Below are 144,179 nucleotides of genomic sequence, written 5' to 3'. Positions count from 1 at the left end.
CCACAGTCATCAGAGAACATCTCCATCTTCCCAGCATTGGGAAGGTCATTGACATAGCAGCTGAAGATGTTTGGGCAGAGGATATCGCTTGGAGGAATTTAGGCAGAAATGGCAAATATTTTCTGTAATCCAGCAAGATTCTGTTGTCACGAACCAGCAACAAAAGAAACACACTGAGCATGATTCAGTGTTAAGAACTATTTTATTAATCACTACTTATGATAATACGTAAAATAAAAGTAAAAATGTTAGTATGTTAGAATTCAAAAATGTTAAACCTCGAACGTTAACCCCAAAACTAAACTCTTCGTGTGTGTGTGTGGCAAAGTCCAAAACTCCCAGTTCCGGAATGGTTCTTAAAGTTCAGTTCCGCAAGCCATAAGGTGAAACATGAGCAAGGGCTTCTTCAACAACCACCGTTGTCTGAAGATAAGATGTAGATGTAGAAAAACATAGAGAGAGAGCACATACGAAATCCAAATGTTCCACGATGGAACCCAAACGACACTTCAGTGTTTACTCGGTAGTGACTTCCTCACCCCGAAAAGCATCCGAACCGTGGTCGTCCACATACAAATACCTGTTTCCTTCTACAGGTCAGCAACAAAGTGAACTCCACTGGATTACTTCCAACTTCCATACATGGATTTCAGTGGCAAACACAGTTATTGTTTCTCATCCATCGATAGAGAAAACAAGCAGGCTGGTGTCTCTCTCCCTTCTCTCTCTCTCTCCTTCTTCTTCTGACTTCTTCAACAACGTCATTATGTCCTTTATCTTCTATTGACGTAAGCACGCCCCACACACACATACACACACACTCTCTATCTTAAAGGGACTTTCACTGAGTCCGTAACACTGTAATCCATCTCAACACAGTCATCTTGGTGACAAGTTAAAGGTTTTGTTGGGACATTGCTTGAAGTCAAGTACACCACATACTACAAAACTGCATGTACCTGGTTCCTCAGTGAACTAGAAATCAAAGGCTGGGATCATGAAATTTTGTGATAAATGTTGCCAGATGTCACAGAGGTTGACAGAATAGATGTCTACCCTTCACTGCCAATTGCACAGTGAATAATGAACACTTTTAGTCATAATGGGATTGCTAGGTCCAGACTGATCTGACACAAGACCATGGCACTGAGCTCAAATAGAAGAAACTTTCACCCTGTTGGTTCTGGCTCTGTTCTGAATAATTTGCCCTACTGTGATAACTGAAAGTGTTTCCACAGATGTGTTTTATGAGATTTATCTGATAGTTAATTAATACATTGGATACAGGAGCTGTTTGTAGGAAATATTTTCATCTTTTTTTATTTATCCAGGAGGATATAGGCATGCTGACAAGTTCAATATTGTTATCATTTCCTAGTTACCTTTGCTAGGAATCAAATACATTGCCTGGGGTCATATATAGGTCAGACTGTGTAAAGATAGCATGGTTTCTTTCCAGAATTGCATTAGTGAATTAAGTTTGCATCTTCTGATGAAATAACTTTCTTACATAGAATATAGAGTACAGAATGAGGTCATTTGGTCCAACTACTCTGTGCCAGTTTTTATCCTTCATGACTCTCCTTCCATCTTTTCCCATCTACATCCATCAGCATAACCCTTTCTCGCTAATGGACTCCTGTTGAATACTTCTGAACTATCAATTGCTCCTTTAGATTGCAAGTTCCACATTCACACCACTCTGGGTAATGAAACTATATTAATTCCTTATTTGATTTCTTAAGGAGACTATCTTATATTAATGGCCCTATTCTTAGGTTACCCAAGTACAAACGCACTCTCTCAATCAAAACTTTTCATCATTTTAAAGACCTCTCATAAACTATCCAAACAGTTCCCTAAAAAGTAAAGTCAAATAGAATTGAAAAATTGGCTATATAAGAAGCAACACACAATCTGCTGGAGAAACCGAGCAGGTTGAGGAAAGGAATTGTCGACATTTCAGGTTGAAACCCTGCGTTGATCCTGATTGTGTATTGCTTCAAATTCCAGCATCTGCACTCTCATGCGGCTACATAAGAACTAGGATTATGTGTATCCAGCCCCTCGAGCCCAATCAATGGTTTCCCAACCCTTCACCATCCCTGTCCCTCCCATAAAATCAGGATGCAGCACATTTTCCTCAGAGGTCTCATGGGAGCAGTTACAGAAATGTGCAACTTTTGGACCCAGTGCGTTGCTGTCCAATGGTAGATGCGTGTGCTGCAGGCATGCTTATGGGCTGCAGAATGGAGATACCCAAACGAGACCTTGTAAGAGTATGGTGAGTTTGGTACAGCAAGGATAATAATCATTCAAGCCACATACAGAATTGGAGCTTTGTGATGAAGCTGTAACCAAATTTCTGTGTAGACTGACTAGCTGTCAGCAACAGTGAGGGGGCCATGGTTATAAGTGCTTTTTGAAATTCTGATTCATTTCAAGCTGCAATTCCCTTGCTTTCTCTTAAGCCTATCCTTTCTTCTTAACTGTGTAAGGGACCCTGAATCACTGAAATACCACTGACATATGTCGTGAAATTTGTTATTTTGTGGCAGCAGTACAGTGCAAGACATAAAGGCATAAAAAATTATTATAAGTTACAAAATTAAATAAATAGTGCAAAGGAGGAATAACGAGATAGTGTTCGTGGGGTCATGGACCATTCAGAAACCTGATGGTGGAGGGGAAGAAGCTGTTCCTGGAACACTGAATGTGAGTCTTCAGGCTCCTGTACCTCCTCCCTGATGGTAGTAACATGAAAAGGGCATGTCCTGGGTGGTGAGGGTCCTTAATGATAGATGCCACCTTATTGAGGCACCGCCTCTTGAAGATGTCCTCAATGGCGGGGAGGGTTGTGCCCATGATGGAGCTGGCTGAGTTTACAACCCTCTGCAGTCAACATGAATGTGAAAATAATCTTTTCCCTAAGTCACAGATATAAGTTTCTGTTCAAGAATAAACCCTGAATCTTCTTGGCTGCACAAATCGCATATGGCTCTTTAAAAGTAAAATACTCTTAATTTAAAAATATGTTGTGTATTCATTTATTTTTGCACCAATGTTATGATATAAGTAAACATCAACTAAAATTAAATAAAACTGACAACAAAATCAATAACTTTCAAAAATGTTGTGAATGGTTTGACTTCCAATTGTTCTGATCCAAGTAATATTGCTTCTGTTATTGTATATATAGGGTAACAGAAAGTGTTTGAAGCTTAATCAAAGCTTGGGGGTTGGCTGCTTGATGATAATCTTTTCTCCATAGCAATTGAGCTGAGTTTACTATTATTATAGAAACTGGTTTCTTTACAACTGACGACTAATTTATCTTTTATGTCTTATGAATCACACAACTGAATTATTCTATTATGCCCCTTCTTAAAAAGTTGACTTTTTTATCTTTGTGAATCATTGTGTTCTTCAGGTTGTGGGATGTTAGTGATGCAGGAAGGAACATTTTGGAATCCTTTGTTATTGGTTATGAATCTGGGTCAGGTACGGCTATAGATGATGCAGAAATTAGCTTTCAACTCTAATGGAATTCTGTAATCTGTAATTCTGATTGTGAAACTACAGGGTGGTCATAAATCTCCATTTGGCTGATTAGTGCCCTTCAGAAAAGGAAAGCTGTAGTTAGCTCTACTTCTTGTGACTCCAGACCCATTGATTGCCCTCTGAAGTTAAATAGTAAACTAGTCAGTTCAGGGTAATAATCCCAGTTTCTATATCCATTGGAAGATTGTGTTGGATGTCTCTCCTTAACTCCCACTGCTGATTGTGACTTGTAACCATAAGATTTAATGAAATGGATTTTAATTGTTACACCTGCATTAAAATTTCGTTGCTCAATTCATTCTCAGACAGTGCAGACAAGGCTAGAATTTACAATGCAACAACTAGCCTGAACAGATTGGCTTACCAAGTTATTTCAAAGGACAATCAACTACATACTTTGGGTCTGGAGTCACATAAGGAGAAGGTAAGTAGAACTTTCTTTTCCTGCAAGCCAAATGTATCTTCATGACAATCTGATAATTTCACTTTCATATTTGCTAATAATAGCTTTAATTCCAGTTTACTCAATTAACTGAACTGCGGCTGTCTTGAAGGGATTCAAGCATAATCTCCAGTTCATTAATCTGGGCCTCTGAATTATTATTCCCTTACTGTAATTACTATACAGCCATTTCCACTGCTTTGTGTCAATGACCAACATTCCTATCATTTTTACTTAAGAGAAAAAAGTAAATTCATTGGGTGTTATAATAACAGTTAATGCAGGAGATACTCATCAGGTAAGGCAGCATCTGTGGAAAGAGAAACAGACTTAATATTTCAGGTCAAAAGCCCTTTGTCTGCACTTTCTGTTTTTATTTCAGATTTCCAGTATCCGTAGTCCTTTGATTTTCAATTCATTTTGTGATCTTTTTCTTTGCCATCACCATCCATCAAGGCATCTTGTGAGACACTGGGCAGCACTTGTGAGACTTGTTATTATAAATATTTCAGAGTTATAAATAGTGCAAAAGAGGAATAACAAGGTAGTGTTCATGGGGTCATGGACCATTCAGAAACCTGATGGTGGAGCGGAAGAAGCTGTTCCTGGAACACTTAATTTCAGAGTTAACATTTCAGGTCAATGACCCTTCATCAGAACTGGAATGGGGAGAATTTCAGTGTGTTTCCAGTTACTGAGAGGTTGAGAGGCGGATGGAAAGTCTGTGTTCATGTGGAGACCAAGATTGTCCAGTTGACACAATATTTTTAGTGACATCCAGTTAGCAAAAGAATGAGGGCAATTAAAGAGAAAGACAAAAAAAATCAATTGAATTTGCTGAACACCATAGTGGTGGAAATTTGAAATAAAAGAAAGTCTCAGTAGGTCAAGCAGCATCTGTAGGGAGAGAGAGAAACAGAGTTAATGCTCCTTACATCAGAAGTGGCCAGTTCTGACATAAACAGGAAAGGGTTGGTGATCGAAAATTGTTGAATTCAGTAACTGAGTCCCAAGGACTGCAGCTTGCCTAGATGGAAGATGAGGTTTTTTTTGAGCTCGAGTTTTGTTTGCCAGGTTTGAAACCAAAATGACAATAAAATGATTTTGTTGATAATGACGTGTCTCCAACCAAATGTCTCCTTACAGACTAATAACCTTTGATTAAAAACTAACAAACACTAAAAAGTTTCTATTGTCACATGTTTTAGTGCAAAAATGTCTCCTGACAACTCGAGCAGCTTGAACTTGGAAGGGGTGACAAGTGATTGTTCCAGGGACTGGGCTTTGGTGAAATTCCCAGTCTGGATTATTATTGATTTAATTCAGAACTTATACAACAATGTAAATATGGTGTTTTTGATTACTTTCCATGCTGTTAGGTAACTGTAGAAACTGTAGATTAGGAACACAATTATGTGAAAGATAAATTTCAGTATCCTGAAAAAAATAAGCTGTTGAAACAAATAAGTCACTCAATCCCTCCTTTAACTCCTCAGCAGGCAACTGTCTGAGGCTTGCTTCAGTGTAGGTCTAGAGCTGACAGATTCCTGAATCAGATCTCTGAATCATCTCATACTGATTATTTTGAATCAAACAATTTAGTTTATCTTTTCTTAGTCAGGTTACCCTCAAACTCTTGCCAAACTCTCAAGGAAGAAGCCAGACCACACATTATGCTTGAAATATTATCTATTGTTTGCCTATCAGTGAAATGATGCTTTAAATTAATGTTGAATTGATGGTGATTTAATTGACACATGTCAAAGTACACAGATTTGTCAGACAATTGAAGAGCATATCATTAATGGAGGGAACTACTTAATAAACAAGTCACAAAGTTTGTACAGGCAGTTTGGTGTACTGCTGTAAATCAGCACTAATGGATACTGAATATTACAGATTCTGATATTATTTATTGGTGAGATTTTTGCTTCCATAGGGAGCCCACAAGTTAACAGATTTGAATAACTAATTAATAGCCCAAGCCTGCAGAAATGAGTAACAACATTCAGAATTTACATAACCTCATCCTTACAAGCAACGTGTTTGAGTGAATCACCTTCCTTCCCTAGGATGTTGAGTTAGTGAAAGCCACTGGTTGTGGTTACAAGCCTCACTTGGATGTTTAGGTCAAACTGAAGCCATTTTACACACAATTGAAATAAATGAACTGGATTTCAATACACATTCCTTAATCTCAGATTACTTAACATTGTGTAACACTCTCAGTTTTCCTTGTAATAGGTTAGCTTTGGACCACTAACACATTGCCCTTAAAGGGACCTTCTACCACCAAGGTGAATTCTTACAAAGGTAAGAAAAAAATTCTCACATAAAAGGAAAACAGAAGATGGTGATTGTGAAAAAAGCAGTTCTCTTTTCCACCCTGGAGATAGTTCCTACATGAACCTGATTAGAGTATCTATGACATGTTTAAATCATACATATGATGAAGAAGAAAGGTTGTCTTTTAATCTCCAGCTTCATTGCCTCAGCATTGCACTGAAGTCATATGTCAATGCATGTACTGAAGACCTGAACACACTTTGCTCTGCCTACTGCAAATTTGACATCTCATTTTAGATTATTACCCGAACCTGGCAAGTGCTTCAAGACTCAAGCTGTTTCCCCTTGTAAAACAATACACAGATCAGTGTCATGGCTGCTAACGCTACCAAGCCCATTTTGAGCCTGTTACTGGTCTTCTAACACGGGCAAACTAATTTAAAATTAATCCCTCTTGCCACTGAAAAGAAGCAGTGTAAAAACAAAACGCATGGAAAAATACGGCTATCTGTCATTTTTGGTTACACTGAACATCTACACCTACGCTGTCCTTAAAAGTAATTTTAATATTAAAGCCTTATTATTGTGGAGTACTTCTGTTGGCACCGATAGAAACTGTAGGAAAAGTGCATTTCAAAATTTCAGCTATCCTTTAATTAATACCACACCAGTTTCATGCAGCTCTCTGTGATAATGACTGAAAATGCAGAAAGCCTCTGCTCTGTTGCAGGAGTCCTTTGAATCAGAATGTTGGATAGAGTTGGAAAGAAATGAAATACTGATGGTTAATTAGTTTTTCAAGCACTGACAGCTTGCAATGTCTGATATTTATAGACACCCTATAACAGTTCACCACAAGTTAGTATCAAATTAACTGAGCTGTATAAACTACTTTATTGAGCTTATTTTACTTTTTGATGAATCACACACAGGGCATTTTAAATGTGCATAACCTTTACGTCAAATGAATCAGTACTATGATCCTACTCCTCCGACTGAGAAGCCACACTCAAAGGAATCCTGACATCTATGTAATATTTTGTCCTTTCTATAATGTGTGACGATAGTGTTACATTGGAAATGTGTCTTGTGACTGTCAAAACACTAGATAAATACTTTCAATAACCACTTTCCTATTGAAGAGAAGAGCACAAATATTTTGTACTATTGTATTATTCTTTAAAAGGTTTGGAACATTCTGAGGTTGGTGTGACAAAGGGAATGGTAAAGTCAATGGGAACTGAAAATGATTAAACGGCCTGTAAATCACCTCGTAGTGTTGTGGTAAACCAAGCTAAGAGTGATGAGGCTGTGGAGGAGGAACTGCTGGACGTTGACCACAGGATTAATAACTTGCAGATGTTTCTAATTATGATCAACCATGAAATCCATACTCGACCACCGGAGTGGATACAAACTGGGTTAACGGAGAGAGATAGCTGGGTGTACGTGGTTGATGATGAATGAACAAAATGTAATATACCTTTTTTTGCTGACTACAGAAAGTCAGATGGGAAAGTGAGCTGTGAAGAGGATGCAAAGAATCTGCAAAAGAACGGGGACAGGAAGTGAGTAGGGAAGAAAGTGGAAGACGTAGTATAACATGGGGAAGTAGTGATATTCATTTCAAGTGAAAAAAGTACTTTATAAGTAGTTAGAAATTAGACCTGTTGGTCTTGCAGAGGGTTCTAGGAATGTGGGTGCACAAAATGCATAAACGTATCATGCAGACAGAACATGCACCTTCTTCGCAGTTCATAACTCCACCCAGTTCCACATCATCTGCAAACTATTTGTATTCTTTCATATATTACGGAAATATTGATATATTTTATGAAAAGCTGAGGCCCAACCACTGAACTCTACAGTACCCACCATTTCATGCTGTTACTCTGAAAAATACCCATCTTTTCCTCCTCTATCCATCAACCAGATTTCAATATGTGCCGATACATTATCCTAACACCATGTGCTTTAATTTTACACAGTAACCTTTTATGTGGGACTTTGTCAAATGTTTTCTGAAAATCCATGCATAGCACACCCACTGATTTCTCTTCATCTATTCCAGTAGTTACACCCTCAAAAATCACCAGTATATTTGTCAAACATGATCTTCCTTCCAGAAATCCACTGATATACTAGTGCTTATGCTACGCATCAAAGTAGCCTACACATCTGGCCAAATCACCTCCACACCACAAGGAGCATATGACATTGTGAGTTTTTATTAAGATGCCAGGCCAATGTCAGCTGTGCTAAGGTGCCTGGAAGAGTTAGGCTAATTTCACATTGGCTGCGATCTCACCAGAAAGTGATCACTAGCATGGTTTACCCCAGATAAAACAGCTTTTGTGTGTGATTTGTGCATAGGAAATGTGTGCAAATTGGTCCAGTTGCTAGGCTGATATGTTTGCCTTGGAGACAGCACAGTGTGGATTTGCCAGATTAGTTCCTGGGATGATGGGATGATCCCATGAGGATCACGTATGTTTGATTTATAACCACAGGAGTTTAGAATGAAAGGGGTCTCTTTGAAAAATACATAATCCAGACAGCGTATGTTCTAGGACCAGGAGCAGAGGCTAAGGATATGATGTTGACCATTGAGGTTGAGATAACAAGAAATATTCTTTATTTCGTGAGCTGACTATATTTAAGATATGTTTCTTGTAAACATATTTTGTGCACTGCTCTTTATCTGAAGGCTGATGTTTCAAAAACAAATGCTCTGAAAATATCCTTATCAACATGTTCATGTTTATGAGAATATACAAAATGTACTCAGAGCAGATGTTCCTGTAAATGGGCTTATCTGAATTAGGCATAATTGCATTTGAATTTAAAAGAAAGCCTTTGGTCTTTTGTGTGGCTGTTATTATTGCAACTCTTTTTTTAAAATATTACCAATCAACCTCAAATGTAAAGCAGGAAAAATTTAAAATACATGTTGTTCTCAAAGCCAAGCAGTAATTATTAATGTCATGTGACAAGTTTTATCCCATGCAGGCTACTGTATATGCACTATTTCACATAATGAAACATAACACCTATGTAAATGCTTTCTATGCTCTCTTTAATTAGAATTATTCACTACATTCAAAGTTTTTAAGTGTATGTCCCTTTTACTTTTGTATCAAATTTCCAGTCAAAAAACACATATTGTTTAATGGCAGTCTATTTCACAAAACTCAGAAGGTGAAACAGTAATATTCTGATTTGCACTACCTGTGGGAAAGGCTTACCTGCTGGGAACAGGTAGCAAAAATTGAACATGGTAGTGTAATGGTTAGCGTAATGCTATTACAGCACCAGCGACCTGGGTTCAATTCCAGCCACTGTCTGTAAGGGGTTTGTATGTTCTCCCCGTGTCTGTGTGGGTTTCCTCCGGGTGCTCCGGCTTCCTCCCACATTCCAAAGATGTACAGGTTAGGAAGTTGTGGGCATGCTATGTTGGCGCCGGAAGTGTGGCGACACTTGCGGGCTGCCCCCAGAACACTCTACGCAAAAAGTGTATTTCACTGTGTGTTTCGATGTACATGTGACTAATAAAGATATCTTGGAACAGTTGAAAGATGCTGCGTATTCTGCACGCAAATTGCAGGCGCATATTTCAGGCACTGCATCAGAAGTACAATGTTAGAAAATGATTCCCTGAGCAGTTAATTGAGAACTCTGGACAATGAACTCCAATTATAACAAGTGTACTAGTCATTTGTGATAATTGTGCTTGGTTAAAGTTCAAGCCCAGTCAAATGCACAGTATTGAATTTAAACATACTAAGAGACGAATAAGAGACTCAAACTGCTTTTGTAGTAAGTGAGTAAGATCTGTAAGTGAGGATATTTTCAACCAAATCTACAATAAAAATGAGGTACGAAATATTTGCTTTGGGTGTGAAAAAACATCGGATGGAATTTAACTGCGTCCTTCAGCTAAGTAATCCAAGCTTCTTACAGTTGTCTGCAAAATGCATCTCATTTCAAGTGACATAGGAGGCCATTTAGCCCATTGAATATATGCCAAGTTTCAGAGTAATTCTATTAATCTCATTCCCACAGTTATTTCCTGTAACCTACTCTCTTTCATGTCGCCATCAGCTCCATCCTACCACCCACCTACACTAGGGGCAATTTACAATAACCAATTAACCTAGCAACCAGTACTTCTTTGGGATGAGGGGAGAACCCCCTGCATGATCACACATGCAAACTCCGCATGTAGGAGGTCAGGATTGAACCCAAGCTGCTGGAACTGTGAGTCAGCACCGCTGCGAGATGACTAAACAATATTCAGCAATGAATACAAGTGTATAGTTCATTGAAAGCAGCGTCACAGGTAGACTGGGTGGTGAAAAAGTTGTTGAGTGCGCTGGCTTCATCAATCAGGGCACTGAGTATAGGAATTGGGACATTATGTTTCAGTTCTATAAATTCGTTGGTGAGGCTGCACTTGGAGTACTGTGTACAGTTTTGGTCACCCTGTTACAGGAAAGACGTGGTTAAACTGTAAAGAGTGCAGAAAAGATTTACGAGGATGTTGCCAGGATTAGAGGGCCTGAGTTACAGGGAGAGGTTGGCCAGGCTACATCTTTATTCCTTGGGTCATAGGAGAATGAGGGGCGACCTTATAGAAGCACTTAAAATTATGAGAGGAATAGATAAGGTGGATGATAACAGTCTTCTAGAGGGCATTGGTTTAGGGTGAGAAGCAAAAGATTTAAAAAGGACCTGAGGGACAATGTTTTCACGCAGAGGTTGATGAGTTTATGGAACGAGCTACCAGAGGAAGTGGTTGAGGCAGGTACAATAGTATAATTTAAAAAGCACTTGAATAGGTACATGGAGAGGCAGGGCTTGGAGGGATATGGGCCAAATGCAGGAAATTAGGAACAGCTGGGTGAACCATGTTGTCGGCATGGACTGGTTGGGCCGAAGGACCTATATCCACGCTGTATTGCTTTATGACTAAGTTATGGAGTCTCAACTCAATCATGAAAATTACACAAAAACATAATGAAGTAACATAAAGCTTTGGGAGTTATGCTTTCTGAATGGCATTAAAATATGAGTGCAAAAGTATAGGACATGGATGCCAAATTAGCCTCAGCTGACCTCATCTAATACCAAACAATGAGTTGATCAGCCGGCATCTGTGGAGAAAGAAAAAGGTAATATTTCAGGTTAGTGACTTATTCCTAGTCTCTTTCATGTCGTCATCAGCTCCATCCTGATTCACCTAGCACGGACTTACACTAGGCCACACCTCTGAGCAGGAGCAAGTCATGCGATAAAGCAGTAGCAAGTGAAAGCAAGTTTAGTAATTAGGATAGCCAGGGGCACAGTAAAGGCAGAGAAGGGAATACTCAGTTAAACTGCATTTATTTCAATGCACGAGGTTTAACAGGTAAAGCGGATGAACTCAGAGCATAGATTGGCTCTGAGGACTGGAATGTTATTGACATGACAGAAATATGGCTGAGAGAAGGGCAGGACATGCAGCTCAATATTCCAGGCTACAGATTGCTGCAGGCATGACAGAGGTACTAGTTAAGCGAGGATGGGGTGTTGCCTTTTGATAAGGGAGGACATAACAACAGTACCTAGAGATGACATTATTGGTGGATTTTCCAGCGAGGTCATATGTGTAGAAACAAGAAGGGGATGGTCACTCTAGCGGGGCTGTATTATAGACCCCCCCCCCCCCCCCCAGTAGTCAGCGGGAACTTGAGAAGCTGGTAAAATTGCTCATAGTTGTAAGAATAATAGGATTGTATTAAAGGGAGAATTTAATTTCCCCAGTATTGGCTGGGCCACCCAACGTGTTAAAGGCCTAGATGGGGTGCAATTTGTGAAGCATGTCTGGGAAAGTTTCCTGAGTCAATATATAGAAGGCCCTACTCGAGATGGTGAAATACTGGACCTCCTCTTAGGGAATGAGGCAGGGCAGGTAACTGAAGTGGCAGTCAGGGAGCATTTTGGCTCCAGAGACCATAATTCTATTAGTTTTAAGATAGTGATGGAAAAGGATAGGACAGCTCCACAGGTTGGGGTCCGGAACTGGCGCAGGGCTAATTTGGGGGAATTAGGCAGGATATAGCAGTGGTTGATCGGGTGAGCCTGTTTGAAGGGAAAGAAACGATTGGCAAGTGGGAGGCTTTTAAGAGTGTGATATCAAGAGTCCAGGAGCAGCATGTTCCTGTTAGGGTGAAGGGTAAACCTGGCAAGTTTAGGGAACCTTGGCCGATGAGAGATATTGAGGCTCTGGTCAAGAAAAAGCAGGAAGCATACATTGGGTTTAGAAGGTCGGGGACGAGTCAATCCCTTGATAACTGTAAAAATATTAAGAATACACTTAAGAGGGAAATCAGGAGGGCAAAGAGAGGGTATGAGATGGATCTGGCAGTTAAGGTTAAGGAAAATCCAAAGAGGTTCTATAGCTATATTAAGAGTAAAAGGATGGCCAGGGAGAGAGTAGGTCCCTTAGAGATCAGCAGGGCCATCTATGTCTCGAGCCACAGGAGATGGGTGGGATTTTAACAAATATTTCTTACTGGTGTTTAATGAGAAAGTCATGGTTGCTCAGGAGATAAGGGAAACAAGTGGAGATGTTTTGGAGGACATTCATATTACCAGGGAGGAGGTATTTGCAGCCTTACAGTGCATTAAGGTGGATAAATCCCCAGGGTCTGACCAAATGCAGCATTGGACCTGTGGGAGGCTAGAGAAGAAATTGCATTGGTCCTTGAGGAGATGTTTGCATCATCGTTAGCCACTGGTGAAATTCCCGAAGACTGGAAGGTGGCTAATGTTGTTCCATTGTTCAAGAAGGGTAGCCAGGGAACTACAGGCCAGTCAGCCTGACATCAATGGTGGGGAAGTTACTGGTGGGAATTCTGAGGGACAGGATCTACCAGAATTTGGATACACAGAGTCTGATTAGGACAAGTCAGCATGGCTTTGTGCACGGAAAGTTATGCTTGATGAAACTTTTAGAGTTCTTTGAAGAGGTAACCAAAAAGGTAGATGAAGGTAGGGCAGTGGATGTTGTCTATTTGGACTTTAGCAAGGCCTTCGACAAAGTCCTTGTATGGTAGTCTGTTCTGGAAGGTTAGGTCCGTATGGTCAGAGAGAATGAGGAGGTGATAGAAAGGAGTTATATGCAGGTGGTCACACCAGGGCGACGGGAGTCAGGCAAGTGGGTCACAGTCAGGAGGGGGAAGGGGAAGAGTCAGGTACATACATCTCCATACAGTGAGGGGTTTAGATGGGGTGGAGTTTGTTAAGTGTGTTCAGGAAGGATTCTTGACACAATATGTAGATAAGCCTACAAGAGGAGAGGCTGTGCTTGATTTGGTATTGGGAAATGAACCTGGTCAGGTGTCAGATCTCTCAGTGAAGGAGCATTTTGGAGATCGTGATCATAATTCTATCTCCTTTACGACAGCATTGGAGAGAGATAGGAACAGACAGACTAGAAAGGCGGTTAGTTGGAGTAAAGAGAATTATGAGGCTCTCAGGCAGGAAATTGGAAGGTTAAATTGGGAACAAATTTTCTCAGGGAAAAGTACGGAAGAAATGTGGCAAATATTCAGGGGATATTTGTGTAGAGTTCTGCATAGGCATGTTTCATTGAGACAGGGAAGTTATGATAGGATACAAGAACCGTGGTTTACAAAGGCTATAATAAATCTAGTCAAAAGAAAAAGAATAGCTTACAAAAGGTTCAGAGAGCTAGGTAATGTTAGAGATCTGGAAGAGTATAAGGCTAGCAAGAAGGAGCTTAAGGAGGAAATTAGGAGAGCCAAAAGGAGCCATGAGAAGGCCTTGGCGGGCAGGATTAAGGAAAACCCCAAGGCATTCTACAAGTATGTGAAGAGTAAGAGGATAAGACGTGAAAGAATAGGACCTATCAAGTGTAACAGTGGGAAAGTGTGTATGGATCCGGAGGAAATAGCAGAGGTACTTAATGAATACTTTACTTTAGTTTTCACTATGGAAAAGGATCTTAGTGATTGTAGTGATGACTTGCAGCAGACTGAAAAGCTTGAGCATGTGGATATTAAGAAAGAGGTGGTGCTGGAGCTTTTGGAGGGCATCAAGTTGGATAAGTCGCCAGGACCAGATGAGATGTACCCCAGGCTGCTGTGGGAGGCGAGGGAGTAGATTGCGAGCCTCTGGCAATGATCTTTGCATCATCAATGGAGACGGGACAGGTTCCAGAGGATTGGAGGGTTGCAGATGTTGTTCCCTTATTCAAGAAAGGGAGTGGAGATAGCCCGGGAAATTATAGACCAGTGAGTCTTACTTCAGTGGTTGGTAAGCTGATGGAGAAGACATTGAGAGGCAGGATTTATGACCATTTGGAGAGGTATAATGTGATTAGGAATAGTCAGCATGACTTTGTCAAGGGCAGGTCCTGCCTTATGAGCCTGATTGAATTTTTTGAGCATGTGACTAAACACATCGATGAAGGGAGAGCAGTAGATGTAGCGTATATGGATTTCAGCAAGGCATTTCATAAGGTACCACATTCAAGGCTTATTGGGGAAGTAAGGAGGCATGGGATCCAAGGGGACATTGCATTATGGATCCAGAACTGGCTGGCCCACAGAAGGCAAAGAGTGATTGTTGAAGGGTCATATTCTGCATGGAGGTCAGTGACCAGTGGTGTACCTCAGGGATCTGTACTGGGATCCTTACTCTTTGTGATTTTTATAAACGACCTGGATGAGGAAGTGGAGGGATGGGTTAGTAAGTTTGCAGATGACACAAAGGGCTGTCAGAGGTTACAGCTGGGCTGAGAAGTGGCAGATGGAGTTCAACCCAGATAAGTATGAAGTAGTTCATTTTGGTAGGTCAAATATGATGACAGAGTATAGTATTAATGGTAGGACTCTTGGCAGTGTGGAGGATCAGAGGGATCTTGGGGTACGAGTCCATAGGATGCTCAAAGCAGCTGCACAGGTTGACTCTGTGGTTAAGAAGGCATTTGGTGTATTGTCCTTCATTAACAGTGGAATTGAATTTAGGAGCCGGGAGGTAATGCTGCAGCTATAAAGGACCCTGGTCAGACCCCACTTGGAATATTGTGCTCAGTTCTGGTCACCTCAGTACAGGAAGGATGTGGAAGCCATAGAAAGAGTGCAGAGGAGATTTACAAGGATGCTGCCTGGATTGCAGAGCATGCCTTATGAAAGCAGGTTGAGGGAACTCGGCCTTTTCTCCTTGGAGCGACAGAGGATGAGGGGGGACCTGATAGAGGTATATAAGATGATGAGAGGCATTAATCAGGTAGATAGTCGGAGGCTTTTTCCTAGGGCTGAAATGGTTGCCACAAGAAGACATAGGTTTAAGGTGCTAGGGAGTAGGTATAGGGGAGATATCAGGGGTAAGTATTTTTTTACTCAGAGAGTGGTGAGTGTGTGGAATGGGCTGCCAGTAATGGTGGTGGAGGCGGATATGATAGGGTCTTTTAAGAGACTTTTGGATAGGTACATGGAGCCGAGAAAAATAGAGGGCTATGGGTCTCTAAGGTAGGGACATGTTTGGCACAGCTTTGTGGGCCAAAGGGCCTGAATTGTGCTGTAGGTTTTCTATGTTCTTTGTCCCATGGAATCTAGGGCGAACTAGTTAGGTGAATTCAAAATTTGCCCGGAGGTCGGAAGCAGAGAGTGGTGGTGGAAGGTTGTTTCTTGGAATTGAGGCCGATGACTAGTGGTGTGCCGCAGGGGTCAGTGTTGGGACCCTTGTTATTCATTATTTATGAATGCACAAGGCTTGATCAGTAAGTTTGTGGATGACAGGAAATTAGGAGGTACTATTGATAGTGAAGAAGGTTATCGTAGATTACAGGGGAATCTTGATCAGTTAGGGAAGTGAGCCGAGGAGTGGCAAATAGATTTCAATGCAGAAAAGTGTGAGGTGATGCATTTTGGAAAGTCAAACCAGTGCAGGATCTAAACTATGAATGTAGGGCACAAGGAACAGACAGATCTAGGAGTAGAAGTGCATAGTTTGTTGAAAGCAGCATCGCAAGTAGACAGGGTCATGAGAAAGGAATTTAGCATGCTAGCCTTCATCAGTTAGGGCATTGAGTATAGGAGTTGGGGCATTATGTTGCAGTTGTATAAGTCATTGGTGAAGCTGCATTTGGAGTATGGTGTACACTTTTGGTCACTCTTTTGTAGCAAAGACATGGTTAAACTGGAAAGAGTGCAGAAAAGATTTACAAGGATGTTGCCAGGACTAGAGGGCCTGAGTTGTAGGGAGAGGTTGGCCAGACTAGGTCTTTATTCCTTAGGATGTAGGAGAATGAGGGGCGATCTTATAGAAACGTTTAAAGTAAGGGATATGGGCAGGAAATTGGGACTAGCTGGGCGGGCACTGTAGTCAGCATGAACTTGTTGGACCGAAGGGCTGTATTGTTGTATTGCTCTATGACAATTGTCAGAATATTATTAATGCTTTTGTCTGAAAGTTGTGAACTTGTATGACTGTAGCACTGGAGTAATGCACACCTGGAGTCTTAGAGTCCTTTTGTACTGGAGTTTCTGTGGCATGCTGTAGAGTTAGGCCCCCTCTGTCCTGGACAATAAAATGAAACTGAAAGCAAGTACTACAGATGCTGGAATACTCAGCAGGTCAGGCCACCTGTGTGGAAACAGAAACAGAGTTAGATTTTTCAGTCGACAGTCATGTTGTATTGGAACTATTGGTGGAAAAGATAAAGTCTTGTATCTCTAGGGGGTCAGGAGGTACTCTAGACATAAGGTAAAAAGGCTCTATAATCATATTGCACTGTAGATTGTCAGCATTTAAGCCAATGAGTCCAATGCAGTGGGACAGAGTTCAATGAGCTCACAAAGATAGTTCTTCACATATTAGATTGTGACAAAACACTTAACCCCAAGCAGTACTTAATTCACCATATACACATCACTAACCTATCATCTGTCTTTCTTGTATAATTTTTTGTATAATTTATCTTTAATTTATGTTTATCTTATGAATATTCTGCATCTGATTCTATGTGCCTGCATTGCTGCTGCAAGTAAGTTTATCATTGCACCTGTGCATATATGTACTTGCGCATATAACAGTAAACTCAAATTCGATTTTGAATAACCTCAGTCAGTATGCATAGCTTACATTCGTAAGCCCCATCACACTCCAACACACAAAATAGTGCTACATAATTCACAGCATACATGCACTGCCAGCAAGAGGTTAATTGGCCACTATAAATTGCCCCATGTGGGTGAGTGGTAGAATCTGTGGTGGAGTTGATGGGAATGTGGGCAGAACAAAATGGGATTAGTCTAGGATTAGTGTAAATGGGTGCAGTATGGTCTCAGTGGGCTGAAGGAGCTGTTTGCATGTGTGGTGTGTGACTACAACTCCATTCAAAACATCCAAAAAGACTGCACAACCTTTCCAGAATGTTAGCATAGTGTTAATTTACTGAACTAACAGTCAGAGTTTAGGACCATTGATCCAGAAACATGGTTTTAAACTGCAGCAGGGAAACTGGGGAGAATTCTAGTAAATAAATCAAGGATTTAAAGAGATAGCTGGTACGTGGAGAGGTTGAGGTGAATTGTATCTCTGGATTTAAGTATTGATTAGATGAGGAAGTAAATGGTGACAAGGGGAAATGAAATATGATTTGTGTGAGGCACTAATACAATCACGGGACTCTTCACCGAATGACTTGTTCCTGGGGCACATAGGTCTCAATCAAAATGGCACTAAGGCAAGACAAACATTAAATCTCTTTGTATAAGTGTAAGCTTAATATTTTGTTTATTTTTGTTATTTAATTCAGAAACCTGATAGGAATCATTAATAAAAACAGAAAATGCTGGAAATACTCAGCAATTAGTCTAACTCCTGTAGAAAGGGAAATAGAATTGATCTTCCAGATTGAATATCATTCATGGGGATTGATGACAGCTTATGAACCTAAAACGTTAACTCAGTTTCTTTCTCTACAAATGATGCCTGACCTGCTGAGAATACCTAGCAATCTCTGTTGATTTTAAAGTTCCAGTATCTACAGTATTTTGCCTTTACTTCATGGTTTCAAAAGCTTTAAGGAAATTTAAGGAAACATGTTTTCACCTGATACACTTATAGCTAACATCTCGCCATGTGAATTGTTTAGCATGAGGGCATCAGCTTTGAAACTGTATTATTTTTCTCAGAAATTAAATAAAATGCAGTCAGTGCATTATACTGGCAACTATTTAATATGTGAGTGCTTTTATTCCTGTTCAGTCAATATGACTTCATTGAAAATGAGTCAATTCAGATATCATAATAAGTCTAAACTAAATAGGGCCAATTGAAGATAATTGAATATTCTGCAGATGATTGTTTGAATGACATCTGGTTGTGAATGCTGTATGTTGTTTCATTACTAAACAAAGCAGCATTTGTGGACTTTAACATTGTCCATGGGAGTGATCACATAGCAACCATTTAGAAATAATTCCCATCCTGGTCTAACTGAAATGGATTCAGCTGCAGATACTCTTATGAAATACAGAAAAAAATGCAACAAGCAAAACAGATAAATATAGCTTTTGCTGCAAACATTGATTTTTATCCAAGATGATTGATAGCAAATCAGGAATCAAACATATTTCTTCCTTAACCTGAGTTTCTAACTCAAATGTAACACTAGTTAGATGTGATATATATTCCTGTTTCTACTCTAACCTTATCTTGGCCACTGAAAAAGATTACTGGGATTTTAACCCAGGGTACATAATACCTCATGAAAGCAGGATCCCTTCACTGGGAGCACATTGTTATAATGTGTTTTCTAGTGTATGAGGAAAGCTCAGAGTGCAAGTACTTGATCACTGACCAGGAAGATTTAACTTTATCAAGTTATGAATACCACATAACCAGGGGAAACCTACATTGTGTTCACTAATATTTCAAGAGGCTTTTCTCTTAGAATTAACTATTCTGCAGGAATTGAAAAGCAAAACCAAAACTGCAGATGCTGGAAATCTGAAATAAAATCAGAGAATGCGGTACCGGGGGAGTGTATGATGGGGAATTGAGAAACTTCAGGTTGTGATGTGCACCTATTAAATTTAGCAGAAGCAAATCCGCAGGTGGAGAGGTTACAATTGAAAACACCCACTCTGTGAGCACCAAGATTGAAGCAGTGTAACTTTTCCTCATTATTGCTGCACGTAGCTACAGGATTAAATTACCATATTCTAAATTTTGTCTAGGTTGTCCAGGAAGGATGGGCAATTCACTAAAACCATCTTCCTTCAACTGAGATTGAAACTGAAATTTCCACTCTTGATGCCTCCTTTCCAAGAATAGCATTGTCACTGATCCTGTTTGTGATCTTTCTCAGAAGTATTTGGATAACCTTACAAAAAACAGACTTTGCAGCCCATTATGGTGAGGAGTCTGGGAACAATGGAGGCAGTGCTGTGATACAATGTGCAAGTACCACTTGGTTAAGAGCAGGATCTGATTCTCACTGTTATATACCACTTCCTTCTGGCAGGAAGCCAGAGCAAGTTGTCCAGTTCAACAAATAATCTGCTGGAAGAACTCAGCGAGTCAAGCAGCATCTGTGCAGGGAAAGGAATTGTTGACATTTTGGGTCAAAACCCTGCATCAGGACTGATGAGGTTGTCCAGAAGTCTTCAGCCAGGGACACCTGGGAAACATTGGTGAATGAGGGGGAGTTGAATACTTTGCCAGGCTGGAGAGTGAGAGAGCGAGAGGTGATGACAAGGGATCAAAGCCTGGAAAATAGAAGAAACAAAGATCCATGGTTGGTTTAGTCAGTTGGTTGGTGGGTAAGGGGTCTGTAATTATCTCAAAAACCATGTTATAAGAGGGTGGTCTAGGGGAAGAGGCAGCCCTGAATTCTCCCAGGCCCAGAAACACTGCCAACTGCACTGGTCTTGTGCAACCAGCCATTCCACCCTTCCTTTCACTGCTGGGATTCACAGCCAGGTTTCCTGAGCTTGTGATGTCCAGCAATCACCAGTTCATCCTAAACTCTGAAGTGCAATAAGGGATCCCAATTCAAGTATTCTAATGAAGTGACCCATTGCTCCAGACCAGGACATGGGCACTCTTTCATTTGTTAGTGGTTGTCACATAAATATGGTCACTAGTTTTGATCTTGCTCAGCTGGAAATACTTTCTCTACATTTGTCTTAAAGCCTTCATAATATTAGGAGCTCATCATCATTTTTCTTTTCTGGGGAAAGAGGGATCCAGACTGTTCTGATAGATACAACTTCCAATATCATTCTTTCCTACACTTTTTTCAGTGCCTGTCCAGAGGAGACCAACCTGTTCAGTTATTGAACTGTATGATAACCAAGGTCTGTACAAGTTTTATATAATCTCTGCTTTCTCAGTTATCAAAAAGCTCTTGTGATGTTTTGTGATTTTGTATCTGTGCCCTTTTATTTCTGTATCCCACTCATTTTCCAAGGAATCTGTAGCTCCCTTGTTAATCCTGCCAAAATACACCACTGATTGTTAATTTGCCCATTTCACATGCATTCTGAAAGTTTATTATTATATTTTTATTTTATCATCCCCTGCTGTATTAAATATATCTGGCCCCCTTCACTCCAATTTGATTTCATTCATGAATTTGAAATTTTGATTTGATTTACAAAAACCTTTAATTATGTAGGTGCTTTGCAGGAATTTATCAAGCAATTTGACCTGGGCTGCTTATTGTGCTGATGGATTTCAAGAGCTAGGTCTTAAGGAACATCTTAAAAAGGGGAGAGAGGCAGAGACCTTTAGGAAAAGAATCCTAGTGCTTGGAATCTAGAAAACTAAAATTAATTGTATTGATCATAGAAAAACCACTCAGCCTTGATGGAAATTGTCTGATACAAAAATTCCACAGTTAGTTAATCCTCCATAGAGCTCACTCTGCAGTCATTTATCCATTGTGCTTTTAAACTGGAAATGCCTGACATTGGTGCCAAACCCTGTCAGTTCCTGTTAAAGTCAGGGTCTTCTACCCCCCAGGTGTGTGTTGGCTGAACAAGCAGCAGATTTCCTTTTCATGTCAGAGGAAACAAACATTGAGTTACCAAAATAATCAATTCTTTATAGTAGCATATAAAGAACGGTTATTTCTCTTTGATATGCATTTAAGTTCTTGTACTATTAGGATCTAGTATCACATCTATATTGAACATTGGTTAAATTTGCAGCTCAAAGAGAACTTCATTTTACTACTTACATCTTAATTTAAAAGTAGAGTCTCCAACCATAAGCTAACAAATAAATTACTTCATTTACTTGCACATTTAGTACTGCAAAACATTTTTAAAAATTATTTCAGTTTACCAATTTTATTTAAACATAGCAACATTTATAATGTGAACAAGTAATTATGTATTATTATTCTCCATTATAGGGTTGGGGTGGCAACTGTTATGATACTGAACTTCAACTTTATTGGTTTGACCAAAAAATACAAATTCACATCCACACTTCAGCCTTCTGCATGTGTAGAGTAATCTGTATTAAAAATAAAATAAATGAGGCTGGGTGTGGAAAGCCAATATATATTTTATAAGTACAAAGGTTGAGGTTATTTTAAAACCATCTTGCCAAGAGTTCTGGATTTGTCAACTGTTTGAAATATAGATTTGTAAATAAATATTTACAGTGAATAACCAAACATGTTATTGGAAGATAGTTAGTTTGTTCTGGTGTTTAAGGTGCATCATGCATGAAACTTTGAACACCCATCCATATGTTACATAGGACCACAGTTACAATATAATGGCTCTTCCAATTCTGAAAGTATAATTCAAATATGAAAATACACTGCAGCTTTTTAGTATATGTGCTGGCTATCTAACGAGACTATAGATTAAAGCTCAGTTAGTTTATTTTCAGGGTTTGCTTTATCTTGGATACTTCCTAAAACTGGCTAATTGTGTTCAATATTCTTCCTTCAGCTAAACAAAGGGTAAATTTAAAAGTAAATTTAACTGCCCCAAATGTCTGTCTTGATTGAAAATGAGAGATTGGACTTAGTGAATGATACCAATATTTCTTTTGAAATGCAGTGATGTGCTGCCAAGTTATTGTGCACTTGACTTTAGTACTATGTGTAGTGAGGTTTTAACAAAATAGTTGGTCATGCAGCATCATACAACTAAACACACTTGTTCTAGAACCAGAAAACACTACAGCACAGAAAACAGGCCATTCAGCCCTTCTAGTGTGCCAAAACAGTATTCTGCTAGTCCCATTTACCTGCACCCAGTCCATAACCCTCCAGACCTCTCCTGTCCATGTATCTATCCAATTTATTCTTAAAACAAGTGAGCCCACATTTACTACAGATGGCAACCCATTCCATACTCCCACCAGAGTGAAGTTCCCCCTAAACTTTTCCCCTTTCACCCTAAAGCTATGTCCTCTCGTACTTATCTCTCCTAATCTAGAAGAAAAGCCTACTTGCATTAACTCTGTCTATACCCCTCAATTCTGTAAACCTCTATCAAATCTCCTCATTCTTCTGCACCCCAAGGAATAAAGTCCTAACCTGTTCAATCTTTTCCTGTAACTCAACTCCTGAAGACTTGGCAACATTCTAGTAAATCTCCTCTGCACTCAATCTTACAAATACCTTTCCTATAGTTAGGTGACCAGAACTTCACTCAATACTCCAAATTTGGCCTCACCAATGCCTCATACAACCTCACCATAACATCCCAACTCCTATACTCAATACTTTGATTTATGAATGCCAGGATGCCAAATGTCTTCTTTACAACCCTGTCTACCTGTGATGCCACTTTCAGGGAATTATGTATCTGAACTCCAAGATCCCTTTGTTCCTCCGCACTCCTCAGTGCCCTACCATTTACTGTGTATGTCCTACCTTGATTTGTCCTTCCAAAATGCAACACCTCATTTTTCCACATTAAATTCCATCTGCTGTTTTCTGGCCCATTCTTCCAGTTGGTTCAGATCCCTCTGCAAGCTTTGAAAGCCTTCCTCACTGTCCACTACACCCCCAATCTTAGTATCATCAGCAAACTTGCTGATCCAATTTACCACATTATCTTCTAGATCATTGATATAGACAACAAACAGCCCCAACACAGATCCCTGAGGCACACCACTAGTCACAGGCCTCCAGTCTGAGAAACAATCATCCACTACCACTCTGTCTTCTCCCACACAGCCAATTTTGAATCCAGTTTACAACCTTCCATGGATACCTAGTGTCTGAACCTTCTGAACTAACATCCCATATGGGACCTTGTCAAAGGCCTTACTATAGTCCACGTAGACAACATCCAGCCTTTGCTTCATCTACTTTCTTGATAGCCTCCTCAAAACTCCACAAGATTCATTAAAACTATACCACGCACAAAGCCATGCTGACTATCCCTAATCAGCCCTTGGCTATCCAAATACTTGTATATCCAATCTCTCAGAACACCCCCCAATAATTTACCCATTACCAATGTCAGGCTCACTGGCCTGTAATTACCTGGTTTACTTTGAGATCCTTTTTAAAAAGCAGAACTACGAGCTACCCTCCAGTACTGCACCTGTGGCTAAGGACATTTTAAATATATCTGCCAGGGCTCCTGCAATTTCTACACTAGCCTCACTCAAGGTCTGAGGAAATCTTATCAGGCCCAGGGGATTTATCTACCTTGATTCACTGTAAAGCAGCAAGCATCGCCTCCTCTTTAATCTCTATATGTTCCATGACACTATTGCCTGTTTCTCTTCCTTCCATATCAACTATGCCAGTTTCCTGACTAAATACTGATGCAAAAAGTTGTTTAATATCCCCCCCCCCCTCCCATCTCCTGAGGCTCCACACAGATGACCACTCTGATCTTCTAGGGGACCAATTTTGTCCCTTACTATCTTTTTAGTCTTCATATACTTGTAGAAACCCCTCAGGTTTATCTTCACATTATCTGTGAAAGCAACCTGTCTTCTTTTTGCCTTCCTGATCTCTTTAGTATTCTTACTTTTTCTATACTCTTCAAGTACCTCATTTGTTCCTAGTTGCCTATACCTACTATACACCTTTTTCTTAACCGGATCTCCAATATCCCTTAAAACCAAGGTTCCCTATGCTTTTTAACTTTGCTTTTGATCTTGGTAGGAACATGCAAACTCTGCACTCAAAATTTCACCTTTGAAGGCCTTCCACTTACTGAACACATCCTTGCCAGAAAATTTATCCCAATCCACTCTTCCTAGATCCTTTCATTTCCACAAAATTGGCCTTTCTCCAATTTAGAACTTCAACCTGAGGACCAGACTTGTCCTTATCCATAAGGAATTTGAAACTAATGACATTATGGTCACTGGACCCAAAATACTCACCTACACATACTTCTGTCACCTAACCTGTCTGGTTCCCTAATAGGAGATTAAGTATTGCATTCTCTCTTGTTGGTACCTCTATATTGATTTAGAAAACTTTCCTGAACACATTTGACAAATTCCAAGCCATCCAGCCTTTTCAGTGTGGGAGTCCCAGTCAATATGTGGAAAATTAAAATCCCCTACTATTACAACTTTGTTTCTTACATCAGTCTGCTATCTCACTACAGATTTGTTCCTCCAATTCCCTCTGACTATTGGGTGGTCTATAATACAACCGTATTAGTGTGGCCACACCTTCCCTATTCCTCAGCTCCACCCATATGGAGCCAGTAGACGAGCCCTCTGGGCTGTTCTGGCTACACACAGCTGTGATATTTTCCCTGACTAGTGAAGCCACTCCTCCCCCTCCATGTCTGAACCAACAGAACCCCAGAGCATTAAGCTGCCAGTCCTGCCCCTCCTGCATCCAAGTCTCACTAATAGCAATAATGAGATAATCCCACATGCCAATCCATGCCCTAAACTCATCTGCCTCACCTACAATACTCCTTGCGTTGAAATAGATGCACCTGAGAACATTTCTATCACAAACTTTTTATTTCTGTTGATACCTGCAGTCCTCACATGACCTTTTTCCTCCTCCATCTCACTATCTGCTCCAACACTCTGGTTCTCCTCCCCCTGCAAATCTAGTTTAAACCCCCAGAGCAGTACTAGCAAAAACCTACCTGCAAGTAGGTTAGTCCCCCTCCAGTTTAGGTGCAAACAGTCCCATCTTCCCTGGAAGGAAGCCCAATTGTCTAGAAACATGAAGACCTCCCTCCTGCACCAATTCCTTAGCCACATATTTAGCTGCATGATCCTCCTACTTCTAGCCCCACTAGCTCATGACACAGGTAGCAATCCTGAGATTGCAGCCTTGGAGGTCCTGTCCTTCAACTTTACACCTAATTCTCTAAACTCTTCACAGGACCTCCTCCTCTTTCCTATCCACATCATTGGTCCCTATGTGGACCACAACATCTGACTGCTCACCCTCCCAAGAATATCAAGAACTCAATCCAAGATGTCACAGACCCTGGCACCAGGGAGGCAACAGACCATCCAGGATTCTCAATCTCTCCCACAGAACCTCTTATCTGTCCCCCTAACTATCAAATCCCCTATCACTACTGCTCTCTTTTCCTCCTTCCTGAGCCAAGGGTCCTGTCTCAGTGCCAGAGATGCAACCACTGCAACTTGTCCCTGGTAACTCATCTCCACCAGCAGCATCCAAAACAGTATACTTATTGTTGATGGGAACAGCCACAGGGGTGCTCTGCTCTTTCAGTCTATACCCCTTCCCTTCCCTGACAGTTACCCAGCTACCTACCTCCCTCCTGACTTTTAGCGGTGACTATCTCCCTGAAACTCCTGTCTATTTCTGCCTCACAAATGATCCAGAGTTCATCCAGCTCCAGTTCCCTAACTCAGTTTGTCAGGAGCTGCAGCTGAATGCACCTTTTACAGGTGTAGTCATCAGGGACAAGTGTGTTGTCCCTGACTTCCTACATACTGTATACAGAGCACACAACCACCCTAGCTGCTGCCATCACTACCTACTCCTAAATTAATTAAATTAAAGGAACTTACCTCTCTGGGAAGCAAGCACTTCCTCAGTCTCTGCTCACCAAAGCCTCAAAGCTCCACTCTTACCCTGGGCCACTCACTGGCCACTCCTCTTCAGTTACTCCTCCTTATATTTGTCCCTGCCAATTACCTCAAGTACACACTCCCAATAATCAAGCACTCAACACTCTGTTTAACCCTTCAGTTGCCCTCCACTTATTAAGCTTTTGAAATACACTCACCGCACCTGAAAGGGAAGTGCTGCTCCAATGGCTGTCGGGCTCCTTCTGTAAAAGAAAAGTGCGCGAAACACACAAGCTTTTGAAATACACACACCCGACCTGAAAGGGAACTGCTGCTCCAACGGCTGCCGGGCTCCTTCTGTTCTAGTACGTTCTAAGATGCTCTTCAATTTGTATCAATGTTACCTTATCCATCAGAATGAAATTTTTATTTTTGGTGAAGTTATTCCCTACACCTTTATCTTGTTGAAACACCATGATGTTCGTAAATGACTTCGAAGCGCAATACTGCTTCTTACTCAAAGATTTAATTTTGATGAACTTTGGGTGATCTCCTGATCTTGAGCATTTCCAAGAAAATGATGTCTAACACCATCAAATAAAGATTTCAAGGTGAATATTTTATCCTAAGCTGTTTCCTTTGTTTCCTTTCATGCTTTTCTATAAATAATAATCATATATGTTTCCATCTGTGACAATTTCAATGGAACACCATGTTACTGACAACATCTGACTGGTCAAGCCAGCACAAACACAGTAAATGAAAATAAAAACACTGCAGATGTTGGAAATCTAAAATAAAACAAAAGTGCTGGAAACATTCAGCAGGTCGGGCGATATCTGTGGAACTGAGAAACAGAGTTAACTTTTCAGGCTGAAGACCCTTTGTCAGAACTGGGACAGAGGGAATAAGTTAGTTATGCTGCTTGACCTGCTGAGTATTTCCAGCAATTCCTGTTGTTGTACAAGCGCATTTAATCACAGAGGTTCAGAGGGACCTGCTTCACTGAAATTGCCCCCTAAATTTTAATTTCAAAGGGAGCCAGTGCTGGTTTGTGCTGACAATGATGATACATGCCTCAGCTGATGATGGGCAATAGCTATCTGGTGATGCAGCTGATGGTCCATGTGTCTGATTTTCCATTGAAACTTCCAGGGAAGATCTGTGGAAAGCACAGAGAAACATCATATACAGTGTTATGGTGAATCATCAGGAGATTGTGACAGAAGTGCAGCCACTTTCCAACCACGCTCCCAGTACAAAAATCCAAATAAAGAAAGTACAAAATGAACTGGGTTGTTAGGAGGAAATTCTGCACTGCATGTGTTCTGGGGTACTTAACAGTGCTACTGGGTATCAGATCCTTCAAACTCAGGATATCAAGCTCAGGGCTGATTCCCCAGATGCTTGCTTAAAAGCAAACAGCTGAGACTTGGGCTGCATTTTGTAAATTCATCCACACATAACATTTACCTCTTCTCAGCTCCCCTGTTAGGTGAAAAGGTGGAGACATAAGAGTCTATAGATGCTGGAACCTGGAGCAAAAAACAAACTACTGGAGGAACTTAGTGAGTCAAGTAGCTTCTGTGGAGGCAAAGGGATGGTCAAATTATCTGGTCAAGACCCTGCATCAGGATTTGTCCAGCACTGGTGTGTTTTCGCTTTGGTAAAAGGGTCAGAGGATGACATTAGTTCATCCACCCTGATTTTCACTTCCATTGACCTCAATGGAAAGATGCACAGCAGGAGACTGATTTAATATCCCGCTGTTTAAACTGCTCTCCCAAAGGCACCAATGTCAAAGGCTTCAAGGACCAGATTGTTCAATGACTTGTCTGAATACATTTAGATAGTTGAGTGTAGAAGACACAGAACCCAGAATGTGTTCCAAACTTGTAAAATCTCTATTGGCCCCCAGAGGGGCACTGCTGCATTACACAGCCTAGGTTTGTAAACTTATTTTCTAATACAGTGACTGTCTGAAATGTTGCTGGTCACGGCAATCAAGGCAGTCAATAGTAGCATTTTTGCTTGGTTTTGGCACCGGAATAAGTATCATTGGAATTTGGAACAATATTTTTCTGAAATGAAAACTTAATTTTATTAACAGAACAATGTGGTGCATGTGGTAAACTCCCAGCATAATCCACGGTATATACTAAAGTACATGACGATATGCATATATGGTTCTGATCCTTGTAACTAGACTGGGAGGTTTTACTGTGAATGCCCTTGTCTATGTGCATAGGTTCAATGTCCCCTAATGCTTAAAGTTAGATTCAACCTTTTGAAAGAGAATAAAGGTCACATTGTTAATGGCCATTTTCAAGAAGAGAATACCACAGATGCATTGGTGTTTCAGCTGCTGAGCAGCCCAAAGTCACCCCTGATTATATGATTTTATTATCAATGACAGGTGTTGAAACTGAGGTAAATGGACCCCAGAGAGATCAGTATCATTTTGAATTCTCATTAAAGTAGAATCTTAAGCATATTAAAACAGTATAGTATCTTGAATAATAATCTGATGCAGGCAGAAAACTTTATTATTATGGAAGACGTGAAGCAATATACATTTTTGTCATTATTCATTTTGTTTCTCTTTTGTTTACATCAGAGGAAGGACAGCTACAAACACATATAATTTCTCCTACTTGTTCAATACAGATGGCACTGAATTGAGGGCTATAATTCACCAGCAGGTTTCTTTTGCTGATTATAGACCACTAAATATCAACTGTTAATTTGATTAATTGCTGGAAACCAGTGATGTGCCGGTTTTGAAGTCAAAGGCCATTTTTTTTTATACAGGTTTCCTATTGAATTCCTTAAAGTTTACGTATCTTCTTAGGGATCAAGTTGATTGAAACCTACTCAAAGCAGGGATTACTCCCTGCCTGAACAAATTTGAACCAGTTGAAAGGCTCATCACTGTAACACTTGAGCCCTGTAAATGGTTAATCAAATATAAGTGCAATTCCGCTGTGCACATTCAACATAATTGGTATTGGTTTATTATTGTCACTTGTACCGAGGTACAGCAAAAAACTTGTCTTGCATACCGTTTGTACAGGTCAATCCATTACACAGTGCATTGAGGTAGTATAGGGTAAAACAATAACAGAATACAGAGTAAAGTGTCATAGCTACAGAGGAAGTGCAGTGCAGGTCCTGGAGGTCGGCCGATCGCCAGTCCTGTAAGAAGATTTAAAAGAACATTATTGTTAATTCTTAGAGACATAGAATTTAAATTTAAAAGAGAAGAACAATTATAGTAGAAGTAATGAGCAGATCTGCAGAGAGCAGCTTGCAAAGAGTTGCCATGCTCTGGTGCCGTCTTGTTCAATTGAGTTCAAATATCTGTAAGATAGGACTTCCTAAGAATTTATATGAAAATCTAAAGCTGTCATTGCAAAATTCATTGCAGCCAGACTGCTATGGGACTGGCATGGATGTGCACATTTCACTATGAGCATCTTTCAACATCATACTAGCATCCTCCAGTTGACAACTAACAAAGAAAAACGAGAAGAGTTGTTACTGTGGTGACAACACTGGTCCTGAAACCCAATCTTTTGAATTGGCTGATTTCAATTTGAGAAAATGTTTATCAATGTCACTAGGAAGCATTAGATGTACCTGTTTTAAATAGAAACAATACTGAGGCTTTTGAGATGTCAGCTTAGATTCAGTGATTGTAACCCAATCACTTTGTCAGATTGTTGTGGGTTCAAACTGAGTTGCATTGTGCTGCACTCTTGAGTTTGGTGCCTTTTATCATGAAATTTACATCATTGCCCCAACTATTTTCTAAGCAAGATTCAAGGAATTTTACCAAAGTCCTGGCTTAACAATTACCCTTCACTAAAAATCGAAAAAATTAACTCTGTTTCTCTCTCTGCAAATATTGCCTGATCTGCTGAGTATTTCTAGCATTTTGTTTCAGTTATCATGAAACATAGTCAGTTTATCTCAGTGTTGTTTGTGGGCCATCGCAGCACAAATTAGAAATGACAGTCGCCTAAGTGACAGAGGATTCTGAACTATGTAATTGTTGTGACTTCGGGCCATTCCAAGATCACAAAGAGTGTGACATAAAAAGAAGTTCTTTATTTACATCTTCCATAAATTCCTACATGTCATTGCCCATTGTGCGGTATATTGTGAGAATTTGAAAATGGAGATCCAATAACACTTGGATTTCCCCCAAATTGCAACCTGTAGCTAGTTCCCAATGAAAGCAAAACATTAACTTTGCTTTTCTTTTTTTAACATTGATTGATCTGTTGTGGATTTCTAACATGCTTTTGTTAAAGGTATTTCCTAATATTCTGCAATAGTTAGCCAGTTTAAACAAATAGCAACTTGGGACCTATGATTCAAACTATAATCATGACAACTCAATCTGGAGTCATAAAATAATATAAATCTCTGTAAATCTTTTCTGCACCCTCTCTGGTGCTATTGTATTCTTCTTATGTCTTAGTGACCAGTATGATATGCTATAACTTAACTAGGTTTTAGCTATATACGTTTAGCATGTTTTTTCTTACCACATTATTTATCTGTCCTGCTACATTCAGGAATTTATGTATTTATTCTCTAAAATCCACCAGTTTCTTTACACTACTCGGTGTCTGACTGTTATTGTATATTCCTTTGCCATATTTGTTCTTCTCAAACACTTTACCTCACACTACTCTGAAACAAATTCCACCTGCCACTTTTCCAGCTGCCTGACAAGTGACTCCATCAAAACCTTCCTGAAACCTTCAGCTTGCTTCCACATTATCAACCATAAAGTCAATTTTTACATCATCTGCAAACTTCTTAGTCGTGTCTCTCACACTTACCATGAAATACTAGTCTCTAGTCTCTAGAAACAGCCTTCCAGTCACAAAGCACTCCGTCTTGATGATTAATGATTTGAAGCTGACCCATATTGGTAACAAGCAAGTGTGACTGAGATTGAGACTAAAGCAAACAGTTTAGGAAATCTAATTGATAATTACATTACATTTTGTTGTCCTACAGTTGGATGGCATGGCCCATTCCCTATATCTTCTCCTAATCTACCTGCCCTTTTACACTGCCAATGATCCAAGTCCCTAGGTTACAGCCAATAAAACCAGCCAACAATGGGAACAACAAGTACAGTGAAAGTAAAGTCACTGAGCCTCCCTCATCTAGTTTGTGGCCTAATGGACTTAGCATGTGCTATCTCTCTGCTGGTTTTCTGTTTCATTGTTATGGAAGCATTCCAAGGTCTTCAGGACGATGAGTTCTAACTGTAATTAAAATCCAGACTGAACATACTTTTCCTTAAAAAGGAGAAATAAAATAAATTAACATAACTACATCTTAATATTAAAGTAGCAAATAAACATGGTGGGAAAACTCAGCAGCACAGCATCAGTAGAAAAAGAGACAGAGTTAATGTTTCTGCTTTTATTTCAGATTTCTGGCACCTGCAGTTTTATTATTTTCAATCCAGAAAAACTTAATATTGGAAAACAGTGGGAGGAAATCTATGTTTGATTATATTTTAGTAAACTACAAGGGTTTACTTTTCCCACAGAAAGAGAGAGCAGATAGGACTCCGAACTAAACCAGTTATGTTTCTCTCTTATGGCACTAACAAATAGTTTTTTGTCATGGCAAACCCATGAGCAACCTTGCATTGTGTCAGAAGTCAAAGACAACCTAATGCATTAGTTTTACAGAGAAAAAGTTTTTACAGAACTGTAACTCAGTATCTATTTAATTCGTAGAACATAGAAGAGTTCAGGAACAGCACAGGAACAGGCCTTTGACCCATGGTGTTGTGCCGAACTAATTAAGCTAATGACACCTAATCGTTTCTGCCTGCACATGGTCCATGTCCCAGGAAACCTCGACTTGGAGAAGGAGCATACGAGATAGTATTGAGAACTTAGAATCCATGCATTAGGACCACACTGAAGACCAGTGTAAGTGGCAGAAGGAGTAAACCATGTAAAAAATTCCCCATCCTAACAGCCACTTACTGCCACATCCAGGACCAAACTTTATTACTGCTTCCTGGGTAACCTTGACTTCAGTTGCCAAGGCCCAAAGATCTCGAATTTTCTCCCCAAACCTCTTCTTACTTCCTCCTTTCCTCTGTTAAGATGCTCCTGAAATTGAACTCCTTTAACCCAGCTTTCAGTCTCCTGCCCTAATATTGCCTTGTGGTAGTTAGTTTTGGCTAATAATACTCCTGCTTTAGGATATCTTGATGCATTGAAAGGGAAGGTTGCTGCTCCTTTAAACAATATGCTTCATAAAGAATATCCAACTGTTTGTGCTGAAGATAAAAGAAAAAAAAAGGAGTGCCAAACTCTGGTTTTACTTATGTGACAACCCAGGTACTGATTAATTTTTCCCAGAATCCAATGACTACATCATGTATTATTATATTGCAATAACAGACAGATATTTTCCCTGAAGGAGATTTTAAGAAGGTATGTGGAAACAAAGGAAGGGCTATTCAATGAAGTTCAGTCATTGAAACTATTTTGAATACCTGTCCAAGTAAGTGTTAAGTGAGTCCATGATGATTTCATGGTGTCTATTGGAAGGTGCATCATCAATATGTCAGCCTATTATGCAGGATGAATCACCACAGAAATGTATAGTATCTCGATGGTTGTGTAAAGGCTGTTGCTGACATATGGGAAAAGAATGGATCTGTGTGGAGAAACATTGTAAATAAATTCAAAAAGAACAGATTTATAATTAAGTGGCACAGTGACAATGGGACCGATTTTCTTAGTCTCTCCTATCACCTCATTGTTATGTATGAATACACAAGCGTAGCCCATTAAGCTTCACCTCTCATTCAATGAGATCATTGCTAATATGAGTGCAACATCAACTCTTGGTAACCTTTCATCCCCTTGCTTATTAAATATCTATCTACCTCTATGTTAAAAAGACTCTGATTCCATAGTGTCAGAGAAAAATATTTCACCTCATCTCTGTCTTAAAATGGGTGATCCCTTATTTTGAAACTGTGACCCTTAGCTCTAGATTCTCTCACAAGGGGAAACATCATCTCCACCTCATTCCTGTTAAGGTTGCTCAATACCTTACATGTTTCATTCAAGTCCCCTCTCACTTTTCTAAACTCCAATGGATAAAAAACTAGCCTGTGCAGTTTTCCTCATAAGGCAACTTGCCCATCCTGGATGTGCTGTGTATGTTGATGATGGAAGCCAACTACATCTTGGATTAAAACCATCCGTGAATGTGAAATTGCGCCAATGTACAAAATGGAGTTCCAATCAGCAAAGGGTGGGAATTTCCGGAAAATGCATGCTACTGAAGGGGCGGACATTTGTGCAAGTACATAGCATAAACTTGAACTCCAATAGATATCTAGAAGCAAACAATGGGAGTCGATGTACTTCAGACCTGCCTGGTGGAAGCATGAATCAAGTACTATTTTAACACCAGCCCTTTGAATCATACTGGAAAATGGAACAGCCAATATCTACCTATCAACACAGGTAAATGAGGAAAAGATGGCAGTGGAAGTCTAAACTTTCCTCTGGGGTCCAGAGAAGCTCTTCTCAATTTCACCGTAAAACAATAAAAAACTATCCATGTTAGCATCCTCTGCCTAATCAGGTGAGAAGCATTGGCTTCCTTGCGTGTGTCACTCTGGGCAAAATCAGATTATGTTTGGCTGTCAAAACACTTCATTATATAATTGAGGTTTAAGATTTCAATCATGTCCCCTGAAGAAACTGAATGAATACATAAAAATGGAGTGTGCCATAGGTGCACTATTACCAGGGTGGAAATTTTCATTAAATTCAGGCCCAACAAGTTGCTGACTTACAATATTCATCAGTAAGTTTCATCAAATGAATCCACAGTAAAACAGTGTAAATTCTGCCTTGTTATTTTTTTTGGAACACTCTATCATTTGATGCTTCTCAGTCTCTGTAGTGCACGGTTCATTCCGAGGTCACCATCTGCCTCTCCAACAAGGTTTGTGACAGTGTGCAATATTCAACTTTTGAGCAAACCAGATTGTAATAAGATCAAGATCCCAGTTAGTCATGATTGTACCCTTTTGCCAGATGTTCATAAATGGTGTCATGAGATTGAGTTTCTCATTGCTGGGAAAGAAAATGTCAGCCTAATGTCACTTTATCTCTGAATGTATAACAGACCGGTTCAGTTCAGCTTAATGAATAATATTTCATGTCAATACAGGAACAAAAAGGGCCTTGATGATTTAATGTCAGCATTGGATAATGTATTGAAAAACCAGGACAGTCACCATATCACATCCTAGTCTAAATTCTAGTTAAGTATTTTTACCAGTGTCAGCTTGCTCAAGGTTGGAAAGTTCCTAATTTAAACCATATAGATCAATGCTCAGGTGCAATGAGATTTGCTGCCCTTTAGATGAGGTGTTGATGGATGGTAAAGATCTCATGATGTTGTTCAAACAAGAGCAGGAATTTCTACTGATGTCCTGGCCAATATTCCACCCTCATCTAACACCAATAAAAAAAATCACCTTGTTGCTCCATGTGTTAGTATAGGATGTCCACTGTGTTTACAATATTAACTACCATCTCCCAAAATCATTTATTTCCACACAAGTTTCAAAAATGTTGAGGCCAGGCTGAGATATTAATTACTTCTGTCAGGAGACATCAAAAAACCTCTTGGTTTTAGTGTCTGCTGTGTAACTGATTGACGCAAATTCAAACAATTTGCCAGGATTTTACCCAACTAATCTTCCCAAGAAGCCACTATTCCATCTCTGTACCGAACTGGGAATTTGGTGCAATCGTTCTCTCTGTGCCTGTGATTGAATAGCTTATCCGTAATGGCTCAGAGCAGTAGCTTTCCTCATTGGCTGAATTTGATTTAAGTAATTATGGTACTACACAACAGTCTCACTGGATCCTGTCATCACTAGCCCCCTGCCCCCCACTACCCACCCCCAATTAAGGCACCTCTGATTTACAGAGTTCTGGCTCTACTCTGACTGCCATGGATTCCAATCTATGACTTACTGGTAAACACCTGCCAGCAATGAAATGTCTGCAGCATGCAGAAATACAAGGACAAGTCTTCATTTAAAATAAGTCTGAATTTTATTCAACCAGCTAAAGAAGAAAGGCAACATTTGATTTCGAAGGCATTGTTGAAGATACGTTTGGAGAATCTTAATCCATAATCTTGATCTAACTAAATTAGAGTTTGGACAAACTTGGATTGTCGGAGGCTGAGGGGTGACCTGATTGAAGTTTATAAGATTATGAGAGACATGACTCTCATAGAGGCATATGAGAGGTGGATCATCTGAGACTTTTCCCCAGGTTAGAAATGTTAGATACTAGAGGGCATAGCTTTAAGGTGAGAGTTTAAAGGAGATGTGCAGGGCAAGTATTTTTTACACAGACAGTGGTAGGTGCCTGGAATGCACTGCTGGGGGGCAGGGAAGGGGGTGGGTTATGGAAGCAGACACAATAGTGATGTTTCAGAGGCATTTAGACAGGCACATGAACATGCAGGGAATGGAAGGATACGGATCATGTGCAGGCAGATGGGATTAGTCTAATTTGGCATTGTGGTCGGCACAGACATTGTGGGCTGAAGGGCCTGTTCCTGTGTTGTACTGTTCTGTGTTCTACGTTCTAAATAGTCTTTGCTTAAATAATATAGACAAACTCAGCACTTTAACAGAAAATTCCCCAACATAATAAATACATTGTGCAAATTGGTGAACATTTCTGAAACTATTGTTACATCACTGCAATCATTTCTAAAACTGAAATGAATTGACACTCTTGTTAAAAATTTTCATTCAAAAAAGTTCAATTTTGAAAGTACAGGAAATGCAGAAAAAATGCAAAGAATTTAAAGGTTTATTAACAGGCTTTATTTCTTTGACCAATATACTGTATATATACTTGGGTAAGAATTGATATTATAAAATTTCCATTTGACGATGCTTTGACTTTCAATCTTTTTTCCATGGCTCCACAATGTAGAATTTACAGACTGTTGCAAAATACTTTACATTCCAACACAATGGATTTATAAATTTAGCTGATACATTACATAATATATACTAATATATGCATATGTATATATAATGTGGTCCTCTGAGTGACTAGGAGGGAAGCCTGAACAGAAATTATATTATTTTCTGCATACAAACTACAGCAACAGTGGCGGAGAACAATAAAATACACATAACAAAATAATAGCACCATAAACATCTCACAGAGCCTATTTATTTATTCATTCATTTATTTATTTATCTATCTATCTATCTATCTATCTATCTATCTATCTATCTATCTATCTATCTATCTATCTATCTATCTATCTATCTATCTATCTATCTATCTATCTATCTATCTATTTATTTATTTATTTATCTATCCGCCCTTCCATTTATTTATTCACTCATCCGTCTATCTATTCATTCATCCATCTATATATCTATTTGTTCATCCATTTATTTATTTGTTTGTTTGTTGTTTGTTTATTGAAATATTGCACAAGAAAGGCCATCTGGCCCTTAATTGTCTATTGATTTAAAAGAACCCTAACTTTCCTTCATTGGTTTCTAAATTATTTCACGACATTTTGCTCCATTACCTTATCTTGGAGCACATTTCATACATTGATTAATCAAAGGCATGATCATCATGGATTCGTAATTTTGAATATTTTCAGGAAATAAAGATCAGAAGCAGATTAGTTGACATTAGGGTGAATGATGAATTTTGAAGAATCAAATATTCTTTAGATGATTCCAATGGCTGGTATTTCACAGATTTTCTCTACGACACATTTTCTATTGTGGATTGAGATATTTATAGCAAATATTTGATTACAATATTAACAATGTCAAATCTGTATAGATTATGGTGTTTGGTTCTTCAAGTGGTCACAACATATAGAAATACAGCATTTTATAATCTCAAAACTATATGAGTTTCTGTTTGCCCATTATGGACTGTATATTTTCTTCCCCCTCTATCCACTTGTTTCATTACAGTCACCGGAACCAAGGCAGGTGGACCACAAATTCCTGTCGAACTATCGCTTTTGTATCATTAGCTAAAACAGTCCTGCCTTGTCTGAGGCTGATATCTGGAATGCACTGCCAGAAAATATGGTGGAATCAGATATAATTACTATGTATGAGAAGAAGTGTTTAGACAGGCACTTAAATAAGCAAGGCATTGAGGGCAAATGGGATTAGTGTAGGTGAGCAAAAGGGTCAGCCTGTTCATGATGGGCTGAAGAGTACGTTTCTGTGTACAACTCTATGACTCTATGACACACCCTTCTTTACTCTACAGCTGTAATACTTTGAGGAATAGGTGCTGTTGGCTGGGGTGTTTTAGCAACTCCCTGCCTAATAAGGGATCTACTGTTAGAAGAAGGAAGCAAACTCTGGTTGAAGGTATTCCCAGAGATTTAAAAATAAGAGACCCTGACCAGATGATACAGTACCTCGAGGTAAAAATGCTTGTTCTGATTTTGTGTGAGAAGTCCCAAGAACCAGAAGGTCACCCAACAGCAAACAAAGAGAAGAAAATGAAAAAATCAGAAAAGCTTTCTTAACAAGTCATCCTTTGCTCCCATGCCACAATCTACACTTTCTCCAAACTCCCATTGCCCATTCTTCCCATGTCTCCAACATTCTCCACCACAAAATATTTATTGAGGGATTGTTGAGGGGTCGTATTCTGAGTGGAGGTCAGTGACCAGTGGTGTACCACAGGGATCTGTACTGGGACCTTTACTATTTGTGATTTTTATAAATGACCTGGATGAGGAAGTGGAGGGGTGGGTTAGTAAGTTTGCAGATGACACGAAGGTTGGGGGTGTTGTGGATAGTTTGGAGGGCTGTCAGAGGTTACAGAGGGACATAAATAGGATGCAGAGTTGGGCTGAGAAGTGGTAGATGCAGTTCAAGCCAGGTAAGTGTTAAGTGGTTCATTTTGGTAGGTCAAATATGTTGGCGGAATATAGTCTTAATGGTAGGACTCTTGGCAGTGTGGAGGATCAGAGGGATCTTGGGGTCCGAGTCCATAGGACGCTCAAAGTGGTGGCACAGGTTGACTCTGTGGTTAGGAAGGCACATGGTGTATTGTCCTTCATCAATCGGGGAATTGAATTTAGGAGCCGTGAGGTATTGTTGCAGCTATATAGGTCCCTGGTCAGACCCCACTTGGAGTACTGTGCTCAGTTCTGGTCACCTCACTACAGGAAAGATGTGGAAGCCATAGGGAGGGTTCAGAGGAGATTTACAAGGATGCTGCCTGGGATGCAGAGCATGCGTTATGAAAGCAGGTTGAGGGAACCTGGCCTTTTCTCCTTGGAGCGACAGAGGATGAGGGGGGGACCTGATAGAGGTGTATAAGATGATGAGAGGTATTGATCGGGTAGATAGTCAGAGGCTTTTCCCCAGGGCTGAATTGATGGCCACAAGAGGACATAGGTTTAAGGTGCTGGGGAGTAGATATAGAGGAGATGTCAGGGGTAAGTTTTTTACTCAGAGAGTGGTGAGTGCGTGGAATGGGCTGCCGGAAATTGTGGTGGAGGCTGATACGTTAGGGTCTTTGAAGAGACTGTTAGATCGGTATATGGAGCTGAGTAAAATAGAGGGCTATGGGTAAGCCTAGTAATTTCTAGGGTAGGGACATGTTCGGCACAGCTTTGTGGGCCGAAGGGCCTGAATTGTGCTGTAATTGTTCTATGTTCTAATAATTCTCTGCTGTAATTGCATCGTCAATGACAGGTTCCATCTATAATCTCTGACTAGCTCTATTTTTTAATCATTTGATTATTAACATGCTTGTAAATCCTGGTACAATTTCCTTTTATATTATCTGCCAGACTTCTTTATATTCCTCTTCACAGTACTTCTTCTGTATTCATTAATCATAATTCTATTCTGTAACAGTACAGAAAGTCAATACAGAACCACATTTGATAACACTAAGAATTAAATTCCTAATTTTGATGTCGTGTTCAAAGCATCAAGATGTGCAACTGAAAGTTATTTTTATGAATTAAACAGTTTTTGATAAACTGGAATGCACCATTAGAATAATTTGACTTTTTTTCTTCCTAGGATGTTCAATGTATTTTCCTCATGAAATACCTGCCAGTTTTCTTGCCATCAGGTGAAAGAGTCAGGACAATTTGCAACAATTACTTTCGATATAGCAACACGATGACCACTTTGATTATTTTGCACTAAAATGGACTTCATTATTTTTTTGTTCTAATTGTGTTCTGTCTTGTAAAAATTGTGTTTTATTTATGTTTTTCTTGTGAATGCTGCTTATATGATGCTGTGTGCCTGTGATGCTGCTGCAAGTAAGTTTTTCATTGCACCTGCGCATACATGTACTTGTGCATGTGACAATAAACTCAGCTTTGAATTTGACTTTGACAAGGTTGACATCTGCCTGAAATAAACACCCCACAAGCTGCTAACTATATTTCCTGCAGGAAAGAAAACAACATAAATGAGAAGTACACATGTATTTATGCAAAGCTTTGGATTTATGCCAACTTTTCTCTTTCGGGTTAGTCAGCCAGTCTTCTATCCATTACAATGTTTCCTCTTACACCAGAGCTTTTGTTTTCTGTAATAATCTTTGATGTGCTGTATCAAACACCTTGGAAGATCTTAGCATGCCCGCTGGTTCACCCACAGCACAAATTCTAAGGTTAGAATTTACAGACTGTTGCAAAATACTTTACATTCCAACACAATGGATTTATAAATTTAGCTAATACATTACATAATATATACTAATATATGCATATGTATATATAATGTGGTCCTCTGAGTGACTAGGAGGGAAGCCTGAACAATGTTACTTCTTCATGGACCTCTGATTAGTCAAACAAGATTTCTCTTTCACAAAATCGGGTTGACTTTGCCCAATCACCTTCAATGATCCACGATGGCACTGGTGCATGGTAACTGTCTGCAAGCTGCTCTCACCATATCTGTTCATTTCATCTACTTGTAATCGTTCTACTCTTTTAAATCTAAATTCCATGACTTTAAGAATTACTCAACCTCATCATGGCCCTTGCACCTTATTTGTCTACCTGTACTGCACTTGCTCTATAACCGTAACACTATATTCTGCATTCTGTTTTGCTTTTCCCTTTGTACTACCCCGATGTACTTATGTTTGGAATAATTGTATCTCGGTACATGTGACAATAATAAACCAATTACCAATTTTCCCTAAACGCTCTGCTACCACATCTTTACGTATAGCTTCTAACATTTTCCTTATGACAGTCGTTAAGCTAACTGGTATTGGTATTGGTTTATTATTGTCACTTGTACCGAAGTACAGTGAAAAACTTGACTTGCATACCGTTCATACAGATCAATTCATTACACAGTGCACTGAGGTAGTACAGGGTAAAAACAATAACAGAATACAAAGTGTCAGAGCTACAGGGAAGCGCATTGCTGGTAGACAATAAGGTGCAAGGTCATAACAAGGTAGATTGTAAGGTCAAGAGTCCATCTCATTGTATAAGGGAACCAATAGTCTTATCACAGTGGGCTAGAAGCTGTCCTTGAGCCTGGTGGTATGTGCCCTCAGACTCCTGTATCTTCTGCCTGATTGAAGAGGAGAGAAGAGAGAATGACCCGGGTGGGTGGGGTCTTTGATTATGCTGGCTGCTTCACCAAGGCAGCAAGAGGTATAGACGGAGTCCGTGGAGGGGAGGCTGGTTTCCGTGATGTTTCCACAACTCTCTGCAGTTTCTTGCAGTCCTATGCAGAGCAGTTGCCGTACCAAGCTGCGATGCATCCAGAGAGGATGCTTTCTATGGTGGCCATGCAACTGTCTCCCTCTTTTTGAATAAAGGAGTTACATTTTCTATCTTCTAATTTAATGGAACCTTCCCCAAATCTAGGAAAATTTGGGAAATTAAAACCAATGCCTCAACCATCCCATGAGCTACATTTAAGAATCCATCAGAACCCAGAAACTTGTCAGCCAGCAGCTTCAACAGTTTGCAACAGTGATGGTAATTTTTCTGACCCCCTTTCTCCCAGTCCTCAATCTGCAGCAATTCCTGGGATGTTAATCGAGATGCATGAAAAATACCTCTTTAATTCACCTGCCATTGCCTTGTTTTCTATTAGTTCCCCTACTCACTTTGCCTGAATATTCCTGAGTAGTGATGACTTAATACAAACCATTTTTGATATCTGCAATCCCTTTATTTTGATGGAAGTAAAACTTGATACATTTGCTCAACACAGGCACTCCCATCTGCAGGGACACCTGTAGTAAAAGTGACTCAAACCATTTGTCTTTTATATTGCTTTGATCCAGCTGCTAGAAATAAAGACTCAAAGTTCAAGCTGTTGATTTGCAACATTCTTCAGTGTACTGTTGTGATCATACTACAAATGGACAAGATAGAGATTCAAGAAATTACTCCACTGAGAATATGAGATGTACAATTATGGAAACGGCTCGTTGCTGGGTTGGGTGAATGCTAGGCTGTAGTGGCAATAATGTAAGTTAGAGCATGTGAAAACAGGGTCAGGAGGAGGTCACTTGACCCTTCAAACCTGCTCCATCATTCAATATCATCATGGCTGCTCTGCCCAAGGCCTCATCTCCTCTTCTGTGTCAATTCCCCATAGCCCTCAATTCTCTGACATTTCAAAAGATTTATCTAACTCCTCTTTAACTATCCCTAATGATCGAGCCTCAACAACTATCCAGGGTAGAGAATCTCAGACATTCACCACCCTCTGCGAGGAATTGGTAAATTGGTTTATTGTTGTCACGTGTATCGAGGTACACCGAAAAATGCTGTTTTGCATGCCATCCATACAGATTATTTCATCACATCTCTGCATTGAGGTAATACAAGGGAACAGCCATAACATAGTGTAGAAGATAGTTACAGTTACAGAGGAAGTGCAGTGCGGGTAGAAAATCAGGTGCAAGGCTATGACAAGGTAGATTGTAAGGTCAAGAGTTCATCTTATTGTACAAGAGGTCCATTCAATAGTCGTATAACAGTGGGATAGAAGCTCTCCTTGAGCCTGGTGGTACATGCTTTCAGGCTCTTTTATTGTCTGCCCGATGGGAGAGGGGAGAAGAGAGGACGTCCGGGTTGGGAGGGATCTTTGATTATGTTGACTGCTTTACCGAGGTCCTGTGCATCTCAGTCTTAAATAACCATCCTCTAATCTTATAACCAGGCTCCCTCATTAAAGATTCTCCCACTTGCGGAAACATCTAGACATCCTGTCAGGCCCCTTCAAGATTTATGCTTCAATGAGGTCACTCCTCATTAATCTGAACTTCAAAGAATATAGATTTAATTTCTTTAGTAGCTCATGACAACCCTCACATCCCAGGAATCATTCTAGTGACAGATAATCCTCTCAGTCCAGGAATGAGCCTAGTGAAAGGTTTACCTCAAAGAGCAGATTGCTCTGGATCAACATCGTCTTTGGTTTACGTTGACATCTGAAAGTAGAGGTTGGCTAAAAATTGCTCCAGAGTGAACTATGGCACGGTTAAATGGGCTGCAAACAACATATAGTTTGCTAAAAAGTCATCACTCAAATGACAATAGAGGGGCTTGGAATTTACAGAACAAAGATTATGTAAAAAAGCAATTAACCAAATATAATAGTAAGTAGATAGAGCTGATTTGAAATACTTGGATGAAATTAAATAAATTAAGTAATGCCAATGAGAATTAAAGGTATAAACTGTCTCTGGATTATGAATACACAATTTATGGACACCCCTATATATGAACAAGCTCCTGTACATATATACATACATATGAATGGCAGAACTAGTTTCCTCTCTCTCTCCACATTTAGTCATTCTTCTTTCTTATCAGTCTTGTGTTTTTGATGCCATTCTGTACAATACTGTGGAGGCACGGTTACCATATTGAGTGATTTTTGTGCATCAACTTATGGACGTCTGTAAAAATGGAACCCGTTTGTTACCTGGGGACGGACTGTATAAGGCAATTGTGAATCATGCTGCCATAGCATCATTGGCCATGTGAGGGCAGCTGTGAGCACAGAAACTGACAGGAATGCTAACAATGGCAATAAGACCCTTCCAATGAAGGGTTGCAGACCCAAAATGTTGATTATTTCTCTGTCCACAGATACTGCCTGAGTTTTCCCAGCAATTTTTGTATTAAACTATCTTTGTTAAAGACAAGGAGACACAAGAGACTGCAGATGCTGGAATCTGGAGCAAAAAACAAACTGCTGGAGGAACTCAGCAGGTCAGGCAGCATCCATGAAGAAAAGCAGGCAGTCAACGTTTCAGGTCAGGATCCTTCTCAGGACTGAAGATAGGAAAAGGGGAAGCCCAATATATAGGAGGGAAAAGCAGAGCAGTGATAGGTGGACAAAAGAGGGGAGGCAGGGTGGGCACAGGTTGGTGATAGGTAGATGCAGGTAAAAGATAGTGATAGGCAGGTGTGGGGGAGGAGGGGAGAGCAGATCCACTGGGGGATGGGTCAAAGGTAAGAAGAAAAAAAAGGAGGCTGGGAAAGGGAAGAAGAGAAGCATGGTGGTGGTGGGGGGTGGTATTCCCTAAAGTGGGAGAATTCAATATTCATGCCATTAGGCTGCAAGGTTCCAAGACAGAAAATCAGGTGCTGTTCCTCCAGTTTGCACTATTACCTGTATATTACCTATCACCACCCTGTGCCCACCCCACCTCCCCTCTTTTGTCCACCTATCACTGCTCTGCTTTTCCCTCCTATATATTGGGCTTCCCCTTTTCCTATCTTCAGTCCTGAAGGGTCATGACCCGAAACATTGACCGCCTGCTTTTCTCCACGGATGCTGCCTGGCCTGCTGAGTTCCTCCAGCATCATCATGTTTTTCATCTAGATTCCAGCATCTACAGTCCTTTGTTTCTCTACTGGAGGATGTCAGTGGGTCCGGCGGCATCTGTGCACCTCCTCCAAGCTCATCTACTGGATTTGGTGCTGCCGGTGTGACCTCCTCCACACTAATGAGACCAAGCGCAGACTAGGCGACAGGTTTGTAATGGCCATCCCAAGCTGCCAGTTGCACATCATTTCCCACACAGATTTACCAGTCCTCAGCCTTCTCCATTGTCAGGACGAGGCCCAACATAATCTAGCTGAACACCACCTCACAGTCTACTTGGGTAGTCTACAACCCAATGGTATGAACATTGAATTTTCCAATTTCGGGTAACTTTCCCCTCTCTCACCTTCCCACCCATCTCCACTCCTCCCATTTTTGTTCCCTTGCTCGCCGTGCTCTCTACCAGCTTCGTCCCCTCCTGGCTCCATCCATTTACTTCACCCACTGCATCTCCTCCCCCATCTGGTCCTATCTTCCCTCTATGGTTCCCATTATCACCTTCCTTATCAGATTCCAGCACCAGTATTCTTAGTGTTTCTGTTTATCACCCTCCTGGCTCCATGTCTTTTCTTCCCCTGGTCTGATTTCATCTATCATCCAGCTGCCTTTGTCTCCCAACTTCACACCTCCTCTCTGGCTCCTTCTGCCCGTCATCCTTCATCCCTCCTTAGTTCACCTGTTACCTACTGGCCCCCACCTCACCCCTCCCTCCTCTCCTCTTTATATCAGCTATCTTCCCTCTCCACGCACAGTCCTGATGGGAAATGCCAACACTTCCTTTCTGCCCAGAAATTGGCTAATGAAGGCTTGGGCAAAGCTCTGCATTAATAGTAACGCAAACATATTCAAGTCAGGTTGCATTAACGGAACCTGCATGACGTTGAGATACACAATCTTTTCTTATTGACGTGTTTAATTGGTTTAATGTTAAAACATAAGAAATAGGAGCAGTAGGCCATCTGGCCCGTCGAGCCTGCTCTGCCATTCAATAAGATCATGGCTGATCTGGCTGTGGACTCAGTTCTACCTACCTGCCTTTTCCCCATAACCCTTAATTCCCCTAATATGCAAAAATCTAACTGTGTCTTAAGTATATTTAATGATATAGCCTCCACTGTTTCCCTGGGCAGAGAATTCCACAGATTCACTACTCTCTGGGAAAAGCAGTTCCTCCTCATCACCATCCTAAATCGTGAGGCTATGTCCCCTTGTTCTAGTCTTACTTAACAGGGGAAACAACTTGGACGTGTTGAACATATATATTTAAGAGTCAACATTTTTGGAATAGGTTTATTAAAAGATATTGCACAAATCAAGTCATTTTTGTCCATCGATATAACTACATAAACAACATTTGTATGTACAGGTTCCAATAAGTGTGGCGAGTGGGAAAGTGAAAATGCAGAAAATTAAAACTTTCAAACTATTGATCTCATGATTAAAGTCAACAGTAAGCTAGTCCTACAGTATATAGACATATTGGTCTGTAATCATAAACGTATCGAGCAATCTGCATCCAGCTCTGATGGGCCAATGCCCATTTCTTTTCACTTGCCATCTGGTCGGGAAGAACCATGGTGGATCTCTGGTGTGTAAGTCAGAAGCACTATCATTACCCACAAGTGTAGCAGTGCCTAAAAGAGAAACAGTCTTTTAACCAAACAAGTGTAAGGAAATGTTTGGAGAAATATCTACACTATGACCAAATTTCTCACTGTGAAGGTACCAGAACCAACCCAACTGTCAATTTCAGGGAAACAGCTTGAATGGAGGTGTCTCAGAGTGGAACTCACAGAGGTATTCCACATATAAATGGGAGAAAAGGCACATCAGACAAATATTTCAAACAAAGCCTCAACACTGGGGAAAAATGGAGCAAAGGTAGAAAGCAGCCAAAAGGACAAATGTAGGATTTTTGTCTGAAAGATGATTAACAAGTAGAACATATTTTAATAATTCATAATTTTAGCAATTTATTTTAGCTAATTTTGTTCATTTTAATAGGTTTTTATGTTAGTGATATGCACAGAGTTACAAAAACTCTCATGGGTTTGACAAACCCAAAGGCAGGGCTTCACTGGCTATCAAAGTTTTTCAGGAGTTTTGGGTGCAGCATTTCTTTAAAAGTCAACTGGAGGCTTTTTCATCATTCACGCCACGTGGCTGGAGTTTGGGGACTTGTGCCACCAAACTATCAGACCAGGCAAGTTCAGGCACAAGGCAACCACTGGCATTGTGACCACTGTGGGCAATGGGCTCATGCCAGTAAGATCTTCTAAATATTATAAGTCGCTATTCAGCAAAGCTCATTAAATTGTTTTTAATTGCTTACCCATTTATTTTTATTTGACTGCAAGAAACCTTAAGTTTGTTAAGGAGTTAAATTAGATCTTTGATATGATCTTTATCTTCACATTTCTCAGTTACAACAAAACCATCTTTGTTTTCTTTTCTGGTGACTTAGTTTCTTGTAATGATAATTTCTGCTTAGGTGGATGTCAATTGAGAATTCCATCAATTTCAGTGTCTGACTGCTGAATACTCATGAATGTACAGTTTATTAGGAACAGTAATATAAATAATTCTCTAGTTTATTATAACTGTCTACTCTGCTAAAAGCTAAAGTAAAACTGGTCAGGCTCATCAGTGCAGCAAGCTTGAAGACAAACATGGGCAATCCTAGCAGCCACGTGTAGTATTATTTGTGCATATGGTTAGTTGTACTCAATCCATGCAGAGGAATCTTAGCACCATAAGCATAATATAAAAGTGCTTAGTAATTCTAGAGAGCAACTTTAATATCTCAGCTTTTAGATTAAATGTGACCATATAGACTTTTGCAAAGAGTAACCTCTTGCATTGAAGATGGTTAGGACAAAGAAAGAAAAGGTATGGACACAAATGAGGAGCAACTTTATGCTACAACAGAAAGAAATCAGGGCATTGGAATTATCCAATCAAGTCAATATGCATCCCTGAAGCCAAGGTTTCAGAAATCAATCTGAGTGTTTTTCTGACTCAGATTATCAACATTAGCAATTTAGATTTTTTTTCTTAAGAACAGAAAAGACTACGAGTTGAACAGGTCAGACAGCATCTGTGAAGGGTCATTAACTTGGAACATTAAACTCTCTTCTTTCCCAAAGAGCGTGCCTCAAACCAGAAAAAAATACTCAGCTGTTATTTCAGATTTTACAGTGTTTTGCTATTGTATACAATGGTTTTCCTGGCACTGCAACTCCAGAAACAATCTACATATTCCCTCCAATAGCAATGGAAAGTTCCTAGGTTATCCTAAAAGAGGCTAGAAAAAGTACAGTTAGAGCATTAATAATACAAGGCAGCGGCAGAAATTCAAATTCAGAAATTCATTAATCTTGGCGCTGTTAATATTTATAAGTGGAGATGTTCACATTGGTGAAGATAATGAGTAAAGGCACTTCTCCATAGGGTTATCAACAACAACAACAACAACAGGACAAGTCAATGTCTGACATTCTTCCATCTTCTCAGCATCCTTGACAGTTCTGAGCAGGTCTTGGTTGGGGAACAGAGCAAGACAGAAGATTGAAAAGGTGGATAATCTGTTTCTGTCACTTGAGAGCAGCAAAGCCACTGGGTAGTTTTATTTCTTTACTGCTCCTGAAACTGAATGGTGTTCCAAGCATGAATGGCAAATTTAAGGCAAATAAATTTTGAAGCTCAAAAGTTAACACTTTCTAATTTTCATTAACAAGTCGACAAATTGAGTTTTGCATTGGTATTTTAATAATACCACAAAAAAAAACATGAATAAAGTCAGCATTTTTCCCTTTATGTCTGTTAGTTAGATGAATGTGAAGACCAAAAAAATTAATTGAACCTGCCTATTAACCAGCAGGTGAGCTCTAGGGCCAGATTTTAGTCACAAGCTCAGAACAGACACAATGCTTCCTCACACTCAATTGTCCAGATCTGGAGACAAATCCAACTTCGACAGTCAGCTGTGGCCTCCCTGCAGTAATGAATTCCAGGGGCTTGTATGTCATTCATCCTCTTTCATTCCGCTGTTCTGGTCAGAACTATCTAAAATTAGAGCACTTAGGATCAATCTATATTGAATTTCCCAGTCTCAACACTTGTCATTTATAATCCATAATTGACTCCACTTTAGCAGGTACATTGAGATGTGGCTGTGGAGGATAAGGTCATTTGCCTATGTCCTTGCGTGCAGAAAATGCTGGGATTTATATGACCAGGACAGACCTATAGGGACTGGAATTAGAGAGTAATTTTAGGGAAATACACTTAGACTTTATCCCTCTATAATCTCTCTTTTCATTCATCAGCTCATAATGAGAACAATACACAATACTTCTCTCAGCCATACTGACCACAGAAGATATTTGATTCAAAAATGGCTTAAAGAAATCCCTTAGCATTGTGTAGCCAGTCCACGAGAGTAGACAGATTATTCTGCCATTTATTCATCGACACACCATCCACGTTTTCAGGTGAGATTTTGAATTTGCATTTTATTATGGGGGATATGAGGATCAGGAACATTATTGATGGAAGCAACAGAGCCAGCAGCTGTTGTGTAGTGACAACCCATGGTTCGTAATAGAAAAAGCTGTTGGAGATGCAGGTCTGAACTGAGTGTGACATAAAAAGCTTATAAAGGTGCTGCTGGCCCACAGCACTCTTATTCCATTGGACGCTTTAAGTTAAATCAAAATCTAAATGCTGAGACATACCAGAATACTTTAGATATACATTGTAACTGGTAAAAGGATAAACTCACCATATAAATAATTACAAATACCCTTGCAATTGGATATCGTCTCAGAAAAATTCCTAACCGGATGCTGTGAAAGACATGAGGTGTTACTTCCAGTGCCATCAACATAAAAATAAAACATTAAATCGTAGTATGAAAGATAAAGCTTAAGATCAAACGTACACAAATTGCACGCAATTATATTCATAAAGAAAAAGCCAGAACAGAATTTAGTGGCAGACACTTGCCTGAATCGATCAATTGTATTTGCTGCTTTGCGGACTTTCCCATACATTCCTGCTGCAGAACTGTCGGTTTCACCAAAAAGAACTGGAACGCTTCTCATACGAGCACCTACAGGTCAAGTACAATTTATTTATTAAAATACTTCAGCAATTCAGACTTTTTTTTAAAAAAAGAAAAGCAAAACTGACTGGAAATCTTAGTCATATCTCTGTGGGTCAGGGGAAGATCATTGATTAATGCTACAGTACAGCAGCATTTGTCCATGGCCAGCCCTCCAAACTAAAATCAACCAACATACATCCACGTTTCCAGGTGAGATTTTGAATTTGCATTTTATTACAGGGGACATGAGGATCAGGAACATTATTGATGGAAGCAACAGAGCCAGCAGTTGTTGTGTGGCGACAACCCATGGTTCATAACAGACAAAGCAGTTGGAAATGCAGGTCTGAATTGAGTGTGACATAAAAGGCTTATAAAGGTGCTGTTATTAAATATGATATGATGTCACGTGCAAATCATTTTTTAGATTCTCAAAGATGAAATTTCTTCAACCAAAGAAAAGGTTTAGAAGATTATTTCAGTCACAAATTTTGTTTGTTATTTCCAGCAAATATTCACTGAAACAAAAAAATGTTTTCAGGTTTCAGACAAAAATACATCAGGGAGAAAAATACTGATTTTTACTTCAGTTGTGAAGCCCTGGATAATATTCAAGTTTTACAACTTTTTGACAAGTGATTCAAACCCATTCCCGGTCAAGAATCAACTTGAACTACCCAATTTTACATTCAGATCTCATACAAAGTCAATTTTATAATGGAAGTATAAAAATAAATTTTACTAAGTGAATTCAATTACAAATGAAGGCCTTGAAAGCAAATCCATTCAAACCAAGGGCTTAATATTAAGATAACATGGGCCACTGGCCAGCTTAGAACTCCAAGCCATGAAATTTCTGAAGTCATTGCTGTCACTGAAAGCAACGATTGCCTGCCTACCTTCATTATTTTCCAATGCAGGTACGTTAATAGCAGTGCCATTAACACTGCTGCCCTGTCCATTTTTAAGTTGCTGCTCAAGGCGTTCCAGTTGGAAAACAAGCGAGTTCTTCTCAGTACTGAGGGCCTCCAACATAGTCTGCTTCTGGATCAAAGTTTCAGTCAGCTGGTGTAGTCTGTTCTCCAGTTCAGTGTGGCTGCTACTCAAAGCTTTGTTTGTAAGCTGAAGGTAAAGAAATAACTTAGCAATGAATGAGAAGATTCAGCCTACCAGTGCCAGCTCTTTGATAAAGCTTTCCAAAAAGAATGCCATTCCTCTGTTCCCCCTGTAACCATACTTTACTCTTCACTTCAAATATTTACTTGCTTGCACTAGATTACAATACAATGCTTCAACCACTACCTGAGGCTAAGAGCGAGTTGAGAGAAACTTAGCAAGTATTTCTCCAATTAATATTGTACTAAATATTTTAAGAAGAAAATAAAATGCAGACGATCCATTTTCTGTAGGACTGCAATGACAAAGTGACAGTGTCTTGGCAGAAGAATGTTTCTGTTTGGGAGGAAAAGACACACTCAATTACATTTACAGCTAAAGCTATTTCAACAATGGGGTTATATGGTTATCGATATTAAAAAACCGCAAATGTTGAAAATCTGAAATAAAAACAGAACATGCTGGAAACAGTCAGCAGATCAGATGATACAACAGTATCATTTAAGAAGCACTTGAATAGGTAGATGGAGGGGTGGGGTTTAGAAAGATATGGGCCGAACGCAGGAAACTGAGACTAGCTGGGTGGGCACTGTGGTTGGTATGGACTCAACGGGCCAAAGGGCCTGTATCCGTGCTGTATTGCTCTATGACTAAAATCAGGCAGCATCTGTGGAAAGAGGAACAGGTAATATTACAAGTCTGAATCTGGTAATCAACATGTATTCTTGACTTTCGAATAGAAAGCCTCAGAAAGATTTTTTGAGGAGTAGGATATACTATGCAAACCTACCACAAAACACATTGTCTACTAGGATCCCTGCCCTACATACTTCTGAGGCTAAGACTACTTACAGAAGGCAGCTCAAAGAACTGAAGAGATATTACCTACACTGACTTTCTAAATAAAGCCTTTCCACCATCTACAAGAAACTTATCAGGTCTGGAAGGAGTACTCTCTATTTGCCTCTGAGTGCAGTTCTAAAAGCTCCGGAGGTTCAATGTCAAATTGGACAAAGTAGTCCGCTTTATCAGGAACAGGATCCACCATCATAAACATCCACTATTTCCATCAATGCAACAACTTAGCAAGGCTTCAAGCTTGCCATCCTGAACAAGGGAAGCAGAAGCGATGGGAACACTTGCAGGTTCAGCACCCATTCACACACCATCCAGATTTGTTATCATTGGCTCTTTGCCATTACTGGATCAAAAGCCTGAAACTCCCTATCTATTAGCACTTTAGGAGTACCTGCACTATATAGGCTGCTGCAGTTCCTGGTGGTAATGAGGACTGGACTATTAATACTGCCTTTGCCAGCTGCACTTGCATAATAAAAATGATAAAGAGTAGTTACTATATTAGAAGATAAAATAGAAACTTTGAAAGTGAATGTCAAAAATTACTTTTTCATACATGTGAATACAAACCAAACATCTGAAGCACTACCTGGTTCCTGAGTTTTTGAATTTCCTCCTCTCGGTCCTTTACTCTCATCTGCAGTGTGTTCTTTGTCCGGTGTAGTTCATCTTGTGTGTACTGAAACTCCTGAATTCAACAGGGAGGGATCAATAGAAGTGCTAACTTACTGGAAATGGACAGAAACTTCAATAGCTGAATAACTAATTTAAAAAATCTCTCACAGACAGATAATATTCACACACGCCAATGCTACAGTTATCCTTCTGTATAGTTTAGAACAATTTCCATTGGAGAGAGCTCCTTAACTCATTGTTGTCAACTATTTTGATATTTAAGAAATATTCTGACAGAATACAATTCATATTCCTAAAAAGCAAAATCCTTTCCACTCTAAAAGGTGTGTAGCATCCTGAAGTGCTACATGGCCTTCAGTGGTGCTTTACAAAGCTGAGTCTAGGGAAAAAAAAATAATTTTTAACTAATCAATTTAATGGAAGTTTTATTTTCTTAGGTGGTTTGAAAAAGGGGAACATTTGTCCATGCCATTGGTTAGCGCTTTTAACTTACTAGCTTAATTTTTAACAAATACAAGAAATGTAAAGACACATTTAGTCCATATTACCAAAGAACTTTATGTCCATTACTGAGAGGCTAAAAAAAGTATTTGATTTAATACTGCAAGATACCACTAGATACCATGTCACATCATTAAGAAAGTTAGAAATTATTTTGTTTTATTAATATTCAAAATGATGATTTCACTGTTTTTCTAGAAACAATCACATGGCAACACAATGGATGCTGAGCAACAAACAATCTGCTGGAGGAACTCAGTAGGTCAAGCAGCATCTGTGCAAGGAATTGTCGACATTTTGGGTCAAAGCCCTGCATCAGGGCTCTTGAAAAAAAAAGCCGACACCCCCTTCGGGCCTTTTACCCTCTCTAAAAAGAGTATCGATGTAAGGTTTCGACCTAAAACATTGACAGTTCCTTTCCTCACAGATGCTGTTCGACCTGCTGAGTTACTCCAGCAGATTGTTTATTGCTCCAGATTCCAGCATCTGCAGTCTCTTGTGATCCAATGTACAATGGATGTTGACCTCACAGAGCTGTATTAAAAGGGAATCATAACAGTTTACATTTTACTTTTGATTTTTGAAAGAAGATACACATGCCTGTTTCTGACGTTCTAGTTCAGCTTCCATTTCCTTTTTGGTTCCCATTAGTGAATTGATTTGTTCTTGTAGTTCTTGAATTTGTTCCCTGGACGACTCTGCCTCACCTAATTGTTGTACCTCTGTATCCTATGGTTAAATTCAAGTGTAGAAGTTGAATCAGTCAGCAGTGTTTCATTTTTAACAAACCATTACATACATGCAGCTTCTTCCAAATTGTACAAGACTTTTCTAAATAAATTTAAAATGGTATCAATTTCACTGTAAAGCCCATGCTCAAATCAGAATGAAACAATTAGAAATTTACCTTTTTGTTGCAAAATAAATGCCACCCATAAAACCAGCAATGACAAACATAAATTGCATTTAAGTTGGCCTGAACATTTTGATTATGCATGTGCAATAACATATTGGGATTATTTTTTTCCTCATTCCTATCTGTTGAATTATCTATTGCTTAACATGGCATTATTACAATTAGGTCTTATGTTGAAGTCACTGACAGCGATGAGGCAAGCTTTATTTGCCGAGGATTTTGTAATTTGATATCCACTGTTTAACATCGTTACCATTTTCTGTATTGAAGAAATAGTTTTACATAAGAATGCATTGTACTACAGTATCCAGTATTTGGTAGCCTTGTGTGCATCAACACATAGTGGAATACTACATTTCAGTGCAAAGCTTTGTTCATGGTATCATCTAACAGCTGAGGTCAAGATGATATCCCAAATGATTGAAAAAATGTAATGTTTATATGGATTAGGAAGTCCTGGATTTCAGTCTCCAAGTACATACACCTTGAAAAATATAGATAACCATAATCAAAGCTACTTTGTACTAAGAGTCCACAAAATCTTAGATTATTTTAACAGAAAGTTAAATTACATCATTAAAAACTGGTGACTCATTGAGGGGGTGGAGGAATATTCAATACAGGTGCAACACAGGCATAGTATGCCAAAACATTTTCAGGGTCAATTGAATTTTACTCATGGACTGTGGGCACTCACCATTACAGTTCATTCATTTACTATAGCAACAAATTGGCTGGCATAATTAAAAAAAAATTCAGGCTGTGGGCATCACTGGCAAAATTGTCATTTACTGCTCATAACTAATTATTCCAATGATGTCATCAGTTTTCTTTATTAATCAATGTAATTGTATGATACAACAGTGGTTTGCTGCACTACCCAACAGAAAAGTTATGAAGTAAGTGGATTAATATGTGATCGGAATCCCATGTTATGGAAGCAAATTTCTTTCTCCAACAGATCTTCTGTTTGGGTCCATCATCAATATCCTGCAGCAAGGTGGGAGAATGGCTCTTAAAGAATTTTAGGGCAAATTAACATATCCTAGGGATCAAGATCATCTCCTAGGGGTCAGGAAGAGCTTAAAAAGAATTACCCCTTCCTGAACTACCAGCTCCTTTTGGATAACTGGTTCGGCAGCTCCATGCCCCATTCAGTGCACTACCACCCGTGAGCATATACCACCTTTTTTCAGCTCACAGTTAAAATAGGGGATTTACTGTGAGCACGACCGCGCCCCCCCCCCCCCCCCCCCCCCCCCACCCATCCCCAGTTTCCCGAGTTCAACAGCCTCCCAACTATCTTGGGCTAGGATGCTGGGCTCCCATTCAAAATCCTACCCAAGAAGTGAATCATGGATAAATGCAGAGCCAAAATGCCAGATTTTCCTGTGGGAGCCATTTCCTTCTTGTGAATGAACAAAACTCGACACAACAGATAAAGCAAGCAATAAAGTGCATTATTTTAGCGGGAGTTTTATAGCTGTGACAAGATGTCATTAACTACCTGCAATTCTGTCCTCAGACTTTGGATCTGACCCAGCAGTTTTTGGATCTCTTCACGTTGCATGTCGCGCTCATGCCGCAGTTCCTCCAGCTCCATTATGCTGACAGCGTGGCTCTCAACACCTTCAATTCCTGAACCCTCCTTTAGGCTGTTAATCAGTTTCTCTTTGGACTGTGGAAAAATGTGTAAAGATTTAATAACAAATTTGTATTAAATCATTTTGGAATGGTGATTGAGAAAAAAAACGTTACTTATATAAGCCTACTTTTAATCACTAGCACCTCTGTAAATTCACATCACAGCACATTTGTAATTTCAATTGGGAATGACAGGTGACCCCCATGTTACAGGAGGGGGGTTACTTTCTAGAAAATGGTCCATATTGTGATTTTCCGTAACATGAAGCTGCGTCATCCATGTGTCAAGAAATGCGAGCAGAAATAAATAAATTTTGTTTTTACTCCCCCTCCCCCCCACATAAATTCTGCAAGAGCAATTGTTATAAAGCAAATTTCCAATACCCAAACAGCCGTAATATGGGAATACCTGTACCATATTTTTATTTTAATATATTGCCCATCTTTGATGCAACTTTGGTAAGTCCTACTCAAAGTGAATCATTCATTAGTGATTACATCAAAGGCAACACATTGATTTTATGCTTAGGAGTCCAACCTAAGATTAGCATTTTCTGTTGGGAAACTGCAAGAACTTCTAATGATAGGATAAGAAAAATATGAAAATTGACACAAACTACCAAATTAATAAATGGCACATTTTGCCATCTATTGACCATATTCCAGTACTACAATGCACCAGTGAACAACGTACAAGTTTAAAAGAAAATATATGATTTATCATTTGTGTCTACCTTGACAAGTGTACAGTGCACAGAATCAATATTTCCCAGTGCAGAGGACCTCTTTATCCCATCATTGATCTTTCAACAAGAGCTAATCTAATCCTATTGTCTACTTCTTTCCTCTGACAACAAAACTGGCATAAAGCTTTATTTTTTAAAAATTTTATACAGCACAGTAACAGGCCCTTCCGGGCCAACATGCTCACATCGCCCAATTACACCCATGTTAATCTACAAGCCTGTATGTCTTTGGAATGTGGGAGGAAACTGGAGCACCCAGAGGAAACCCACACAGTCGCAGGGAGAATGTACAAGCTCCTTACAGACAGCAGCAGGAATTGAACCTCGATTGCTGGCACTGTAATAGCGTTATGCTAACTGCTACGCTACCGTTTCCAATGTTGCACATGCAATGATAATCACAAATTAATTTCCTAACATTACATTATTATGGGGCATACTCAGGACTTTAGTGGTGCTGGACTAGCATATTTTTTGGACAAGATGCTATTCTATTAATATACCAACACACTTTTAATTCAGTTTTTTAAAGATGTTACACAGTAAAATAATAAATTTTCCAGTGAATCTGGTAATTTAAACAAAGCACAGGAACAAGGGCCCCAACAAGTGGATGGGGAGTGTGCCAAGTATCACGTGGTGAGCCAGATGCTGAACCATTGGGATTTCAGAACAGTTGGATAGCTGTTCATCATAGTTTTACTGTATTTGTTATCTTTTCCAATAGTAATTCAAGGGTCTCTAAATGCTTTATTCTCTACCTCAATGTTCACTAGTCGTAGAGCACTCTGTAAGAATCTGATGAAAGATCTCTTTATTCCCAATGTTGCATTTGCAGTGATAATCACAAATTAATTTCCTAACAATACATTATTATGGGGTATATTGTACAGGGTTTATAGCCTGCAAATTGCTTGCATTATTGTCTTGGGTCTCTGGTGGCACAAAATGTATTCCACATACTAAATTATCCATTTGACAGTACTTAGCTAAAGACAAACAAATACACAGTTTGCTGTACTTCTCCATAACCTTGCCCTCACTTGAAGGATTCTGGTAGCCTTTTGTTTGTAGTCCACCAGTTCCTGTTTAGCAGAATCCAAACTGGTCTTTGCAAGTCTGAGCTGTTGCTGCTGATCATCTGCCCTCCTCTTCTCTTCAATCGCCTTTCTTTCAGATGCTGTCAGTGCTTCCGCCAGGCTTTGGCGCTCACACTCTATCTTATTGAGTCGAGCTGCAAATTCATTCTTAACAGAAGAAACAAAAGAGGGAATTTATTTCAACAGACCATGTCCTTGACTTTGGGCAAGTACAAGGCTTTCGCTAAACAGTATCTGGGGAAAAACACTCTCATTCAATAAAAGGTTTTCTGCACATTAAATCAGCAATTGCTCTCTATCATGTATTGCACCTACTTCATATTTACTGTCCAGTCTCTCAATGAATGACCGTGTTTTGGACAGTATACTCAAGCATTCACTGCATCCAGAAGAAGAATAAACAACATTGACGAAAGTTAAAAAAAAAGTTACTTTTAAGCTAGTCATAGAAAAATCATCAGTTGAGAAAAGAAACAAGAGGCAAGGCTGGGGGCAAGTGTCAATTGTGGTGGAATTCCATAATATGCATCGAAGTTTGAAAGTAGATGTTCCATACGTCAGCTTTCATGGATAGTGAATTAACTCAACCAAGACAAAAATAATTAGAGACGTGGGGTAGAAATTCATCCTCAGTCATGTATGTTAAACTATATATTCATAGCTGGATATTGTACTCAGCTGCAGATTTTCACTGAAACTGAGTTTCAGAAATAGAGTACAATGCACAGCCACTCTCATATCCTGCTTTTGCTATGTACAACTAAGGACAAATTTCTATCTTATTGCACTTTTCTACAGTCACAGGCAAATTCTTACTAATCACAATGAATAAATTTTTTGATTAAACTGGTAATGAGCAACATTTTTTTTTACATTGTCTCAGTGCTATTACACAACGATAAAATATGATCATTGAACCAATTGATGTTAAGCCTCCCGAGAGAAAGGATAATTGGGAGATTGATGCCATAGCTTTTCACCATGAGAAGCTTTAGAAACTCTTAATACACCACTCAAATAAAAACTGCATTTACTCCATTGAGGATAAATGGCACCTACAGAAAAGTGTGCTAAATGAACAAAACTTTCAAACTCCATTTTGTGTGATTAATAGCTTTTTTAAAAAAATATAATGATTGATATTGCTTAGGATACAGAACACAAAGAATGAGGATTAACCACTCAAAAGTTTTCATACTAAATTCTTGGATTTTGATTTCTAATGTTTACTGCATTAAGTGCTTGGAAAGCAATCTGACACAGAAAACACTTATCCAAACATTTCAGCTTCAAAGTGCATCATATGACAAACTAATTAAAATATGTCCATATATTCTGGTTTAATGCAAATTACAAATCAGACCAAGTTAAATCCCTACTTGAAAAACTCATATTATATTGTTTACTCTTCAGCTGCCATATACTGGCTTACCTTTTGTCCATACCAACCTGCATTTGAGTGTAATTCTCTTGCTCTCTTTTAAGTGTTGATTCAGCATCCAAAAGCCTCTCTTGCATTGTCTGGTAGGCTTGGTTGTGTAAGTTGCTCCCTTCATTGTGATCTTGCAGTATCCTTTCAGGAAAAAAAGGAGCACCATTATAAAATTCTCTTTGGGATTTTGGGATGACTAAATGGATTAGTCCATAATATTCCTAACTGTGTCACTGCTCTCAATGTTTAGGAATCTACAATTTGCTTGTCGTGTAATATTGCTAATTAGAAACAATCAAATTAGAGGCACTAAACATTGTCTTATTACGTCAAGAAGGATTCACATTAACAGTAAAACTCATTTAACCTCCAATAAATGGGTAATTAAGTTGGAGCACCAATGTTTTACATTGGTGCATAATGAGGAAAGTCTCAATGCCAATAGAAACAATAACAAATGAAAATAGTTTTGGTTCATCTGAACGCAGCACATGGCAAAATATAGATTATGAAAAAAAGGAAACACTTTGCATATAAAGGTACAGGAATTCTACCAGTTATGCCAGCTTAATGAGGAAAATGATTAAGGAAACCAGCATATTAATTGACATAACTGATAAGAATGGATTATCCTTATGGGTGAAATATGTTTAATTGTAATAAGAACTTGGGCTTATAAAACTTGGGCATTTGAGAACAGTAACACATTTATTCCACAAGCAGACATCACCACAAATGGTTACTTAAACATTTATGTTTTAAGTAGTGAATCTATGACACTTGCCTGAATGCTGAAGAACCTTGCTGACTCAATTGTTATTTTTGTGCTTTTTAAATATTCTGTGTTACTACGTTCATACTTTGAAGTCTCTAATTCTGCTATATCCAATTTTAAGATGATGTCATCATTTGGCTCCATAAATAGAAAAGTGCTTCACTTGCTGCAGCCAAATGTCTTAATGTTTAAAAGATGCATATAAATTAATGCAAAAGGCAACAACAAATAAAATAATGCCCAAATCCCTACAACGTGACAGGTTGTTCTCTAGCTGGCTATGAAGGGGCCATGCAGATCACAGGATCATTATCTGCAACATAACAATGCTGATCTTCAGAATCTAGCTGGAAAACTGGCCTTCAAGAGGCTCAGCCCAAAGGCAACAGTAGGAGCAGAGAGGCAGCACTATAAAAACTAAAACATAACATTTATTAAAATAAATATATTTATGATACAGATGGAAAATAAAGGTAGTGGATTAATTTTTCCTATTTTGATGTAAAATATGGTTTCATGTTCAGATCAGTACTGATGTAATAAGAGTTTTTCTAATTATTTAGCACTAAAATAATTCAGTATTAAGGACCATCTTTCTGCTGCAAGTTTCAGGGTAATGGTTTCAATTTCATTTAAAAAACGACTTTCATAATAATGTTATCACATTTTGCTCAAGTTGCAGTATTCCTTTACGTCAGGTGACTCTGAACCACACATAGTACAAGTCAAAAGCAAATCAATCCCTCTGACAGTGCATCACTACCAATTTTGTGAACTGCATCCTTTGACTTCACTTTGAATTTTATAAATGAGAATTTATGTGTTTCAGTATCTAATGAAAAGTATGCAGACTAGGAGAGTCATTAAAACCTGTTTCTTTCATTCTGCAGCATGTCTATCGCTTCAGTACGTGTCTTCAGAAGTTGATCTGCCTCTTCCAATCTCACTTTGAGCACAGCCAGCTGCGAATCCTTGGCGCTCAGCACCTCGTTCAGGTCATCCACCTGAGAACGCAGTTCCCTACTTATCCTATCCGTCTTTGAGTTCTCGGTATTCCATTTCTCAATCTGTTTCCTGGCTTTATTTAACTCTAAAACCACAAACATTACAGAAAAACACAATTAGATCAAAGTACATTTGAGGGAGGCTGTTCACTCCAACTAATAATTGCATTTAGAATTAATCCAGTGTTTTTGCTCTACTATCCAATTTAGAGGACTATTCTAAAAAAATGATCGCGGTTCATGTGCTCTGTATCTTCTCTTAGTTGTTTAATCAGTCTAAGTTTATGCTCCTTCATTTCTGTATTTTAGTTTACTTTGGAGTAATTTATGTAATCCATGCCAATTTAGTACCTTGTATGCTTATAGCCTCTCAAGATGTCTACTAAATCAAGTGACAATAAAAATTTCAACTTTTCTTTGCATCTAAAACATGTGGTTCCAGGGATAAGTCATGCTTTTGCCTACTCACTGCATTATGCTTATTATTTGGATGCTTCCCTCAAGTTGGAGACAAAAAGTGAACACATTATTCAGGGTGTGCTCTTACTTACTTACTTACTATGCAGTTCTGACATGACATGCTATGACTGGCACTCTGCTGATCCAATAACATAACACAACATTCCACTTCCTTCAATTTTTGCTGTGGCATGACAACTTAACATATTGAAATGTAATTTCAGTCAAACCTTTGCAGCAATAAATTAATTTGTCACTGTGGTGTAAATGAAGCTCTAGATTACAATTCCATAATTTCAAATTCTCAGTGGTATACCAGAAGAAAGATACCCCATTGCTACCAAATTCTTTATTTTCTGTTTTTTTTTCAACCAAGCTTTGTTTCTCTGTGGAATATTTCCACATCCAAATGATACTTTCATTCAACATGCTTGAGCCCACAACTGACTCATTATCCCAAACCAGAAACCATGGATGAACCGGGAGATCCACTCCCTACTGAAGTTGAGGACTGCCGCATTCCAATCAGGTGACCCTGATCTTCACAAGAAATCAAGATACGACCTCTGTAAAGCTATTAGAGATGCCAAGAGACAATACCAGTTCAAAATAGAGTCCCAGACCAGCCGTCAGTTGTGGCAGGGCTTACGTGCTACAAAACGAAGTCGGGCAGCATAGTTGACAACAGTGCATCCCTTTCTGACGAGCTTAACACATTCTATGCATGTTTTGAACAGAAGGGGATTGATTTGTCACCACCCACCCTGACAGCCTCCAATGCAACTGAACCAGTGGTCACCATTGAGGATGTAAGATTAGTCTTCCGCAGAGTGAACCCAAGGAAAGCATCTGGCCCGGATGGTGTCCCTGGCTGTGCCCTCAGATATTGTGCTGATCAGCTGGCGGGGGTATTTGCAGACATACTTAACCTCTCCCTGCTTCAATCTGAGGTTCCCACCTGTTTTAAGACGACCACTATCATCCTGGTACCTAAGAAAAACAAAGGAATGTGCCTTAATGACTAACGACCAGTGGCTCTGACATCCACCATCATGAAGTGCTTTGAGAGGCTGGTCATGACACACACTAACTCCGGCCTCCCAGTAAACCTTGACCAGCTGCAATTCGTTTACCGCCGAAACAGGTCTACAGTGGGCACCATCTCCCTGCACCTGCACTCATCTCTGGAGCATCTGGACAGAAAAGACACCTACATTAGACTATTGTTTATTGACTACAGCCCTACCTTCAAAACTATAATTCCAAGCAAACTCGTCACCAAATTCCAAAACCTGGGACTCAACACATCCCTTGACTTTCTCACCAACAAACCACAATCAGTGAGGATAGGCAGCAACACCTCCAGCACAATTATTCTCAACACTGGTGCCCCACAAGGTTGCATTCTCAGCCCTCTACTCTACTCCTTATATACTCATGACTGCGTGGCCAGATTCTGCTCTAACTCCATCTACAAGTTTGCAGATAATACCACCATGGTGGGCCATATCTCAAATAATGATGAGTCGGAGTACAGGAAAGAGATAGAGAGCTTAGTGACATGGTGTCATGACAACAACCTTTCCCTCAATGTCAGCAAAACAAAAGAGCTAGTTATTGACTTCAGGAAAGGGGGCAGTGTATATGCACCTGTCTACATCAATGCTGCTGAGGTCGAGAGGGTTGAAAGTTTCAAGTTCCATCACCAATAGTCTGTCCTGGTTCAACCGCGTGGACGCCACAGCCAAGAAAGCTCACCAGCGTCTCTACTTCCTCAGGAGGCTAAAGAAATTTGGCATGTCCCCTTTGACACTCACCAACTTTTATCGATGCACCATAGAAAGCATCCTATCTGGATGCATCACAGCTTGGTACAGCAACCAGTCTGCATGGGACTTCAAGAAACTGCAGAGAGTTGTGGACACAACCCAGCACATCACAGAAACCAGCCTCACCTCCAGGGACTCTGTCTATACCTCTCACTGCATTGTGAAGCAGCCAACATAATCAAAGACTCCACTCATCCCAGACATTCTGTCTTCTCCCCCCCCCATTGGGCGAAGATACAAAAACCTGAAAGCACGTACCACCAGGCTCAAGGACAGCTTCTACCCCACTGTTAAAAGACTATTGAACAGTTCCCTAGTATAATGAGATGGACTCTTGACCTCACAATCGACCTTGTTATGACCTTGCACCTTATTGTCTAACTGCACTGCACTTCCTCTGTAGCTGTGACACTTTACCCTGTATTCTGTTATTTGTTTTTACCCTGCACTACCTCGATGCACTGTGTAATGAATTGATCTGTTCGAACAGTACGCAAAACAAGTTTTTCACTGTACCTCGGTACAAGTGACGATAATAAACCAATACCAAAAAGCAAAGCCAATAATGCATTTTTTAAAATTGTAGTTGCCATACATAGATTCCATCTTCCTTTCTGAAACATTGCTCGTGTTGGCACTCAACACTCACTTGTGACGGCTATTCTTCAAGTTCATATCAGCAGTTAATAGCTGCTGCACAAAGAAAGACTGTAGAGGAATTCAGTCTCTCTCACTAGGTCTAAATTTGAGCACATTTTCTCACTGGATAACTACTGTCAAAATCAGCAGCCCTGTAAATGTTTTTTTTATTTCTTACTTTATTTCAGGAATACTGAGGTCAGTATTGTAAGTAGGGTAGCAGTGAAGCAGAATACTGGGTATGTGAAATGTCCACATTTTGTCTACTGGAACTGTGAAAAAGTAAACAGTACAGAAAAAAAAGTATACTTCTACAGAAAACTTTTGATCCACGGAACATCAAGCAAAATACAAATATTCATAGGTCCACACCTGTGGCTATAGTCAAAGCAATTTAAGACTATTATGTAAGAAATGCCTCGTCCAATATTGAACCTAACTGGCTTAGTTAGAACACTATTAGCAATAAGCCAAATAAATGCCTATATGCCTTGAAGCGACACCAGAGATACACAATAGCACCATCACTTACACTGAGATTAACTAGTTCAGCAAAAATCTAGGCCCTAACATTTAAATTAAATTGAGGAGGAGGTGGAACATTATCAGAATTCAGGGTTTCCAGGAAGCAGTGCCAAAATTAACAGCAGGATATTGTTGTTCTGCAGGTTTCTTACTCAACAGCCAATCTCAACTGCATGGGTGGTAGCTTGCTGGATGGTGTGCGGCAAAAGTTGAGTAAAGGACAGAGGGCAGAATTGGAGTGAGGTAGGAGAGATCACGGAGACTGATGGCGAACAGGTAGGGAAGATGAGGATTTTGGGCAGTTAGAGGATTTGTGAAAAGACATCCTGGTTGGACCTAAAGATAACATTTCTCTGTCCCCGCTGGCCCAGAAGGCCTGGCACCTCAATTGCACAAACAATTATCTAATAGTGGATATAGATAACCAGTGCTTCCCAAGTGCCCAATGCTTCAATTCCTGCCTTACCTTCTTGTGTTTGCTTTGACCTCTGAATCAGTGAAGCCATTTCTTGGTTTAAGGAGTTGACCTCGTTCCGCAGCAACTGGTTTTCAAGTCGAAGGTTCGACAGCTCCAGTGACTGATTCTCATCTTTAGTTGAGAAAGTTGCACCACCTGCATTACCCAACACTACTTCTTTTGATGGCTCTAGTTGGGCACTTGGATTCACACTGGAGCTCTCTGACATTTCTGAATCTTTTAAAACGACAATTAATAAATGAAATAAAAAGCACACATGAAAATTTTACATTTTGAAAACTACTCTAATTTCTATACAAATAAAGACAAAGTTAATGGCTAGCCTACCAGTAGATGTTACTATTTCAAAATCTATTTCAGTGAATTAGCTCATTAACTTTCCACAGTGCAAATCCAGATATGTACATCTTGTAAAACATGTTAGGATAAACATTACAGGATTTCATATGTACAGCTTTCCTCAATAGTATTGTGGATCAATAGTTTGAGGAGCCTCTATAACTAATGATAACACTGACAAGATTAATTTTAATGTCCAGACAATTGTATACAACTCGAATTTGGGTTGGCCGACCTTTGGTACCCAATTGCCCAACGTGATGACCAATTCAAGGAGACCACCAGTGGGACTGAAAAATCTCAAAATTCATTTATCTCTACTGTACAACTACAAAAAAAAATCTACAGTCTAATATGCAAATGCATTTCTTTTTGGCCTGTCAGGATCCAGAAAATGAAATCGACCATAAGAAGAAAAGAGAATAGAAAATAATATTACAGGCAAAAATGAAATTGTGTATATTGTATATAGGTCCTCTGCAATAGCACAATGAAGAATCTGTTCTATTCTGCTTTAGTTCAAAAGGAAGCAGACTATAAACACATTACTACCACTTTCAAAACAAACGTCTGTGCAGATCTTGCCTACTGCTCTGGACCCGAGAACGCCTATTTTCACGACCTCTTAGTTTTCTCTCTCCTGCATCCTCCCACCTGATTCTAGCTATTCTAAAACCCAGATTCTCCATCTCATTTCATCAGTCCTTCCACCATTCTCCATCCAATCCCTTGCCTAACCTCGCAACGCTCACATTCCTGCTTTCATGCTAATATTCCTAACTACATTCCACTTTGAGGAAGTTCATAGCTATCCTGCATGCTTCTTTCAGCAGTCCCTGAGCCGACAATGAAACACCAGTCATCAACACCAAACATGCAACAAATCCAAATGCCCTTGCTTCTCTTGCTGACCTTTCCACTCATAAAGGGGTGGGGATCTCATGGTTTCCTTCTGCTCTACTTTGCTCACTTGCAAATAAGGCCTTGTCATCACAACAACTGCACTGACATCAGCGCTCGACTGAAACTGTGTACACGTGACAGCAACCTGCCCTAAAATGCTTCTATTATCCGCCCCATAACTTGCATCCAATCTCCCACTGAAAGATTTGTCCTCATTATCAAATGAAACATTACACAAATAAGAGAGTACTGAAAGATTAGACAGTTACACTCTGCTTAACTATCCCTTGCGGAAACTATCCTTCGCAACTTTCATCATAAAACATTCTACAGTAATGCTGCAGTTGTTAACCACACTTAGCTCCACTTGAATATCACCTCTCTTGATTCCTTCAGTGCCTCTAAATTGTCGTATTGGTTGTCCAACATTCTGAAACAATCGAGAAATTTCACGCCAACTAAATATTCAGGGAATCACATTCAAATGAAGAATCATCTTCAATCCTCAAAATCTCAATTTCTAGTCATGGACACAAACTCTCTCTGGAAGGTGTGTGAAACCGATCTGGACAGTTCACAATTTTTTGGCATCATATTTGCCTCCCTAGTTGAGCTTTACTCAAGACATCCATAGAATCAGACAGGCCACTTCTGTATCATGGCTAAACCTAATCCTTTCTTAGTCTGTTTCCTGCTTTTATCATCTCCAGATTTGACAATTACAACGTGCTCTTAGATGACCTGTTCATTCTGTTCTCTGTAAAACTCTGCCCAAAATTCTGACAATGTCCTAACTTGTGGCAAGTTTCATTCACACATCATGACCTACAATGGCTTCTATTTAGGCAATGCCTTGATTCTAAAATTTTCATTCTTGTTTTCAGATTTCACCATGGTCTTGCCCCTCACTTGCTGTTACCTACTGCAACCTTCTAATTCTCTGAAATATCTGCATGCTGCACATTCTGGTTCCTTGATATCTTTGAATTTAAAATTGCTCCTATTTTGATGGTGCTGCTTTGAATTGCCAATGTCTTAATCTCTGGAATTCCCATCAAATTCTCTTTATATTTACTTTACTTTCCTCCTTTAAGATGCTTTTCACAATCTACTTCTTTCAAAAAGCTTTTGGTCATCAGTCCTAATATTTGATGTGGTTCAGCAACAATTTTTGGAAAAAAAAACTTGGGAACATTCAAGGCACAATACAAAAGATTATTGCTGCTGCTACTTCTGTTTACAACTAATTATGCAATGGTCAGGATCAAATTGTTAAGTATGCAGCTGGATTAGTTGGCCCATTTTCCTAATGAGTGATCAAACCAGAGGTCTTTAATGCTTTTGAAAGAACCAGGATTAGACCAAAGTCACTTCAAAATGGAAATAATCTCAGAGACACTCACACCCTGGATTAAAATCAGATATGCAAAGCATTTGTACTAACACTCTTATAAAGTCTTTCCCATATTTACGTGACAAAATTTATACATAGTTGACAGTTTCCAGAGTATACTGTTAACAGGGCAAAAGATATAATAGCAAAACCTGACTACAAAATCAGAAATCTGTCAGCAAGGCTCAGCTGGAAGACAATTACCATGTTTTCTCTTTCCCCTGCAAGCAGGAAACAAATAAATTTAAAGCAGTATCTGAAGTCTTTCACCTCTGATAGCAGCTATACAAATATACCAAATCCACACATTAGGCCATTTCATAAAAGTACTAAAAACCAGGAAAGGAAAACCTTTAAACTTTGGTAACTATGGGCAAATTTTCAAGTTATATAAAAAATGGTAGATTGAAATTGTTTGAACTAATTTCAAGTGGAATCTCTCCAACCAAGCTCTGTTACCAGATAAAAAGGTTCTTATTAAATTGATTTAGAATTGGATTTAGCTACAGATATCATTAAAAAGACAACCTACCAAGGATTAGGACCAACTAATTAATCAGCCACAGATTCACATTATGTAAATTTATGAATGTGGCAAAATGGCAATTACTGTTGTGTGCAACCACAAGAAATCCAAACATGTCCCATCTCCATAACTGAGATTGTTTGTAGAAAATTAGTAAAGAGAAATATAATGATTCTATTTTATTGAAACATTTTCCTACCATGTCCAGTAGCAGAATTGTCCTTGATAAAGCTCTCCTCAGCTGCCTTAGCAATATTGGTGCCAGATGTTACTGAACTGTGACTGGAAGTCCGAGAATGAGTTTTTGGTGTGGGTGTGGAAGGCTTTGCTGCCTCATGCTTGATGTCCACCTTTCCATTTAATGATTTTTCTGAACTATTTAGGAAATCAAAAAGTTGGTCATCATTTGGCTCATCCCTTTTTGGTCGTACAAACTGAATTGAGGGCCTGCTTAGAGAGGAGCTTGCAGATGTACCAGCCGTGGTGTCAATGTTCTGTGACGATGAAGATACATTAGAAGCTCCAGCCAGAAGGGTGGCCTTTTGTCTCTTAATGTTATTAGCAGCGGAGGAGACATAACCAGGGTTAGTGTGGATCTGGTGATCAGGTTTACTACTCAGCTGATTCAGGGTAGAATACTGGCTAGAAGAACTGGCTTCACTGCTCTGAGTGCGTGTGGCAGTTACAGCATCGATGGGTGCATTCTGCAGTGCTGCTGCTGCTCCCTGGTCCACTTTGTTCAAGAAGTTTTCTGCTTTCCCTGCCAGCTCAGTAAACCATGACATTCTGAACTGATATCAGAGCCAAAAAGGTGATATTATAACATGACCTGATAACAAAAGAGCAAAAGCATATTTTAGTACACAAAATGAGAGTCCACACACCATAATTAGTTGGTGCAAAACAGATGAAATGCCCCATTACTCAGTAGTGAACCTAAATGGTATAGAATATCATAGGATAGCTTCAATGATAAAAATTGTTACTGAATTGTGAGCAATATGGTAATGAGTGCAGTACTAACTTATACACTGTACAAAATAACGCTAAACTATAAAATGTATGCTGCACAGTGATCATTAACATGATCACCATAATATTGTGCCAGTGAAGTCAACTAGGTAATGCCAAAAAATAAATTGCAGCACATCTAAAGTACATCTTGCCATTTGAAATTATTTAAAAAGTCTTGATTATTATTTTCATTCCTGTCATAGTTCAGACATTACAATGCCCTTTGTACAGTTTATTATTCTTTGAAGTCATTCTGCAGTTGCCGCAGTATGTGAACAGCAACAGGATTAAAGATTAGTTAATCTGCTCTTTTTGATGGTAATACTGGAGGACTGATGCTGTCTAGAACAATGGAGTACCATAGAAACCTTAGCATGTACTTGATTAAGCAGAATGACTTAATTTAATCCCACTTGCAGAAGGTTTCAATAATGATAGTGGAACCCCATTAGTAATGCACCCAAGTATCAACCAAGAATATAACCTCTACTAAAACCAAAAACATTGGAGTTGGGCTTCATAGTATTAACCAAATGACCCATATCCAACCCTACATTTTTTTTTACAATGGCCAGCAAAAAATGAAATAAAACAATGTAAAGTCATCTTCAAAGATGTTGTTGCAATAAAATCACATTATAACATAAGTCAAGAATGAATAATAGTTCCAATACAGATAGTAACTAAGCCTTGAAGCAGAATACTTAATATTTGCAGATTCACTGTACATTAGACAACAAAACCTAAATGTTAATAGTCACTGTATACTTTAGGTTGATTTTTCGAATTCATTCTCTGGCTATAAATATAACTTGCAAGGCCAGAATTTACTGCCTTTCAGCTTTATGAGCTGCTACAGCTTATAGCACAGGTGGCCCCACAGCACTGAAGGAGCCAGGATAAAGCATGGAAATGGCACCCACAGACTAATCCTCCACCAATCCCATTTTAAACCCTAGAATTTTGACCAACAATGAAGGAATAACACAAGCCCAAATCAGTTAGGTCCAATGACTTGGCATTGATTAAGTTCTCACACAACTGCTATCAATGTCACTTTTAGCAGATGGGGGTCAGGGTTTGTGTGGCACTGTTAAAGAACTGATGTTCCGCAGACTATTCATATTGCAGTCACAATGTACTGCAGGAAGGGAATAAACATTTTCATTGGTGGTGGTCAAGTTGACTGCTTTGACTCACGCGGCTGTGTCCTTGATAACTGCTGTTGCTGCTGCAGCTATAAAAGGGAAGGATATTTCATTACATCTGATATGATGTGGGTTTGAGAAGTCATGAAATGAACAGCATGGCAGAGAAAACACTCTCTTTACTTGTTCTAATGCCCACAGATTTATGACCATAAGTTTTGTTTAATAACAATTTTATAATGTTGATGGAGAATTAGGTGGCAATACCAAAGAATAACAAGAGGAGGTGATTAAATGCTCCCTTCAAGAACAGTGATTAACTGACACCTACATAGCAAAAATGGAACTTGCTACCTTGGCTAGATGGTGCAAATGAACATTTTTATGCAACTGTGATCATAATCAAAATTCAGAATTTAGATCAACACGCAAAAAGCTGGAGGAACTCAGCGGGTCAGGCAGCATCTATGGAAAGAAATGAACAGTCGACGTTTCATGGACTAAAAGAGGGGAGAGAGCCAGTATAAAAATATGGAGGGAAGGGGTGGAGCAAGAGCTGGCAGGCAATAGGTGAATCCAGGTGAGGGGAATGATAGGCAGATAAGGGAGGGGATTCCAGCATCTGCAGTCTTTTGTGTCTCCATTCTGAATTTAGATGCTGGAAATGCAACAAATGAGGCAAGTGAAAATAGATAGCAATCTTGGGAACTTCTGTGCCAGTGTTCTGCGACTGTGATTCCAACAAAACTTTCTTCCTTTACGTCACCTATGACGTGCCACTGCAAAATTTCTCCACCTTATATCCCCAATGACTTGAGGTTTACTAAGGCTCATTGGTATCCTACTTGGTTGAGTGGGTGTTCACATGCATTCTGGATAGTGGCATTTCACTGGGGTTGAGGATGATTTGCATCCACTCCAATTTCAAGATGACTAGTGGGATCTGTAGAATCTGCCACAGATGCAGCATGAGGTGCACATTTTACTGGACATGTGTGCTCCTGGCAGAGGCTTGAAGTACTTGATGCTTTTTCAAGTGCTGTGTCTCGTTTTCGAGCTGTCATGGGTCAGAGATTCCCACAAATTGGTGGGGATGTAACACTTCTCAGAAAAGCTTTGAGAATATCCTTGAATTGTTTCCTGTGCCCACCTGTAATTTCCTTCTGTGAAGGCACTTGACAGATGTTTACCGAGTCACCACACATCCTGCCACATTTCACATTCCAGGTAGTTTATTTACATTAAGGATTTCTAATATGGTAAACAAACCAGCCCAAGGCAATACCTCAATGCCAAATTGATGAGGCAAATTAAAATGGACGTGAGGCTGATAGACACTGACAAGCGTCCTGTGAAGCAAGGAGAGCAGTGCAACTTCAGCAGGCCTGAGGATGAGCCCCCAGTCCGGCTGGTCGAAGGAATACCACCCCACCTTCACCCCTCCTCCCTCGCCTTCCCCTCCCACCCCCCCTTCCCCTCCCTCCCATCTTCTTCCCACCCACCTCCTTCCACTCACCCACCTCCCTCCCTCCTTCCACTCACCCACCTCCCTCCCTCCCTCCCCCCTCCTCTCCCCCCCTCCCTCCCCCCTCCTCTCCCCCCCTCCCTCCCCCCTCCCTCCCTCCCCCCCCCTCTCCCCCTCCCTCCTCCCCCCTCCCTCCCTCCCCCCCCCTCTCCCCCTCCCTCCTCCCCCCTCCCTCCCCCTCCCTCCTCCCCCCTCCCACCCCCTCTCCCCCTCCCTCCTCCCCCCTCCCACCCCCTCTCCCCCTCCCTCCTCCCCCCTCCCACCCTTCCTCCCACCCACCCTCCCACCCCCTTCCTCACACCCATCCACCTTCCTCACACCCAACTCCTTCCCCACCCACTTCTTCCCCCGCCCCTCCCCCGATCACATTTACCGGGCTCCAGGCCGGAGGAAGGGGGAGAGACGGGACCCACCGGAGTGAGCAGCGAGCTGCCGCCCCCGACGACCAGCCCCGGCCGAGCGACGGCGACTGCGGAGCCGCAGACGTGGAGCAGGACCCGGAAATGCTCAATCAGGACCCCGGTGCAAGGCATCCGCACAGAATGCCTGTGTGTGTGTGTGTGTGGGGGAGGGAGGGAGGGAGAGAGAGAGAGAGAGAGAGAGAGAGCGCCAGCGAGGTGCCGCTGACGCGCGTGCGTCATGACGCAGGCTGAACGTCGCACGTCGTGGGAGGAGGATGGGAATGGGGCTGAGGAGGTGTCGAGGGCGTTGCTTTCCAGTGGTTTAATTTAGCGGTCCAGTGCCTCGGTGAATGCAGCTGGCTGGCACATTGCAGGGTGCAGGAGTTTGTACTGAGGGCTGCCCTGAAGCTGGGTGCACCCACTGCAACGACTTTATTAGGGGAGGACCACAGTCTAGGGTCGGACTCCACTGCACGCTGAGGGGCTGGCTCCTTAGTTACAGCCCCTCAAACCCTCGGTGAGTGCATCGTCTAAAGAGGAAATGCAAGTGGCATTGCTGCTTTGTAATGGTATGCATTAGTCTGAAGGCACGATGAGTGTAAAGAAAGACATGCACTGATTGTATTTTATTTTTATGAGTAAAAGTATATTTTTAAAATTAAAAAATCATGAGCTCTGTTTTTGGTATTGGACTGAATGCTGGAAACATTCAGCATCTGTGGAAGGAGAAACAGAATTTACATTTCAGGTTGAAGATCATTCATCAGAACTGGAGAAAGAGAGAATGGGGAAAGATGGATGGGACGAAGGGAGAATCTCATATTGTACATAATTGTTGTGAGGATGTGTATTTAACAGGTAGGTAGAGGATGACAAAGAAGTGTGATGTGTTGCAAATAGCTGGTCTGTTGTGGTGGCGCTGAGCTCACTGTTGCTGCCACTTTAATGTGCCTTTAGATTCATAGTGTTGTACAGCATAAAACAGACCTTTGCTGACCAATGTGCCAATGAGGAACAGACACCAACTATCTACACTGTCTATGCCTATTCTACTACTCTGTATTATCATGAAAAATAAGAGCAGATGTAGGTCATTTGGTCCTTCGAGCATGATGCACAATTTAATGATCATCCAAATTCAGTACCCCATTCTGGCTTTCTGTCACTAGCCCTTGATCCCTTTAGCTTTGAGAACAAAATCTAACTGCTTGAATATATTGTTACGGACTCAGTGAAAGTCCCTTTAAGATAGAGAGTGTGTGTGTATGTGTGTGTGGGGCGTGCTTACGTCAATAGAAGATAAAGGACGTAATGACGTTGTTGAAGAAGTCAGAAGAAGAAGGAGAGAGAGAGAGAAGGGAGAGAGACACCAGCCTGCTTGTTTTCTCTATCGATGGATGAGAAACAATAACTGTGTTTGCCACTGAAATCCATGTATGGAAGTTGGAAGTAATCCGGTGGAGTTCACTTTGTTGCTGACCTGTAGAAGGAAACAGGTATTTGTATGTGGACGACCACGGTTCGGATGCTTTTCGGGGTGAGGAAGTCACTACCGAGTAAACACTGAAGTGTCGTTTGGGTTCCATCGTGGAACATTTGGATTTCGTATGTACTCTCTCTATGTTTTTCTATATCTACATCTTATCTTCAGACAACGGTGGTTGTTGAAGAAGCCCTTGCTCATGTTTCACCTTATGGCTTGCGGAACTGAACTTTAAGAACCATTCAGGAACTGGGAGTTTTGGACTTTGTCACACACACACACACACACACACGAAGAGTTTAGTTTTGGGGTTAACGTTCGAGGTTTAACATTCTTGAATTCTAACATACTAACATTTTTACTTTTATTTTACGTATTATCATAAGTAGTGATTAATAAAATAGTTTTTAACACTAAATCATGCTCAGTGTGTTTCTTTTGTTGCTGGTTTGTGACAATATAATGATGTCACGTCAATTGCTTTCTGTGGTAGAGAATTCCATAGGTTAACCACGCTTTGGTCTTAGATAGTCTACCCTAGCCATAGATCATGACCTCTGGTCCTTGACTAGCCTGCCATCAAGAATATCCCTCTTGCATCCAATTTGCCCAGTCACTTTAGAAATTTGTAGGTTTCTATGAGATCCCTTCTCATTCTTCTAATTTCTAGTGAATATAAACCTAATTGCCCAATCTTTCTTTATATGTTTGTGCTGCCTTTGCAGGAATTGGTCAGGTCTGTGATATTGGCTCATTCAGCATTAGATTTCCAGCATCTACAGCTTCTTTTTTTATTTTCACTTTCAGATTAATATATGATTTATGTTGGGAATTGAAATTGGAAACAGAAGCTGCTGATCAGGTAGTGTCTATGGAGCAAGAAAGAACTTCATAACTGGAAAACGCTAAAAGATACTCAGATTTAAAATAATAACATGGATGGGGAAGGAATACATAGAAAGACAGTGATAGGGTGTGAGGCAGGGCAAATTATGACAAGAGGCAGGAATGATGCAACACAAGTGGGGATAGTAATGGACCAAGTGAGGAAAAGTTGGGTCTGGAGGTTCCTAACAGCCTTATCCTTTCCATTGGCAATTTCCCCATACAATTCCAAGTGTTTTGTACATCAGGCAGATCGACTGCAGCTTGGTTGAGATACTCAGCAGGAGAGAGGTAGCAGTTAATGCTTCAGGTCAAGATTCTTTAATCAGAACAGAAAAAGAGAGAAAACAAACATGTTTTCAGAATATACCATTTTTTGCTTTTCACTTGAAGATTGGTTGATCTTTTCATGGTAGCTATTCACTCCTGTTTCCACTCTAATTTTGCTGCCTTTGGCCCTAGCACTAGTCTTTTTTTCAAAATGTCAAGAAGCAAGAGCAACACTTAATATTTTGATTAGATACATTATTGCCTTCCAAACTCAACAATGAGTCGACCAATTCCAGATCACAATGACTTGCCCTATTCTTTCAAGGAACAGCTTTTTGTAATAAATTTACACTTTGTGTACAGCCATTCTTTGTTTCATGTAAATTTAGTAAATTAGTTTACTATTGTCACATGTACTGAGGTACAGTGAAAAACTTGTCTTGCATACTGTTCATATAGATCAATTCATTACACAGTGCATTGAGGTAGTACAAGGTAAAACAATAACAGATGCAGAATAAAGTGTTACAGTTACAGAGAGAGTGCAGTGCTGATAGACAACAAGGTTCAAGGTCATAATGAGATAGATTGTGAGGTTAAGAGCCTATCATATTGTACTAGGGAACCGTTTAATAGTCTTATAATAGCAGGATAGAAGCTGTCCTTGAGCCTGGTGATACATGCTTTCAGGCTTTTATACCTTCTGTCCAATAGGAGGGGGGAGAAGATAGAATGTCCGGGATGGGTGGGGTCTTTGGTTATGCTGGCTGCTTCACCAAGGCAGTGAGAGGTATAGACAGAGTCCATGGAGGGGAGGCTGGTTTCTGTGATGTGCTGGGTTGTGTCCACAACTCTCTGCAGTTTCTTGCGGTCCTGGGCAGAGCAATTGCCGTGATGCATCCAGATAGGATGCTTTCTATGGTGCATCAATAAAAATTGGTGAAGGTCAAAGGCCAAATTGCATTAGCCTCCTGAGGAAGTAGAGGCACTGGTGAGGTTTCTAGGCCATGGCATCAATGTGGTTGGACCAGGACAGGCTATTAGTGATGTTCACTCCTAGGAATTTGAAGTTCTCAACCCTCTTGACCTCAGCACCGTTGATGTAGACAGAAGTATGTACATTGTCCCACTTCCTGAAGTCAATGACCAGCTGTTTTGTTTTGCTGACATTGAGGGAAAGGTTGTTGTAATGACACCATGTCACTAAGCTCTCTATCTCCTTCCTGTACTCTGACTCATCGTTATTTGCAATACGGCCCACTATGGTGGTATCATCTGCAAACTTGTAAATGGAGTTAGAGCAGAATCTGGCCACGCAGTCATGAGTGTATAGGGAGTAGAGGGCTGAGGACGCAGCCTTGTGGGGCACCAGTGTTGAGGATGATAATGGCGGAGGTGTTGCTGCCTATCCTTACTGATTGCGGTCTGGTGGTCAGGAAGTCAAGGATCCAGTTGCAAAGGGAGGTGTTGTATCCCAGCTCGATGAGTTTAAAGATGAGTTTGCTTGGAGTTAGTATTAAAAGTGCTGTAGTCAATAAACAATAGTCTAATGAAGGTGCCTTTACTGTCCATATGCTCCAGAGATGAGTGTAGGGCCAAGGAGATGGCGTCTATCATAGACCTGTTTTCACAGTAAGTGAATTGCAGCGGGTCGAGGTTGTCTGGGAGGCTGGAGTTGATGCGTGCCATGACCAGCCTCTCAAAGCACTTCATGATAGTGGATGTCAGAGCCACCGGGCTGTAGTCATTGAGGCACACTACGTTGTTTTTCTTAGGTACCGGGATGACAGTGGCCTTCTTAAAACAGGTGGGAATTGCAGATTGAAGTAGAGAGAGGTTAAAAATGTCTTCAAGTACCCCTGCCAGGTGAGCTAAGGACACGACGAAGGACACCATTGGCCCAGATGCTTTCCACAGGTTCACTCTCCGGAAGACTGATCTTGTGTCCACAACAGTGACTGTGGGTTCAGGAACATTGCAGGCTGTCAGGGTGGGTGATGACATTCCCATCCCCTTCTGTTCAAAACATGCATAGAATGCGTCAAGCACATCGGGAAGGGATGCGCTGTTGTTGGTGATGCTGCCTGACTTTGTTTTGTAGCCAGTTATAGCATGTAAGCCCTGCAACAACTGATCGCTGGTCTAGGACTTGACTTTGGACTGGTATAGTCTCTTTGCATCCCTGATAGCTTTACGGAGGTCATATCTCGATTTCTTGTTAGGGTCAGGGTCACCTGATTTGAATGCCGCAGTTGTAGACTTCAGTAGGGAGTGGTTCTCCTGGTACATCTATGGTTTCTGGTTTGGGAACACCCAGATTGTCCTCTTTGGTACACAGTCCTAACACACCTGATGATAAAGTCTGTGATGGTGGTGACATACTCATTTAGGTTGGCTGCTGAATCTCATTGCCCTTTTACATAAGAACATAAGAAAAAGGAGCTGGAGCATGGCATATGGCCCTCTGAGCCTGTTCCACCACTCATCATGATCAGCTTCTACTTCAGTGCCATTTTGCAGCACCATCCCCACATCTTTTGATTTCCTTAATTCCAGAAATATATTAATCCCTGTTTTGAATGAACTAGCAATTCAGCTTCCACAGTTGTCCAGGGTTAAAAAAAACTTCCAAGTATTCACCACCCTGTGCGTGTAGAAACTACCCCTCATGTCAGTCCTAAATGGACTACCCCAGATTCTCAAACTGCCCCAGCTCTTAGACTCAAGAGAAACATTACATTAGGTCAAGCCTATTAAGAAGTTTGTAAGTTTTGAGGTTAACTTTTGTCAGTTCATCTTACCTGTTTTTCTTTGTATCATGAATTTTTTTTTCTCCTTCTTCCCTGCCTCTATACCTGCTTAACTCCAATTATGATGAAAGGTTACCAGACTAAAATGTTAATTTTATTTCTTTCTCCTCAGATGCTGTGAGACTCTTAAGTATTTCCACCAATTTTTATTTTTATTACAATTTAATTTTTTTTAAAAACAAAATATTCTGTCTGTAGAGAGGCCCAACGCAAGCTTGAGGAACAGCATATCTTCTGGTATGTTCGGATTCAATTCTGCAACTTCCAATAACTTGCTTCCTCTGTCTATTTCAGAACTGGCCACTTCTGCTGCAAGTCATTTGTCTGTGATATTAGCTTGTTTTCTTTTTCCCCTCTATTAGCACATGCTGACCTGCAATTTGCAGTATGTCCTATTCATCTCTTCCTTCCCCAACTTCTCTTAAACTTAAAACTAACCTTTTCTCCTCTCTTTCTCAGTTCTGGTGAAGGGTTTCACCCGAAAGATATCTGTCCCTTTTTCCACAAATGCTGCTGACCTGCTGAGTGTTTCCAGCATTTTTCTGTTTTTGTTTCATATTCTTTTTGTTGTAACGTGGGACATAACAAATTCATCAAAATTTGCTGTGTATTTATAAAGTTAGGAATGTTCTAGAAGATACTTGTGATGAAACTGAAATGGGATTACTGAGCTTCACCTGCTGCCCAGGCTAATTAACAATATAATTGAACAATCTGTTCTGGATTTAAACTGAGCATTCTGCATTTCCAGATTTTGTCAGATGGAATAAAATCACATTAGCCGCTCTCAAGATCGCAAGGTTATTGGGCAACAATAAATGTATATCCCAGAATTCTTCACTGAATGGCTTATATATTCTGAGTCCAGACAATCTGTGTTGAAAGCAGGCTAAAGGATGTATGGTTAAGAATATACAATTGCTGCAGCTGTTGTTAAGGAAGTGAAATGGAAAAGTGCACAAAATCTAACACACTGTTAAAACTGGTTCATAGTGTTTATGTATTGAAAGAAATCTTTAAGGAACAATGTATTTTTCAACATATGTAATAGATGAGTTCAGTGCCTTTTATGCATGCTTTGGTGGGGAAAACCATGACACACCCACATGAGCCCCCACATCTCCAGATGACCCTGTAACTTCAGTCCCTGAGGCTGATGTCCGGGCATCCTTCAAGAGGGTGAATCCCTGAAAGCCGTCTGGTCCAGATGGTATACCTGGCCGAGTAGTAAAGATCTGTGCAGACCAACTGGCTGGAGTACTTACGGACATATTCAACCTCTCGCTTCTGTGGTCTGAGGTTCCCACCTGCTTCAAAAAGGCATCTATTGTACCAAGTGCCCAAGAAGAGCGTGGTGACCTGTCTCAATGACTACCGTCCAGTAGTGCTCAACTGTAATGAAGTGCTTCGAGAGGTTGGTTATGGCGCTAATCAACTCCTGCCTTAGAGATGACCAGGATCCGCTCCAATTTGTCTGCCGCCACAAGAGGTCAAGAGCAGATGCGATTTCTCTGGCCCTTTCACTTTGCTCTGGACCACCTGGACAACAGGAACTCATACATCAGGCTACGTCGACTACAGCTCGGCGTTCAACACAATCATCCCATCCACACTCATCATCAAGCTTCAAGACCTGGGTCTCTGTACCTCCCTCTGCAACTGGATACTCGACTTCCTCATCGGCAGACCTCAGTCAGTGAGGATTGGGAACAACATCTCCTCCTCACTGACCATCAACACAGGTGCGCCTCAAGGCTCCGTGCTTATCCGCCTGCTCTACTCTCTGTACACACGTGACTGTGTGGCTAAGCACAGCTCCAACGCCATCCTCAAATTCTCTAATGATGCTGCTGTTGTCGGACTAATCACAGGTGGCAATGAGTCAGCTTACCGGAGCGAGATAGGACACCTGGTTAAGTGGTGGTGCCGCAACAACAACCTCTCGCTCAACGTCAGCAAAACTAAAGAGCTGATTGTTGACTTCAGGAAGGGGGAGGAGGGTGAACATGTGCCAGTCTTCATTGGGGGATCGGCGGTGGAGAGAGTCAGCAGCTTTAAATTACTGGGCGTTAACATCTCAGATGACCTTTCCTGGGCCCAGCACACAGATGCAGTCATAAGGAAAGCACGCCAGTGTCTTTACTTCCTAAGGAGGTAAAGGAAGTTTGGCTTGTCACCAAACATAGAACATAGAACAATTTCAGCACAATTCAGGCCCTTTGGCCCACAGACTAGGCTTACCCATAGCCCTCTATTTTACTCAGCTCCATATATCGATCTAACAGTCTCTTGAAAGACCCTATCGTATCCACCTCCACCACCGTTTCCGGCAGCCCATTCCACGCACTCACCACTCTCTGAGTAAAAAAACTTACCCCTGACATCTCTATATCTACTCCCCAGCACCTTAAACCTATGTCCTCTTGTGGCCACCAATTCAGCCCTGGGGAAAAGCCTCTGACTATCTACCCTATCAATACCTCTCATCATCTTATACACCTCTATCAGGTCCCCCCTCATCCTCCGTCTCTCCAAGGAGAAAAGGCCGAGTTCCCTCAACCTGCTTTCATAAGGCATCCTTGTAAATCTCCTCTGTACCCTCTCTATGGCTTCCACATCTTTCCTGTAGTGAGGCGACCAGAACTGAGCACAGTACTCCAAGTGGGGTCTGACCAGGGACCTATATAGCTGCAACAATACCTCACGGCTCCTAAATTCAAGTCCCCGATTGATGAAGGGCAATACACCATGTGCCGCCTTAACCACAGAGTCAACCTGCGCCACCACTTTGAGCGTCCTATGGACTTGGACCCCAAGATCCCTCTGATCCTCCACACTGCCAAGAGTCCTACCATTAAGACTATATTCCGCCAACATATTTGACCTACCAAAATGAACCACTTCACACTTATCTGGATTGAACTGCATCTGCCACTTCTCAGTCCAACTCTGCATCCTATCTATTATCCCTCTGTAATCTCTGACAGCCCTCCAAGCTATCCACAACACCTCCAACCTTCGTGTCATCTGCAAACTTACTAACACTCTAACAAACTTCTACAGGTGTACTATTGAAAGTATCCTGACTGATTGTATCATGGTATGGTACGGCAATTCGGATGTGCAGGAACGTAAGAAGCTGCAGGGAGTAGTGGACTCTGCCCAATACATCACAGGCACATCCCACCCCACCATCGGTAGTATCTACAGGAGGCACTGCCTCAAGAAGGCAACATCCATCATTAAAGATCCCTACCATCCGGGCCATGCCATTTTTTCGCAGCTACCATTGGGCAAGAGGTACAGAAGCCTGAAGTCCCACACCACCAGGTTCAAGAACAGCTACTTCTCTTCAATCATTCAGTCTTGAACCAACCAGTAAAACCCTAATCACCACAGGTTAGCAACACCATGACCACTCTGCACTAAAATGGACTTTGTTTTTTATGTTCTAATTGTTTTCTTTTTTGTAAAAATTGTGTATGATTTATGTTTTCCTTTAATAATTCCTTTTATAATTTATGTTTTCCTTTGATTTATGAATGCTGCTTATATGAGGCTATGTGCCTTTGATGTTGCTGCAAGTTTTTCATTGCATTTGTGCATACATGTACTTGTGCATATGACAATAAACTCAACTTTGACTGTTTTCTGTAGAGCTGATCTGTCTGAAGGAGGTTATCCTTCCCTGGCTCAAGTAACACACTGTCCTCTTTAAGGCTGGTTGGGAACTGTGGCGGTTGAACATGTCACTTTTGACCATGTCAGTCATGTGGCACGTGCCCACTGTTTGCAAAGGTTGCTGCGGTTACATCAGCTAAGCACACTGTTGTACTGGAGTCACTAAAAATAATCTTCTGATCTCCAGTCTAATTAATCCTGTAGAAAAATCTCTGGGCATTAAAAAGATTATTGTTTAAATTTATTGGAGCATTTTCACCTATTAGTTATAAAAATATTGGGGAGATGTAGAAAGGTGCCTGACTGCTTAGATAAGCAAGGGCCATTTAAGGACCCCTCCCCCTCCACCCCCCACCCTGAATTTAGGGAAATAGCCAACAAAAACTGACAACCTAGTATGCTTAAAATTACTTTTCCTAAAAATGACCTTTCCTTGAGTATATTCCTTACTTATGTTCCAAAGCACATCATTGAATATAAACATTAAATGAATTTCAGAAATGAAGTGTTAAAATCCCCCCCCCCAACACATTTAGTCCATATTTTACTTAAATCTCGTACAGATTACATCTACAGTAGATACCAATATTGCATTTGTTTCATTCTCATTGCTGCCTTCTGATTAATTTATCAGTTGGTCTGCAGGAAGTAGTAGCTTTAAAAGCAGCAATTTTTAAGCAAAATTGATTCTAGCTTTCAAAATGTAAATTGCATCCAAGCATTATCAATAGTTCAGAGGAATGAGCTAGTGGCATAACTATCAGGATCAGGTATAATGGGGCAAACAGCAGCCAAATGCTGAATGAAACAATGATATTCTATTTCTCTGTGTTAACATCTAAAAGCGAATATCAATTACAGGTTACAGGATAGAAAATCCATTAGATTAATTTAAACTGCATACAAGCCAACCTACAAAATTGAAGATATTTATAATGCATTGCTTTTGTGATGGAGAAGTATTTTCTTGAATCCACCAGATGTCAGTAATGCATCAAAAACATTATAACATATACTGTGTATGCTCTGCCTATCAATAATAATGTACTTTATATTATTAATATTTAAATTATCTATTTTTGGAGTAAATATACTATCGATTTGTTGTTCAATACAGTGCAGCTGATTTATATTTCTGTAATTAAACCTTGCTTTTTTTGGCAAAATTAATTATATAGAATCGGGATGTTTACATCCAAATAACTAGGGTTAGATCATTGGTAGTTGGTTCATTATTGTCACATGTAAAGAGAAACAGTGAAAAGCTTTTATTCACATGCCAGCCAGACAGATCATTCCATACATTAGTACATTGAGCTGTAATAAGGGTTAGAATTACAGAAAAAGTGCAGTGCAGCTGTACACATTAGGATTACTTTGGTTTTGAAGAGTAGATTTTGATAGAAGTAGAAAGTTGCCACTAATTAAATTTTAAGGCGATAGATGTGACCTGCCTGTTATACTTCGCCCCTCCTTAGTCCTCCAATCACCTCGGGCTCCTGTCATACCCTTTCTTTATACTGGCCGTCTCTCCTCTCCACTCTCAGCCCTGTTGCAGGGTTTCCACCCAAAATGTCAACAATTCCTCTCCGCACCCCCCCCCCCCCCAACAGATGCTGCTCAACCTGTTGAGTTCCCCTAGCATATTGTTACTCTCTCTTGTTGGAAATGGTTATTGCCTGATATTTTGGTAGTGCAAATGTTACATTGCCATTCCTCAGCCTATATGAAGGCATGGGCTGGTTTATTTGTTAAAGAGATGCGAGTGGAATTGAAAATTGCATAATCATCAATGGGCATTCACACTTCTGATGTTATTAAGGAAGAAACATCATTGATGAACCACTGCCCTGAGGAACCCCTGGAGTAGTGTCCTGGGGCTAGGATGATTGACCTTCAGCTACCGTAACCATCTTCCTTTGTGTGAAGCATAACTCCAAACACGGGAGTCCTGGATGCCCAACCCCGAGAAGCCATGTTCAATCAAATTCTATATTGATGTCATTCTCACCTTGCTGCTGGAATTCAGTTCTTTAGCACATGTTTGGACCTAGGCTGCAATGATCAATGCATTGATCCTGGCAAAAACCCCAACTGGGCAAGTGCTGCCTGATAGCACTGTTGGCAACACATTCCATCAGTAAATGATCGAATGTATATTGATTGGGAGGTAGTTCGCTGGATTGGATTTGTCCTGGTTTTGTGAATAAGACGTACCTGGGCAATTCTGCTTTTTATTGGGTAGAAGTCAATGTTGGAACTGTACTAGAAATGCTAGGCCAGACTTGTAACCAGTTCTGAAGTGCTGGATGTTGTATGATGTCATAGTATTTGTTGTTTACAGTGGTCTCAGCTATTTCTTGATATCCCATGGAGTCAGTTGAATTGCCTGTAGACTGGCTATTGTGATAATGGGAATCTCAAGAGGGAGCTGCGAAGGATCATGCACTGACAATTTCTGCTGGCCACAGTTGTAAATGCTTCTGCCTTAGTAAAACTGAAGTTGATGGGTAACTAGGGATTAATATCCCAATGTTTAGAATTATACCTTGCACAAAAGGAGTTGATTATGGTGTTGGAAGTCAACCATCCAAGCATCACTGCAGGAGTTCCTCAGGGCAGTGTCCTAAGGGGAACCATGAAGGGTCTATCTAGTTCAATCCAAATATGCTGTTGAGCTGACTTTACATATTCCAATTATCTAGTTCCCATTTCCAGATCAGAATCAACTCAGCTGACTGCTGAGGGTTGTAAGTTCTTAGATATTTTCAGGTTGTAACCACTCCATTTCCCCTGTTGGAATTTTTTTTTACCTGTGGAGGGAGCATGAAAATGTGGCACAGTTCATAATTTTGAGGTGAGTCAGGAAAAAAAATCCTTTGTATCAGCAGTCAGAAATCATGAATGTTACATTATCAAAAGAGTTGGGAGATTTTCTTTCCCCAAACAGAATGAGTGGAACATGAAATGCTCTGTGGAGAAAATAACTTCTGGTATAGCTTCCATAAGTGCAATAAAATCTAAACATAGAGACACAAGAGACTGCAGATGTTGGAATCTTCAGCAACAAACAATCTGCTAGTGGAAAACAGTGGGTTGAGCAGCATCTGTAGGGGGAATGGAATTGTAGGCATTTTGGGTTGAGACCGTGCATCAGGATGTTAGGACACAAAACATCGACCATTCCTTTCCCCCCACAGATGCTGCTCCAACCACTGAGTTCCTCCAGCAGATTGTTTGTTGCTCTAAAGTCTAGACATTATGGGCTATCAGTCTCTAAGGTAACATGCCAGGTTCACAGTGTACTCGTGATACTCTGCGCCGTCTACCTGCAGATAGGGGTGAACGTGAATCAATTTCATTGATAAGATAATGAATAATCTGTATCAGTAAAGTCTTGTGAATTCCTGGTTGACTTTCTGAACAACAACCCTGCCTGCTTAATTTATGAAACAATGATTATACAAATTACTTATAGAGTCTGGATCACCGGAGACAGATACAGCACCTGCAATGACATCATACATCATGGAATTGGAATATTTTTTATTTCAAAAGTATACTTTATTCATAATATACTGGAAATACAATCAGTACACACGTTTTTCTGCATTTGTTATACCATCAAATCAAAAATTCTCTTACAATGTGTTAATGCCACCCATTTTTGGACAATACACATTAATGTTGAATATAATCTGCACCTTGTCTCCCTGTCCCTGCAGCACATGTTGCTGCTAGGCTTGTGGGGCCAATACACAGGGTGGCACAAAGGCCATTTCTGTTGCTCAGCACCAATTCAACTTCTGCAGCTAAGGGACAATCACCATTTTCTGGACTTCTTTGAACAGAGGACAACCATGATAGGAATGATAGAAGTACATAAAGTCAGAGTTCTAAGGCAACAATAGAACATAAATGTTTTAGATTGAATGAGCAGAAGGTGTAACCACTGTTATTCTCTGCCTTGTAGCAGTCAGGGGTGGGGGTAGGGTGGGGGGTTTGGATGAAGGGGTGTCAAGAAAAAAAAATTACTTTTTGTTTTTGTGGACACTGGAAGGTCAGGGCTGCACCAGGTTGACAAAACCGGACCCTGCTGGTTTGTGTCTCTCTTTTATCCCTCATTCCTTATCTTTTCTGAGATCAGGGTTGTCCAGAATTATCCAGAAATTACAGATTATTCTCCTGAACACTGCTAGCAGGAATCCTGGAGAAAAATTGGAGTACAGGCGACCCCCGCGTTACGGCCATTCGGGAAACGGAAATACACCCTTACAAAATTTGCAAATCACGATCCAAAAAAAAATTGGAATTAAATTCGCTCTTTCGGAATTTAGGTGAAAAAGTACTAGAATTTTGTTTTAGTTTATTTCCTTTGAACACTTCCATGGTTTATTGAGGAAATATATTGGAGACGGTGAAAAAAAGGTTGGGGAAAGTTGTGGGGATGTCCTGTTATGGAGAATGCTGGAATTGCAGTTTGAGAACCTTCCAGAATTATTGGGAAGCTCTTTGGGTTGGGGTAATCTGCTGGTCTAGCATTGCCACTAGAGTTCGTTTGAAAGAAAAATCAGATCCATTATCCGTCTCAATGATCACCATTATTTAAATTTAAGCTTAAACATGTTATGTACATAATGTACTTGCCTCCCATTCCAGCCCTTTTGATTTTCCCGGTTACACTAGGGGTTTAAAAATACGAAGTTCAGGCAACCCTCTTTATCACCTTTCAAAATAAGGTATAAATCAAGTTTTATTAATACGTTCATTTTTCCTCAATAACAGTTTTTTAAAGTTTTTTTTCCAAAATGGTTCGTGAAGTTCTTAAATTTTAAAATTGGTTATCAGCGTCACTGGGCTCTCTTCCTGCAGTTTCACATGACTTCCCGATCACAACTGCCCCACCTATTTTCCTGCAAGTTTTAACAAATAATAGCTGATCTTGTTAACTGCCTGTTACACCCCACCCCCGTAACATTTTGCTCTCAGCAACAAACGCCATGGTAATAATTAATTCCTGCAGCCATGACAACCTTTCGTTACATCTGGAGTGATAATTGATAAAATGATAATCATGTATTTTGTTAAATATCATGGAATCAACGAAAGATTCCACATCACAACATGTAGAATAATTTGAAAACAAAACGTTTGTTTTAAAGCATTTATGCTTCTACCAATTTCCCAGTTTTAAACAAAATTGAACAACTTTTTGATGATTAGGCAGTTTCAATAGATTCTCGGGAGAACTAGGGAACCATGTCTCACCGTTTCACGGCATTGTTCTGGTTAATTTTTAAACCTACACCACACCAAGATAATAGTGCATAGTTCTACACTACTCGGAAAAATGCTGCGTTTCTTACATTATTTCAACAGAACACCACGCCCAATTTCCCTGAGGAAATGCCGTGAGCAGAGATTTGTTGGGAGTGTTTAAATGGAGGTTGCAAGTGTCAATCAATGGTAATTTCCTCTTTCGCTAGAGCATAAACTGAGTTTGCGCAGACTGGCAATCAGTGCGAGCGGAGGAGACCTTGATGAGGGGGTGGTAAAGGTAAGCGTGATTGCTCACTTTGCCGTTTAAGGTAGGGTGAATCCAACGTTTAATAACCTTCAGTACAGTATTACAAATGGAGGCTATTTGGTGTAGAAAGAGGCGAGCTCTTTTGTTTAAGGGCAACACGAGATTTGCTAACATCTTTCGGATACAATAGGTGGTCCATGGAAGTGGAAACAAAAGACAGATGTTGTAAATTGTTAACCTGAAGATCAGATTTCCAAACACATAAAAGCAAATTAAACAGCTAAAATGAACCCGTAAGGACGATGTTCGCATTTTGTAATGGGCAGCTGTGACTTAGCGGGCATCATTCGAGACTTGCGTGGTAGGTTTAAATCTCCAGAGACTTCAGTTTGAAAAAATATAAGTTGACATTGTAATGCTGTGTTAAAGAAAACGTCCTTTAGATGAGACTTTTAACCGAAATCCACCTGCTCTCTAAAATGGTATAAAAGTATGCCAGAAGAGTAAGGGGTTCCACAGATGCCGCGGCCAGATTTATTTCATCAGCATCACTAAAATCAGATGATTTTGGTTGTCATTACGTTGTTATTTGAGGGAGTTTGTTGTGCCTATAATGGTTACTGTATTCCTATTCTGCAAAAGTGGGTACTTCAAAATTGGCTTTAAAATGCTTTGCCCCCCCCCCCCAAAAAAAAGCATTAACTTGTGTAATAATTTATATATTGGGACTCTCCTTTAGAAGGAATGCAACATGATTTGTTGTGTTTATTGGTGCAATAGGTGAGGTTTCATATTGATACAGTATTTCCATCTGCAATTGAGGGGGGGGGGGGAGGATGGAAGGGAATGATGTAAGAAGCTGAGAGGTGGAAGAAGCAAAGGGCTGAAGAAGGAGGAACCTGGTAGGAGTGGACAGAAGGCCATGGAATAAAGGGAAGTAGATGGGGAATAGGAGGGAGGTAGTTGGACAGGTCATGAGGGTGGGGGAGGGGAAAGAGAAGGATGAGGGGCCACAGGAATGAGGGAAAATGGAGGGAGGGGGACAGCAGAGGAAAGGGGTTACTGGAAGTTAGAGAAGTTGATGCTGTCAGGTTGGAGACTACCAAGGCAGAATATGAGGTTTTGCTACTCCAACCTGCGTCTGGCCTAAACATGGCAGTAGAGGAGTCTGTGGATAGACATGTCAGTATGGGAAGTGGAATTAAAATGGTTGGCCACTGGGAGATGCTGGCTGTTGCGGTGGACGAAACGAAGGTGCTCGGGGAACTGGTAACCCGATCTGCGTCGGATTTCACCAATGTAGAGGTGGCCTCTAAATAAATTACATCCTTGGATTCACAGGTGAAGTAATGCCTCACCTGAAAGGACTGTCTGGGGCCCTGAATGGTGGTGAGGGAGGAGGTGCAGGGACAAGTGTAACGCTTTGTACGGTTGCAGGGTTAAGTGCCGGAGAGTGATCAGTGGGGAGGGACAAGTGGACGAGGGAGTTGCAGAGAGAGCGGTCCCTACGGAAAGCGGAGGGGAAAGGAAGATGTTCCTGGTGGTGGGATCCCATTAGAGGTGGCAGAAGTTGCAGAGAATGATGTGTTGAATGTGTAGGCTTGTGGGGTGGTAGGTGAGGGCAAGGGGAATCCTGTTCCTGTTATGTCGGGGCAGGGGTGGGAAAAGATGGACAGAGGTACGGTAAAGTATCATGTATGCCTTTTTAGTTATTTGCTCTGTTTCATTCAGGGATTTGAGAAAATGCATTGCAAGTTCCCTCTGCATTCCCCACTGTCCCTTGCCATTGCTAAACCACTTAACATTTCCTCTCTCTCTATTGTCATATCTATCTTGCATGTTTCATCCTTAATTACAGTGTCTCCATGGTTCTGCTCTTTTGTGACAGCAAATACAAAGTATTCATTTAGAACTATCCCACATCTTCAACTGAACTTTCTGTCAGATTATCCTCTTGTTCTTCTATGTATTCATAAAACATTTTTGTTATTTTGTCAGTTTCATTAATGCTCTTCACAGATTTGTTTTGCTTTTATCCTTCCCCTTTATGCAGATTTGAGCTCTTGAGCATCCAACATAAAACTTCTGTTAATCTTGGTTTGTGTTGTCGTTTTAACGTCCATGGGTTTTTGAATTTGAGAATCCCATTTCTTTGTGGAAACGTAAATGTTCTGAGCCCACACTCTCTCTTCCCTGATTGCCTTGCACTGCCGTATTTGCAATAAAGCTCCAATATTCCACACTCACTGTTTGGGGAAACTGGATAGTTTGGCATCTGGTTCACCAGGTGATGTTTGCCGAACACCCCTTCAACTCACTGGGACCCTGGTTTCAGCTGACCAGATTCGCTGGAAAATTTATTCTAATACTGTGTAACATCTAAGCAAATTAAATTTGGTGTGTTTGGTATTAAATGAAATAACTTCCAATAGTTTATCACATCTGCCAGTCTGGCACCATAAGTCCTGAGTGTGTCAGTTATTGGAGTTTCTCTGTAGGTGTAAGAGACAACTGTCCTTTGATTTTTGGCCTGAATCCATCTGGATGGGATAAAACTAGTCAATGCATAACTTGTAACTCCTTTTCAAAAGTTTACTTAGATTACTATATACTACAAATGAACTAGTACATTAACACAAGCACCATAAATAATCCATAATTCAGTACTTGTCCTTTACAAGGAAAAGTGGCATGAACTTCCCATGGATAACAAAAAAATAAGGATGCCACTAAGACTCTCTACAATGTAAAAGCATTTATATGAGTGGCCTTCTCCTGTTCCTAAGGCACAGCTGTGGATGATGTAAATGTACTTTGGTGGTGGGGTGGGAGGTGTCTGAAGATAAGATGTAGATGTAGAAAAACATAGAGAGAGTACATACGAAATCCAAATGTTCCACGATGGAACCCAAACGACACTTCAGTGTTTACTCGGTAGTGACTTCCTCACCCCGAAAAGCATCCGAACCGTGGTCGTCCACACACAAATACCTGTTTCCTTCTACAGGTCAGCAACAAAATGAACTCCACCGGATTACTTCCAACTTCCATACATGGATTTCAGTGGCAAACACAGTTATTATTTCTCATCCATCGATAGAGAAAACAAGCAGGCTGGTGTCTCTCTCCCTTCTCTCTCTCTCCTTCTCCTTCTTCTTCTTCTAACTTCTTCAACAACGTCATTACGTCCTTTATCTTCTATTGACGTAAGCACGCCCCACACACACATACACACACACTCTCTATCTTAAAGGGACTTTCACTGAGTCCGTAACACCTCCCACCTAAAAAAAATTTTCCCAAGAAAATTTTACCCGCGCTTACAGTTAGTAATGTTAATAATTATCATGCTACACAACTACAGACTATCAGATTAGTACAGATACATGTTTCCCATTTAACATCGAGAAAGACAATCAGCAATCACATTATCTTTGCCTTTAATGTGAGTTATCATGAGATCAAACTCTTGCAAAATTAAACTCCAGTTTAACAGCCTTCTGTTCTTGTTTTTGACTCGGCTCAGAAACACCAATGGGTTATGATCTGTATATACAGTCAATGGTTTCTGAGCAGTGCAAACATATACACTGAAATGTTGCAAGGCTAAAACAAGCGACAGTAATTCTTTCTCTATGGTGGAATAATTCTTTTGATGCTCATTAAATTTCTTTGAAAAGTAAGCTACAGGATGGTCAATATCATCAAGGTCACCCTTCTGCAACAACACAGCTCCTGCAGCTTCATCACTGGCATCTACTGCTAATGAAAATGGCTTTTCAAAGTCAGGTGTTTTGAGCACAGGATGGTAGCATAAAATGGCTTTCAGCTTCTCAAATGCTTCTTGACAAGAATCTGTCCAAACAAACTTTACTCCCTTCTTCAGAAGATTAGTTAGGGGAAGAGCAATATCAGCAAAATTTTTACAAAATTTTCGATAATATCCAACCATTCCCAAAAATCTTCTAACAGTCTTCGTACCTGTGGGAATAGGGAACTCAGATATTGCTTGAACTTTTGCCTGAACAGGAGCTTGCTTGCCTTGACCTACGACATAACCAAGATACGTCACAGTGGCACGACCAAATTCACTTTTAGCCAAGTTAACTGTAAGGTTAACCTTGGAAAGTCTTTCAAACAACCTTTCTAACGCAGAGATGTGATCTTCCCAAGTATCATTCCCAGTCACTAAGTCGTCAATGTAGGCATCTGTATGTTTTAACCCATGAATCACTGAATTAATCATTCTTTGAAATGTTGCCGGAGCATTTTTCATTCCAAATGGCAAAACATTGTATTCATACAATCCAGAAGGGGTTACAAAGGCAGAAATCTCCCTTCCTCTATCTGTTAATGGAACACACCAGTACCCTTTTAATAGGTCAATCTTTGTAAGAAATTTTGCCTTTCCCACTCTGTCTATGCAATCATCCACCCTAGGAATAGGGTAAGCATCTGACTTTGTTAGAGCATTCACTTTCCTGTAATCTGTGCAAAATCTAACAGTTCCATCAGGTTTAGGTACAATAACACAGGGCGAACTCCAATTTGAAGTAGAATGTCTAATAATATCATTTTCCAACATGTATTTTATTTCCTGATCAACAAGTTTACTTTTTTCTACATTCATTCGATATGGGTGTTGTTTGATTGGTTTTGCATCCCCAACATCAACATCATGGGTAATTATCGATGTTCTGTTTGGAACATCTGGGAACAGATTTTTAAATTTTAAAATTAATTCTCTCATCTGTTGTTTTTGTGAAACTTGTAAATGGTCCAACTTCGTTTCAAGGTTCTCCAGGATATTTTGGTTTTTTAGTTTCGATGGAACAATATTTGGTCTAAATTGGCCTTCCTCAACATCAACATCAGGCATTCTAGAAACAACCTTTACATCATCCACCAAGGCCACAACTGAATCCCTCTCATAATAAGGTTTTAGCATGTTTACATGACAGAGTTGTGTTTTCTTGCGTCTATCTGGTGTTTTGATTATATATGTTAGATCAGTCACTCGAGATTCAATAACATAGGGTCCAGAAAAACGAGATTGCAAGGGATTATTTTGGCTAGGGAAAAATACCAACACCTTTTGCCCCACTGCAAATGTCCTAGGCCGAGCATGTCTATCAAAATATGTCTTCATTCTTATCTGGCTAGTTTTCAAATTCTCTCTCGCTAACTGGCAGACTCTCTCCAACCGAGTTTTAAATTTTTGGACATAGTCCAACAGACTCAAGTGAACTTCCTCATTAACCCATTGCTCTCTTAACAACTCCAAAGGTCCTCTCACCCTATGTCCAAACACAAGCTCAAACGGACTAAATCCTATTGACTCCTGGATCGATTCTCTAACGGCAAACAAAAGTAAATGGATACCTTCGTCCCAATCCTTGGTGTTTTCAAAGCAATAAGTCTTCAGCATATTTTTGAGAGTAGAATGAAATCTCTCCAGAGCTCCTTGAGATTCTGGGTGATATGCAGATGATACAATCTGCTTTGCTCCCAGCTCATAGACTATTTGTTGAAAAATTTTTGACGTAAAATTACTACCTTGATCAGATTGGATTTCTTTTGGCAAACCAAACAAGGTAAAAAATTTTACAAGAGCCTTTGACACCGTCTTGGCCTTAATATTTCTAAGGGGTATTGCCTCTGGAAATCTAGAAGTGGCACACATGATGGTTAACAAATACTGATTTCCAGTCTTAGACTTTGGTAATGGGCCAACACAGTCCACAATCACCTTCGAAAAGGGCTCACCAAAAGCAGGAATTGGTTTCAAAGGAGCCACAGGGGGTTTTTGATTTGGTTTACCTACCATCTGACATGTGTGGCAGGTTTGACAAAACATCACCAAAATTTAAAACACTGTCCAGCAAGAGAGATTGACTAGCCCCAGTAACTCTAAGAATTTTCACTGGCACCTGGGGTGACCCATCATTCAGTGAAACAAAACCCTCTGATACATAAGAACGGAATTCCTTCCTCACCTCCACCAACTTTTCAGCCTTTACCTCTTGCAAGGACTGATCTTTAACAGCATCTCCTAAACCTTTCTGATTTTTAATTGCCTGAAAGCAAGCATTGGGCACAGCTTCCTTCCTTTTCTTCAAAAGGGCACAATTAGCTATCACATGGCCAGGTTTCTTACAGTAATAACAAGTACGCTCAACAGGTTTCTCCAGCCCTGGCTTCTTTTCATCTTTTCCTTTTTGATTACCTCCCAATTTAATCTCCGGTTTACCTGGATTGTCCTTATAACTCTTTTGAAAGGTTTTAGGTTGTCCCCATTTGGATTTATGGGTTAAAGCATAATCATCTGCCAACCTAGCAGTTTCTTGTAAAATTTCCACTCCCTTTTCATTTAAATATGTTGTTAATTCAGCTGGAACACATCTTTTAAAGTCTTCCACTAATATCAATTCTTTCAATTTATCAAAATCCCCATCTACATTTTTAGCTATGTACCATCGTTCAAAACATATTCTCTTTCCATTGGCAAATTCCATATAAGTCTGATCTGCAGATTTCCTCAAGTCTCTGAATTTTTGTCTATAAGCTTCAGGTACCAATTCATAGGCCTTCAAAATAGCTTGTTTTACCTTGGTATAATCAGCTGCATCCTCAACAGACAAAGCAGAATAAGCTTTTTGAGCTTTACCTTTAATCACACTCTGTACCATAAGAGCCCATCCTTTCCTTGGCCAAGTTGAACTCACAGCAACCTTTTCAAAATGTTGGAAATACTGATCAACCTGATCTTCCTCAAAAGGAGGGACTAATCGAACCTCCCTGCTGGCTGAAAAACCATCATCAGAATCAGATTCCACACTCTTTTGCATCATTTGTAAATCATGCTGCCTCTGTTTCTCCTTCTCCTCACTATCCAGCTCCATCCTCTTCAATTCCATCTGCTTCATTGCTAGATCAGCCTCTATCTTCATCCGAGTTAGCTCTCGTTCAGCCTCTATCTTTAACTGGGTTTGCTCTTGTTCAGCCTCTAATTTCTTTTGTCCCAACTCGAACTTCAGTCGTGTTTGTTCAGTCGTGTCTTTCATCTCCACAGCAACCTTCATCCTAATTATCTCTAAATAGGAGGCTTCTCAATTTCCACTGATCCAACTTGTACCTGTGACAACTTGCTGCTGCTCTTTTTACTTCTGGAGCCCTGCCATTGCTTTGCTTGAAGCTGGCAAAACTGGGAGGACTTCCAGGTGTTGCTCCTGTCACTTGGGGGTCAGCTCTACACACAATTAAATCTAGTCCCATTTCCTGGGAAGACTCGGGCAGAATTCTTTAATGTACAGACACCATGAAGAGGGCTCTGGTGACCACCCATTGTTTACCAATGCTCCCAGTAATGCATGGCTGCTCTTGTGAAAATGTGGATAGCAAATCTGTGGATACCCATGGCTGAGTGTAATAAGGTATTATAAGGCACTACAAAGTGCCATGCACCAATATGACTGGTATTCTAAAGATTTTATGCAGCTTAACACAAGTGTTACTTCAACTCTTACACTTCTCTCTGACTCTGAACGCCAGTCATTCTGGTGGTCACTTGGAGGAACATGTTTATATCTGTACAGAGATTCTCTGCTGTCTGCAGTATTCTTGCAGGTTGTTTTTCAAATGTTATTTTGACAATCACTTCCCTGGAACTTGCATGAAAGAGTTTGCTGTCTTGATTACAGGTGAACAATCCTGTTAGTAATTTCCTTGCAAACTTCTAGTTTTTATAACACAAACAATTCACATAACCACTGTTTCACCACTATTCCCCCACCCCCAATTTCCCCAAGAAATTTTGATTATACCACCTCTATCTTTCTTAGTCTTTCCTATTTGCAGTTATTCTGTCAAATGATTCCTCAATCCTGTGACATGGCCTACTGTCCTCTCAAGGGGATATCATCTTCATTAACCCACAAAAAAGAACACAAAATGCCGGGTTACTCGGCAAGTCAGGCAGTATCCATGGCAGGAATGGGGTGAGGAGAGAGTTGATGTTTCCAATGACCCTTCATTAGAACTGGAAGGGGTGGGGTGGGGGGGGGGGGAAGTGTTTTTTTTAAGATACAGTGGGGTGGGCTGGGGTAGGTGATGGAGAGAACAAAGGTATGTCTGCAATTGGGTGAAGACCAAGGTTGTCCAGGTGACAAAAGCTGTTTATGCCACCTAAGAGAGGGAAATGAATGACTGATTTCTTTGGAGCATTTAAATAGAGCTGAATGAGGACAATGAGAGAGGGGAGGGGGTACAGTGCTGGTTCTGTGCGATGTGAAATAGTGCAGTTGCTGGAACTCTGAATTGAGAGAATTCTGGAAATAATCAACAGACCAGGTAGGTGGATGTGACCTTGCACCAGGCAGGCCAGTACTTGCACAAACAAGAAAAACCAGTCATGTGAAAACCGTTGAATTCAATACTCAACCCTGAGTGGTGCAAATGATGAGGTGCTGTTCTTTGAGCCTGCCTGTTACATTAATTCTCCATTTCACTCATATTCTGATCTCTGTCACCCTATGCCTCTCGCTATCTGTCACTAATTTTAACCAGTTTCTGACACTATTCCAACGAATACCCAAATTAAGCTTGAGAAACAATGCCATATCTTCTTTGTAGGTACGTTAAGCTCAATTTTGGATAACTGGACTTTCCTGTTTGTGTCAGAAATGACTAGTTCTGATGCAAGAGTCCTTTTTTAAAAAAAGAAATGAGGAGTAAGCTACTCAAGCCTGCCCTGCCATTCAATATTGTGGCTTATCTGCATCAGGTCTTGTTTCCTCTTCTGTGCCAGTTCTCCACAGCTCTCATTTCCCTAAAAAAAATGTACTTCATCACCTGTCATCCACCTAAACTTTAACTTCTTTTTGTCAGGGAATGTCCAGTTTTATGAAGCTGAGATACAATTTTTTTTTGCAAAAGGTTGACAGGAAACAGCTGCATGAAAATAAATCAGTTTCAGAGCAGTGTAGCCCAGCCCACAGCAGAAATACATTTGACTGTAGGTAAACCAACATTAAAGTGGTTAGTAAAGACAGTTTTGTGGCTTTGCAGAGAAGATGACAGACTTGGCATTCTAATATGTGGTGAAAGACCCGAAGGATTTTTAAATAGCCTTTTAAAACAGGCTGTGAGCTGAAAGAAATGTTGGCAGAGCTATCCATAGAGAAACAAACAAGATGCTGAGTAATGCTGCAAAATGGTATGCTTTTGCTGGAATTTAACTGTGTGTTTATTTCATTGAACCCTGGTCTGTCAATCTTACAGGAATACTTGAATTAATTACTGTTAGTGGTACAGAACTTGTTTTATGTTGTAACTTTTTTTCTGCTCCTTTTAACTTAAAAACTTATTTATTGGGTTACATTCCCTGCTTTGTTTCTTTTGAACAGATGGTCTAATACCCAATTCCCTGCAAAGCCAGTTTAAATCTTCCCTGACTCCACTAGGAAACCATCCTTTCTCTATATAAAAAAAATCACAAAGTCTCAATGCTTCTGCTGTGCCAGTGTTGGAGTATGGGTGAGGACCTCAACTGTTCACTTTCCACATCGAGTGTTCTGTAGCTGGTCAGTGACATCTCTGATCCTGGCATGAGGGAAGTAACATGCCATACTGGAATTGTATCTGGCTACAAACCCCTGACTATCTCACTAAATATTAAATGTTTCATTGCTTTTCGTTTGCTGGTTTGTCCTCCTACAAAGCTTTGCCGAGGCACACTTGGTGTTGTGGCCTTGGCTCTGGTTATATTTTCGTGGGGGAAATCATTGACCATTGCTTTTGCCCATATTGAGAACTGATTACCAATTAAGAGAAGGATGTGCTCCTATAGCACCAAATTGGTCCTCCTTATCTGCCTGGAAGTCATCCATTCTCTCTGCTTGGATCCCTTGAGCTTCTGCATGACCACTACCTTACAAATAACTGGGGCTCATGGATGCATTGTGGCAATGCCAGCTGTTATTGCAAGCATAGATATTGAGCCTCAGCTGCTTATTCTGATCCTCCCTAAACACATGATGGTCCAAAATCATGTGGGAGGTTCCTTTGTGTAGGATCTTGAATTCACTGCCAGAAAAGATGATGGAAGCAGATTCAGTTGTCAGTGGAGTTGAATAAATGTTTAAATATTGCAGTGTGCTTTTGGGGGGTAGGGTAGCATGGAATGGGACTTGTTAGATAACAGAGAACTGATATGGCTTCAATGGGCTAAGGGCCTCCCATGCTGTAATGATTCTATAGTCTGTGGATTCAAAGGGACTTCAGTGCCCTGCAGGAAGATATCAGGAGCATTGTCAGGTGGGCACAAAGTAGCAAATGGAATTCAGTCTGGAGCAATGGGAGGGAGTGTACTTGGAAAGAGTATAAAAAGCAAAGGACCAGACAATAGGAAGGAAAGTTAAACAATTAAATAGTCACGAGACATGGTGTAATTGTTTTGTCATAGAAGAACTATATAAACCACAACTTGAATCAAAGCTGAAGTACAGTGTACAGAACATCACACCACAGCTAGAATGCAGCAACACTAGGAAGAGTACTTGGGAGACCTGCAAAGTTGTTGCCAGAGCTGTGAAAGTTTGAGGGAAGATTGGCAAGGCTGTTATTTTATTTAGAACTGGCACAAGTTGGGGAGTCTAGATATAAAGTCCAGTAACACAGAGGATAGATATGGAAGGATCCAAGGCCAGAAATTAAGACTTCCTGTAGAATTGTATTGAGTTTATTTATTGTACAGTTTTCCATAGTAGCAGTTAGTTAACCAAATGGCTGGATATTTTCTTTATCCCACCACTAGAGACTTCTCCTATAGCTTGGCTCCAGTTATTACTGAGCATACACACTCAGTTTTTATTTTGAGATACTTGTGTTGTTAGTTGAATTCTGCAGTTAGTAAACTGTGTTTTTGCAGTGGTGTTCTTGAGGATGTATGTGGGAACCAGTTACAAGTAACTTATCTCCATAGGAGCTCTTAGGCAGAGTACAGTGAAAATTGATGGAAATTGCCCACTACGGAAGTATGAAGGAAGTCAGCAACTGAAACAAGCTCCTGGCTCTTATTTGAATTTCCAGTGTCTTCCTGCACACTTTGCATTATTTAAAGTCAAAAGGGGGAGAAAAAGAGATGATGTATATTATAATTTAACTCGTATATGACAATAGCAAATCTCCTTTTGAGTCCTGCTTGCAGTACTTCAAATGGCACGCTAATTTATAAGAATATTAATACTGTGCCTTTAAATGCAGACTTAAATGCTGAAAAACGATCTGCATCTCCTTGAAGACGAGGAAATTTAACTGTAGTCCTTGGGTCACTGAGTTTTGTTGTTTACCAGGAAGCTTTAGAAATTGGAATTTGCTTATCAGTTTGAACCAGCTTAGAATTCATCAGCCTCTTTAGTGTGGCGATACTTCTACACTGAGTTACAGTGGGTTGACACTAGTTATAGATTTCTTGCAACAATGTTTCAGTAACATGTTTGTACAGGCATTTGTTTGTCAAATGTTTCCACATTTGCAAATTTTATGAACACAGTGCAGGTTATTATTTACCATGCAAGGCACATCCTTCTAACTTATTCACATTATATCAGCATGATTATTTATTTTTCACACACATTCCACGTGTGATAGGTCTGAGCATGGGTTTCAGCCCCTCAGTGGCGAGAGGACCCTGAACATGTGGTCTTTCCCAAAAGTCTTTGCAGTGACTGGACCAAGCTCAAGTGTGTCACTTAGCATTTGATCCTGGAACCAAGGAACAGTCCCAATGTACATACAGAGTGTGGCGAATTAACAATTACAAGGGAATTTCTCCACAGGAGTTGGTGTATACAAATGCCTGTTTACAAGAACATCTTGCACATTTTGTTATTTGGCAGGTGGGGAACTTTTTTGAAAGTTTATTGTTTTGTTTGTAGAGAACACATTTCACATTTGTGTCTTAGGAAATAATGTAAAACTTCTGACTTACCAACTATCTCAAAAGTTAAACATTATCACTAATTTTAAAACAAAACTTGCTTCTATGCTAATTTTTTTCTGAAATGATTACATTTTGCAAGTTGTTAATATCTGAGCAAAATTAATTGACATTTGTTTTTAAATCAGCAGTTAACTCAGCAACAGCAGAATGCAGTACCTGGCGGTTGGATTATTGGTACTAAACCATTTCTTGGTTAACACCCTTACCGTCCCACTGGAAGAGCTGGAAAATGGAGGCCATCATTGGGTTGTACTTGTTGCTGGCTCCAGTGGCTGGTATAACTATAGGCATCAGGTAAGAAATTGCATCAAATAAAGAGGCATGAAGTTAATCAGGAAGCTTGTAAACAAAAATCATGTGATGGTTGAAGTTTTATCCTTTTCTACTGAATCTGATATTTAGACATATTTTTGAATGAAGCTGATAGTTTTGGCACTATATTCAGTTAGCCTTTCCTGCTTAAAAATGTGTTTCAGTCACAACAGTGGGACTGAATCCAAGTATTTCTGAATCCATTGAGACAATACAGTGCAACTGATCAAACGCTACCTCAGTACCAAGTAATCCATGTCTTAATGTTTGTTTGCATGAGCTGAAGAAACACTTAGGAAAATTTTAGCTTTGCAGTGCTGGTTTTTGGCCACCCTGAACACTTATTGAGCTTGGGTGCTTCTAATTCCTTCTGCTTGCCACTATTCATTGAAATGTGTAAAGGAAAGTTTGAAATTTTGTCAACTATTTCCACTGTCATGACGTGTAGTTGATTAAGACTCTACTCCTTCCAAAACTTGCAGCTCTGATTGCTGATGGGAAAGAATGTGGGCAGAGAGTTATAATTGGAGGAAGGGATAAGTGGTAGCTTAAACAAATGGTGTGACTTTCTTTTTCCAAATGTGTTGGCTTAAATAGAACTGCTTCTGATATCTCACCATTTTAATCATTACTGTTATAGAGCAAATAAAAACAGGAAAATTTTGTCAATACTTACGACAGGCAACATCTGTGGAGAGAGAAACTTAAGTTAGTGCTTGAGGTCAATGACCTTTTTGTCAAGACTGGGAAAAGTTCTAGAAAGCTGGCATCTTTCTCTATAGAGAGGAGGGGGAAGGGATTGGAAGAACAAATGTCTGCGATAGGACCGAGACCAAGAGAAGCTAGATGACGCAGATTGGTGGTGTGGATGTTGACCGGGAGAGGAAGCAGGAGGCAGCTTATCTGTCTGGAGGAAGTGTAAATAGAAAAAGAGGAGAGAAAAAACAAATCTGCTGGAAGTCTGAGGTACAGAACACAGCAGTTGTTGGAAATCTGGAAAAAAAACATTATGCTGGGAAAGCCCAGCAGGTAGGGAAGCACCTGTGGAGAAAGAGGAAGAACTATCAGAACTGGCTGAGGATTGAAATGCAAAAAAAATGGATGCTGGAAATCTGAAACAAAACAGAAAATGCTGAAAAAATCCACAGGTCAGGAAGATTCTGTGTGGAAAGAAACCGCTAACACCCCAGACTGACCTCCCCTTTCCCCAACCTAGTGATGAGAAGCCATTAACCAGAAACACCATCTGGCTCTCTCCTTCCCACCCCCACCAATGCTGCCTGATCTGCTGAAGATACCCCTTATTCCAGAATCATATGAGCTAGTTCTGAGGATAAACAGTCTTTCCAGTCTATCAAAGGGACTCAACATTGACTTCAATATTTTCAGATAACCAGTTTCCTTCATAATCTCTATTTCAGATTTCCAGCATCTGCTGTGTTCTGTGCCTCACCGTTCCAGCAGGCTTATTCTTTTGTCTCTGTTGTCTTCCTTTACAAACAAGTCCTTCAGTTAAAGTGAATTTTGGGAAATAAAGCTACAGATGATATGAAAATGGCAAATGTCACTATTAATATTTTTAATATTTTTATTTACAGCGTGGTAACAGGCCCTTCCGGCCCAACGAGTCTGCGCCGCCCATTTTAAACCCAAATTAACCTACCCGTACGTCTTTGCAATGTGATAGGAAATCGGAGCATCCGGAGGAAACCCACGCAGACACGGGAGAACGTACAAACTCCTTACAGACAGTGACGGGAATCGAACCCCGATCGTTGGCACTGTAATAGCGTCGCGCTAACAGGAAACTGACAGTGTCCTCCTGCTCAGAACATCCTCTTTTAAGGCAGGCACGGTAGTGTAGCAGTTAGCATAATGCTTTACAGTGCCAGCGACCCAGGTTCAATTCTGGCCGCTCTCTATAAGGAGTTGTACGTCCTCCCCGTGCCTGCGTGGGTTTCCTCTGGGTGCTCAGGTTTCCTCCCACATTCCAAAGACATGCAGGTTAGGAAGTTGTGGGCATGCTATGCCGGCACCAGAAGCGTGGCAACACTTGTGGCTGCCCCCAGAACACTACACAAAAGATGTATTTCATTGTGTGTTTCAATGTACATGTGACTAATAAAGATATCTTAACTATTATGCTTTGTTGGATGGTGCCAGCTGTAAACACCACTATGATTTTTTTTTCTCTCTCCTTAGTAGCCAGCAGCAGTATTTTGCAGGTTATTCTTTAATTCCTGGAGAAGATTGGCATCTAAGCCATGTACTTGGGAGCAAATTCAGTGTCCTGTTCTTCACTGGGGAACCAAGCTGAAAAGGAGAGAGTAGAATTAGCAATCTAATCTTGTGCTAGTGTTTCCAACCTGCAAGCTGTACAATTTATTTTGTGACTGAGGATGAAGATTGTGAGGAATTAATCCTCAATTCCATGTGTTGGGAAACCACTTAGTCCTACACTGTTAGTTTGAGGTTACACCTTTAATTTGTCTTACTTCTTTGTGAGATAGGAACTCGATCAACCCATGTCAATGCCAGTTCTCAGAGCATACCCATTTGGTACCCAACTTTTGGTATACTATTTCCCATTCTATTAGCTATAATGGCTATGCTGTTTATATTTCTATGCATCTTAAAATTAGATTAAAAAAACTTTAATGGAGCCAATTTTGCACCATTAACAGGCGGATATATGCCATGCCTACCAGATTGTCCACCAACATGGTATTCCAGATGAGCGAATTATTGTCATGATGTATGATGACTTGGCCGAGAATGACGAGTAAGTGTGTTTTAAATTAAGAGTTGCAGGAATTTCATCTGTGAATGCACAGTGATTGAACAGCCTGTGTGTCTATTTTGCCTGCCCAACAGGAATCCTACAAGAGGTATTATTATTAATCGGCCCAATGGCACAGATGTATACAAAGGCGTGGTCAAGGATTATGTACAAGAGGTAATCATTTTGAACTATGCTTGAAGTCCTCCCTTGCATGTGTTGGGAAAACATTTAATCCTTCACAGTTAGTTTAAGGTTACATCTTTAATTTTTCATGATGCTAAATTAATTATTATTATATCAAAATGTCAGCATGTCTTCACACTTTAACAATAAAGCATACAAGCTATTTTCAGTGTCTCTCAAGGTTTAAAACTTTCATGGGAATGAAATTTAACTGTTGCAAGTTAAAAACAAAATGTTTGCAATTGAACGAGAACTTTTGTGGATTTTTCAAATAGTCATGCTATATCTTGCCTGCAGATAATGAGTTGAACAACCTCCCTAGGATGTGCACTGAACTTCTCTCCCTCATGGGAATGGTTTCGTCTCACTAGCTGTGTTCCTTCTGAGAATGGGCATCAGTACATCTGTGCACCAAGGCTTTATTACAAAAGACCATTCTTATTTCACCAAACTCATTTCTTTCATAAGGAATTTGTGTAATGTTCATCCTCTTGGATGTAATAGCACAGTATGGGCTCTTTGGCCCACGATGTTGTGCTGACCTATATAAACCTTCTCCACAATCAATCTAACCCTTCCCTTCTACACAGCCCATAACCTGCCATTTTTCTTTTTTAAGAAAATGCCTACCTCTGACACCTCCCCTGAACTTTCCTCCTCTAACCTTAAATGAATGTCCTCTGGTGTTGGCCATTGCTGCCCTGGGAAAAAGGTGCTGGCTGTCCACTCTATCTGTGCCTCTCATAATCTTGTACATGTCTATCAAGTCACTTCTCATCCCTCTACGCTCCAAAAAGAAAAGCCCTAGTTCGCTCAACCTTTCCTCTAAAGACATGTTCTCTAATCCAGGCAGCATCCTGGTAAATGTTCTCTGCACCCTCTCTAAAGCTTCTACATCCTTCCTATAATGAGGTGACCAGAACTGAACACAACGCTCCAAGTGTGGTCTAACCAGAGTTTTATAGAGCTGCGACATTACCTTGCGGCTCTTGAACTCAATACCCCAACCAAAGAAGGTCAGCATGCCATACACCACCTTAACCACCCTATCAACTTGCAGAGCAACTTTTGAAGGATCTATGGATGTGGACCCCAAGATCCCTCTGTTCCTCCACACTGCTAAGAATCCAGCCATTAACCTTGTACTCTCCCTTCGAGTACAATCTTCCAAAGTGTATGACTTCACATTTTTCCAGATTGAACTCCATCTGCCACTTCTCTGCCCAACTCTGTATCCTCTTGTATACTGCTGTAATCTACAACAACCTTCTACACTATCCACAACACCATCAACTTTCGTATCATCTACAAACTTACTAACCCACCTTTTCACTTCCTCAACCAAGTCATTTTATAAAAATCACAAAAAGCAGGGGTCCCAGAACAGTTCCCTGTGGAACATCACTGGTCACTGACCTCCAGGCAGAATACTCTCCATCTACTACCACCCTCTGCCTACTGTGGGAAAGCCCATTCTGAATCCACACAGCCAAGTTTCCATGGATCCCATGCCTCCTGACTTACTGGATGAGCCTACCATGGGGAACCTTGTCAAACGCCTTGCTAAAATCCATATACACCACATCCATTGCTCTACCCTCATCAATTGTTTTTGTCACCCCTTTGGGAAAAACTCAATTAGGCTCATGAGGCATGACCTGCCCCTCATAAAGCCATGCTTACTATCCCTAATAGGGCTATACTTCTTCAAATGCTCATAAATTCTGTCCCTAAGAATCCTCTCCAATAATTTGTCCACCATTGATGTAAGACTCACTGGTCTATAATTCCCAAGATTATCCCTATTCCCTTTCTTGCACAACATAGTAATATTCTCCTTGCCTAGCTGTGTCAGTCTTGGACTCTTTCTCACTTGTGGGTTGAAGACCACCTAAGCTGCCACTTAGAGTGATAGCATACTGTGCTGCTGATACTGTTTCTTTTCAGATGTGACATTAAACGTATGGTGTCTTCTTGCTCAGTTGAACCTAAGAGGATGGCTGGAGAGTGTATTGGCCAAAACATGTCTTCTAATCAACACCACCATGAGGGAATTTCATTTCTCTTTGAGTTCCTTGGATAAGTTCTCAGGCCTGTTTCTTAAAATAGTGAAACATCTTCACAGGTTGTGAAGGATCTTGGGTTATTGGAGGACAATGAAAATTGTCAAAATGAAGCAGGTTTGTAAGTTCATTCACTCATTTTATGTCTTTTGTATCTATCATTGGCATACAGAATGTGACCCCAGAATTATTTTTGGCCGTTCTCCGAGGAGACGAAAAAGCTGTAAAAGGCAAAGGTTCTGGCAAGGTTTTAAAAAGGTAAGGCCTTTAATTTTGTGTCCTTGATGTACAACTGGTTTACCACTACTTCATAGGACTGATTGCAGCATCTCCATTTCCAGTGGTGATCTTTCTATTAGCCATTATTTGTAAATAGATTTGACTCTATGTATAATAATGGTGGCATTGCTTTTTTTTTCTCCACGTTATTTCATATTTCCTTATAACCTTGAGGGAGGCCATTTAGTCCATCACATCTCTGCCAGCTCTGTAATTCAATCCTTTATTCCCCTTTCCCTTCCCCCTTATTTCCTGGTAAGCACTTCTTTCTAACGTGTCCACCAATTCCTGCTAACCACCTACACCAGGGTTAATTGGCAGTAACCAATTAATATTCCAGTGCACCTTTGGGAGGTGGGAGGAGAGCAGTGTAGCTAAGGAGAAAACACAGTCACAGGGAGAACATGCCAACTCCACACAGCACTATAGGATCAATCCCAGGTCATTGAATCTGTGAGATGGCAGCTATTGTGCCACTCTTGCTGTGCCAGATTAGACTTCTAGAACTGTTCATGTGATCTGTCATTCATGCAGCAGAAATGCAAAGTTTGGTGGAGTGTTACTTAAATATTAGCCCTGTGAATTCCTGCCTGCTGTATTTTACTGAATTATTAATTTGAATAAATACCTGTACACATCACTTGCATGTATTACCAAATAAACTACAGCAATAGGGCTATAAATATTTGGTATATTAATTGAATTTCACCTGCTGAGTAATCTATTACATTAAGAGGGACATTGTTGTACACTCCAATATATCCAGCCCAGGTCCTTCTTGTTTTGAAAAGGAAAAAGACAAGTGCTGCTAATGGGCAGCTGATTCATTACTATTTTATCTCCTAAGATAAATTTCACCACCAGCATGTTTTGAACAGTGCAGAAGTGCTATAACTAACTGAATCTTGAAACAATTCATTTATAACATAGTGGTTCACCAACTTGTTTTTATGTTACTTTCTCATTGTTGCATTTATTACAAGCTGGAACTAATATTTAGACAGGTTAAGTTTTGGAACTGTCTTTTCATAGAAGATGTGTATTTTGGCATTTGACCTCTTTTATAATTACTTCAATTAGGAAATAGAGTAAACCTTCAGTAATTCAGTACCCACAGAACTTTAGTGCTGTTGATCAGCAGATTTTCTGGACTGTTGGAAAGAACTCCTATTGACACCCCAAGTATTTTTAATTTCGTTTTTGTTTTAGATGTTACACAGTAGCATAATAAATTTTCCAGTGAACCAGGTGAGATTAATGGAAGAGTGGGAAATGGGCTGAGCCATCAGGATTTTTGAACAGTGGATTATTGGAATTTTTATTGTACATGGTAATTAACAAAATTGAAAGTCATCTTGAATAATTGAATGTAATCTTAATTCTTAGTCATATTAAGGATATTTGTTGTAATTTTGTCTATTTAAAACTCCCTTGCAAAAGTTGGATTCTACTTTGTGACTTGTCCTGATTTTTTTTTTAAGCTTTGAATTTGTTGCAGCTGTGCCTGTTGATCAGGTCTGATAGCTGACTTGAGGTTTTATTTTGTTTTGGCAGTGGCCCCAAAGATCACGTATTTGTTTATTTTGCTGATCACGGAGCAGATGGAATACTAGCATTTCCCAATGATGATGTGAGTAACTTTGCCTAAACTTCCACTTTATCAATTCCCTAGATGCACAAGTTAAAGGCATTCATCATATTCATTGTCCAAACTGTTCAAATTGCTGTTTAATCAAAAGAACTGACTCTCATTCAACCAAAATCTAAAAGATCACAATTCCTGCATGCCTATGGCATTCATCTTTTTAAACAAGAACGTATGTTTCATATTGGTGTGATCAGAAACTTGATATCTGTCTAGGTGGTGGAACCAAAGTTGGGCAGGGCTTTAAGTGGTTTAGCTAGACTTGTAAGGGATTGGAGGGGGAAAAAAATGGGGTTACTGGAAAAGAGTGAGGGAATGGGCCCGAATAGATTGATTTACAATGAGTGCCGTGGACTTAATGTGTGAAAAGGTTCCTTTTTCCCCTTAACAATTCTACCACAGGATTGTTTGTACTAAAATGCACAGTAGCAATTGTTACGAACCAGCAACAAAAGAAACGCACTGAGTCATGATTCAGTGTTTAAAAACTTTTATTAATCACTACTTATAATAATACAAAAAATAGAAGTAAAAATGTTAGTATGTTAGAATTCAAAAATGTTAAACCTTGAACATTGCCACACACACGAAGAGTTTAGTTTTTGGGGTTAAAGTCCCAAACTCCAAGTCCAGGAATGGTTCTTAAAGTTCAGTTCCGCAAGCCATAAGGTGAAACATGAGCAAATGTCACGAACCAGCAACAAAAGAAACACACTGAGCATGATTCAGTGTTTAAAAACTATTTTATTAATCACTACTTATGATAATATGTAAAATAAAAGCAAAAAGGTTAGTATGTTAGAATTCAAAAATGTTAAACCTCGAACGTTAACCCCAAAACTAAACTCGTCCTGTGTGTGTGTGTGTGTGACAAAGTCCAAAACTCCCAGTTCCAGAATGGTTCTTAAAGTTCAGTTCCGCAAGCCATAAGGTGAAACATGAGCAAGGGCTTCTTCAACAACCACCGTTGTCAGAAGATAAGACGTAGATGTAGAAAAACATAGAGAGAGTACATACGAAATCCAAATGTTCCACGATGGAACCCAAACGACACTTCAGGGTTTACTCGGTAGTGACTTCCTCACCCCGAAAAGCATCCGAATCGTGGTCGTCCACACAAATACCTGTTTCCCTCTACAGGTCAGCAACAAAGTGAACTCCACCGGATTACTTCCAACTTCCATACATGGATTTCAGTGGCAGACACAGTTATTGTTTCTCATCCATCGATAGAGAAAACAAGCAGGCTGGTGTCTCTCTCCCTTCTCTCTCTCTCTCCTTCTCCTTCTTCAACAACGTCATTACGTCCTTTATCTTCTATTGACGTAAGCACGCCCCACACACACATACACACACACACACACACTCTCTATCTTAAAGGGACTTTCACTGAGTCTGTAACACAAAGGCTTCTTCAACAACCACTGTTGTCTGAAGATAAGACGTAGATGTAGAGAACATAGGGAGAGTAATTACGAAATCCAAATGTTCCATGATGGAACCCAAACGACACTTCAGTGTTTACTCAGTAGTGACTTCCTCACCCCGAAAAGCATCCAAGTCGTGGTCGTCCACACAAATACCCGTTTCCTTCTACAGGTCAGCAACAAAGTGAACTCCACTGGATTACTTCCAATTCCCATACATGGATTTCAATGGCAGACACAGTTATTGTTTCTCATCCATTGATAGAGAAACTAGTGCGCGCACACACACACACACAGTATCTTAAAGGGACTTTCACCGAGTCCATAACAATGTATACACATGGATCTAGTTCAAAAATTCAGTTGCATTTAAATTTAGTGGAAAAGAACTTCAGAAAAGGAGTTCAGGGCCTATACTGTAACACCACAGGCTCTAGTGCATAAAGTAAATAAGTTTCTATCACCTGGTTATCTCGCATTTTGTATCTTCCTGTTCCAATTGTGATTTTTCACACATGCATATTTCTACACATTCTGTTTTCCTAATTTTGTTCTGGATTAATCTGTTTTGCTGCCTTCAAATGCAAAACAAAATAGCAAAATTGTTTGTTTTTCTATTTAAATTGTAAATAATAACCCCAGCTCATCTTGTGATATCACCTACATACATTTATGGCAGTGTTATTTTGTGCCACTGAATTTCTGTAATTATTCTATATCCTCATAAGCTGCTCTTTCCTTTAGAGTTTTCAATTGATCATATGGCTTGTATCAACTAGTCTTGTTGATGGAAATTATTTTTTTGTTTGCACTGATATGGGGAGAAGAGGAACATAACTTTTGTGTTAATACTTCTATGCCCTGTTCTAATTTTACCTCTGGTTTGGAGTCTTTAATTTGGTTTTGGTGTTAACAGCTTGTGTGTTCTTTTCAGCTTCAGGTGGCTGACCTGCAGAGGACCATCAGATACATGCACAAGCATAAGAAATATGCTAAGGTACTATCAGCTTCCAGAATTTCCCCAGGCCTAGAAGGCTGGGGAAAGGAATAGGTTAAAAGTTTGCCTTTTAAAGAAACCATGTGCTTCATATCAAGGTGAAGGGCTACATCCTAACATTTATCTGCCTATTGCTACTGGAGGAGAGAATTTATTTAAAAAAAAAAATTTGTATTTCCCTTTTAAAATCATGCTGCATCTCCTTCCACCAGTAAAACCAATAATGGAAATTTCAGAGTATAATTACATTAAGGTAAAAATAGAGCTCTAATGCGGCTTTAGAATGCTACTCTGGAGAAAGCAACATGATTCCTTGATGCCGGTGTAGTAAATGTGGTTTCCTGACAGTTGCAAAGGCATCAGAAGTGGCTGCAAGATTGTTCCATTGTGGGAGGGGGTGGGGGGAGCCATATTTTCCAACTGCTCAGCACTTTTGGATTTTGCACGGGAGTTTCTATGCATCTTGAAGTGACTTTTTTTTGTCGTGGCCATTATTTATTTTGTGCTGTATCTCCTGTGCAAGCTCCTTGTGCCTGAAAGAATATCTGAACCCTAGGAAAAAAGGGGGATGGGTGTGGTTGTTTACTACTTTGCTGGGAAAAATGCAAGAATACATTTGAGACCAAATATGTGGACATTTCCTCTTTTATTTCAAGCTACAGTTTCAGTATTTACTCAGTGTTTCTTGCATGTACAAACTGAGGCATACATTTCATCTCTTGAGTATCAACATTAATCTCTAGTTGGATCAGAGACAAAGGGAAAATAGTAATTGTTTTTGAACAAGTTTAAACATCCAGGTTTTCCTTTTGCTTATTAGTGATCTCTGCATGCTTTTTTTAAAAAATACTTTTAACAGTTATGGTTTAGTCAGCATTCAAAAACATTGTGTGATCTCTAATGGCTTCACCCACTGGGTTCTCCTGCTGACAACTTGTGATCCGTCCAATCCAGTTTAAGCATTGGGTTGAACTTTAACTATGTACCACTTCCTTTTACTTGGAATAAAGTGATGCAAAATAAATTAAAGCAAATGTTAGAATGAATCTGCCACATAGTATTGAGCACTTTATCAGCTGTGTGCTTATTTTTTTGGAAGCAGAATAAATTACACAGATGTTACTGTGTTATAAATTTAGTACTTGTGTCAATGATGCTATGGATACTTGTGTTCAGGATACTTTTATAAATAAGCTAACAGTTACTCCCTGTGCTATGGTTTAGTTCCTATTCTTTAACTGTGTTTTGTGTGTGTGTATGTTGCTTTCCAATTTAGTAATAGGTGGAGGCTTTGTCTTTCCTAAATTCCAGAGCAACATTTAATAAGATGTAATGGACCATGTTTGCTGTAGCTCATGTTAAATGGCCCATTTAAACTGCTTCCGCAGATGGTGTTTTACATTGAAGCTTGTGAATCAGGATCAATGATGGTGGACCTGCCAGAGGACATTAATGGTATGATGGTTATAGCATTTTATAACTTGCAGTCAAGGCAAAAGTTTAAAGTTCAAATCTTTGCCAAAAAGTTTTCCAAGGTTTTATGATCTTTGATTTGCCTTTTCAATGTATCTTTCCAAATATCTTTTATTTTGATGACCATTTGATCATGTTTAGAGCTATATTATTCTTTCCAAAACTTGATCATATGAATTTAGAAATAAAACATTATTCATGTACAGCTTTTATCACAGGCCTCTATAATACCCATGTTTTTGCTATAATCGCAATGTTGTAAACTTTGAAAATCAAACTGCAGATGCAGAAAATATGAAATAAGAATATTTAATACTGGAAATGCTCACCAGTTCAGGCAGCATCTGTGCAAAGAGGAACAGGACTGTTTCTGATTGGAGATCTTTCATTGGAACTGGGAAAATGAGGGGATAAATAGAAGTTGGACAGAGTGGGAGAAGCATGAACAGGACAAAGGGATCTATAATAAGGTGATGTTAGGCTGTAGAGAAAGAAAAAACAAAGGGACAAGCTGTGACAGGAAGCAGGGTGGGAGGATGTATAGCTGTGGGAGTATGTGGGCTTGTAATGGATGTTGGTTGTTGGCTGCTCCCTGAGATGGAGACAGAAAAATCCAGAAAGGAAGAGTCAAAAATAAACCATGTACAAATAAAAGCAGGGTAGAAATTACCAGTAAAAGTAATGACACTCTTAAGTTCTGTCAAGTGCACAAAGCAGTGCCAATACAGTAGCCAATGTATCAGGTAAAGAGTTCGGGAAGAGGACAGATAGGACTGAAACAAGAACTATTCCATGTATTCCACAGAAAGAAAAGTATAGATAGAGACCATGTGAGAACCCATTGCTATGCCTTTTATATTTTTGTTGTATGTGCCAGAGATTATTTTCTCACTGTCTTCTATTGAAAGCTGCTTATTTGCCAATAAGAGCTGAATTTGTGTATTACTCACTAATAATATTTTGGTGTTTTTCCTTTCCCTGGAATGAGTCAGTCTGCTTCCAGCTTTCATTTCTTAGGGTGGTTAAGAGCATGGTCCTATGGCGCAGAGTAGCTCAGAAACTTTGTGTACTCCCAGGAATGTTCCCGTAGGCCCTTTGTTCAATTTGCCATCCTTTTATTTTGTTTCATTTATGGTGACCTCCCCAATGCTAATATAGCAGTAAACTGATCTTCAGTCCTGCTTTGCCAATGAGCTGTCTTGTACTGCCCAGTACTTAATAAGGTGCAAGATTCTATAATCCAAAAATTCCATCTTCTGGCCATCAAGCTCCATTTTATTCAATTGGATTTTGAATCTTATTCCATCCAGAGAATTTGCTTGTCTCAATGTTTTCTTTTACAGTTCTGCCCATATTGTGCTCTTTTTAAAGTTGACTTTTCCAGTCCTGCAACTCTCTCAAACTGTGACCTCCAAATTTCTCTCAAGTTTACCACTTACACTCTGCCCTGCTTATATCCTAACTTCCCAAGGTATCAAGACCTACCTTCCTTATTTACAAATAGATACACAAACTTGGCCAGTGCTGCCTCTTCCAGCCTAGTGTGTTCTGGTAATTATCTTTAGTAATGTTTACCCCTTGACTATTGGTGATGAAGATTTCCAATGGCATGTAACTTTTTCTTCCTGTCTTTCCTCTTTTTGATCCATATTTTGTATTCCAAACTAATATTTAGTGACTATTTCTTCCCTGTGAAGTAACATGGCTATTTTCTACATTTCAAAGTTATTGTATAAATGGAGCTGATATTATCAACTCAAATTTTAGCAATAAATAATTTGTTGTTTGATTAATAGTGTCAACTTGCACTCTTGATGTCTTGTAAAGTGTACTGCTTGTCTAAAATCTTCCATCAATGTTCATCAGGGAAAAGAAACTTAACACTTCAAATTTGAGCACCATTCCCTGGAGTTTTATTCCCTAGTCCATTGAGCTCTACCTCTTTTTTTTAATTACAGTGTTTGCCACTACTGCTGCCAATCCAGAGGAATCTTCATATGCTTGTTATTATGATGAACTTAGACAGACCTATTTGGGTGATGTGTACAGTGTTGTGTGGATGGAAGACTCTGACCAGGTATGTAGGAAAACTTAAAAATAACTGTACTATTTGTGTGGTTGATTTTAGTTCCTTGTAATGTTAATCTTTCATGTAGTAGTAGTAGTCATCTCAACCATGTCCTCTGGTAGCTTGTTCCATATATGCACTGCCCTCTGTGTGAAGAAGTTGCCCCTCAGGTCCCTTTTAAATTTTTCCTCTCACACCTTAAACTTGTGCTGATTTGATATCCCCTTTCACTGGAGAAAAAGACTGTGTGTGCATTCACCCTACCTACACCCCGTCATGATTTTATACACCACTATAAGGTCACCCCTTCCCTCCTACGCTCCAAGGAAAAAATCCTAGCCTCTCCTTATAACTCAGGCCCTTGAGTCCTGGCAACATTCCTGTAAATCTTCCTTGTGTTTTTGTAAATCTCATGGTCAGGATCTTGGAATGAACACCAATTTGCTGGAATAGAAGGAACTAACCTAGTGTGATGTTTGAAAACTTAGATAATTAAATGACTCCAAATATCAATATTTGGTGGAGCCGCACTCAATGCAAATAACAGAGAAATGAAATTCATCTTGATATGAAAATTGAAGCTGCAGTGATGCACTGTCTCATTGCAAGGCCTTGTCTGAAAATATTCTGGTGGATGATTAGAGGATCCATTATAATTGGAACGTGGAGAAATTTGTTTGTAATAAATTGCCTTTTCATTGTAGCATTTTATTTAGGACTCGCAAATATTCATATTAAATTGCCTTGACTCAAAGTTTGTAAAATCAGTTGAATGTCTTAGTGTAACTGGTTGCTGTTTGTTGTTCTTTACGCCTGTAAATTTTTGGGATTCTGTTAGATACCAGAATTCTGCGTCACATCACTTATCCTAGGTGACTTTGAAGACTGATGATCTGACACGTATTTGTACATGGCGCTAATGCTGCAGAAGTTCGATTCACATTCCATTTACTTTTAAGGAGGACCTGAGAAAAGAATCATTGCATCGTCAATTCAGAATTGTAAAGAGCAGGACCAACACAAGCCACGTGCAAGAGTATGGAAATCTGGTAAGGATTTCACTTTGTGGTCTACAGTGATGGCATTGTTCCATCTCTTGGAAGAGGAGGCTAGAGAAGATGAGCATGTTGCTTTTGAACTAGTTACTTGGTTAAGAAGAGTTTGGTTTTAGTTTTCTTCCACTTGGCCCCACCACCCCTCCCCGCCATTACCCTTCTGTCTTCCTTCTTTTCAGTCAGCAGCTATGTTCTTATTGCACGTCTAAAATCAATATTATGACAATCTGTGCTCTTCCACAGGTGCACAGCTCTTTGAAGGATGGGGTTAGTGTAATGTCGGTGTAAATGGGTTCTCAATGATCAGCACGGACTTGGTGGGCCAAAAAGCCTGTTTCTGTGCACTGTGACTCTGTTCCATTCCTCCTTTCATCTTCCACTGCAAATGTAGAACTTTAAAATCCAGCTTAAGAAAATCCAGTTTCTGAGGTGAAGTATGTAATTTCTGTAAGAAGTTTCCAAAGATGATGATGTTGGGCCAACCCAGCCATTAGGTCTCCATTCCTAATTATTTGGCATCCCTTTCCAAAGCAGAAGCATTACTGAAATCCTCAAATGATCACTTCATTAAGGGGCAAGGTGAATTACTGTTATTCCTAAACCAACTGAGGAATGTAATTTGAAAGTGCCATATTATAAGCACTATAGAAGTCCTGCACCTTTTCTTTCTCACATTATTACTTTGTGCAAGGGGCAGCTTATTGAATTTAACCAGGTCCTACAAATAATTGCCATTGGCGTTTTTTGAGAAATAAATTGCATTAAACCTTGCCTGTTTCCCAATTTTTCTGTGGTGCTACCATGTTTCTTTAGAGGCAGAAGATCTAACAATGCAGCTTAAATCATCAGTTTAGATAATACACTTGTGTTACGTCCTTTGTAGGACTCTTTTCCCTAGAACACAGCAGGTTAGAGCTGGTGGTTCGGGGGAAATAATCAAAGTCTTTAAGATTATGGCAGGTTTATAGGAAAGCTGCAGCGAAGCTATTTCTACTCATAGATGCAACCAGAAGTAGGGGCCTATTAAATCCAGCAGGAAACTTCAGCAGAAACTTCTGCAGAGTGATTGGAATGGTACCACAAGAGCTATTGAGACAATGGTATTAACACATTTGAAGGAGAGCCCTTTAAACATCTGAAGAAAATAAGAACATGTTAATGAGCATTAGATGAAGGACAGTGGGATGAGACTTGTGCAGAGCATGGGTCAAATGGTTGCAGATGTCCTGTTAATAATTTGTATGTAATCATACTATTATATATCAATTGTACTCCTTTTGTCTGTGTGGATTAACTTTGGTTTTTAAAATGGACTGTGTGGCAAGCCCAGATGCTGTACCCCATTTGCATCTCTGACTGGCGCAGAGCTGTCAATATTTACTCTGGTTTTAAGTGTTATTTAGGAGCTTTCATGATGGGTTTGGGACTCTTGCCTTCTGACTCTGAGCATGTTGGCACGGAACAAAACTGTCATGGATGGGAGAGAAAATTGCTCATTAATGGTATTATTAGACAATGGATTGTTTAAAAATGTTCTTTTATTGTCCCCCAGACAGTTTCCCACATGAAACTGAATGCATTTCAGGGCTCAAAGAAGGGACCCCCCAAAATGGAGCCTCCAGTAGACATTGTAGATGCAGTGCCAAGCCCTGATGTTCTTCTCAGCATTCTTAAACGCAAGTATATGGCAACAAGTAACATTGAGGAGGCTCGGAAGCTTCTGACTCAGATTGGTGGGCATCTGGAGGTGAGCATTGTACACAATATTAATCCATTGCAGAACCACTTGTGCATTATTACCTTCCCAAATTAAGAGTTAGTGAATCCTTCTTGGTGTTCATAGTCTGGTGATGGTAATGCGATTAAAATTATTCTTTTGTATGCAATGAATAATAGTACTTCTCTATTAAACTGTTGATTTAATGATGGAATTTGCTTTGACTTTTGGTCATCAAATTGCCTGCAAGCTGCAGATCACGTGGTAGAAGGATCCATTTTCTGATCCTGGACTCACCATTGATTCTAGGGTGTTCCAGAAATAGCTGAGCCGATGCACTTTGTATTTGGTTCCTAAGCATTGCACCAGCTATTGTTAGTGTACCTAGTGTGGTCCAGTCATCCGAATGGGGTTGCTGATCTTAACTAAAAAGTAAGTTGAGGTAAGTTTTCTGTTTAGACTTGGGTTGAAATAATGGTAGTTTGTTGTGCTTTGAAATATTTTTTTTGTTTTAAAGATTTTTTTTAAAAGATCTTTTTCATGGCATGAGTTTTCAGAAGCCTATTTGAGCAGTCCATGGATGTGGCCTTAGTTCCTGATGCCTGACATCTCATCACCACTCATAAGCTACTGTGCCTCACTATCTGGCCAGTATGGGTAGTATCTGAGAGATGCAGGCCAGACTACACAATCTAGCTTGTGTCTAACTGCTTCTGTCTCTATAGATACTGCCTGATCTGCTGAGCATTTCCTACACTTTCAATCCTTATTTCTCAGTCAGTACCTAGTAAGCTGTTGGAAATCTCTTTGTATCATTAGTGAAGTTAATTGACCATACATAGTCATAGGCACAGAAACAAGCCTTTGGCCTACCAAGTCTATGGCAACCATGAAGTACCCATCTATACTAATCCCTTTTATGAGCACTTGGCCCATAGCTTTCTATATCTTGGCGACTGAAGTGCTCGTCCAGATACTCATCCAGTGTTGTGAGACTACCTGCCTCCACCACCCAGTCAGGTAATGCATTCCATATTTTAACCAGTCTGAGTAGAAAAAGTTCCTTCTCTAATCCCTTCCAAATTTCTTGCCCCTTTTTCTAAACCTATGCCCTCGAGTGTTAGATATCTCTGCTATGAGGAAAAGTTTCCTATAATCTACCCTTTCTGTGCCCCTCATAATTTTGCATAAGAATATCTGAACAGTCACTCCTACCCCCACCCCTTCGGCCTTCTCTGCCCCAAGGAAAACAAACCTGACCTGTTACTGAAATGCTCCATCCCAGACAATATCCTGATGAACTGGAGATGTAAGAGGTTGCAGGTGCTGGAATCCGGAGCAACACACAAACTGCTGGAGGAACCCAATGAGTCAAGCAGCATCTGCTGGAGTGGAAAGGAGTTGTCAAAACCCTGCAGCAGTCCTCCTCCTCCACCAATGCATCTGTTCTCTTGCAGAGAAAAAGGGTAATTCAGGAGTCTATGAAGAAGATTGTTTCCATTGTTACAGAATCTGAGGAACAAGCATCACGGATTCTAAATTCTCGAAGTCGTATCTATGATCACACATGCTATCAAGCTGCAAATTACCATTTCAAAACTCGCTGCTTCAACTGGCACACACCACTGGTAAATACCTAATTTAATTGAAAAATTACTTTTTAGAAAGAAACCTGCCACATGTTACTTTGCTTTATTGGGACACCAGTTGTGATCGAGGTTTTGAGATATCATTGTCATCAAAATGTAGCCACCAGAAATTCCTTTTCTTTGCTTGCTAATCTGTAGAGCAGCAGTAAAAAGATAGTGGGCTGGAACTTGCTGAGGTAACTTTGCACTGAACTGTTGGTGTCTATTATTTTAAAGTCAGTGCAAAAAATCCTGAGATTACTGGCAGTGATTCTCTGGGTTGCACTTGGAGCAATTATATGGCAAATCACCTGCTGACCTTGTGCCAGATGAGGCCATCAGCCAACCCCTTCGACTAGAGGAGAACAGCTGCAAGGGGTAAGAGGAGCATACAGGAACTTCCACTTTAGTTGAATGCATTGAGTGCACTTAAATGCCTTTTTAAGAGTTTTAAACTTTCTAATTAGGATATTTTAATTGACTCAGTGATTTTAAATTTTCTGAATGAAACCTGCCCATATGACTTTTACACTGTTGACCAAGTAGGGGCTGTGGCTAGGCCAATTATCTAAAGTTTTGCAGCCAGTATGTGGGTGGGACTTGCTCTATGCTCTGTCCTGTGTCATATAACTACATTACATTGCACAACCCTACCATTTTGGATAGTGACTGTTTTTGCAAGTGAATTAGTGTTTTTAGATTCAGGAAAGGTAAGGTCAACCACTTCCATTTAGCAGCTAGCAGGCAACAAGGTGTGGTCCAGCATAAACTAAATTTGCATTGGCTTGTGATATAGGAATCATATGAGACTGAGAGTCTCAAGTGGGTAACGTACTTAAACAAATGCACTCATGTGCTGATGCTTCTCATCTCTATTGTACTGTCAACTTCTAACAGTTCCCTCCTAGATATCACCAAAAAGGCATTCCCCATGTCTTCACTTGCACACTGACTGCTGTCTTGTTTGCTCATGGGGTTCCCTCATGGTACAGTGTTGTCTTGTCATCTGCTGCCAATCTGACAGTGGAATTTGCAGAATATGATCATGATTTTCTTGACCCCTATTTCCTTGGCTTGTGAATGGTAATTAATCGATGTGTATTGCTCAAAGCCTAATTATACTACTTGTCTGGAATGGAGTGTTAACCATGTACAACATCCTTGTAAATCTTTTCTGCACTCTTTCCAGCTTAATGGCACTCTTCCTATCACTAGGCAACCAGAACTGCACACAATATTCTAAATTGTTATTAATTTTTTTTGCAGAATGAGTATGCACTGAGACAACTTTATGCTTTAGTCAATCTTTGTGAAGAAGGTTTTTCAATAAACAGGTAAGGTTTTGTTTTGATTTGTATCAGTACATATTGTGTTATAGTCCAATGGTTTTCTTTTAAATGATTGGGAAAACCTTGTAACCAATAAATTAAATGAAAATATTCTTTGTTTTATTTGCAGTATTATAATAATGAAAGCAGGAAGTTAGAGAAAAATGTCCCTATGACTCAAGGCACCAATTTGTAGTGCAGTTGTCCACATAACACATTTGTTTCTGCATGCAAACATTTTCTGAGCATTCTCACTTTTCTTCTCATGCCCCATCCTGAACACTGGTCCCTCGTGTTTTTTTTTGATTTACCAATCCCTTATTTTAAGAATTTTATAAGAACTATTTGAACTAACTATTGTATCTCCTTTTACAGTATCCTTCAAGCCATGGATAAAGTATGCCTTGTGAGGAGTTAAAATGCACTGGACTGAATATACAGAAAATTTTATTCTTTTCTCATTTGGGACTGAGAATAATGGAACAGATTTGTTTAATTTACTGTGGAACAAAATCCTTAAATGTCTTGATTTTAATATTGCTTCCTTTCATACATCTTGATTTTCATACTATGTCAGTACAACAGTTTGCTCAGATTGCCTTACAGATGGAAAGCAATTTAACGTGAAATATGCACCTTGTAACCAAAGATGATTTTCCCTTTGGTTGTTTTTGTTTTGATAGTTGTAAGTGACTAGGATGAGGGGAAAGTACTAATTGCCATTGTATAATTCAACTATACTCAGAACTACATGTGTGTATAAAAACAATGAGTATAAATCACTGAAATGAGGAAAAACCTTTAGCATGTCCATTGAAAATATTTGAAATTTCAGGAGTGAAACTATTGACAATTGCACACATTCTTGCCTCTACCAGGATTATTAAATACAATTTTAATAAATTTACCTCTCCCACTTATTGCTGTCTTAATATAACATCCTTGTATTTATGAAAGTGCACTTCTTTTCATCTTGATGAACACTAATATTGACTCATGATATGCAAGGGAAAGCTATTGAAGTGGTTGAGAAAGTTACCCTGAGGAATTCCCAAAATGACTGGAGTTGTAATGATTGGCTGTCAACCACACTAACTACAACCCCCTGCCACTTGGGAGTTTTTGTTGAGCCCTGGTTGGGAAAGGCTGTTTGATTCCATTTTCTCAACCAAATGCTACCTTGATGGGAATTGACCTGCATCCATACTTGGAGTACTTTCTTTTTGAAACGGTTGGTGTGAAAGGTTCACGTGTATGGGGCTGTCAAGTGAGGAGGCTGGGCAATGTGATGTCATCTATGAGCTCTTGACATATAGTGGGGTGAAGTTAAGTTGAGGCTGGAAATGGGCAGTAATGGATCAGATCAATTATATTTGTAACCAGTTACTGATGTACTAATGCCTCTTTCATGACCCTGGGATGGAAAGCTTCCACCTGTATGTTATTAAGTAAGTGAATCATTGATAATCTTGCTGTCATGCCTTTCAATTATTGCTGATTTGTATTTCTCAATCTATGTACATTTTGTTACAATGCTTGACTCTGAATCAGATTTTACAAAAAAAAATTCCCATTTGTGTAGTAATAATACTGATTACCTGCTCAGAAGCTGATCTTGGAGAATTGTCTCTCCCACAATGTGTATCTGAAGGTCCCAAGCCTCCTGGACACTTGCTTTTTGTCTGCACAATTCCCTTGGGCTGATGGTGACACATTTGAGGCAAAATACTAAACTCTGTTATCATGCCACAAACAATGATAAATCAAGTCCTGCTGCTCATTGCCAGTTGAATGTGTTTCAACCTGGATCTCTTATGATCTTTTTGTCCTGCAAGTTTTCATTCACCCTTCCAAGATTATACTATTTCTATATCTGCCACTCATTTGAGTTCATACTTTCATTACATTGCTAACTAATGCTGGCATACTCCTTCCCCATCTATGATCTCTGATGGTGCTGAATCTTCCTTCCTCAGTCTGCTGCTGGCCTTCATTTGGTAGCCTCTAATTCTTAAGTTTGTGCATTCAATTCTCTTGCCTGAGACTTAACACAATTTAACTTTTTGTGATCAACTTTTTAAACTTCTTAAAAAGTTAAAGTGCACCAGTGAGGTATAGCTTCACTGTAGAAGGTGGAATCTTTACATGAAGTGTTTAAACCACAAGCTTCAACTGCTCCTTTGGGTGACATAAAAGATTCCAGTACACCGGTTCAAAGATTAGCATGGAGACCATCTGGCTCGATCTTTAATTATCCCTTCATTAAAATCAAAACAGATTGCCTGGTTGTTATCATGTTGTTTGTGTGAAATTGGTGCAAGGTTTCTACTTTGCAACTGGGACAGACTTCAAAAGTAATTTATTGTTTGTAAGACTTTGAGGCAAGATGAGATGCTATATGAATGCAAGTCTCACTTTATTCCCTCAGTGTTGGTCATCTCTACCTCAATTATTGGTGACACTCATTCTATCCCATCTCCCATCCTTTCAGCTAAGTGCCTTGCAATTTATTTCCTCTTATTATCTTTTGGATAGGCAGTTTCACATATTCAGTCTCCTGTGTTGAAATAGTTAAGTCTTTACCATTTACTCAGCTTTTCTTTATCTGGACTGGAAACTGTCAGCTTGTGTACAAATTTTCACTGTAATGGAAACTGGAAGTAATATCATTGCCAGCAGTTCTGTCAGGTTTTGCCTGATGTACAGGGGTGAGCAGGGTGAGTGTGTGTTGAATCAGGGGAGCCGTGACCTGGGTCCATATTTCCTTAACATTTTAGATAAGGATCAGAAATAGAGTAAGATGTGATATCATCATCTTTATGAGAATCATTGGAGAGGCTCCATTTTGTTTGCAGAGCATCTGTTTTGGGACTACAGGAAGAACAAGAATAAACTTCAAGCTACTATTTTACCTTTTAATCTCTGATGAAAATTGAACATCTGGTCCATTGATCTGCAAAATAAGCAATTCAGCTGTTGTCTTTACTGTTGTACCTGTAACTGAGGTTCAGTTTGGCAATGGGTGATTTCCAAGCACACAATGCAATTGAAACTTCAGTCTTCCATCACTTTCCATGGCTGCCTTTATGAAGGGGCAATCCAGCTGGTTGTGAAATAGTTAATAAGCACCCCCATCCTCTCACTCCACAATTTCCTGTTTGGTTTCCAAGAACCTTGACAATTAACCAATGTAAAAGCCCAAGCATTAAATTTCCATTACCTCAGGGTGGCTTAGATTTTCTGGTGATTGACTTCAGTGCAAATCATGTGATAGGTATGGGAATGTTTTGGTTTTGAGCTGCAGAAAGAATGTAGCATGGGATTTTCCCCGGAGCAAGAGGCAATTCTATGACAATTTGCATATTGTGTGATTATTCAACACTGAGGATTTTTAAATAAATTCACAATCCCTGCCTTTCTGAGAACAGGCTTCAGCAAAAGAATAATTTCTGCCACTTGTGTGTCTTGCAACATGAAATAGATGCACTGCAAGAGCCATCTGTTCTGTTACATTGAACATCTGTTTACTCGCCAGCACAGTTGTGAGGGAGTGTTGCTTAAACAAAGCACTTGGCACTTTTGCTGAAGAGAAGGGGAATTATTTCTTCATGTGTGAGCTTTTATCAGAATCATCATCTTCAGAGAAAGTAGACCACAAACTGCTAGAGATAGGTGCAGGGTCAGGTTGAGGGGAAAGGCAGTTGTAAAGCTGTTGTTCTCTTTGTATTAATGAATCTGACCTGCTCTAGATAGTTGCAAATGCTGTGGGGAAGCTGGTGAGACAGTGGAAGAAATTTAAATTATGGCTAGCTATTTTCAAATTATTTGGCAACAGGCCTCCTAATTTTACGTTCTGCTTGGGTGGCATTGTAAGGATCATAGGTAGAAGTACAAATTACAAAGAGGTATCAATAAAAATAAATTTCAATATACACAGATACAGTATGTCTTCTAATTTGGACCTACAAAGCAGATTGCAGAGCACTTCCCAAATGATGAAAAACTGGGATCTGTAGAGGTCCAAGAGAGTAAGAGCCCATGTACTTTGATCATTAAAGTATCATGAACAAATGCAGTCTTGCATAGCAGCTTGATGGCCTCAAGCCAGGTTCAGCCACCTGTCTAGTCTACAGGAGTCAAGCATGAGTGGAGACAGATCTTATGAAATTCAAACTCACCTTTGAGGGGAATGTGAGATGAAACAAAGTATATAGTAATTAATACTATTTAGTATTGTGTGTGGAACAGGAGGTAATGGGTCAATTATCATACCAGCAATTTGAAGAATGTTATGACGTGTAGAAAGCAGTGACATTTCATTCATGGCCCTCTCAATTATGCATTTTCAAAATGACAGCAGTGATCGTCCTCATAATTGGCATAAACAAAATAGAACACAGAAAAATAACACTGCAGATTAAATTCATAACTAATGCCAGAATTTATAATTCTTTTCATGGGATCTTTCAAGAAGAGGAACCCGGATTCCTTTAAGGTTTTCAGGCTATACCCAGGAACACTGAGTAACACCATAGGGAAAGGAAGCTGCTGAGCGGTGAGATTTGGAAGGAAGTGGTGATAAGAAGTTGAAACATTTAGACAGAGAAATGAAACTCGCTCAGTAGTAGCAAAGCTAATTTAGGCAGTGGTTGCAACTGATCAAGTCAATCTCAATCCAGCAGTGGAGACTTGCACTTTATAAGGAATGAAAAAAAAATTAACATTTTCAGATTCTCCACTGGTTTCAACATGTGTTCCTAACTACATCCCTGAGAAAACTAGGCTGAAAGATTAACAAATATTTTCTTGGACAGCCAGTTGGTTCTCCACAGTGTTTGCATAAAGAAACTTCAGGCATATGACCACCAGCTCAGACTCGGGGGAGAAAGGGAGAAGGGGTTCATTCAGATGGTCACTTAGTTAATAGAAGCTTTAATATTTTTATTGAAGTGCTGGATGGTTAAAATCACACAAGCATTGTAACAAAAGAGAAGTGAGAAGGTTGTATTTTTTCAACACAGTTTTATACAGGAATATCTTAGAGATTTTTGTTCTCTGAAATGTACAAAGAATTTGTATTATTCAGTGAGAGGGATGGGTAGTTGTGGAATGGTCCCTCATGGAATACTACTTAGTGATCACCACTAACATGCTACTTGGCAACTTTATTTAACTTTACACTCAGCTTGCTAAGAATAAATCTGTGCTATATTTAAACTTATAAAGTTTACATTTAAAGCTGTTATCTGGTATGTGCCAGCACCAAGAAATGTCACACAGAGAAAGGAGCAGTAGTAGGCCATTATTATGGAGTCATAAAGTCACACTTCATGGAAACAGGCCTTTCAGCCCAACTGGTCCATGCCAACCAAAATGCCCATCCAAGTTTGTCCCATTTGCCTGCATTAGGCCCATATCCTTCTAAACCTTTCCTATCCGTGTACCTGTCCAATTCTCTTTTAAAAGTTCTTATTGTACCGGCCTCAACAACTTCCTCTGGCAGCACATTCCATATACGTACCGCCCTCTGTATAACAAATTTGCTCCTCAAGTTCCTATTAAATCTTTCCCCTCTCAGCTTAAACCTATGCCCTCTAATTTTTCATTCTCCAACCCTGGTAAAAAGACTGAGTGCCTTCACCCCATCTCCGGCCCTCATGATTTTGTACATTTCTAGAAGATCGCATCTCAGTTTCCTACCCTCCAAGGAAAAAATGCCTAGCCTGTCCAACCTCCCCCTATAAAAACTCAGTCCCTCGAGTCCTGGCAGCATCCTTGTAATTATTTTCCTGCACTCTTTCTGGTTTAATAACATCTTTACTATAGCAGGGTGACCAAAACTGAACACAATGCTCTAAGTGCGGCCTCACCAGCGTCTTGTACAACTGCAACATAACATCCCAACTTCTATACTCAATGCTCTGACTGATAAAGGCCAATGAGCCAGAAGTCTTCTTCACGAACTTGTCTACCTGTAACTCCACTTTCAGGGAACCATGTACCTGAACTCAAAGATCCCTCTGTTCTACAGCACTCCCCAGGGCCCTACCATTTACTGTGAAAGTCCTACCTTGATTTGACTTCCCCAAATGCAATGCCTTGAACTTATCTGACTTAAAGGCACAACATTAGCCATTCTCCAGTATTCCGGCACCTCACCCGTGGCTAATGATGATGCAAGTATATCAGAATCAGGTCTATTATCATTGATATATATTGTGAAATTTGTTGTTTTGCGGCAGCAGTACAGTGCAAGACATAAAAATTACTGAAAGTTACCAATAAATAAATAATGTGAAAGAAGAATGACGAGGTAGTGTTCATGGACTGTTCAGAAGTGTGATGGCGGAGGGGGAGAAGCTGTTCCTAAAACATTGAGTGTAGTCTTCAGGCTCCTGTACCTCCTCCCTGATGGTACTAATGAGAACAGGGTATGTTCTGGATGGTGAGAGTGCTTAATGATAGGTGTCACCTTCTTGAGGCATTGCCTCTTGAAGATAACCTCAATGGTGGGGAGGGTTATGCCCGTGATGGAGCTAGCTGAGTCTACAACCCTCTGCAGCCTCTTTCGATCCTGCACATTGAAGCCTCCATACCAGGTGGTGATGCAACCAGTCAGAATGCTCTCCATCATACATCTGTAGAAATTTGCAAGAGTCTTTGGTGGCATACAGAACCTCCTCAAACTTCTAATGAAATAGAGCCACTAGCATGCCTTCTTCGTGATTGCACCAATGTGTTGGGCCCATGATAGATCCTGCGAGCTGCTGAGCTGCTCACCCTTTCCACCACTGACCCCTCAATGATGACTGATATGTGTTCTCCTGACTTCCCCTTCCTGAAATCCACAATCAATTCCTTGGTCTTGCTGATGCTGAGTGTGAGGTTGTTGTTGTGACACCACTCAACCAGCCAATCTATCTCACTCCTGTACACCTCCTTGTCACCATCTGAGATTCTGCCATCAAAAATAGCATCATTTATAGATAGCATTTGAGCTGTGCCGAGCCACACAGTCATGAGTGTAATGAGAGTAGAGCAGTGGGCTAAACATGCATCCTTGAGGTGCGCCTGTGTTGATTGTCAGTGATGAGGAGATGTTACTACTGATCCGCACTGACTGTGGTCTCCCGATAAGGAACTCAAGGATCCAGTTGCAGGGGGAGGTATAGAGGCCCAGGCTTTGAAGCTTGTTGATTAGTACTGAGGGGATGATGGTGTTGAATGCTGACCTGTAATTGATAAACAGCAGCCTGACAGATGTTTTGCTGTTTATCTGCTCAAAAACCAACTGGAGAGCCAGTGAGATTGCATCTGCTGTAGACCTGTTGTGGCCGTAGGCAAATTCAGCCAGGGTTCCTGCAATTTCTTCTCTAGCCTCCCACAATGTTCTTGGATATACTAGTCAGGCTCCAGAGATTTGTCTACCGTCAGATATTTTAAGGCATCAGCACAATGTACATTCAGTCCTCCAAACCTGGTCATCCATTCAATATGCCTGACCATCTATCCCAATACCATGTTCCAGCTGTCTTCCCATCCTCAGAAGCCTTTTGCATCTAGAAACCTATCTATCTCGTATTGTCTCCTGCACTATCACTGACCTCATCGCCTTCAGAGACCTTCCCTCTATGGCCTCCAACCTCATAGTTCCCCTATCCTGCACTGCCTGTTTCTACCACCTACCCAAGATTCACAAGCCCAACTGCCCTGGTAGACCCTCTGTTTCTGCCTGCTCCCGCCTCACTGAACTTGTGTCCTCATATCTTGACTCCATTTTGTCCCCCTTGGTTCAGTCCCTTCCCACCTATGTCCGTGACACTTCGCATGCTTTCCATCACTTCAATGACTTCCAGTTCCCTGGCCCTGACTACCTCATTTTTACCATGGACGTCAAATCTCCATACACCCTTCCATTCCCCATCAGGAAGGCCTTAAGGCTCTCCACTTCTTTCTTGACAACAGACCCAACCAGTTCCCCTCCACCGCCATCTTCCTCGATCTGGCAGAACTGGTACTCACCCTCAACAACTTCTCTTTCAGCTCCTCCCACCTTCTCCAAGCTAAAGGTGTAGCCATGGGCATTCGCATGGGCCCCAGCTATGCCTGCCTCTTTGTCGGCTACATTGAGCAGTCCATGTTCCAAGCCTACACCGGTAACGCTCCCCAACTCTTTCTCCGCTACATTGACGACTGCATTGGGGCTGCTTCCTGCACCCATGCTGAACACATCAATTTCATCAACTTTGCCTCCAACTTCCACCCCACCCTCAAATTTCATTGTCCATCTCCGACACCTCTCTCCCCTTTCTGGATCTCTCTGTTTCCATCTCCGGAGACAGATTAACCACAGACATCTTCGACAAACCCACTGACTCCTACAGTTACCTTGTCTACACCTCTTCCCACCCTGTCACTTTTAAGGATGCCATCCCCTTCTCCCAGTTCCTCCGCCTCCACCGCATCTGTAACCATGCTGAGGCTTTCCATTTCAGGACATCAAAGATGTCCTCCTTTTTCAGTAACTGGAGTTTCCCTTCCGTCACCATCAATGCTGCGCTTACCCGTATCTCCTCCACTTCCCTCGCGTCTGTCCTCAACCCCTCTCCTGCTGGCGTAACAGGGATAGGGTTCCCCTTGTCCTCACTGACCACCCCATGAGCCTCTGCATCCAATACATCATTCTCCGTAACTTCCTCCACCTCCAATGGGATCTCACCACCAGGCACATCTTCCCCTCACCCCCTCTCTCCACTTTCCGAAGGGACTGCTCTCTCTGGGAGTCCCTTGTCCACTCGTCCCTCCCCACCGATAACCCCCTAGCATTTATCTCTGCAACTGCACCAAGTGCTACACCCGTCCCTACACCTCCTCCCTCACCACCATTCAGGGTCCCAAACAATCCTTCCAGGTGAAGCAGTGCTTCACCTGTGAGTCCGAGGGAGTCATTGATTGCATCCAGTGCTCCCGGTGCGGCCTCCTGTACATCGGTGAGACCCGACACAGATTGGGTGACCAGTTCATCGAGCACCTTTGCTCCATCCACTGCAACAGCCAGGTGGCCACCCACTTCCATTCCACATCCCATTTCCATGCTGACATGTCTTTCCATGGCCTCCTGTACTGCCATGGTGAGGCCAGGCGCAGGTTGGAGGAACAATGCCTCATATTCCGCCTTGGGAGTTTCCAACCTGATGGCCTTAACATCGATTTCTCTAACTTCCGGTAACCCCTCCCCTTCTTTTTCTTTCCCCTCCCGCCCCATTCCTTTGTCTTCCCTTATTCCCATGGATCCCCTTCCCCCACCTTGACAACCTGCCCATCTCCCCTCCTCCATCTTTTATTCCATGGTCCACTGCCCTCTCCCACCAGATTCCTCCTTCTTCAGCCCCGGCCTCTTCTACCTATCACCTGTCAGCTTATAACATTTTCTCCCCCCTCCCTCACCCACCTACCTTCCCCCTCTCACCTGATCTCACCTATCACCTGCCTGCGTGTGCTCCTCCCCCTCCCCCCACCTTCTTATTCCGGCTTCTGCCCTCTTCCTTTCCAGTCCTGATGAAGGGTCTCAGCCTGAAACGTCGACTGTTTACTTCCCCCCATGGGTGCTGCCTGATCTGCTGAGTTCCTCCCGCGCCTTTTGTGTATTGCTCCAGATACATCCAGCATCTGCAGAATTTCTTGTATCTCCTTCTTAAATATATTTAGCTCCTTGGCCTCTACAACCCATTGCAGTAGCAAATTCTGGATATTCAAAACCCTTTGAGTGAAAAAATTTCCCCTTGCCTCAGTCCTAAAAATCTTTTGCTTTGTGATCTGCGTCTGTCACTTCTTACTCCAGACGATCTAGCTGGGGAAAACCAGCAATGTTGTGGAGGCAGTGTGATTATGGGTTTCCCCACAGGTACAATACAGCGCCAAGCAAGTGATTCCCCTCTGCATTCATTCATCGTCCTTACTCCCAGCTCCCCAAATATAACTTGCTCTTCCCACTGTGCTCACTACAGTTCTCTCCTCCCAAATTTTGATGACATCAAACATATCATCCACTTGTTTTCCAGCAGGGTGGGGTGGGCTGAGTGTTTGTAATGCTGGTAGGAAGCAAAAGATACAGTGGGTCAGAATTTGTGACCAGCTTTCTGCATCCACCGCTATCCTAGAAGAAATCTAAAAATGCTGTCTCCTTAATCCCACACATATATTCTCACCGAAGTCAGCGAAGAACTCTGTGCCTGGTCTAACCTTTCTTCGAGTAGAGTCTCCAGTGAAACTGCCACACCTTCCCACTCTGCGTGACACCATGAGATAGCTATTGCCAAAACAAGGATGGGAAATCAGCAGTGAGCAACTGTCAGAAATTATGGGATGCATTCACTGGAATCCTGAATTTGCTGGCGCTTGCCCACAGAAGCACCAGCAGTTATGGGTGGAACTTGCAGTGTTTTGAGTAAGTATATATCTTTAATAACTAGGCTTATCTCCTGATACATGTATCAGCCACTGCAGTGAGCAGGTTGTAGTTCACTATCAGTTAAGTGTGTTTGGCTAGAAGTTCTAACTTTTTTTCTAGAGCAGCAGAAGGTGAGGGGAGAGCTGATAGAAATTTATAAAATTATGAGAGGCATAGATAGAGTAGGAAGCCAGTATCTTTTCCCCAGGGTCAAAATGTCTAAAACTAAAGAGCATGCATTTAAGGTGAGAGAGGGAAAGTTCAAAGGAGATGTGCAGGGCAAGTTTTTTACGCAGAGATTTGTGGGTGCCTGGAATGGTGGTGGAGACAGAAATGATAGAGGCATTTAAGAGGCTCTTAGGCACATGAATGTGCAGAGAATGGCGGGATATGGACCTTGTGACCCGGTTTTCCGGTTTCCTCTCACATTCCAAAGACGTACGGGTTAGGAAGTTGTGGGCATGCTATGTTGGCGCCGGAAGCGTGGCGACAGTTGTGGGCTGCCCCCAGAACACTCTGCGCAAAAGATGTATTCCACTGTATGTTTCGATACACGTGGGACTAATAAAGATAGCTTATTTTAAGATTATTATCATCTTATGTGCAGGCAGAAGGTACTAGGTGTTATTGGCACAACATCATGGGCTGAAGGTCCTGTTCCTGTGCTGTACTGTTCTATGTTCTATGTTTTATTTTTATTACTTGTCTTACTGAACGTTCATATTTCTAATTTTTCATGTGTCTATCATGTTTCCCTAAGTCTTTTCACTTTTAACTGCTTACCTGTTTATCTTTTAAAGGCATCTCAACCATTCCTTTTGGAAGGCAGCCAAACATTGGACTTGGCAGGGCATTGCCTGTCTTTGTGATCTACATGTCTGCTGCTATTTCTGCTCTCACTGATCCCACTTTTCTCTGTTCGTCCCTTTATGTCTTGATAAAGGCCAGTCACCTGGAACTGTTGTCCACCTTCCCACTTTGTCTTTTTTTAGATGTCCATGGCAATTTTTTGTATTTCAGATTTCCTTTATTGGTATCTTTTAAAAATATTTACTCTGCTGTGTGCTTCCAAGTCGATGACTCTGAAAGTAAATGTGATTCCAATTGCCATTTCCTGATGATTCACTGCCAGACTTAAGGACAAAACTGCAGACATAAGAACGTAAACTTTCTGCTTTGCATGTGACTGTAGATTTCTCAACACTGCCATTGTGAAATTAAGCATGTTGACTCTATATCTGAATTTCAGATGAGTCAGTTGTCACAAGATTATAAAATGTTTAGTTAAAAAACACACACTGAAACTTAATTTGTCACAAGTTTGGAGATGTTGACGAACATGAAAGCTAATGAGATAATCATATTTCTCTCCAGAAAAACAATGGTTTTTAGCACGCTGTTAAATGACTTCCATGCATTATCTGCCATTCCTTTATTCACAATTCCATTTCGCGTATTGTGTACCATCTTTAATAATTTTGTTAGATGATGAGCTGGATTTTGCTCTGTGATCCTGCTTAGAACGGGAGGGTTAGTAGAGGAGAAGGACGCAAAATCTGGCAGATGCTAACTGCTGTTTGGCTACTCAACCAAGATTTCTCCCCTGCCCTTTTTGGGAGTATCATTGGCTACCCCAATTGCTAGTCGTATTGGGGCTGGGCACCAGCTGCGTTCCTCTTATCCATCTCAATATCCCAGGACTGCACAGTGGAGCATGGGCCTAAACTAGCAGCAACAGAGAGGTGGGAAAATGAAGGAAAGGCTTGTGCAGCATCCTCATCACAATGTCATAAATACTCCCTTCCAGCCACTTACCTTTACTGGGCTTATTTTCTGGCAAATTGGTAAATTAGTTTATTATTGTCATGCCATCCATACAGATCATTTCATCATATCAGTACATTGAGGTAATCTTGGAATTGGAATTGATTTATTATAGTCACATGTACTGAGGTACAGTGAAAAACTTGTCTTGCATACCGTTCATACGGATCAATTCATTACACAGTGCATTAAGGTAGTACAAGGTATAATAACAGAATGCAGAATAAAGTGTTACAGTTACAGAGAAAGTGCAGTGTAGGCAGACAATAAAGTGCAAGGCCATATCGAGGTAGATTGTGAGGTCAAAAGTCCATCTTATCGTACAAGGGGACCGTGCAATAGTTTTATAACAGTGGGATAGAAGCTGACCTTGAGCCTGGTGGTACGTGTTTTTAGGCTATTGTATTTTTTGCCCGATGGGAAGGGAGAGAAGAGAGAATGTCCAGGGCGGGTGAGGCCTTTGATCATGTTGGCTGCTTTACTGAGGCAGCGAGAAGTAGACGGAACAGACAAGGTCAACAAGGTAGACAGAACAGACAAGACCTCTCTTACCTCTTGAATATTTGGCTCCTCTTTTAGAACTGCAACTGTAGTCCACAGTAGCAACTGGGGATTTTGTGACTGAATCCAGGATGTCTCCATTGGGAGCAGGAATCCTATTTCAATGCTGTAGTGAATTATCGATGAGTCCAGAATCAGAGGCATTGGTTGAAATAGGCAGAATCGAAGGAGAAGACTAAAGACTGAAGAACCTCCCCAGTTATTTCCTGATCACCTTAAGTTCTGTTGCCCTTGTTTATGTGATTTCTCTCCACTCTTTCCTTACAATGTATCTCTCTAAAATTAATGGCATGTTCATAGAACTCTGAACTGCTTCTTGTTGTAGAATATCTCCCTTGAACTGGAATTAAAGGTGTGGATTGAACAGAGCGTCATCCTTCCTCAGCGCCACCCCACTCTGGGACTTTTTATTCTGCTTCGAGTTCTCTTAATTTGTCTAAGATACCGCTTCATTTATAATCAGCCATTCATTCAGCAAAGGTTACTCCTGCTTTGAGATTGCATGTACCACAACTTTCCTTGTCAGCACTTGGAGGAAGTAAATGTTGTGATCACCAGACTTCAGAATAACAGAACCTTTCAGTGTGAGACAGGAGAAATGAGTCAACATATACCGCGTGAGTGGAGAAAAGTGACTCAGAATCAGAATCAGGTTTGTTATCACTGACATAGTAAACACAGGAAGGGACTCCTATTAATAACTTAATGATGAACCTGTTCAGATTCTAAAATTCTATTATATGATGCTTACATTCAGTTTGGAATTGATAACAACATAGCAAAAGGTAACCTTAAGTTGACCCTAACTAATGAAACTGATCTTGGTTTAAAAATTCATAATTAAAGTTTCAGATTTTATTTTGAACTAAAATCTGAATAGCATTCCCTGAAACAAAATTATTTAAACTTAACCCTGAGATCATGGGTTGTTTTTAAGTCCTGGCAACTTTTTACACTGAAGGTAAAACACTAACAAAATGGAACACTGAGTGGGTGATCAAACTCATTGTGCTTTCTCAGCTTTTCAACTTTGTGTATTCTAATCTGCTTGGTGAACATGAAACTAGTGAATTGTCGCAAAACCCCATCTGGTTCAGCAATGTTCATTAGGGAAGGAAATCCACCTGGTCCAGCCTAAATCTGACTTCAGAACCACAGAAACATTGATGCCCTTTACTATCTTCTGCATGACCTAACAAAGTGGAACAGTGTGTGGAACTTGACTCTACGGGATGCTTCCGGGGACACACACTAATACAAGCATCAACGGCTACTTGAGAGCCATCAGCAGGGTGAAATAATCTGTTCAAAACTTACTGGTATTCCAGAGCAAGATGTTGTCCATGACTGGGTACTGTACACTGCACCAAGTTGGAGTATGGTGCAGGACTCCAGGACTATTGTCCAGGACTATGTGTTGAAGGACAAGGCTTTATGGGGAAGAACCACAGTTTTGGGGCCTCCCACCATTGCATTCTTTTTACAACCTGTGTTAGGGCAAGCACGGTAGTGTAGTGGTTAGCATAACGCTATTACAGCACCAGCGACCTGGGTTCAATTCCGGCCACTGTCTGTGAGGATTTTGTATGTTCTCCCCGTGTCTGCGTGGGTTTCCTCTGGGTGCTCCGGTTTCCTCCCACATTCCAAAGATGGATGGGTTAGGAAGTTGTGGGCATGCTATGTTGGCATCGGTAGTGTGGCAACACTTGCGGGCTGCCCCCAGAACACTCTATGCAAAAGATGCATTTCACTGTGTGTTTCGATGTACATGTGACTAATAAAGATATCTGATCTTGTCTTAAAACTCCATGAACTATTTGCTCAGTGATTGGATTAACGTAACAGATGAAAGTGTTGATTTGGATATCCTGTATAACATACATTCAAATTTTTTATGAATTCTGTATATTTTGAAATGAAAATGAAGGAATTACTGAAGACAAAAGACTGCAGATGCTTAAATCTGGAACAATAAAACAGAACACTGCAAGAACTCAGCAGGTCAAGCAACATCCATGAAATTAAAAAGTGTAAGTTGATGTTTCGGGTTGAGACCCTGCATCAAGATCTGAAACACTGACTTACACCTCAAAAGGAACTATTGTACTACTAATGCGGTGCATGAAGAAGGCTGCCTGTTGGGCATATATGGCAGCCTTGCCAGTAGCAACAACATTCTGGGAATGAATATTTTAGAAAATTAACAACTATTAAATTTCAACTCTCACCTTCTAATTTTTTTTTAATGGAAGTGATTTTATCTGAGCAGAAAACCCGCAGATGCTGGAAATCCGAAACAAAAATGGAAAATGATGAAGCACTCAGCAGGTCAAGCAGTGTCTGTGGAGAGAAGCAGAGTCAATGTTTCAAGTTGTTGTGGAAGTCCAGGCATGAGGAAATGGTGTGTAAAATTGCATGTCATAATCTAAGAGCATATAGCAAGACTAGGCTTTTTTCAGCCCCCAATAGCTAAACTTGGTATGTGTAATTGAGTTAAGTCAAGTCAAGTTTATTGTCATGTGCACAAGTATGATGAGGTACAGGTACAATGAAAAACAGTATGATACTGGAGGAACTCAGCAGGCCAGGAAGCATCCGTGGAGAAAAGCAGGTGGTCAACTTTTCGGGTCAGAACCCTTCTTCAGGACTGAAGCCTGTATGTTTTGATGTACATGTGACTAATAAAGATATCTTAAAGATAGGGAAAGGGGAAGCCCAATATATTGGAGGGAAAAGCAGAGCAGTGATAGGTGGACAAAAGAGGGGAGGCAGGGTGGGCACAAGGTGGTGATAGGTAGATGCAGGTAAGAGATAGTGATAGGCAGGTACGGGGGAGGAGGGGAGAGCAGATCCACCAGGTGATGGGTCAAAGGTAAGGAGAGAAAAAAAAAGGGTGTAGAAAAAGAGAGATAGGCTAGGAAAGGGAAGAAAAGAAGAAGCATGGTTGGGGGTGGGGGGGTTGTTGTGGAGAAGGGATGTGGGGATTACTTAAAGTGGGAGAATCAAGATGTTTTTCATCTAGATTCCGGCATCTGCAGTCCTTTGTGTCTCTAGGTACAATGAAAAGCTTGCTTGCAGCAGTATCACAGACACATAGATTCATACAGCACACAGAATATAAATGATAAATAAATTATACAAGACAGTGAGGAGAAGAAAAAAAGACTGTGCAAAACAAGACATTACGGCAAAAAAAAACACAATCAAAGACAAGTCCATGGTGGTGCAAGAAGTGGTCTGTAGTGTTCTGTTGCTGAGGTAGGATGAGGGTAGTGCAGATCAGTTCCTTGGTTTTGTTGACGTTGAGCATGATATTATTGCAGCACCACTCGACCAGATGTTTTACCTCACCCCTGTGCGCTGACTCATCACCATCCATGATTCAGACAACAGTGGTGTCATCAGAAAATTTCTGGATGGTATTGGAGCTGTTTTAGCCATGTAGTCGTGGGTGTAAAGAGAATAGAGTAGAGGGATAAGCACGCAGCCTTGAGGTGCACCTGTGTTGATGGTCAGTGAGGAGGAACAAGTTTAGCAGTACAAGTAACAAATATGCAACCATTCCATTGGAATGTTCCGTTGAAGGGAACATCTTTTCATTGGATGTCACAGGATAATAGCAGTCTTTAAGATAAAGTTCAGGGCTTTTAGGTGTTTGGGTCAGCATAAGGATGTGTCAAGCAACACAATATGTATGGAGACATATAGTAAAGACTTAATTGACTGGTGTCTCTAAATTGCAATCTGCATCTCCCCATTGCCAGTCACTTCAGCTCCCCCTCCCACACTATCACTAATATGTCAGTCCTCGGCCTCCTCCGCTGCCAGGAGAATTCCAAGTGCAAACTGGAGGAACAGCACCTTATTTTCCATCTTGGAACCTTGCAGCCTAACGGCATGAACATTGAATTCTCCCACTTTAAGTAACACCCACTCCCTTCCCCACAACCCCTCCCCACCATGCTTCTTCTCTTTATCCCCTTCCTAGCCTCTATTTTTCTACCTTTTTTTCCTTTCTTTCCTTACCTTTGACCCATCCCCCGGTGGATCTGCTCTCCCCTCCTCCCTCACACCTGCCTATCACTATCTCTTACCTGCATCTACCTATCACCACCCTGTGCCCACCCCGCCTCCCCTCTTTTGTCCACCTATCACTGGTCTGCTTTTCCCTCCTATATATTGGGCTTCCCCTTTTCCTATCTTCAGTCCTGAAGGAGAGTCCTGACCTGAAACGTTGACCACCTGCTTTTCTCCACGGATGCTGCCTGGCCTGCTGAGTTCCTCCAGCATCATCGTGTTTTTCATCTGGTGTCTCCAATAGATTGGCTGTGAAGTAGCTACAGGTTGAAAAGAAAAATGTGACCTAAAAGAATGAAGAATGAAGCTTGTGTTGGAGGCAGGGTCCTGTTGTAGTTTAGATCTTGGAAGTGGTGTCAAATTCATCAAACTTTTGAGCTCCCTAAAGCCCTCAGAGTTACATTTCTATGTGCCATACAGCTGTTTACTCAGCCCTCTCCTCCAACGCCTCATGGAATCGATCGTAGGAAGCAAATCACATCTTCTCCTGTAAACACAAACTTGTTGTTCTAAGTATATTAATTATCTATTTTTCAAAGTAAAAAGAGGAACCCAAGGGTGACAAAAAACTATTTTGTGCAAGAAAACCTAGATTAAGATTAAGATTAAGATATCTTTATTAGTCACATGTACATCGAAACACACAATGAAATGCATCTTTTTTGCGTAGAGTGTTCTGGGGGCAGCCCGCGAGTGTAGCCGCGCTTCCGGTGCCAACATAGCATGTCCACAACTTCCTAACCCGTATGCCTTTGGAATGCGGGAGGAAACCAGAGCACTCGGAGGAAACCCACGTAGACACGGGGAGAACATACAAACTCCTTACAGACAGTGGCCAGAATTGAACTCAGGTCACTGGCAATGTAATAGCATTACACTAACCGATACACTACCATGCCTACTTCGCTTAATCTAACATCAGACCATATTCTGAACCTTCCTGATAAAGCAGGCGCTGCTCCTCTTATGCTTGTATGTTAGTTGAGTCACTGAACTGTATCCAGAGATCCTAACGAACGATCCTGAGACATGCTTGAATCCAACCTCATCAGCTGGAGAATGAAAGAAATACAGTAAAACTCCGACAATCTGCCACCTGATTGTTCAAATTCAAGTTATACTTTACTGTCATTCACCCATGTGCTATAAAAACACATGGAGGAACGAAATTTCGTTTCCCCCAGACTCACACAACAGAGGACATACATAGAACAGAGGACATACAATAAACACAGAAAAAAAAATTGTGCAAGTACAAGTAGTGCAAAAAATGGTATATACAATATACAAGATTAGTGCAGGGTTAGTGCAAAACCGAGCTGGACGAAGAAAATACAGAACTCAGTGTTTTGTACTAAATGTATAAACATATTCAGCAGCAGCCAAAGTTCTTAATAGCTGTTATGCAAACCAGGGCTTTTGACACGGCATTTGTCTGAAACTGTCTCCAGGGAATTCCTGATGGTCCAGTACCTGGCTCACTCATTAGTCTGGAATATGAACTGCATGTCCAGAATCCAAGTAGGATGTGTGGTCAGGGCTGGAGGCCTGGAGTACCTTTGGATCCGAGATCCATACTGAGCTGGATGTACAGTCAGAACCAGGAATGGGGCCAGGAACATTCAGGGTTAGAAATGTGGGATGGTTTGCAGCTGAGTGCTTGTCCCCATTTCCTGGTCTCTTTAAACACACTGGATTTACTGGAAAATTTATTATACTACTGAGTAACATGTAATAAAGACTGAAATAAAGGTGGGATTTAATAGAGCTACATCCAATAATCCAGAAATTCTGCCAGTCCAGTACTGCAAGAGTCTCAAAGGTGCAAGGTTATTAGAGTTTTACTATAGTTTCTGTAACAGTGATCAATTAGTGTAGCGGTTAGCGTAAAGCTTTACAGCGCCAGCGACCCGGGTTCAATTCTGGCCACTGCCTGTAAGGAGTTTGTACATTCTCCCCGTGTCTGTGTGGGTTTCCTCTGGGTGCTCCGGTTTCCTCCCACATTCCAAAAGACGTATGGGTTTGGAAGTTGTGGGCATGCTATGTTGGCACTGGAAGTTTGGCGACACTTGTGGACTGCCCCCAGAACACTCTACGCAAAAGATGCATTTCACTGTGTGTTTTGATGTACATGTGACTGATAAAGATATCTTATCTTATGAAATTATCAGATTGTTGTATCTGCTTCACTAATATCCTTACGGGAAGGAAGGCTGGTATCCTCATACCTGGTCAAAATGTGAACTTAGCTGCAGGTCAATCTGATTGCCTCTTACCTATCCTCTTATTGCCTCTTCTCTGACCAGCCCTTCAGTTCACAGGTAATTAGAGATGGTCAATAAATGCTGGCCTGCCATCAATTCCCAAACTTGTGGTTGAATAATTCTAACTATATGGCACTCATTGAGTTAAGAATTGTGATTTGTAAGGGCTGTTTTAATATAATCTTCACTAAGTTAAATGTATGGCCTCATGGATTTATTATGAAGTGACATTCTGAATCCCTGATAACTAAGCTATTTAATAATTTATCTACTGCTTGATGGTGTGATGATGTTGAGTGGACTGTCCAAGAGTTCTAAACTTAAGTCAAGACGTTAAGCCCTATCTAGTTTAAGTATCTACAAGTACCCTCACTTTAGGGAGATTATATTGTTTCAACCTACACTTCAAGAACTAGTTTACTTCAGAATCAGAATCAGAATCAGGTTTATTATCACTGACATATGTCGTGAAATTTGTTGTTTTGCAGCAGCAGTACGGTACTTCACTACTTTAGTCTCTATGGAAAGGTCTAGCTGTCAATAATCACTATTTCAAGCAGTGGGTACCCCCTCCCAACCAAGGAGAAGATACTTCCAGCTAACGATGCAGCTTAAACACAGTTTATTTTATTTTAAGTGAGACATGTTTGATTCTAATAGGTAATTCTTAACAAAGATTTGTAACATACAAAGGATTTCCAAGCACAAGTTCAATTCTTACAAGCTAAGAAATCATTCCAACAAGTTGCAGGCGAACAAGTCGTCCGTCACAAAAACCAAAGGCTGAGGAATGAATTCTAGGTCTTCTTTCTGTCACCCCTTCTCTCTGTCATTCCTACCAACCCCGACTGCCTTCTAACATTTATACTGTTTTTCTACTAGTTGGCATCATTGGTAAGTGATGTTTCTCAAATATATTCATCAGGCTACATGGATGGAGTGTTTAATTAGGCCAGCGTAGACCCTCCTGTTTCTCTTGATCAGTTATAGCTTAACTAGGCCAACATGGACCCCATTGTTTCTCTTGATTAAATCAAGAGGGTGAGCAAAGAATACTACTTAGAAGTTAATTTATTGAACAAACATCTTGAACCTTGGACAATTTCTGCTGATGTGCTAAAGAGAAGTTTAACTTAGATAACAACAAAAATCTTGACCCTTGGACAGCTTCTGCTGCTGTGTTAAAGAGCTGAGGATAGCAATAAGCCATTCTGGGGTTTCTGCTGCTGTGCTGAGATTAGCAATCAGCCTTTTGAGCCTGGAAACTGTGAATATCCATCACAAGGGTCCGTCTTCTACCAGTTCCTCCAATTTATCCCCCGAACAGTTAGGGCGATTCCTGTTGCTGGTTTTCCAGTGGCTGGGTATCTTTCAGAGTATGGAAACTAGAACTGTACATAACATTTCAAGTGAGGGAAGACCAGTTCAAGCTTCAGCCTTGTCAGACCAACTGTAGACTTCCATGCTTCATTCTAATTTTTTAATACCAGTAATGGAAATGAGTTTTTTTATAATCCCCAGTCTACACCTTTCATTATATACCATAATGGGTCATTCCTTCACCAAATCTTGCATTTGTTAACATTATATTTCATTTTCCGTAAGTCCCTGATGACTTCCAAAGAAGAATGTTAATTATGCCAACCGGTATTTTGATAATATAGCCAGTAGTCTCTTTTAGCCGTTCTTTAAATTCCATATTCTGCATTGTCTGCCTTTGGTGGGGCAGGGGAAACGGTTGGGAGAATTGGGAGGGGGGAGAGTTATTAGCCCTTTAAAGATTTAAATTACCAGCCTGTTGAATCTTCTGAGAGGTGACAAGCCAGGTCACAGCCTTGCAGGACTGTCATCAGGGTAAAGTGTGCCATCTAGTGGTCTGCTTGAGAACTGATGTCTAATTCGACACATAAAACATAGAACAGCAGCACAGCACCAGACAGGCCATTCAGCCGACGATGTTGTGACAATCTTGATGCCGATTTATATACTAAATGTTCTCCCCCTGTTTATTATCCATATCCCTCCATTCATTTCATATTCATGTGTCTATCTAAAAGCCTCTTAAACTTCACCAAACTGCCTGATGCCATTACTACCCCTGATAACCCATTCCAGGCACCTGTGTAAAAAACGTGCCTCGCATGTTGCGCCTAAACTCCCCCCCGCCTAATATTAAAAGTATGTCCTCTGTTATTTGACATTTCTACCCTGGGGAAAAGATTCTGACTGTCTATCCTATCTATGCCTCTCATTACTTTAAAAACCTCGGTCAGGTCTCCCCTCAGCCTCCGACACTCAAAGGAGAACAACCCAAGTTTGTCCAACCTTTCCTAGTAGCTCATTCCCTCTAATCCAGGCAACTTTCTGGTAACCCTCTTCTGCACCTTTTCCACAATCTCCACATCCTTCCCATAATGGGGAGACCAGAACTGCACACAATACTCCAAATGTGGTCTGAGTTTTATATAGCCGCAGCATGATATCCTTACTCTTATACACAACACCCCTACCAATGAAGGCAAGCATGCCCTGCATCTTCTTTACCACCTTATCCACTTGCGTAGCCATTTTCAGTGAACTACGGACCTGGACCCCAAGATCCCTCTGTACCTCAATGCTACTAAGGGGCCTACCAATAATTGTATACGTTCTCCTTTCATTTGACCTCCCAAATGCAACACCTTACACTTGCCCAGCTTAAACTCCATCAGCCACTTCTCTGCCCATATCTGCAACTGATCTATATCCCGCTGTACTCTTTGATAGTCCTTTAAGCTGTGCACGACTCCACCATTCTTGGTGTCAGCCACAAACTTGCTAATCCAAGTCATTGATGTATATCACAAACAGCAGAGGTCCCAGCACTGATCCTTGTGGAACACCACTGGTCACGGACCTCCAGCTAGAATAACAGTCTTTCACCCCTACTCTCTGTCTTCTATGGGCAAGCTAGTTCTGAATCCAAACTTGCAATTCACCCTGGATCCCATGCATCTTTATCTTCTGAATCAACTTACCATGAGGAATCTTATCAAATGCCTTTCTAAAGTCCATGTAGATCACATCTACTGCCTTATCCTCATTAAACACCTTTGTCACTTCCTCAAAAAATTCAATCATGTTTGTAAGACATGACCTGGCCTGCACAAAGCCATGCTGACTGTCTCTAAGCAGGCCATGCCTTTCCAAATGTGCATAAATCCTATCCCTCAGTATCCTCTCCAATAGCTTCCCTACTACTGATGTGAGGCTTCCTGGCCTATAATTACCTAGATTACCCTTATTTCCCTTCTTGAACAAAGGCACAACATTTGCTAGTCTCCAGTCCTCCAAGACCTCACCTGTTGCTAGTGAGGACACAAAGATCCTTGTCAAAGCCCCAGCAGTTGCCTCACTTGCTTCTTTCAATATTCTAGGATATATGTCATCAGGTCCAGGGGACTTATCCACCTCAATGCATTTCAGAAGACCTTTCAGAAGCACTATCTCCTCCTTAATCTCAAGATGTCCCAGCACATTAGCATGCCCCACTCTGTTTCCACTATCCTCCAATTTCTTCTCCTCAGTAAATACTGACACATTTAGTACCTCAGCCACTTGCTCTGACTCCAAGCACAAATTCCCTCCTTTATCCTTCAGTGGACCTACCTTCTCCGTACTTATCCTCTTTTTCTTAATATAGATATACAGTGAAGGAGTCTGTGCATCATGATGAAAAGAAAACAATACAAGGATAATTTATTGACAATTTATTGCCCTGGCAGATTTTTTCCAGATTTAAGACAAAGTATGAAAGTCAAAGCTTTTTTATATTTCTTTCCTTTACATTTTAATATCAGCAGGACTGGCTGAAAATATGTTTAATGGGGCTGAAGTAAACTAAAAATAGGTTCACTGACATGTTCTCATTAAATACTCTCTCCAACAACATTTTTGAGGAGGCTTTCATGCTAGCAATGGTTACAAGTGTTAGGACTTTGGATATTGTGGTTGTAGGACTCTGATTGAGATATTGAGGGACTTGTGTACCAAGAATGCCAAAAGAAATTTGGTTTGTCCCCTTAGACTCTCATCAACTTTTACTGATGCACCATAGAAAGCATCCTATCAGGATGTATCACAGCTTGGTATGGCAACTGCTCTGCCCAAGATCGCAAGAAGCTGCAGAGAGTTGTGGACACAGCCCAGCGCATTACAGACACCAGTCTCTCTCCTTGGACTCTGTCTTTACCTCTCGTTGTCTTGGTGTAGCAGCCAGCAGAATCAAAAACCTCACCCACCCGGGTCATTCTCTCTTCTCTACTCTTCCATCGGGTAGAAGATACAGGAGCCTGAGGGCACTTACCACCAGACTTAAGGACAGCTTCTACCCCACACTGATAAGACTATTGAACAGTTCCCTTATACAATGAGATGGACTCTGACTTCACGATCTACCTTGTTGTTACCTTGCACCTTATTGCACTGCACCTTCTCTGTAGCTGTGACACTTTACTGTGTACTGTTATTGTTTTTTTTACCTGTACTACGTCAATGCACTCTGTACTAACTTGATGTAACTGCACTGTGTAATGAATTGACCTGTAAGATCCATTTGTAAGGCAAGTTTTTCACTGTACCTCGGTACAAGTGACAATAATAAACCAATACCAATACCAAAAAGTGCCCTGAAAATCAAAATACTGCGGTTGCTGGAGATCCAAAATAAAATATCTGGAAACACTCAGCAAGTCGGGCAGCATCTGTGGAAAGAGCAACAGAGTTAATGTTTCAGATTGAAGACACTTCATCAGAACCGCACAGTGGCACAGCTGGTAGAGCTGCTGCCTCACAGTGCCAGACACCTGGGTTCAATCCTGACCTCAGCTGGTGCTGTGTGGAGTTTGCATGTTCTCCCTGTGACTGCATGGATTTCCTTCAGGTGCTCTGGTTTCTTCCCACATTCCAAAGACATGCCTGTTGGTAGGTTAATGGACCACCATAAGTCGCTCCTAGTGTGTAGCTGAGTGGTAAAGTTTGGGCAAAGTTGACGAGAGTATAGGGAAAATAAAAATGGGATTAATGCAGGATTAGTATAAATGGGTGGCACAGACACGGTGGGCCGAAGGGCCTGATTCTATCTCTCGATGACACTCTACGACAGAACTGGAAAAATGATAAAACATGTTAGTTCCAAGTTGCAGAGGGGATGGGGGGAAGTATAGATACGACAAAGGGGATATCTCTGATAGGTGAGACCAGGGTTGCTATGGTGATAAGATGATGATGAACTCATTGATAGGTTAATGAGGGAAGTTAGACCGAGAGAACATGAGCTAAGGGACATCTAAAAGCAGTGAAAAGCAGCTGCCCAGCTGCCGGGCTGTGCTGGTGGAGAGGGAAGATCTGAGCCAATATTACAGTGGGATGTACAAGGGATTCTGCAGATGCTGGAATCTGGAGCAACACACACAAAATGCAGGAGGGACTCAGCAGGTCAGACAGCACCTATGGAGGGAAATAAACAGTCAATGTTTCGGGTCAAGACCCTTCATCAGGACTCCATAGATGCTGCCTGACCTGCTGAGTTCCTCCAGCATTTTGTGTGTTTTATTACAGATGGATGGCATGCAGCAGAAATGGCCAGTTCTGATACAAATTGAGAAAGCAAGTTACCTGAAGTTGTTGAATTTACCATTGAGTCCTGAAGGCTACATTGTATCCAGACAGATGAGTCTACATTGGGCCTTGTTATAAGAGGGCAGGAAGCCAAGACAAATATGTCAGACTTGGGGTGGGATGGAGAAGCAAAATGCCCTCCCAGGCGAGCTAGCTAGCCCCTGCTTTATCTTTACCCTTCTCTTAGAGCCGAAACCAGCAGGCTGAACTAGATGGCTTCATTAAGATTTGGGTCTCAAAATGGTTCCAGCTTCATTGTTCCTTCGAAAACTGCCTCAAAAGCAAATCTACCCAATTTTGTATTAAATGGGGTATGACAAATGTTAAAGGGGAGGCTAGTAATACTTTGTTCTCTGATAAAGATTATACCTGATACCTGATTATTTCATAAGTTTTCCAAGTAAGTGTGTGTGTGTGTGTGTGTGTGTGTGTGTGTGTGCGCGCGCGCGTGTATGCGTGTGTGCATGTGTGCATACGTCTGTGTGTGCATGCGTCTGTGTGTGCATGCATGTGTGTGTGTGCGTGTGTGTGCGTGCGTGTGTGTGTGTGCGTGCGCAGTCGCACACCTTTTATTGAACATTGTGGGTGTTTGGGCTTTATTTCTTGATAAACATTCTGGTTTTCAATGACCAAAAAAAATACAACTCTTGAAAAGGAGGCTATTTACATTACAAAGGGTATCTTCTTCCACCTTAGTAATGTTGGCTGCCTCCGCCTCTGCTTCAGGATAATTGTTGCGAAACCTTCACCTGCATAATAAGAGCAGAAAATGCTGGAGATACTCAGCAGTTCAGGCAGCATCTGTGGAGAAAAAAACAGAAACAGGCTGCCTCTAATCTTGTAATTATGTCCCCTTGTTTGAGATTCTTCCACTATAATAATCTTCCTTATACCATGTTATGTCCCCTAAGGATCTTTTATATTTCAATAAGATTATTCCTCATTCTTCTAAACTCCAAAGAACAGAATTCTAATTTCTTTAGCTGCTCTTGATAGGACCAATGCTGTCACTGATGCACCATAGAAAGCATCCTGTCTGGATGTATCATGGCTTGGTACAGCAACTGCTCTGCCCAAGACCACAAGAAGCTGCAGAGAGTTGTGGACACAGCCCAGCACATCACGGACACCGGCCTCCCCTCCTTGGACTCTTTCTTTACCTCTCGTTGTCTTGGCATAGCAGCCAGCATAATCAAAGACCCCACCCAGCCGGGACATTCTCTCTTCTCTCCTCTTCCATCAGGTAGAAGATACAGGAGCCTGAGGGCACGTACCACCAGACTTAAGGACAGCTTCTACCCCGCTGTGATAAGACTATTGAACGGTTCCCTTATACAATGAGATGGACTCTGACTTCACGATCTACCTTGTTGTGACCTTGCACCTTATTGCACTGCACTTTCTCTGTAGCTGTGACACTTTACTCTGTACTGTTATTGTTTTTACCTGTACTACATCAATGCACTTTGTACTAACTCAATGTAACTGCACTGTGTAATGAATTGACCTGTACGATCAGTTTGTAAGACGAGCTTTTCACTGTACCTCGGTACAAGTGACAATAATAAACCAATACCAGTACCAATCCCAAGAATTAGCTTAGCCGATCTCTTTTGGACTGTCTCCAACGCCAGTATATTCCTTCTTGTATAAGGAGACCTATATTGTGCAAGGTCATCCAGTTGAGGCCTTGCCAGTACCCTGTACAATTGTAGCTCTCCTTCCCTGACTCTAACTCTTTGTGATTTGCACACAGAAGCACCTAGATCCCTCTGTACTTCACTGACTGAGTGTTTTGTAAGCATTCATTCAAGTGCTAATTTACAGCACGTTAAAAGGAGGCCTGTTCACTACTGGGCTAATGGACTTTTAGGTGCTCTTGTGGGTGGTAAACTTTCTTCCAGAGCTCCTGAAAATAAAACAAGTATTTACTGTGTACTGTTACTGAATCACCAAGTTACTGGAACATCAATAAGCCTGATCAACCTATTCTTTTTTGTGTGACAATAATTGAGAACATCCAACAGTGTTAGAAATGAACAGAAATGTTGAATATTTTTAAAATATTTAAAACTTTATTTATACAGCTCAGTAACAGGCCCTACCGGCCCAACGAGTTCACGCCGCCCATTTAAACCCATGTTAACCTACCCGTACACGTTTGGAATGTGGGAGGAAACCGGAGCCCCCGGAAGAAATCCACGCAGACACAGGGAGAACGTACAAACTCATTACGGACAGTGACGGGAATTGAACCCCGATCGTTGGCGCTGTAATAGTGTCACACTAACCACTACACTACCATACCACCCCAAATGGTAAGAGGTTAGGAAAATGTAACGTTTAGAAGGACCTGGATGTCCTGATACGTAAGACAATGGAAGCCAACAAGCAAATGCAGCAGGTATTTAGTAAGGCAAGTGATATATTGGCTTTTATTGCAA

At 40.5% G+C, this 144,179-nt stretch overlaps 2 protein-coding genes across 8 annotated transcripts; one reads left to right on the top strand and one right to left on the bottom strand.

Moving 5' to 3' along the window:
* Window positions 1-45,549: 45,549 nt before the first annotated feature.
* golga5 (golgin A5) lies at window positions 45,550-71,450 on the bottom strand. Of its 3 annotated transcripts, none has more exons than XM_052030749.1 (13): window positions 71,300-71,450; window positions 67,399-68,028; window positions 64,027-64,254; window positions 59,975-60,194; window positions 58,347-58,470; window positions 56,841-57,044; window positions 54,915-55,085; window positions 53,092-53,220; window positions 51,944-52,042; window positions 50,280-50,502; window positions 49,281-49,386; window positions 49,057-49,120; window positions 45,550-45,907 (listed from the first exon to the last, which is right to left on the bottom strand). In XM_052030749.1, exons 2-13 carry the CDS (start codon window positions 67,982-67,984, stop codon window positions 45,821-45,823), a joined length of 2,241 nt encoding a protein of 746 aa, XP_051886709.1. In that variant the 5' UTR covers window positions 67,985-68,028; window positions 71,300-71,450; the 3' UTR covers window positions 45,550-45,820. The 3 variants fall into 3 exon arrangements, with proteins under 3 accessions (XP_051886709.1, XP_051886791.1, XP_051886886.1); XM_052030831.1 differs by having other exon boundaries at window positions 71,260-71,385; XM_052030926.1 differs by lacking the exon at window positions 45,550-45,907 and adding an exon at window positions 45,916-47,921 and having other exon boundaries at window positions 71,300-71,422.
* An 80-nt stretch (window positions 71,451-71,530) lies between these two features.
* lgmn (legumain) lies at window positions 71,531-119,182 on the top strand. 5 transcript variants are annotated; one of them, XM_052030369.1, is made up of 15 exons: window positions 71,533-71,804; window positions 85,903-85,973; window positions 98,070-98,238; window positions 100,941-101,038; window positions 101,131-101,212; window positions 103,457-103,542; window positions 105,118-105,193; window positions 107,570-107,632; window positions 109,021-109,087; window positions 111,064-111,182; window positions 112,133-112,222; window positions 113,781-113,975; window positions 115,403-115,573; window positions 116,840-116,907; window positions 117,277-119,182. In XM_052030369.1, exons 3-15 carry the CDS (start codon window positions 98,092-98,094, stop codon window positions 117,317-117,319), a joined length of 1,305 nt encoding a protein of 434 aa, XP_051886329.1. In that variant the 5' UTR covers window positions 71,533-71,804; window positions 85,903-85,973; window positions 98,070-98,091; the 3' UTR covers window positions 117,320-119,182. The 5 variants fall into 5 exon arrangements, with proteins under 5 accessions (XP_051886417.1, XP_051886329.1, XP_051886506.1 ...); XM_052030457.1 differs by lacking the exon at window positions 85,903-85,973 and having other exon boundaries at window positions 71,531-71,804; XM_052030546.1 differs by lacking the exon at window positions 85,903-85,973 and having other exon boundaries at window positions 71,589-71,804; window positions 98,073-98,238.
* Window positions 119,183-144,179: the final 24,997 nt, after the last annotated feature.

Source organism: Pristis pectinata, chromosome 1 (genome assembly GCF_009764475.1).
Source record: "Pristis pectinata isolate sPriPec2 chromosome 1, sPriPec2.1.pri, whole genome shotgun sequence".
Lineage (NCBI taxonomy): Eukaryota > Metazoa > Chordata > Chondrichthyes > Rhinopristiformes > Pristidae > Pristis > Pristis pectinata.
This window is presented reverse-complemented; position numbering and strand designations above follow the sequence as displayed.

What these genes read in the sequence shown, in the direction of transcription:
- golga5 (XM_052030749.1), bottom strand. Translation starts at nt 67,984, where the DNA reads ATGTCATGGTTTACTGAGCTGGCAGGGAAAGCAGAAAACTTCTTGAAC. An exon ending in GTCAAAGCAAACACAAGAAG is followed by an intron (nt 60,195 to 64,026) that starts GTAAGGCAGGAA and finishes TTGTGGTTTTAG; the next exon opens with AGTTAAATAAAGCCAGGAAA. An exon ending in AGGCTACCAGAATCCTTCAA is followed by an intron (nt 55,086 to 56,840) that starts GTGAGGGCAAGG and finishes ATTTTTCCACAG; the next exon opens with TCCAAAGAGAAACTGATTAA.
- lgmn (XM_052030457.1), top strand. Translation starts at nt 98,092, where the DNA reads ATGCAGTACCTGGCGGTTGGATTATTGGTACTAAACCATTTCTTGGTT. An exon ending in TCTGGCAAGGTTTTAAAAAG is followed by an intron (nt 103,543 to 105,117) that starts GTAAGGCCTTTA and finishes TTGTTTTGGCAG; the next exon opens with TGGCCCCAAAGATCACGTAT. An exon ending in TGCAAGAGTATGGAAATCTG is followed by an intron (nt 112,223 to 113,780) that starts GTAAGGATTTCA and finishes ATTGTCCCCCAG; the next exon opens with ACAGTTTCCCACATGAAACT.